We start from the raw sequence: 144,179 nt of genomic DNA, 5'->3' as shown, positions 1-144,179 counted from the left end.
CTCTACCATCTATTTTTTTTATTCCACAAAAACAGTAACAAAAATGGCTACAATGAAATGACATAAATAAGGTGACAGTAATTGCAGTCATAAATTACAGCATTCAAAAAATGAGTCTTTAGCAGTAGCACAATTTAGCACCTTCACTGTCACCTTCAACTGGTGGCAGATCAGCATGCACATTTTCTTCTTCTGCAGCCAGTTCCTCATCATCATTTCCCAGACCCAAATTAATCATTCAGTAAATCCTTGATGTGTGTTCCTTCCAGGGTAAATTACGAGGACAGAAGAGCAGTCCCGAACAGCGACATCGCAAAATACTTCACTGCCTTGTTACTTTTGTCAGTTACAGCCTTCTGAACGCATCCTTAAGGAGTTCAAGATCTTCCTTTATATCAGACACCAAATGTTTGTCGCCACATTCTTGTACCTGCTGTACTACTGATTTATTTTTCATGTGTGACTTGCAGGTGAGGTTAGGGTCGGGAACGTGACCCAACCCATTCCCTCTCTACTAGGAATCCAGTTCCTAACCTATACCCATTCTGTTGAAGACAATTCGGAGCATGTTACCATATTTCTTATTGTGATTCTGATATTTAAGTATTTTCTCGAATTCATTTTCCATATGCATCTTGTATTCAATATGTTCATCGCTCCCAATATTGTTAAAAACATAACTTGTATATTTGCCCATTAACCAAATCACTGCGTTATTTTTTGCCTGAGGGTAGTAACTTTCCTCTGGTCTGAAGAAAATGTTAGTCGGTACATTGATTGCTGAAGTTCTTGTTATTTGAGCAATTTTCTCCATGGTCCACCTCCAGATGATAATCCGATCTCCACATGTGTAACGATGAGGCACACTATCAACGAGGTTGCATTTACTGCAGAGCTTAGTGTCACTTAAACCGATGGCAAAGAGACGCTCATTAGTGCTGATGATGTTATTGACTACCTTGTACCACACTCTTCTCACGCCAGACGAAAGAACATCACTACTGATATTTTTCCAGACCACATTCCATTCTATTCCAGCATATTTAGTTTCTATGTTATTTTTCCTTTCATGTTTCCGTCTTTCAGCTAAAATCGCCTTTGCTGTAACGTTTTTGGAGTTTAAAAGCTTTTTGCTGAGATAAATTAGTTCAAGATAATACTCCCTAATGTGTTTCAGCTTAAAACTTATTTTTTGTATATTTATCGGCGGCTCTACACTTTCTGGCCTGACAATATCGTGTAGTTTTGCTGTAATGCACCCTGGATCATTACACATTATGCTCCATGTTCGTTTGACATACAATGCCATAGCTTTGGACTTGATGTCGGTTAGACCCATTCCTCCATTGCTTGGATCCAAAGCTGCTGTCTTCACCGGCACTCGAAACAATTCCCCTTTCCACAAGAACTTTGCTAAGGTGAACATGATCGTCTTCGCCACCATTGATGGAATGGGGAGAAGCTGTGCTATGTAGTATGCCTTGGATAAAATATACGTGTTGATAAACAGTATTCTCTGGAACTGGTCTATGCTACGTTGACAGTTTTCAATCAAAGCTTCCTTGATTTTCCTTGCCACCTCCCGCCAATTTATTGCTTTCATTTTTAAAAGGGAAGTTGTCAATGCCATTCCAAGAGCTTTGTGTTCATTAACATGGTTCGCCCACTCAATGCGCAAGTTAGCAAGTCGCTTTATTTTTAGAAATTTACTTTTATTTTCATTTACCCTCGCACCTGATGCGGAACAGTATTTTGCAAGTATCATCTCTAGTTGTGTCACATCTGTTTGGTCTCTGATGATTACGCCTACATCGTCCACGTAAGCACCTACCACGGTCTTTGTTCCTTGAATGGTAATGCCTGTCATCCTGCGCTGTAGCTGTCTCAAGAAAGGTTCCAGCGATATAACGAACAGGAGCATGGATAAGGGGCTTCCTTGAGTAACACCCCTTTTCATTTCAATTTTTTTTGTCAGTTGACAGTTAACGGAGATTTGTGCAGTAACACCCATTGCCATGTTCTGGATGATGTCGATGGTTTTTGGCAGGAAGTCCATTTGGCGCATTGTCTCTATCAGGTATTTGTGATTAACTTGATCAAATGCCTTATGGAAGTCTATGAAAAGCAGTCCACATTTTATGTTACTTGCCTGCGCTAGCGCAATGACATCGCGATACAAAGCCGCAGTTAGTTAAGTCGTTCTTCTAAAAGCACAAGTCTGCTGTTGGCCTATGATGTCAGCGGTGCATGGTGCAAAGCGCTTGTTAATCACTCGAGCTATAATTTTATAATCTGAATTTAAAAGCGAAATCGGCCGTAGGTTGTTTATTTTTTTGCAGCCTCTGTTCTTCGGGATCAACACGATTTTGCATTGTTTGAACTCTGCAGGAACTGGCTTTCCTTGTAAGACTTCATTGACAATTTCGGGGAACTTTTCTCCTATTAGGGTCCAAAATCGTTTATAGAATTCAATGGGCAGTCCGTCAGGTCCTGGAGATTTTCTAGCAGGGGAGCTGCACACGATTTCTAATACATCTTCCTTGGTGATGTCCGAAGAAATGTTCTCATCATCATCTCGCGATATTCGTGGAAGATATGTGGCAAAGAGCTCACCGTATTCTTCTTCGTTTGTTCCCCCTGTCGCATACATACGTTCATAGTACGCTGAGATTTCTTTAATTATTTTTTTCTGGGTGGTGATTATGGTACCATCATCTATCTGAAGTTGATCCATGAAACTTCTTCTTCTATTCTTGGCGCGTCTGACAAGGTGGTACAATGCAGCAGTCTCATCTTCAGTGACTGACTTTGCTTTGAATTTTATTTTAAGTCACTCCAGTGCCTCACGTTTCAGATTTATTAATTTTGCTTTTATTTTCTTGAGGTCTTTTAATCTTGTAGGAATTGCATCTGTCTGTTCGTAGAGGTCCCTGAGCACGCTGTAGTAGAATTCTACAGTCTGTTTCCTTTCTCTGGCCATATCTATACTAAAAGATATTAAAACTTTCCTTAGCTTCGGTTTCGCTCGTTGGGTCCACCATTCTATCACACTTGGAAAGTTGTTCAGTGAACGGAGACACATTTCCCAAGCTCTGGTTAGGGCATCTTCTAAGTCTTCTTTTGATAATAACGATATATTTAGATTCCACTGGCTTCTTACTCTTCGGGTAGGTTGTGGTGTTAAATTTACGCAGGTCAACAACGCACTGTGATCGGAAAAACTAACGGGAACAGTTTCTGTTTTCAGTATTTTATCTGCTAAATTATCCGATACGTAAATACTGTCAATTCTACTACAAGAATTCGCAACAATATGAGTGAAGTTCACCATTGTTGGGTATTTTATTTCCCACGCATCTTTTAATTTTAAATCAACAACAAGACGTCTCAAGTCAGTTGAGAAATTGAAGTTGGGGATTTGATCCTATTGACTCAATACACAATTAAAATCTCCCCCTATTATAAGTTGAAGGGAGTTTTTCCTCGGTAAATAAATTACTCTTTCATTAAAGAATGTGGCTCTTGCAGCTCTATTACTGCTGCCAGAAGGAGCATATAAATTGACTATAGTAACTCCTGCTACATTTATTCCAATACCTCGCCCCGATTCTAATTTATCAACGTCATGTACGGGGATGCCTTCTCTAACTAAAATGGCCGTGCCAACATTCGTTTCAATGGAAATATTGTAAAAATCAACGTAATTGGAAAAATTTAATTGTGGGAATACCACTTCCTGTAGGAGAGCAATATCCGTCGCTGACTCATACAGAAACTGCTTCAGAGCAGCTATTTTAACATCCGACTGTATCCTATTAATATTTAACGTGGTAATCGTATATGACTGTAACATAGGGGAGTGACCTTTTATCCCCCTAGTCTATCATTTCATGCCACTCCATGCCGGATACTTCCTGAGAATCTGACTGGAGACCACCGTCACGGTTTGCATTAGAACCTTTCTTTTTACTTTTCTTGCGGTTTGCATTGACACTGGCCTTCACCGAATGTCTGCTCCGCACACCCCCTGAGTAGTTTTCCACCGAGGGCGGCGTCGGTGGATCTGAGGGGCAGTCGTGTGCCACCATCTCGTCTGCCAAAGGCGGCGCAGAAGCAGTTTGCAAACATTCTTCCAATGCCCCATCACTTCTATGATCACTTTCGTTTGCTGTTTGTGTGTTATTGCTGTAAAACTCCGCTTCTTCGTCTTGGGATTTGGGCTGTGACGTGGCCTGTTGTTGACAATCACTCGCTACCTCGTCATGTCTGCTTTCAGTTGCATCCGCGAGAGAATCTGTGTGCATTGATTGACGTACGGGCACTGCAGCGCGAGGTTGTGGCGTCACCAAGAGCAGCGCATTGCCATCTACTGGCGCGTCCAGCGCTACAGAGTGGGACTGTGATGTCACTTCGACCTGTTCGGGTGACGGTGGCGTATTCGATTTGTCCACTAATGTACTTGACTCAGAGTTCGAATCTATGCTGACAATATTGTCTGAAACAGTTTCCAGCACTGTTTTCTGAATGTCACCTACAGCTTTCAGCGACAGGTTGATATCTTCTTCATCTGTGCTACTGCCGTCACAAGTTCGACGTCTCTTGTTAGTGGCTATACTACTTTTTCCAGCCGGATTATCTACAGTGTCTTTCTTGAGTTAAGGTGGAAATGCTTCAAGAGTATTTTGTGGCCTGTCGTCTACATTCCCCGTAATGCTGGAAACTTCACCACCCGTCATACGATTTTCGGTCACAAGATCAGCCAGTGATAACCTTTTACGCTGTTGTAAATTATTCTGCAATACAAACACCTTTTTTGTGGACAGTTTTGCCGGAGATGCCCACTTTCATTACATATATGACAAGTCAAAGTCTGTCCATTGTATATAAAGTGCGCTTTGTAGCCACAAACCAAAATATGAGATGGAATGTTTTGTTTGACATGCATATCGACAGAACGAACACCACTAAAGCATTGCAATCTATGCTGGCTTGCCCATCGTTCATTACGAATTTGCCTGATGTCACCGCATTTAGATAATGCGTCTTTTAAGTAGCAGTTTTCTACCTCAGGGGGCAAATTAAATACTCTGACTTGTTTATAATCAACATCAGCATTTGAAATGGTAACTGTACTCACCGAATTATCGCGAAGGCGGAATTCAGATTTTTCTTCAAATTTCTGCAAAATCCGTTGCAGCACCAACGGGGAAAGCAGCTTCACAAAAAAGCAGTATTGCTCCAATTCATAATAAGCAGTGTGGGTCTGATCCGAAGTAATGCCAATAACGTCAACGATCCAGTCATGAGTTTCTAGTGAACTTGGCTGAACATTACGGGTTGCTTTGTCAAATCCAAATCTTAGGGTAAGCTTTCTGGGAAACATGGTTGCCACTTCAGCAGTAAACAGCTCGCGAAGACAAGGAAACTAAAATGCTGCATCACCACAATCACAATTTTACACAACACTGTTACGCAGAGTCATAAAATCCAAACAGAAGCGCCACAGCGCGTCCGCTCAGGACGGCCGCAAAAGCCGATATTCTGGTCCCAGATAAACGAAACTTTTGTGTAATTGCTTGTCAAAAGGCTATGAACGATAATGGACACCGCTCAAAGTATAACTGTCTGTAATACAACTATATTTTTAAATTATTTCACAATGCGAACCAAACTGCGATCTCTGTTTTCGTTGCTAAGCAGAGATACTATCTGAGCTACCGAAGCACGACTCAGGCCCGTTTCACACAGCTTCTATTATTATTTTGCTTCAGATAAGTGAATCTTCATAGAAAAGGAAGTTTTTCTTTTCGCCTGCGTTCTCTAAAAAGAGAAAATAATATAAATAATAGAATATATCCGGTTCTGCCTTATATTTTCATGTTCTCAGAGAAAAAAAAATAAGCAAAGAAAGTATAGCTAAACAAATTGATTCTTCTTTGAAACTGATACACACTGTGGAATTAATGTGAATTGAATGGCAAATCACCAACATAAAGTATTTTAAACAGAGCTGAAATCAAATGCAAAATATGTACTGAACGCAGTTACACAAATTACGTACGCCGATACAGTTCAACGTGATATTTATCCATCTTCAATATTTTTAGCAGCAGAAGTTATATTATGCTCCAATTTTACTGCATTATTAGCCTGTTCCTTGCCTAGGAAATATTATTTTTAACATATTGTCAAAATTAGTCTTATAATCTTCATACAAATCAAATCTAGTATAATACTTACATTCCTTAACTGATTCTGTTCCTATTCATGGATCAGATAGTTGACAAAGCTGCCGACAGCCACATTTTACTAACGTGTAGCATCTGAAGAACCGGTATCTTTATCTCCTGTAATACAGCAATGCCACGGATTGTCCACTGTTTGCCGCAACGACTCAGGATCAATTCCACGAAGGTCGTCATCATTTCCAGTATCTATCAACATCTGAAATTGTTAATGTCTGAACGTCCTCTTCGGCTTATATTTCAGTGGCCCAGTCCTGTACACCTGAGGTTTTATCTCCATTTCTCTCTCAACCTGCGGTTGTCGGCATGTTTGTTCTTTTACTTGAGCTGATAGAGGTTTTACTTCCGTTGTCTTCTTTGTCCAGTCTGGTAAGTCGTGAGCTTGGTCTTTGTCGTAAAACTTGATTTGATGCGATTTGTCTCTCGTTTTGGGGACCTCAGTTTCAGCTTCCAGATGATTTAGTCTTCTTTTTTTGTCCTTACAGGGTGTTGCAAACACCACATTCAGATCCATTGTTTCCTCGATATGCATGTCACTCGGCACGGATTTCGGTAGCAGAACACCAGAGTTATTCTTCTTTTCTGTAGGCCCATTTTCTGCTGACTAGACTCGGTGTGTCCTAACTCAGCGTTCCGTTCTAAGTTTTCAGTCCGTGACACTTTCTCACTCTCCGTTTCCTGGATGTTGTTTGTTCCACAGTCGGGGGTTGCGCTGTGTTTACAACATCGGCCGCGCGCTGAACCGCGTCCCTGGACGGTGGCTGGGCCACGTGCCGCCGCAACTATTCAGCACGCGCTTGCTCAGTGGAGTTGCACATCGCACACGTTCTAGGTTGTCCATCGTAGGGAACTAGTGTACGATATCAAGTTACATTTACTAGTGGCGGGACGTATTTCAGTAGATCAATGTTAACTTGCCCAACTCCATTCAGAACAGGCACGGAAAATCAGTTACCACGCGTCTCCTCATAAACAGAAATTACTCGCCCATATTCACTTCAAAATTGTCTTACATAATCACATGGGATTTGAGAGTGGAGCTCGAATATCCTTACGGTGCACAACCCTAAACCAGCATAAGTTATTTGAACTTCACAATATTTCCATCTGCACGTGTAAAAAACATAGTGCCCTTGTTCATCAGTTACAAGATTAGAAATCTTTAAGCTTCATATACGCAACAGTGGCGAACTGCGAGAGTTATAAACTAACAATGTCAGCCGGCCGCTTTGGCCGAGCGATTCTAGGCGCTTCAGTCCGGAACCACGCGGCTGCTACGGTTGCAGGTTACAATCCTTCCTAGGTCATGGATGCGTGTGATGTCCTTAGGTTAGTTAGGTTTAAGTAGAACAGTCTAGGGGACCGATGACCTCAGATGTTAAGTCCCATAGTGCTTTAGAGCCATTTTTTGAACAATGTCATCTGAAGAAATTCTAACTTCCTCAACAACAAAACTGTAAAACTCACGTATACTAGGCTTCACACATTCATGGTCAAAACAAAACTTCAAAGTGCAATAGCCGCATACTCAACGACCAATAGAGAAAACTTGTCTCGGTTTCTGAAGTGCACAGCTCAGCATCAACACGTCGCTTGCAACGAGGTTTTAATGAGACTACCACTGAGCTATCTTCTTTTTAAGTAAAATCGTTTATTGCACTGAAATACATTGAATTATGACGATTCAGAAGTACTGAAGCACAGAAGAACAAAGTGTACTGTAACAGTGTACATTTTGTACATACAACAATTTAATATTTTTTTAAACAACAACCACTCATTTTAAATTATTGCAGAAAGTTTTCTTTATGCTATGTTGATATATTGTTTGAACTTCTTTTATACATAAATTAGAGAAGCGAAACAGCAGTGACAAAGGAGTTAAATTATTTCCTAAAATACGAATTCCACGTCTATTACAAGGCAGTGAACGTCTCGTATTTATGTTAATGAAATGAGTGATTTGTTCAAATTTTTTGTGGATGGAAGTGCTTTGTCCTACTTTTTCTTAATTAAACTGTACACATAATGAATCAGACACCAAATCCTAAAATATCACTTTCTTGTTATAGTTAAAATATTTTTAAAATAACAAAGAGAACCAATACCAATCAACGCTTTTCCTCAGTTGCACTCTCATATGCAGTCTCAGAAAACGGCAAGCGAAGTCTTTCGACATGCCATGTCACCCTCGTTCTACCAACGGCCCTGTCTAAGAGGCCGTCGGAGCTGATTGAGGATCATGGCATCCTCTTGCCCTTGGAGTGGGAAACTGCTCGTAAAAGGCACATGAATAAACAATGATCAAAGGTACGAGCATCAGTAAGGCAATGGAGACCACTACATTAAAGAGTCATCCGGTGTATACACAGGACACCTGGTCTATAATTAAAAATTGTCATGATGAGCTCTCCATTGGCAGAAGACTCCAGATTAGTCTCCTATTCCGATTTCCAGGAGGGGACTGCCAATTTGGAGGTGACCGTGAGAAAAAGATGGAATAACCAACGAAGAGACAACCTTCTACGAGTCGGAGCGTCGAATGTCAGAAGTTTGAACGTAGTACGAAAGCTAGAAAATCTGTTAAGTGAAATGCAAATGATCATTTTAGATACAGTGATGCTCAGTAACGTGAAATGGAAAGAAGACACAGATTTCTGATCCGGCGAGTATAGGGTAACATCAACAGCAGCAGAAAATGGTATAACGGAGGTGGAATTTGTTATGAACAGGAAGGCAGGGCAGAGAATGAGCTCCTCCGAACAGTTTAGCGATAGGGTTGTTCTCATCAGATTCGGCAGCAAACCAAATCCGACATCGATAGTTCAGATGTACACGCCAACGTCGCAAGTAGCAGATAATAGAGAACTTATATGAAGATATTGAAAGGGTAATTCAGTATATAAAGGGAGATGAAAATCTAATAGTAATGGGGGAGTCGAACGCGATTGTAGAGGAAGGAATAGATGAATGGGTCGCGGGAGAATATGGGCTTGGCAGTAGACATGACAGAGGAAAAAGACTAATTCACCATCATCAGTGTTCTGCCTAAAGGCAGGTTTTCACATGGTAGTTCTCCAGGCTGTCCGGTCTTCTGCCATCCTCCTCAGGTCTGCATAATTTCCTCTTCCCTTTATGTCGTCTATCAACTTGTATCTTCTTCTTCCTCTCAGTCTTCTCCCACAAACCAATCCTTCCAAAGCATCTACTAGCAAGCACTCCCTTCTCAATGAATGTCCCAACCAGTTCTTTTTCCTTTCTCTTACAACCTTCAGCAGACATCTCTCAACAAACCCTTTCCAATACTCTTTCATTACTCACTCTTTCCGTCCAGCTTATTCTCTCCATTCTCCTCCAAATCCACATCTCAATTGCTTCTAACCTTTTTTCATCCTCTCGTCTCAGTGTCCATGTTTCTGCCCCATATAGTGCCACACTCCAGACAAAACATTTGCCAAGCCTTTTCCTTAGTCCTTTATCTAATTTGCCACATAAGAGTCTCCTCTTTCTGTTGAATGCCTCCTTCGCTATGGCAATTCGAGCTTTCACCTCCTGGTGACATCTCAAGTCTTCAGTTATTGTGCTTCCGAGATATTTAAATTCACTTACTTGGCTATTTTAATATTGGACAGTCTGCGTCTTGTATTGATTACCATACTTTTGCTGTGTTTATTTGTATCCCACATACCACACAAGCTTCATTCAGATCTTTGAGCATGTTATTCACTGTCCGCTCACTTTCTGCCACTAATACCATTTCATCGGCAAATCTTATACATTCTATTCTCTTTCCACCAATACATATCCCTCTTTTCCCATCTAAGCTTTTCGCAACGATATCTTCAAGGTATACGTTAAACAGCAGCGGGGAAAGGCAACAACCTTGTCTAACACTTCGTCCAATGCTGCTTCCTTCTGACATTTCATTTCCAATCCTTATCCTTACTTTCTGGTGTAAATATAGATTCTGTATCAGTTGTCTCTCTTTCCAATCTACTCCTTTCCTCTTCAAGATATCCATCAGCTTGTTCCACTGAACTCTGTCAAAAGCCTTTTCTAAATCTATAAAAACAGCAAAGATTTCTCTAACCTTCTCCATATATCTTTCCCCTATAGTTCTTAGCAGGCCAATAGCACCTCTTGTTCCTTTTCCTCTTCTAAATCCGAACTGCTCCTCTGCAATCCCTCTATCCAGCTTGCCATATAACCTTCTATTCAACACTCTCAGCAAGACCTTAGCTGCATGACAAATTAGACTGATGGTCCGGTGCTCTTCACATTTTTTAGTATTTCTCTTTTTCTCTACTGGTATCATAACTGTTGCAGCGAAGTCCTCAGGCCATTCCCCTTTGTCATATATCTCGTTACAGAGGTAGACTATTTCTTTTCTTGCCTTGTTTCCCAGACTCTTCAACAGTTCTGCTGGCAAATCATCTATTCCACATTCCTATTCTTCATCTCCTTCAGCGCCGTTTCTACTTCTGCTTCCAAGATGGTAAATTCCTTTCCATCTTCCGGCACATATTGCTCCTCTTCAACCTTAATTTCGCTTTGCATTTCATCCCCCTTATACAGACATTCAATATATTCTTGCCATCTGTTCATAACCTCCTGTGGTTCTTCTGCTAGAGTACCATCCGCTCTTTCTATTTCCATGTTATTCCTCTTTCTTTTACGTTCAAAAACTGTCTCACTAACCAGTCCATACATCATTTCATACTTTCCCTCTCTCTCCATTTTCTCTATTTCGTCGCATTTCTGTTTCATCCATTATTCTCTTGCTTCTTCAGTTTCTCTTCTTAATTCATTATTCAGTTTCCTGTACCTCTTTTTGCCTTCTTCAGTTTCTACACTTTTCCACTTTCTGCGCTCTTCCATCTTTTTCAACATGTTTTCTGTTATCCGTTCTTTCCTGGTGCTTTGGGATACTCTAATTCCTAGTACTTCTTTGGCAGAGTCCATGAGTCCTTCCCTCATTTTTATCCATTTTTCTTTAACACTTTCATCAACACTACCTCTTTCCATTTTTCCATAAATCTGTTCTCCAAATCTGATGCCTTTCCTACCTCTTTGAGTCTTTCTATGTTTAGTCTTTCCTTTGCTTTACCTCTCCAGACTTTTTTCAACTTCACTTGTATTTCTCCCATCACTAGGTTGTGGTCTGAATTTATATCCGCTCCTGGATAAGCTTTAGCATTCTTCAAACAGTTCCTAAACCTATTTTGTATCAGGATGTAGTGCAGCTGATATCTTTCCCTATTAAAATTTGATATCCATGTGTAACGTCTCCTTTTGTGGTGTTCAAATAATGCGTTACCCACTGCTAATGAATTTTCTTTACAGAAACTAATTAGTCGTTCACCTCTCTCATTTCTTATTCTTAATCCAAATTTTCCTACTGTATCTTCATCTCTTCCTTCACCCACCACTGCATTCCAGTCCCCCATGATGATAATGCAGGCATTTCTATTTTCTTTCTCGATGAGTTCTTGTATTTTCTCATAATATTCTTCCACTTCCTCATCTCTGTGCTGGCTGGTTGGCATATATACCTGTATTAATGCCAAATCTTTTGAACTAATCTTCAGTCGTATCATCATCAGTCTTCCATCAATATACTGTGCCTTCATTACCTTATTTTTCAACTTTCGCCCTATCAATATTCCTACTCCGTTTTCACCACTCTTGATTTCCCCTGAGTAAAGGAGTTTATAATCTCCACTTTCTATCTCCCCATTCTCTCCCCATCTCATTTCACACAAACCGAGGGCATCTAATCTGTTCCTTTTCATCTCCTGTTTTGCATTCTCTAGCTTTCCTGTTTGCAGAAGTGTCCTCACGTTCCATGTTCCAATCCGTATCTTTCCTCCTTTCACTGTCGCTTTCTTCCTGTCCAATATATCTACTCTCAATGTGTTGCCCTCCTGGAGATCCGAATGAGGGGAAGTTTTATCTCCGGAATCTTTCACATGGAGAGACATACCATGTACTGCTTGGGAATGTAATGTGGTAGTTTCCCGTTACTTTCCACATAGGCAGTAGGATGCCCAGCCTAAAGTCAGCCGCTCACCATGAGTCATCTCTGCAATAAATTTAGGGCGGTAATATGAATAATCTGTTCAAGAATCACAAGGAGGTATACTTGGATAAGAGCAGGAGACACGGGAAGGTGCCAGATGGATTACATATTGGTCAGACAGAGATTCCGAAATCAGATATTGGCTTGTAAAGCGTACGAGGTGCAGATGTATGCTCAGATGACAATTTAATAATTAAGAAGAGTAGAAAGACGTTTAAGAGAATCGTATGGAAGAATCAGTGTGGAAGGGAGTGAGATACTCAAATATTGAGGAAGAACGAGAAGCGTTTGAAGTTCGCTGAAGAAGTGGATATTGCGTTAAAGAATACCAAAGTAGGCAGTTCAGTTGCAGAGGAGTGGATGTTTATCTAAAGGTCGATCACAGATTTTGGGCAGACAAATACAGGAACAAGGAAGGTAACTCCGAAGAAACCTTGAGCAACATAATAAATATTTTAGTTGATCGACGAAGGAAGGAAGTAAAAAAATATTCAGGGAAAGACAAGAGGTCGGCAACAAACGAGGGCGTGCTGAAAACTAATGCCTCCGAATTTTTTATGTGAAACCTCTTACAGCCTTTTAAATAAAAGAAACCTTATTAACTTTCTACATCTTTGTTCTTCATGTCTACATATTTATTTGTCAACATGTCACCTTGGCGACGAAGACATTTCACCCAACAAGACACCATTTTGTTGATACCGTCATCGTGGAATGTTTGACTCTTTTGATGGAGCCATCTCCTTAGAGCACTTCGTCACTAACAGACTTAAGCTCTCGGAGGTGTTATTTTATTTTAAGTTTCTGAAACAGATGATTATCCGATGGGGCCACGTCGGGACTCTATGGAAGATAATCGGTGACAATGAATTAAAAGGGTCGGGCTGTTGCAAATGTCGCAGCGCTCGCGTGTAGCCTGGCACTGTCGTGCTCAAGAGGCGGGTGCTCCATGTGTGGACGTGCTGTTAGACTTTGAAACTCTATTACAGCACACCATTTCTCTCGCACCGACGTAGTTACTTTACACACCGTTATGTTACACGCTACAATTCGGAGCCTTCTAGTGGCAGAGGGTTGCGTCAGAGAAGTGGGTAAATCGAGCGAGTGATATGAATGACTTGTAATACCTCGACCGATATTGAGACGTATTTGTTCATTCTATCTATTAACATTACACAGCGACCCAACGCGTTGGTAACTATCACAGGTCATATGCTATTAAAAATTAGTAACAAGCAGGGATGGCTAGAGGACAAATGTAAGGATGTAGAGGCTTATCTCACCAGGGGTAAGACACATATTGCCTACAGGAAAATTAAAGAGACCTTTGGAGATAAGAGAACCACTTGTATCACTATCAAGAGCTCAGATGGGAATCCAGTTCTAAGCAAAGAAGGGAAAGCACAAAGGTGGAAGGAGTATATAGAGGGTCTATACAAGGGCGATGTACTTGAGGACAATATTATGGAAATGGAAGAGAATGTAGATGAAGATGAAATGGGAGATACGATACTGTGTGAAGAGTTTGACAGAGCACTGAAAGACCTGAGTCGAAACAAGGCCCCGGGAATAGACAACATTCCATTAGAACTACTGACGGTCTTGGGATAGCCAGTCCTGACAAAACTCTACCATCTAGTGAGCAAGATGTATGAGACAGGCGAAATACCCTCAGACTTCAAGAAGAATATAATAATTCCAATCCCAAAGAAAGCAGGTGTTGACAGATGTGAAAATTACCGAACTATCAGTTTAATAAGTCACAGCTGCAAAATACTAACACGAATTCTTTACAGACGAATGGAAAAACTGGTAGAAGCCAACCTCGGGGAGGATCAGTTTGGATTCCGTAGAAATACTGGAACGCGTGAGGCAATACTGACCTTACGACTTATCTTAGAAGAAAGATTAAGGAAAGGCAAACCTACGTTTCTAGCATTTGTAGACTTAGAGAAAGCTTTTGACAATGTTGACTGGAATACTCTCTTTCAAATTCTAAAGGTGGCAGGGATAAAATACAGGGAGCGAAAGGCTATTTACAATTTGTACAGAAACCAGATGGCAGTTATAAGAGTCGAGGGGCATGAAAGGGAAGCAGTGGTTGGTAAGGGAGTGAGACAGGGTTGTAGCCTCTCCCCGATGATATTCAGTCTGTATATTGCGCAAGCAGTAAGGGAAACAAAAGAAAAATTCTGAGTAGGTATTAAAACCCATAGAGAAGAAATAAAAACTTTGAGGTTCGCTGATGACATTGTAATTTTGTCAGAGACAGCAAAGGACTTGGAAGAGCAGTTGAACGGAATGGACAGTGTCTTGAAAGGAGGATATAAGATAAACATCAACAAAAGCAAAACGGGGATAATGGAATGCAGTCGAATTAAGTCGGGTGATGCTGAGGGAATTAGATTAGGAAATGAGACAATTAAATTAGTGAAGGAGTTTTGCTGTTTGGGGAGCAAAATAACTGATGATGGTCGAAGTAGAGAAGATATAAAATGTAGACTGGCAATGGCAAGGAAAGCGTTTCTGAAGAAGAGAAATTTGTTAACATCGAATATAGATTCAAGTGTCAGGAAGTCGTTTCTGAAAGTATTTGTACGGAGTGTAGCCATGTATGGAAGTGAAACATGGACGATAAATAGTTGGGACAAGAAGAGAATAGAAGCTTTCGAAATGTGGTGCTACAGAAGAATGCTGAAGATTAGATGGGTAGATCTCATAATTAATGAGCAGGTATTGAATAGAATCGGGGAGAAGAGGAGTTTGTGGCACAACTTGACTAGAAGAAGGGACCGGTTGGTAGGACATGTTTTGAGGCATCAAGGGATCACAAATTTAGCATTGGAGGGCAGCGTGGAGGGTAAAGATCGTAGAGGGAGACCAAGAGATGAATAAACTAAGCAGATTCAGAAGGATGTAGGTTGCAGTAGGTACTGGGAGATGAAGCAGCTTTCAGAGGATAGTGTAGCATGGAGAGCTGCATCAAACCAGTCTCAGGACTGAAGACCACAACAACAACAACAACATGCTGCAGAGACAGGCTCTTCATCTCTTTCTACAGCTTCTCTCTGTGCTTTTATTTCTCTTGTCTTTTACTTAATTACATTGTTAATTAAAAAGTGCACTACGTAAAGTATATTTTCGGAAAGAAAACATTTTTACTTTATTTTTAAGAAGAAATAACAGAAGGAAGGAAAGATTTACATAATAAAAGAGGTCCCTTTACGTGGCTATTTCAAATGGGTGGGCTTCGGTAAACACTTCGAGCCTGTCTTACCTGAATTAGTACATTCTGCTGTACTATGGTAACTACTGTGTGTACGTGTGTTGTGAGTTTCACTCTACGTGGTTTGTGTATGAAGTTTAACACTACCATTTGTTACTACAAATATTGCATCCCATTTGCCCGCGCCATAAGCGCGAGAGGAGTCTCAGAAGGGTGGCCTCAAGCCCCGTCTCCCCGAAAAGCTCTTCTTATCTTTGCTGTGCGTTCGTGTCTGTGATACTACATATGTATGTTTATGGAGGATACTATAATTTCACATGTTTTACAGTTTGCTTCTTTTACTGTTTACATATTATACAATAACATGTTTGAAAATAACGATCCAAAAAACTAAAGAATTAATTGTGTTACTTTGTGCAAAAACAAAAATTCGTTGATTTATTTCTTAGTAACTTATTTCTAAATTCGATGTATATGTTACATGCAGCATTGTTGCAGTCGTGTCATCTGCTTCTTTGCCGTATACGTATCTGGTGATACTGTCATGTCATCATTTGTTTCCATATCAGAGTTTGAAGCGGTGTTGTCCCATGCATCATGTTGTGGTGTAGGGTTTGTGTCTAGTCGTGATCTTGTATGCGGCCGTTGCTGCTTATAAGTCTCGTGCAACGCTCTTGCCATTTCGTCAGTGATCCGGTTGGAAATGGAAATGCCGTGTGGCTAGCGCCTCCCGTCGGGTAGACCGTTCGCCTGGTGCAAGTCTTTCGAGTGGATGACACTTTGGCGACTTGCGTGTCGATGGGGATGAAATGTGATGATAAGGGCAACACAACACCCAGTCTGTGAGTGGAGAAAATATCCGACCCAGCAGGGTTCGAACACGGGCCGTTTGATATGCCATCCGTCGCGCTGACCACTCAGCTACCAGGGGCGGACAGTGATCCGGTTAAGTAGGCTTCATTTACCTGGGTCTCTTAAAGCTTGCCCTGTATCTTCGGTTTCTGTCATCGGTCTTACGTCTGTGAATGTGCCGCTTTTTAGTGCTGTGTGTTTGGAGGATCCATATTCCCCACATTCACACATATCACTTCGGCTAAGGACCAACGCCTTGCCGCAGTTGTAACACCGGTTCCCGTCAGATCACCGAAGTTCCTGTCGGGCTGGGCTAGCACTTGAATGGGTCACCATCCGGTCTGCCGGGCAATGTTGGCAAGCGGGGTGCACTCAGCCCTTGTGAGGCAAACTGAGAAGCTACTTGATTGAGAAGTAGCATCTCCGGTCTCGTAAACTGACATACGGCCAGGAGAGCGGTGTCCTGACTACATGCCCGTTCAGATCCGCATCCAGTGACGCCTGTGGCCTGAGGATGACACGGCGGCTGGTTGGTACCGTTGGGCTTTCCAAGGCCTGTTCGGACGGAGGAGAAAAGTACTTTAGCTAAGGCTAAAGCGGCCCAGGTGTGTAGGGTAAGGGCCATGACCTGTCAGAAATTTTACCATACAGCGACTTGGATTAATATGTGTGAGTCTTAAACGTTCCCGGATGTTCGGGAAGAAGGAGAACACCCTACGATCCTTGATAGACGTTTCCCATTCATTTTGCCATATCTCAACCTTCCAAAGATTTAATTTGTGTTTTTTCTGTAATATGCTTCTCTGTTATCTCGTGTACCTTGTCCAGTCTTCCCCGTTAGAGCCACAATGCTGCTGCTCTGTGTCCATTGATTACGTCAGTGGGGCATGTTGCAAGTACAATGCATTGGGCTTCATTAAAATGACCCTGACATTCTGAGCAATACATCTCTTTGTACACGTCTCACAGCCGTTTTGTGGGTCATGAGTTACAGCCGGTGTGCCCAGACACAGCTGCGACGCACGCAATAGACTCTAAAAGGGCTGTATGATACATTCATAGTGTCTGCAATGGTAGTCTGTAGTGAGATGAGTGTAGCATGGCAAGTTTGTGCATTAGTCTTGTCGCTTTTTAATTGTAAGTCTTATGTGCCCGTTGAATGTTAATCTTTGGTCGAAATTTATGCCTGTTGAGAACTGAATAAAAAAATTCGGTATCATTACTTTTTAGCACGGCCTCATAAATCACTTAGGAATGAAATAAATAGGAACTGTGGGACAGCCAATGTGTAACGACTGCAATAAAAATGTGAAAAATCGAAAAAGAAATGATCGTAGGAGGGACTGACTCAGGATAAAGAGAAGTCAAACCACATTCACTGAAATTAAAATCTAGGTCGGCAACACTGAGTCTGCAAAGGGAATTCCAATGTTAACCGCAGAGGAGAGAGCGAATAGGTGGAACGTCAAGGATTCTTTGAGAGAGCGCATTTGCCTGATGATGTGATAGACGAAGAAATTGGAGTCGATACGGAAGACACACTAGATCCAGTATTAGAGCTAATCTAAAAGTCTTTTGGAAAACTTAAGATCAAATAAGGCAAAAAGGATACATAACATTCCGGAGAAACTTCTAGTCACTGGGGGAAATGGCACTCAAACGATTATTCAAGGATGTCAACAGAATCTGCGACACATGCGACATACCTCCAGACTTTCAGAAAAATATCATCCAAGTTATTCCGAAGACAGCAAAAGCTGATAAGTGCGAGAACTATCTCATAATCAGCTTAACAGCGCATGCATCCAAGTTACTGATAAGTATAATATACAGAAGAATGGAAAAGAAAATTGAGGATGTGTTAGGTGACGATCAGTTTGATTTTAGGAATGTTAAAGGCACCAAGAGGCAGTCCCGACGTTGTATTCCATAACAGAAGCAAGACGGAAGAAAAAACAAGAAACGTTCATAGGATTTATCGACGTGGAGAAAGCAAAAGATAGTGTAAAATGGTTCAAGAGCTTCGAAATTCTGAGAAAAATAGGAATAAGCTGCGGGGAAAGACGAGTATTACACAATACGTACAAGAACCAAGATGGAATAACAAGCTTGGAAGAAACGCTGTAAGACAGAGATGTAGTCCATCCCTACTGTTCAATCTGAACATCGAAGAAGCAGTGACGGAAATAAAAGACAGGCTCATGTGTGGAATTAAAATTCATGGTGAATGGATATCAGTGATAAGATTCGCCAATGAGATTGTTATCCTCATTGAAGGTGTAAAAATACTACAGGATCTGTTAAATGGAATGAACGGTCTAACGAGTACAGAATGACAAATGACAAAAGCAATGAGAAGTAGCAGAAATGAGATTAGCGAGAAGCTTAACATCAAACTCGATGGTCACGATGTAGACCAAGTTATGGAATTCAGCTAGCTTGAAAGCAATATAAACCATGACGGAAGAGGCAAGGAGGACATAAAAAGCGAACTAGAACAGCAAAGAGGGCATTTCAGGCCAAGTTATTTCTACTAGTATCAAACATAGGCCTTAATTTAGGGGAGAAATTTCTGAGGATGTACGTTTGGAGAGCAGTATTGGACGGTAGTGAACTACAGACTGCGGGAGAAACGGAACAGAAGAGACTCGCAGAATTTGAGAAGTGGTGCTACAGAAAAAAGAAAGAAGAAATGGATCGGTCCGATAAGATAAGGATCGAGGAGGTTCTCCGAAGAAAGGAGGAACATGTGGAGAAAATTGACAAGAGCAATGGACAGGATGATAGGGGAAACTTCCATGGTACTAGAGGCAGCTGTTGATGGTAAAACTTGTAGAGGAAGAGAGACTTTGGTAAACATACAACAAATAACTGAGGACGCAGATTGCGAGAGCTACTGTGATATGAAGAGGTCGCAAGGGAGTGGAATACATGGCGGTCCGCAGCAAACCAATTAGAAGACTGGTGACTCAAGAAAAAAAAAAAAGGTAGTTTCAAAACTGTCTGCATTTTAAGTCTATTTTCTTTGTAACTGTACAAGATTTTCCGACTACCTCGTTCCATCAGCTGCTTGCTCAGCTGACTTGAATGCCTGCTCTTCATCAACATTTTCCTTTTTTAACCTGTCTCGAGAATCACATACAGATAATTGTGCACTGACGGTCCGTATGTGGCTCCTAGGTGAGATTTAATGCTGCACTGACAAATATTCGATAAATTCATATACATCGATGCCCTTGAATTTGACGAGAAAAAATGTCAAACGTCCGACAAGCAAGGTAAAGCTTCACGCAAAAATTTTAAATCCGGTCGCAAAACGTCTTCGAATTTTATGATATTTACGGCGGTTCTCGACACAACAGAGGGGTTCTTCGCATCCAGTTCCAAATAGTAATCGTTTTCTTGCATAGATAAATGTGTGCCATATTTGCTTCAACACTACACACTTCGCCTAAAGTTGAACAGGTGACAATTTCTTGAGCTCACGTCCGCTTGCAGTCTTTCAATTCCAGAAAATTTCAGCCAGCAATTACAAAAATCAGCGTTAATAAAAATTTACAGCCAGCCTTTGTAGAAATTTCCGGTCTGCTAACCTGGTAAACATGAGGGAGGTCTTTTTGAAATACTAAGTGCGAAACGTGTCCAAAAAACGTCAAAACATACCATAATAGTGACTGTCAACGTGTCATTGGTAGTGAGGAGTCGGAAGGTATTACTACAGTTGTCTGCGCACATTGCTTCTGCTTCATGCAGTCACTCAACGAATGACCGAAACCATTTGCTAATACCCCAGTTTATCATGTGTGTGCGTCATGTAATTAATGGCAGAGCTGAAGACTGCTTATTGCTGGGTTGTCAGATATGCGTGTTCCGTGATCGCTTTCCTGTAAAGCACTTTATAAGGACTGAGCCACAACTTGGATGGACTAGTAAAGGGGTGCAAGGGGGAGATCAGATCAGAAGTTGCCTGCGTTATTAACTTCTGGAGATTCTGTTCGTCTTTAGACTGTTACAGTGCGATCAGTTCGCGATCCATAGGCACAAATAGTTTGCCTTGGTGGGTCGTACACGCGTGGGCACTGTAATGTTATTAATACTTGCTGGCTGAACCTGATCTCTCAACTGTCTGCCGCGGTGAGCGTGTATCCCCGTAGCTCCTCAAAACGTTGAGACTATCGGCCGAATCGCCGTTTTCTAGCCAGAAAACCTCAAAGGACATGTGTATACGTGAAAAGAGATCACTTTGGCGTTCATAAAATGCTGGACGTTATGGTTACTTCGTTATTCTTGAAAGAGGCGACACGTGTCTTGCTGTCTTTTTGAGACATGTACTATAGTGACGTCCAAGGGCTAGTGAGAAATGTTAGATGACGTCAGTTTGTTGACGCCACAGCCACAGACACGTTATAAAGGCACATTTGCATGCCGTGCGTGAGTTTCCTCGGAAACGCGGAATGTTAATTAAATAATTAATCTCTGACAAATAAATAAAGCCTATGGCACAGAACTGCAGCGCTATGCCGTTGATAAAACAAAATACAATTATGACACTCTTATGTTTCATTAAGAAGTAGTAGGTCTTGTAGAATAGCTGAGGCTGGAAGCACGTATATTTTATTAACTGGCACACCGCCATATTTGACGTTATATAAGAGCACTGCGAGTTGCAATCTCACTTGGCACTCGACTCTGTAAAGATTCTATATTTATGAAAGTAAGATGAATTATTTAACTATAGGCTTGTTCGTTGAATATATCTGATTTAACTAACTGTGTAAACTTTTTATGTTTAGAAGACAGTCACCTCTGTACGACGTATTGACATGGCTGGCAAATTATTCTAATATTGAGATTTAGATTTTGAGTCCGCACCTACCGCAGCAGTCTTTGGAAACGATTTAAATACGAAGTCCGATTATTTGAGTCTTATTTCACGGTCAACTACGAATAACATAGCATTTACGAAAAAGCCATTGTCAAGCGTCTGATACCAAATAATTAAACGTCCACGTTCCAGATAATCAAATATTAATTACAACCAATCACTATAATACATAATTAATATTTTATTTTATTTATTTATTTATTTTATATTGGCGACTGCGTGTCGGACTTGTTATTTTGTCATTTGTTGCATTGTTCTCTTTGTTTCATGTGAAGAATCAACTTTCTGGACCTGGACTTGAATATATGAGAAATAACAAAAATCTGAAGATATTTTTCAATTCTAAAATTTTGCGGAGGACGCAACGAAGCTTCCAGCAAAATAAAGTAAGACGCAGCATCTTTGCATTGGCAGGCTTGACCAGACGCATAATTCAGTGTATTAGCTGTTCAGTAGATTCTGTAGTATTTCTTTCGCGCGTAGCAGTTCTCAGTGATAAATTTCATTCTCAGTACTTTTCCTTAAACAATAACTTCTGCAACAATACCAATACGCGAGTGTACAATATGGGCGACTTCTGTACGATACGTTGTAACATGGCCAGCAGCCATTAAGAATAATCCGATATTCAGTTTACATTTTTAAATTAACAAACAGCCATTGTTGCTACGAGCGATTCATGTTCAACTGCATTTTATTTTAAAACCAGTGTCAAACTTTATTTTCTCGAAGCATATCTTGCGTGTGGCATGGTCATAACTAGAAAACAATACGCAAAGATGGAACAGCAAAGACATACTATTCAGACGCAATCCGACTCGGACGAGAGGCAAATGTTTGAAAATGACTTTACGACAGCAATCGGTAGTGACGATTCATCAAATATTGACGCAAGTGTTAACGGAAATTTTGACAATAGGCCGTCCACCACAAAAAATTCGAAGTCTCAGTCAGAGCCCATGTTAATACATGACGTCACGTCTAATGACGCGGCGGGGGCAGGTACCTTGCAAACAGCAAACATTGCCAACTTGTTACAAATGCTAATGAAATAAAACGCAGAAAATATGGCAACCTTAAAGACACAAAGTGAACAGTTAAAGACACAAAATGAACAGTTAAAGACACAAAATGAACAGTTAAAGACACAAAATGACGAAATTAAATCTGATCTCATAGCAATCAAGACAGGTAATGACACTTTATGTAAACGTGTGGAACTTATAGACGCCACACTGACCAAACAGATGACTGAACTCAGTACGAAATTTTCCAAGCTTAATACGATACAAGAAAAGACTACAACTGACGTAGCACTTTTACAGACACAAGTAAAAAACCTTAATGTCAGGTGTGAAGCTCTTACTGAACAAATTCAAACATATCCTTCAGTACACGACAACCTTGAAAAACGAATTACTGACGTGCAGAATAAATTTGACGGTGTTGAACAACACCTGACTGACATCTTACAATCTGATGTCACAGCTCATTTTCAAAATATTAATAAAGAATTTCCTGATTGGGTAGAGAACGAAGACAAACATTTTGATAGATGCATACGTGAAAATTTACCAACAACTGTGCACGACTCCGTAGCGGAATACATCACTAATAACAAACAGCTGATTAGTGACGCAGTACAGTCTGTCACTGCACCAATGACACAATTCGCCGATCAACCACAGTCTGAATGTAACGAAAATATCAGTCAAAATGTACAGTTCAGAAACCAATATACAGGGCGTTTCAAAAAGAAAGAGCAGATTTCAAACATTTATTTCTCAAAAACTACAAATGATAGAAACACAATTCAAACGTTTCTTGTCAGAGAAAGGTTCAAAGTTTTTCAATGGTCCGCGCAGAAGTTCCATGCAAATCCGCAGTGGCGCTGGCGTTTGTTTGTAGGAAAATGGCGACGACACCACAGGAACCATTTACCTGGACATGTTAGAAAACTGGCTATTTCCTCAACTTCAGGAAGATTCAAATCACTTCATCTTCATGCAAGATGGCGCCCCACCACACTTCTCTGAACCTGTACGACGGTACCTAAATAACACCATTCCAGGACGGTGGATTGGAAGAGCAGGAGCACAAGATCAATGTCATCGTCTGTGGCCTCCCAGGTCACCAGACCTTACTCCCTGCGATTTTTATTTGTGGGGGTACATAAAGGACTGTGTTTATGTCCCACCTATGCCCGCTACTCTTCAAGAGGTACGACATCGAATTGTTGCGGCCGTGAATTCGGTAACTAAAGACCAGTTGCGTCGTGTGTGGCAAGAAATGAGATACCGGTTTGATATTTGTCGTGTAACAAATGGTGCTCATATTGAGGTACAGTTTTGATATTTGTTGTGTAACATTTGGTACTCATATTGAGTGAAGGACCGTTGGAATTGTGTTTCTATCATTTGTAGTTTTTGAGAAATAAATGTTTGAAATCTGCTCTTTCTTTTTGAAACACCCTGTACATACGAGTATGACGCACACATACCGCACACAACAAACATACAAGAACAAAACACACCACGACAACACACACCACGTCGTGCAAACACAAACACAAGCTATTATCACGGTAAACCACAGCAACATTATCGTAATTACTCGCCATCTGAACATTACAGTAATTACAGTGGAACAAATCCATATCATAATGCAAAGGAAGAAGAAAGCTTAATAAAACACAGGCAATTTCAGACCTTTATCCCAGAAAAACGAACCATTCATCCGGTGATTTTTCTTAAATCTTTTAGTAACGCATTTCCACGCACTTGGAGTGACCGGAAAAAGATTTCATATATTGTCGGTTACATCCAAGGCGATGCAGCTGTCTGGGCATACAGTCAAGCTGACGTATGTACCACGTACAGTGAGTTTGAGCGTGCCTTTCTGAACAAATTCTGGTCGCAATCCGTCCAGGAGCGACTCAGAAGACAAATTTTAGAACTTGAAACTTTTAACAGTAAAAATGGTAACTTACGCCGAAATTTTGAAAAATACTTGAACATGGGACATTTTTTGCACGAACCAGTCGCAACACGTGATTTACTCCGTGCGTTGAAGGCCAAATTGCCTTTCAACATTAAAGAAAAACTCTTACATATTCCGGATGACGATCCGGATTATTTTTTAACAGCTTTAGATTCGGTTGACATGTTACTAGAAGATCAGCGCTTCGCGCGGCAAAACAGCAGCCACAATGTTTATACTAGTGGTATGCAAAACATGCAGGCTTGCCAACTCAATTCTGGCGCACCCACAGTTGGATACGCGGTACAGCAAAAACAGCAAACTCACATGCCGTCTCAATACGGAAATCAAAATCAACACGCGTATTCCAATACAAACAACAGTTACAACAGTAATAACACTTCATGAGGCAATCCATACAAAAGGCACCGCGGTAACAACAACAACAACAACAACGGTAACAACGGATACAAATGTAACAACAAAAACACAAACAGAAATAATAGTAACTACGAGCCAAGACAGCATCAGGGCTGGACTCGTAGCGATCAATACTTTCATTGAAACACTGCTATACCACAGCAGCCAACAGGACAAAATTGGAGCATACCTTACGACCGACAGGTAAGTCATAATGCGCAACAGCAACAACAACTGCAAAAGTTTGGAGATCACAACAGGCAATATCCGAATGTGTATATAATAGAAGTGACACCTGATACACAACCTCAATCTGTGTCAGTACCTAATACAAATGCTAATCCAACAAACTAGAAACAGTTACTTCTATGCCCCGGGTCGTGGCTGAAGAATTCTTTGGGGGCGACTTGAATGTTAATCAGTTATTTGACACCACCATTGAACAACAAAATATTGATACGTCTAATAATTCTAAACAAAAACTACCTGTTTTATTTATAAGATACAACCACAACGACAATATATCAGATGAACTTTTGCAAGACAGTACACGATGTCGTTCAAACACAAATGAAATTGTTTTAACATCTACTACTGGTGTAGTAGGTGGGATTCCAAGTACTATTATCGTAGATACAGGTGCAGCTGTGAGCGTTTTGTCTTTTAATTTCTATAAAAAGATGTGTGAATTGGAGCCTGTGGCTGAGTTTCCCGCCCAAAACTGTAAAATAACTACTGATCTAGGTAATAAGTCATGTAGGGTTAAGAAGCAAGTTTTTGTAAACATTAAAATAGGTAATGGAACCGTAAAATGGCCATTCCTGGTTGTACAAAACCTTGTGACAAATTGCATATTAGGAATAGATATTATGAGCGAGAAGGACTGCATTATAGACTTCTCCAAGGGTAAATGTATTTTAAATGATAAGGGCAGTGAATTATTATTGATTTGGACAGGAGAACTCTAAAGCATGACAAACACTGTACAGGGTACAAGGTTCAGTTAGTACTTGAAATTGACATTCAAGACACGCACACACACTCATCTGACACAGAGCTAATGGACTTGAAAACATTGCTTGATCATAAGATAAATGAAGCTACAGCTCTCAGTGTGCATGAACGTATGAAACTACAGAAGTGCTATCCAAATATTTACAAGTTTTTACCAAACGATTAGGTGTTATCAACACGTATGTGTACAAGATTGAAGTTAAGCCTCACAAGATCTTCTACCATAAGACATATAACGTACCGTTATCTCAACGACCTGCTGTGTGGCAAGAACTAAAACAAATTACAACATAGATAATAAGTAGTATAGAAATTTTCATTTCATCTGTACCTGTGACGCAGTTGAAGACAGAAGAACTTTTATTTCAACGCCGCGGCACTACCAAGAAGACTGAATATTAAGCACTACCAAGAAGACTGAATATTAAGGTAAAATTTACGATTCAAAATGATTCAAATGGCTCTGAGCACTATGGGACTTAACTTCTGAGGTCATCAGTCCCCTAGACCTTAGAACTACTTAACCTAACTAACGTAAGGACATCACACACATCCATGCCCGAGGAAGGATTCGAACCTGCGACCGTAGCGGTCGCGCGGTTCCAGACTGTAGCGCCTAGAACCGCTCGGCCACCCTGGCCGGCAAAAATTTACGATTACGTAGCAGTGAATGATATATTAATTTTTCACGGAACATTTGTGACTGTAGGTACCACTGACTTAGTATGACACCTGACGAAGCGACAGACGTCATCTGTGAAGGGATTTTTTACTTCGAGAAATAGATTAGACGCACATCTCTCAGCAAGAAAAGCATCTACCAGTAGCCAAGGCCACACAGACACTATACACACACGCACAAAACGCGAGGAATCTAACAGTTTTCCGTCTGTTATTATTTTGAATATTTATTGAGTAGTGAAAACGCCTGGTCTTGCCTACTGATGTAATGAATGTTGTGTCTAACTGATCTTGATTTCAGATGACATCACAAAAAACATTGATAAAATCCCAGCAAAACCGTTAAAGAGAAAGTAAATATCTGCAATTCATGTAATCAAATGTGACATCATGTAATAATTTATAGCTATGTAATGATGATGTAAACATGTTTATGTGTAACTGTATTATGTTTATGCTAAGAAAATATGTGACGTGTATATGTATGATTACTTATGTTTTTTTTTTAAAACTGATGTATAATGTAACTGTTACTATGTGAAAATCTGAACGATAACGAGTGCCAAAATGTGAAAAACTTTTAAAAAAATTGCATAGTGAACCACATTAACGTATATTACTAAGTCTGCAACTACGCAGAAACCCATGTGAAAAAAACTGTTAATATTCATCATGCATCGTACCTTTGTAAACGCGATGAACGATTTCTTTGATAAGAAACTACGAACATTTAGGTGAGCTATATTTTAAAAGAAAAACTGAAAATGTGAAGTGCATAATTGGTGCATCGTCTAGTGACATTACTACAGCACCTAACTTCAAGATGTTAACTGGATTAAATGGTCACAACGTGCCTGTCCAGACAACAACACGACGAGTGGAAGAATTTTGGTTGGAACTTCAGGGAATGGAATGTTCTCGAAATGTGACGGACACACTTACCTGGTCCGTCCAAGGATCGACGCCAGCTATGTGCCGTCCGAGGTTCTGCAACCAAGCTTCCACGGAGTATCGAAAACAAACTGCATATGGACCAATTACTCGACGGGTCACGTCCGATCTGTAATAACCAATGGTTTTTGTCACAACGAACTGCATCACAACGACTATAATGGAAATAGGAAATGGACATGCTTATGTATCAATTACGTTGTTATACAGCGATGTTACTGTGATCAAAAAAACTTTACCACGACGACACTAACCTGTGACACATTACTGTGCAGCAGATGAATATGAACTGTAATAACGACACGATGTATATAGGTCAACGCACCTGAAACAAAAAGACATTTTTCTTTGAAGCATTTCAATGCAATACTATGTGACTAAGAACATTCAACAATCTAAAGTTGTATTGTATTATAACAAATATTGCACTTTTAAAATTAAGTTACCTGTCATAGAATGTACTCTTCATATGTAATCTTGGTGGAATATTTTCTTTGTTCAACGACTAAGAAACGCGCGCGCACACGAACAATATGAACTGTAATACTGTGCCGCGTGATGTAAATTTACGATATAACGGCAGTGCCGGAGTCACATAGACGCTTCTGCGCATGCGCGCACTCTATTTTGCCAACATAAGAACTTTTACGGCGCACGCGCGTCATTCAAATTTTGTATATAATATACTGTATAATGTATGTCATGTAAATAGTGTAGATAACTTAGATTTTCTTGTTCCTTTAGGTGAATTACTCGCCTGCAGGTGTGTCATTTCGCCTCGCAATTCAGGGGGCAATATAAAGGCACATTTGCATGCCGTGCGTGAGTTTCCTCGGAAACGCGAAATCTTAATTAAATAATTAATCTCTGACAAATAAATAAAGCCTATGGCACAGAACTGCAGCGCTATGCCGTTGATAAAACAAAATACAATTATGACACTCTTATGTTTCATTAAGAAGTGGTAGGTCCTGTATAATAGCTGAGGCTGGAAGCACGTATATTTTATTAACTGGCACACCGCCATATTTGATGTTATACAAGAGCACTGCGAGTTGCAGTCTCACTTGGCACTCGACTCTGTAAAGATTCTATATTTATGAAAGTAAGTTGAATTATTTAACTATAGGCTTATTCGTTGAATATATCTGATTTAACTAACTGTGTAAACTTTTTATGTTTAGAAGACAGTCACCTCTGTACGACGTATTGACATGGCTGGCAAATTATTCTAATATTGAGATTTAGATTTTGAGTCCGCACCTACCGCAGCAGTCTTTGGAAACGATTTAAATACGAAGTCCGATTATTTGAGTCTTATTTCACGGTCAACTACGAATAACATTGCATTTACGAAAAAGCCATTGTCAAGCGTCTGATACCAAATAATTAAACGTCCACGTTCCAGATAAGCAAATATTAATTACAACCAATCACTATAATACATAATTAATATTTTAATTTTATTTTATTTATTTATTAATTTTATAACGTCAAACTGCTCTGTCGCAAGCTTCAGAAATGGTCACCTTGACTCAAACTCGACAATTTTGTGCGTGAAGTAGTTGTATGTGCAGATCTTAAGTACTTGTATAAGGCTTATTGTGTGAAATTAACGAAAATAATTGGTAGCAGGATACAGACACGTGACATGTGAGAGTAACGTGATAGACATATGATACTAATCTATGAAAACAACTCAACTGTCACGGACAACAGAGAAGGAGGAGAATATTCATACTGTTTTTGTTTATGAACATTACCACTTCTTGATGCAGGTAGTACGCAGATCAACGAGAATCGCCAGCAGCATATAGAATACTCTAGACCAGAGGAGAAACTTTATCAACCACCCAGTTACGATGTGTCTGACAAAAATGATATGTTTTGTAGGTGGAGCAGCATCCATTCAGTGAATATAAAGTTGAGCACGATATTTGATGGCGACAAGCCGCAGGGTTTCAAAGCGAAAGTGAAGGTCTTTACTGCTGGATAACTCTTCATGTTTCCTATAGAATGTTTTTCGGGTCACGTAACTGCATTTATTATTGCAGTTACCAGGCATGATTGGAATAGTAGACCATACTCTTCACATAACACTACCTTCGATTTGTCTTATTCTGTTATTGTAATTGAAAGGTACCGAAATGTATTGAGTGTTCGTGTAAAGAGAAGGTGGCCTCTTTCTTTGCCCCTTTGACTTTGGTTTACTATGTTTCTCCCATATCATTTCATGCCAATATCGGCATGGCTACGAGTAAAAGATCATAGGCGATTGTTCTTTCTCACGACTTGCAAAATTAATTAAAAGTTTCGTTTTTTGTTCAATATTATAATTTTGTTATTATTGAAGTTGTTGTTTGATGAAGCACAAGATACAGATCAACAATGGATAATATTTTCATCTTAAGAACCGTACTCGAAAAGAAATTTGAATGTGCCCTGCATGTGCACATGTTTTTCATATACTTTTATGATGGGCAAACATCTATTAGGCGCACTACGAATGTAGTGTTGTGGACATGTTGGGAATGTGGATCTCACGGGGAGCGTGCAAACGGATAAGTCCCTGCAGACGCACTATCCTCTGTGCCCGCGGTGGCTCAGATGGATAGAGCGTCTGCCATGTAAGCAGGAAATCCCGGGTTCGTGTCCCGGTCGGGGCACACATTTTCAACGTGTCCCGAATGAAGTGTATCAACGCCTGCTTGCAGCTAGGGTGTCTATTTAATTATCATTTCCTTTATGAAAGTACTTGGTAGTATTTACAGAAAATATATGTGAATGAGTATGAAAGACTTTGGAATACTAGATTTAACTGGAGTTGACGTACAAAACACTCTCTCGGAAATGTCCATGTTACTTCTGGAGTGAAACAAGAAGATGTTTTGTCACCATAACGTTTCAACCTTGTTACGGAGCAGATTTTCAGGGAAAAAAAAATCATCGGAAATTGGAACAAGCCTAGAGAAAATTTTTAACGTACTGTGATATGAATGCGGCATTGTTATCTTAGAAGAAAATGATCAAGAAATTAATTTACTCACTATAGTATTATACTAGAGCTTATTTCGAACAGGACTAGAAATTAATACCACTAAAACGAAATACTTCACTGTCTCACGGCAAAATAAAGCAGATTATACCTTCAAAATAGGTGCCGATAAAATCAAAACAGTAACAGAGTTTGCTTGCCTTGGAACATTGCTAACTACGGATTCGTCAGCTACATAGTAGAGTGCAAAACCCAATAGAAGTAATTTCGCATAAGTGAAAGGAGTAAAAAACTTAGTTCAAGAAATATTCTGCTCTTATCATTCCTTTTTTGGACATTCGCTTATGAGGCACTGCCATTAAAAATATCAGGAGAAGCAGAATTAAGACTCTTTGAAAAGAAACTTTGGAGGAGGATACTTGGCGGCATTCAAGACAAGAACACAGCGGAATGCAGAATATTAACAAACAAAGAAATAGACACTGTCCAGTCACGGTAATGTGACCACCTGTCAAAAGCCTTATTAACCGCCTTTTGCAGCACATATGTGTAGGAAGACAGTCACTGAGGTTCTGGAAGATACCGTCCTGGAGCCATGCCAACCCTAGTGCCATGGCCAGCTGCGTTAAGTGGACCCACAGGTTTTCGATTGTGTTTAAATCCGAGTCTCTTCGAAAAAAAAACGAACTGCATGTAGGGGAGGACATGTGTCAGTAGGCTGTTTAGGTTTTTACGTTGGTGACGCCACGTAGTGCTCTGTATGAAAATCGCTGACTGTGCTGTGTGCAGTCTGTGGCTGGTTGGCATTGTTGAAATATTCGCTGTTGTTGTGTTGCGCAGTTGGATGTGAACAGGCCGTAGCGTTGTGCAGTTGGAGGTGAGCAGCCAGCAGTGGTGGATGTGGGGAGAGAGATGGCAGGATTTTGAGAGCGGACGATCTGGACTTGTGTTCATCAGAAAGAGTAAATTTGTAATACTGGATATCATGAAGTGATATATATTTGATGACTTTCGAACATTATTAAGGTAAATATATTGTTTGTTCTCTATCAAAATCTTTTTCATTTGCTAACTACGCCTATCAGTAGTTAGTGCCTTCAGTAGTTACAATCTTTTATTCAGCTGGCAGTATTGGCGCTCGCTGTATTGCAGTGGTTCGAGTAACGAAGGTTTTTGTTAGGTAAGTGATTCATGAAAGGTATAGGTTATTGTTGGTCAGGGCCATTCTTTTGCAGGGATTATTGAAAGTCAGATTGCGTGGCGCTAAAAAAAATATTGTGTGTCAGTTTAGTGATGATCCGAATAAGTAAAGAGAGAAATGTCTGAGTACGTTCAGTTTTTCTCAGCTGTTTGAAAATCAAATAACGTAAGAGGTTTTTCAGCACTGTACTTCATTAATTTTTCAAAGGGGATGTTTCAAATTAAAACTAGGAGATCCTTGGATTTGACACACACTTCGATCCCCAGTAGGAAGGAAAATCTACAACTACATAAAAAAACTTCCTCTTGGAAGAGCAAGACTACGCTTCTTCGACAATATCAGAGAAGCTACACCATGCGTGATGAATTGGAAAATTAAATGCCAAGATAAAACTACCTCACAAGATATTGTGACGTCAGCTGGGAAGGGCTTTCACAGCTTGTGAAACTTGCTAATAATAATAACTGTTGTCGTTTTCTTTGTTATTTGCAATGTAGCATCTGGGTTTGTTTTCTTTCAATACATTCTGCGTGTGTTCCGACACATTCGACTATACTGTATTAGTATTAAATATTTTAAGAAATATAGAAATAAAATTTAGTGTGTTTCAGATAGTTCACGATACTAGCTACGGAAACTTGTAGATACATCTAGATCTACACACGAACTCCGCCAATGGCGTATGAAGCATAGGAAGAATGTGTGTTTAAATACCTCTGCATGTTACAATTAGTCCAATTTTGTCTTCACGGTGACTAGGGGAAGGTACATAGGGGACCGAAGTAAATCTCTGGAGTCTCCACCTACTACTGGTTCTTGATACTTTTTAGCCAAGTAGGTTTTGCGGGGCTACTGGCGTCTGTCTTCAAGCACCTGCCAGTTCAGGTTTCTCAATGCATCAGTGACGCTCTCAAACAAACCTTTCACCATTCGTGCTCCCCTTCTTTGTATCCGTTCAATATCCCCTGTTAGTCCAATCTGATATGGCTTCCACGCCACTGAGAACAATTTTCAGATGGGACGCACAAGTATTCTGTAGCAGTGTGCTATCTATACTGACAGTATTTTCTCAGTATCCTGCGAATGAACTGAAGTCTATCGCCCGTTTTACCTACGATTGAGCGTATGTGATCATTGCCTTTAGTAAGCCAATAAATTGTTACATATAAATATGAATTGATTGATTCCAGTTTTGATCGTTAATATTGCAATCATAGGCTACTACTGTCCTCCGTTTTGTGAAGTGTATAATTCGGCACTTATGTGCATTTAAAGCAAGATCCCAGTCTCTGCACCACCTTGAAATATTATCAAGATCCGTCTGAACGTTTGTGCAGTTTAGTCACATAGTACTGGATTATAGATAACTCCATTATCTGCAAAAAGTATAAGGTTATAGTTGATATTGTCTAAAGGTTATTAATATAGAATGCAAACAGAGTACCAGTACACCTCCATAAGGCACGCGTGAAGTTACTTCTGTATTTGTCTGTTACTCTACATCCATCCTTAGAAAGAAGTCCTCAGTCCAGGCACAAATTTTTTCTGATGCCCATGATTATCAATCTTTTTGTTAATAAATGTTAATCTGGTACCGAGTCAAACACATTTCGAGAGTCAAGAAATGCGGTACTAAAATCTAGCCGATTGCCTTGATTGCCGAGGGTTGGACTTTCGGATGAGCGATATTTTCGGATACTATGCTGGAAGGCATGGATGAGGTCATGCTGTTCGAAATAACTCATTTTGTTTGAGCTCAGAATATATTTTAGGATTCTACAACAGATAAATGTCTACGATGCTGGACACCTGTTTTGTGGATCACTTCTGCTACCGTTACTGTAGACGAGCGTGACCTGAGCTTTCGTCCAACTACTGGACGACGTTTCGTGTTAAAGGGATCTACAGTATCGTTAACACTGACGGTCACAACGATTTTAGATTTCTGTGTATTTAAGGCAAATTGCTACCTTACTACACAATCGAAGATACTACGTGAATTCCAACGAAGACACAGCCGTTGGAGGAAACAAAGAAGTAGTTTACTCCAAAAGAGCATGTTGTCACCGGTGCTCTTCAACATTTACACAAATTATCAGCCAATACCTAATCCAGGCAAAATTTTCATACATGCTGATCAACTTACGACAATACAAACATATGATTTTGAAGTAGAACAGCTGCTGTTAAGAGTTCTCCGAATGTTTTATTATTACTATAAAAAGAACCGCTGGAAGCCATACAGAACTCAGGTCTACACTTTCCACATACGAAACAGACAGGCGGGGAGGAGACATCGACTGTAGCACTGTTTTACCCCAAATACGGAGGAGCTACTTAGACAGTTCACTCACTTGCCGTTCTGCATTCATACCAGACATACGGAGTCAGCCTGAAACAGTATTGTCCGAAAACCTGTTGGTAGTAATTGGGATGACCGGTTTTGGGTGATCTGTATTTCTGCTACAGCACTCTGTTTCTTGGCTGGTGAATATGCCTGACCACTGTGGTATAAATCCGCCCGCATGAAAGAAGTAAATGAAAACTTTAATGAAACTACAAGGCTAATTAATGGACACCTGAAACCAAATAATGCTGCACTGCCGCAAATGTCAAAAGGAAGAAAGTTGAACAAATTGCTTTACAGCCACTACATGGGCATACACGACCAAGACTTATGTTGAATTTGAACAGTTCCCGGGTATCCGACCATCCGACCAGGTAGCGTCGTAATTACGACGTTCCCCGGTCGGATACCCGAGAACTGTTCAAATTGGAAATACGCCGGGAAAACTTCAGATCGTACTTATGTTGAAGTCTAGGAAGAACCTTTTATTGACAACATTTGGACTAAATACATCATCCAAGGAAGCCAAAGAAGAACTGTTGGCAGCCAGAGCAAATCATCTTCTAGCAGGGGTAAAGATTGCAGAATGCTTACCAATTGGACACAACTTGGAATGGAACACACGGATATCGCCGGCTGGAGTGGCCGAGCGGTTCTAGCGCTACAGTCTGGAACCGAGCGACCGCTACGGTCGCAGGTTGGAATTCTGCCTTGGGCATGGACGTGTGTGATGTCCGTAAGTTGGTTAGGTTTATGTAGTTCTAAGTTCTAGGGGGCTGATGACCTCAGCAGTTAAGTCCCATAGTACTCAGAGTCATTTGAACCATTTTTGAACACGGATATCACTGAAAAAGCTACGAACAGGCGTTGGCAAATCTAAGGATAACCTAATGAACAGCGAACATTTTGTGAGTGTGAGGAAGTACAGACAAAGAAACATCTACATCACTGTTTATTTTGTCCTGATTCTTGCAACGAGGAAGTGCTGTCCAAGGCACAGGAAAACGTTGTGGGAGCTGTTCGTTTCAGAGCAAATCTGTTTGATTGTAATTTTTATGTGTGTATACGTATGGTCAATCCTTCTATTTCCTTACCTGAAATTGTCATTTTACTGAATCCTTTGTGTTTTCTCCTGACTCGAGTGTATAAATAAAATGTTAAAATGAGAACTAACTCTGCGACAAATTCCGTATAGACTCTTTCAGGAATGACCCTGAATCCTTAGATTACCGGTTTCGGTCAGCAATGACCGTCTTCAGATCTGCAACAAAAGATGAAAAAAACACATAATCGTTAATTATATCATTGTACGATATAGAATAAAAAAAATGTTTCATCCATTTGGCTTCTTTCCCTATATATTTTACCATTTTTATATTATACTGATAGCTCCGTAAGCTTGTTCTTATGTATACCATTACAGTTTTATCTAAAATTCGCCAAAAGAGAGTATCAGAATTATTGTCAGTTAACTACGTCCTTTTTAACAATCTAAATTTAGTTGTGTTTTTAATTTACTACATTTTATTACTTTAATAGCTTATGCACCCGGTAAGGTCTCAATGAACTTTACCTTCTGTATTTTTTTATTTCATATTGCACAGTTATATAACTGATGAATTTGTGTACGCCAGCCGCTGCGGCCGAGCGGTTCTAGGTGGTTTAGACCGGAATCGCACTACTGCTACAGTCGCAAGTTCGAATCCTGCCTCGGGCATGGCTGTATCTGACGTCCTTCGGTTAGTTAGGTTTAAGTAGTTCCAAGTCTAGGGGACTGATGACCTCAGATGTTAAGTCCCATAGTGCTTAGAGCCATTTCAACCAATTTTTTTTAATGTGTGTACACCTAAAGTAGAGACGACTAAGGGGCTTACAATACAAACAGTTTGTGGTTGCTGTCCAACAGTTTGTTATGAACAGTAACGCTGTTAACAAGACGACTCCGCCGACACTATGTGTAGTATATATTATATTTTAAATATCTGCGACAGTGCTAAGCTGATCTTGTGTTTATCTTCTGACGATACCATTACTGCTTCATTATATTAGGACATGTTTTAAAACAGGTATGCCTCGTCATATTCAATCGTATGTTTTCCACATTTACGTCAGTAATGCTTTTCCATATTTTATTGTTTTAATGTCTAGACAATCCATTAATTGTATTTGTCTTTTCTCCCATGTTTTGTTACAGGTTCAAAAATGGTTCTGAGCACTATGGGACTTAACATCTGGGGTCATCAGCCCCCTAGAACTTAGAACTACTTAAACCTAACTAACCTAAGGACATCACACACATCCATGCCTCAGACAGGATTCGAACCTGCGACCGTAGCGGTCGCGCGGTTCCAGACTGAAGCGCCTAGAACCGCTCGGCCACACCGGCCAGCTTTGTTGCCGGTAGTCTACGGACCTAACAATTTTGATATCGTAGACGGAATAAAGGTACTTATTCTACACTTTCTGGATCAACGATTTATTCGCGTCCTTGTCACAGCTTGCGAGGAATCGACATAACCTTGGAGCCTTGTCTATTTTTAGCGACTTCCGCTGTATTCCGAAGACACTGGCACAGGTATGTTTTACTTATCTGTACAGAGGTACCACTATTCACAGCGTTTCCATTGCTTGGTATAACCAAATGCCGTGGCGCGTGTTCCTTTTGACGCACGGTGACCTAACACCAATGAAAAACAAGGAGAGAAGAACACGACGAAATGTTTCTGTGTTGTGGCTACGTACTTCGTAGGCGGAAATGCTTAGGTGACGTGGCGGTCGTAGGGTGCAGCGTAAGAGCGCTTTCATCTCTGCAGGTTTTCACGTGGGGGTGGCGAGATGGTACCGAGATAGGTGGGCGAGCGATGCTTCGTGATGGCAGCTAGTCGCCCGCGGCTAGCTGTCGTTAGGGATGATAAGGCGTGGTTTCCCCGCTAATGGAGAAGGCGGTGCGGGCATATAAGCAGAGGGCGGTGGGCCGCGACGCCGCCGCCGCCACCGCCTGCAGACGCCGCTGACCACGATGGCCTCCCGGTTGCTGCAGCTGCTGCTGGCGATCGCACTCGCCTCCGCTAGCGCAGGTAAACAGCCGGCACCGCCATTAGACAGGTCCGCGTAGCTAACAACTCACTTAGTGCCACATGTTTTCGTCGGGCATCTTCTCAGGGGACACTTTATAGCACCGTCTACTATAGTTCAATTCTTTTATCTTGGCGGTTAGCGCATGCCCGCCCAGAAGCGGGAGATTGCTGCGTTGCCAGTTGCATGCGCCAAGAGAGGCAGCGCCGTAGTATAGTTCGCAAACTTAACGTTTAGGGGGGAGCGCGCAGTTTATGAAGTAAAGCCACCACGGCCGCATTAAGCCCCTCGCTGCTACAGAGAGGTGCTCCCCGCATTCCGCACTGTGCGCGATTTTGTTATCACTGCAGTGCTCGCCTGTGAAGACACATGGTGTTTCGACTGCTTTGACACACTTTATCATTCGATTTCACAAAAACTATTTCGCCAAAAATTTGATCTTTACACATCTTCTTGACTGATACCTTCCCCCCATAAATGACTTAATTTTGTTTCGATGTTCAACGCAGTTACTGTGCAGCATTAGATGTAGTAAACCATTGCACGAAATTTTGAAGAGTTTGGAGAGGTAAAAGTCCATAGCGTATACTTTCCGTATGGTCGATTTTAGTTGCCACTAGAAATCTCAAAAAATCACATTCAAACGAACGAAATTCATGAAGTAAGATACTTCGTTATCGTTTTTAAGTAAAGAAAATATTAAGCAGCGAAGAAGGTTTGAATTCAGAACCTTTCGCTTAGCAGCCAAAACACCTTAACCAATACGCTAACGCAGCTAGTCATTCAATAGTCCTCCCGGAGGACTTTAGAATATCACGCAAAATACCGACAAACACTGTTGGTATGACTATGAATTACTCACGTTTCATCGAAGTACAATAGGAAATAAACAATTACCGCTGTTCTTTATTGCGAAAAAGTGGTTAGTGAGAATGATACAAACACCTTTCCTTGCTATCGCCTGAATTAGGAGGCTTATTGCTTGTTTGGTTTAATTAATTAATAGAATATGAAGCAATTGGTATAAAGAATGCTTTTTCCAAACTATCTATAAAAGAAAGTCTGCTATCAAGACTTTGCTTTTGTTCAATTACTTTCTTTATGACTGAACGTTTCTAAAACTGAAGACACTCGTCCGTGCTCTACACTACAGTCGACCTCTGGCAACGTCGTTCTCTGTTCATTGGCTGACTGTGTTTTGGGACGTCAGATGCGCAGAACGAACCTAAACTCGGCCGCCGTCGTAAATGACGCGCACTCTACAAAACTATACTAACCAGAGTACAGTCGAGGTTATACGCCCAAGGTGTCACAAAACACGACAGTGCTCTTCAGAGTGTGGTACAGCATCCATGTATCTCCTGTGACGTCTACACTCGCAACTGTATAGCATTTCTGAGATGTTGTTGTTATGGTCTTCAGTCCAAAGACTGGTCTGATGCAGCTCTTCACACTCCTCACCACGGGCAAGCCTCTTCATCTCCGTATAACTACTCCGACCTAGATCCTTCTGAATCTGCTTGCCGGCCGCTGTGGTCGAGCGGTTCTAGGCACTACAGTCCGGAACCACGTGACTGCTATGGTCGCAGGTTCGAATCCTGCCTCGGGTATGGATGTGTGTGATGTCCTTAGGTTAGTTAGGTTTAAGTAGTTCTATGTCTAGGGGACTGATGACCTCAGATGTTGAGTCCCATAGTGCTCAGAGCCATTTGAACCATTTTTTTTAAATCTGCTTACTGTGTTCATCTCTTGGTCGCGCACTGCGATTTTTATCCCCACACTTCTCTCCAACACTAAACTGGTGATACTTTCATGTCTCAGAAGGTATCCTATTAACCAATCTGTCCTGTTGGTCAAGTTGTGCCACATATTTCTTGTCTCCCCATTTCTATTCAGTACCTCCTCATTAGTTACCTCTACCAATCTTATCTTCAGCATTCTTCTTTAGCACCACATTTCAAAAGTTCCTCTTCTCTTCTTGCCTGCCGGTCGGAGTGGCCGAGCGGTTCTAGGCGCTACAGTCTGGAGCCGCGCGACCGCTACGGTTGCAGGTTCGAATCCTGCCTCGGGCATGGGTGTGTGTGATGTCCTTAGCTCAGTTAGGTTTAAGTAGTTCTAAGTTCTAGGGGACTGATGACCTCAGCAGGTAAGTCCCATAGTGCTCAGAGCCATTTGAATATTTTTTTCTTCTTGCCTAAACTGTTTGTTGTCCATGTTTCAGTTCCGTTCGTTGCTACACTCCAGGTAAATACTTTCAGAAAAGACTTACTAACACTGTATCCGATGTTAACAAGTTTCTCTTCTTTAGAATCGCTTTTCTACATCTACATCTACATCTACATTTATACTCCGCAACCGACCCAACGGTGTGTGGCGGAGGGCACTTTACGTGCCACTGTCATTACCTCCCTTTCCTGTTCCAGTCGCGTATGGTTCGCGGGAAAAACGACTGCCGGAAAGCCTCCGTGCGCGCTCGAATCTCTCTAATTTTACATTCGTGATCTACTCGGGAGGTATAAGTAGGGGGAAGCAATATATTCGATACCTCATCCAGGAACGCACCCTCTCGAAACCTGGACAGCAAGCTACATCGCGATGCAGAGCGCCTCTTTTGCAGAGTCTGCCACTTGAGTATGCTAAACGTCTCCGTAACGCTATCACGCTTACCAAATAACCCTGTGACGAAACGCGCCGCTCTTCTTTGGATCTTCTCTATCTCCTCTGTCAACCCGACCTGGTACTGATCCCACACGGATGGGCAATACTCAAGTATAGGTCGAACGAGTGTCTTGTAAGCCACCTCCTTTGTTGATGGACTACATTTTCTGAGGACTCTCCCAATGAATCTCAACTTGGCACCCGCCTTAACAACAACTAATTTTATTTGATCATTCCACTTCAAATCGTTCCGTACGCAAACTCCTAGATATTTTACAGAAGTAACTGCTACCAGTGTTTGTTCCGTTATCATATAATAATACAATAAAGGATCCTTCTTTCTATGTATTCGCAATACATTACATTTGTCTATGTCAAGGGTCAGTTGCCACTCCCTGCACCAAGTGCCTATCCTGCTGCAGATCTGCTTTCTTGCCATTACCAGTCTACATTTTATATCCTCTTTACTTCGGCAATCATCAGCTATTTTGCTGCCCAAATAGCAAAGTTCCTCTACTACTCAGTCTCGTTTCCTAATCTAATTCCTTCAGCATCATCTCATTTAATTTGTTTACATTCCATTATCCTTATTTTGCTTTTACTGATGTTCGTCTTACATCCTCCTTTCAAGACACTGCCCATTCCGTTCAAGTCCTCTTCCGCGTCCTTCGCTGTCACTGACGGAATTACAATGCCGTCAGCAAATCTCAAAATTTTTATTTCTTTTCCTTGAACTTTAATTCCTATTCCAAATTTTTCTTTGGTTTCATTTACTGCTTTCGCAATATACAGACTTAATAACATTGGCTACAGCCCTAGCTCACTCCTTTCTCAATCATTGCTTCCCTTTCATGCCTCGCCTCTTACAACCGTCATCTGGTTTCTGTATAAGTTGTAAACAGCCTTTCGCTCCCTGTACTTTATCCCTGAAACCTTCAGAATTTCAAAGACAATGTTCCAGTCAACATTGTCAAAAGCTTTCTCTAAGTCTACAAATACTATAAACAGTCTTCTAAGATAAGTCGTAGGGTCCGGATTGTCTTGCGTGTTCCCACATTTTTCCAGAATCCAATCTGATCTTCCCCAAAATTAGTTTCTACCAGTTTTCCGTTCTTCTGTAAAGAATTCGTGTTAATATTTTGCAACCCTGACTTATTAAGCTGATAGTTTGGTAATATTCACACCTGTCAGCACTTATGTTCCTTGGAATTGGACTTATTACGTTCTTCTAGAAGTCTGAGGCTATTTCGCCTGGGACATGCCTTTGGTCGTATGAATAAAACGAAGAACGTACTTTATTCTCAGAATTTTAGACAACATAGGTTCGTATGAATAAGACGCGACAGAGGATATACTTCACTTGAGAATTTTGTGTGAATAAAACTAGAGAAATTTCTCACAGGCCAAGAACATTCTCTTTTTTGGATTGAGCTCTGTAGCATACTTCGAGCCTGAGTAAATTCTGTTGAGGTTAAGTTTTACAGGGTTTTTTATGAAAAACACAAAATTATGTTGCGAGCAAGGCAAAAAAATATATACGTAGCTCGTAGAAATACTAAGCATAGAAACTGCAGAAGTTCATAAGGGCTTAACAATAAAAACATAATTTGGCTCATGAACTTCCTTTCCGAAAATCATGAAAGAAGAGGGGGGAGGGGGCGCCTTGTAAACGAAACGAAAATGAAAATATTTTTGTGCTATTTCGCAGTCCAAGTTTTCAGACTATTGTACGAGAAGACTTCGGTATACGCCAGACAACTGTATCGCTGACATTTTCAGATTTCCATCATCATGTCTTCTCACAGCACAAATCTTATACTTTGTTACATTAGAAATAAGCGTGCAGATCAGAAAAATTAATAACTGGTTTGTTACAAACTTTTTAAATACCTGACGCGCGAGCGTCATATTTAACCAAAATTATAAAACCCTGACACAGTTCCAGTTTGGAGTAGATAAAAATGTGATTTATTCGTAAGATTTTGTTCGGATAATGTGTTCATCTAACTTCAATAACAAAACTATTTCCCTTATGTCGAAAATTCGGTAACATCGTCAGGATATGCATTTTCGTAAGCTGTCCGTCGAGTCTCAATAATTTGTTGCCGCAGACAAAAGTAAAGTCTAAACGTAGTGCTACTCTTCCATAACACACTGATGCCATTCCATATCTGTACAGCTAATAGTTTACCTATTTCAGCCAGCTGAATGAAATGTAAGATTACGCGTGTGTTCTGTACCGGACGCGACAGATGACGCATACCTAGAACCTTCCAAGGAGAAAAGGCGGTACTGAGAGGGAACTCCCTCGTCAGAGAACATGCTTCGAATTTTTTATTCATATGAAACTGAGAACTTCGCCAGAGAATGTTCTTTTGCCCCGAGAATATTCTCCGGAGAATGTTCTCTTTTTTGTTCATATGGCCTTCTGCCTCTTTCTCAGTCCAATACGGTCGAATGGTACTCGAGAACCACCAACAAAGGGCTTACGGACTAACGCACTTTAAGTTTCTTCATCCTTAGAAGCCTTTTAAATCAGTGCGCCGACAATCAGTTTTCTGAAGCAATACGACACAGTTCTCAAAAACACTCGAAATAAATCTACTTTGAATTTTCCCGGGTGCTGTTAAGTACGCAACAGTAAAATCCTTTTAACTGAACCGTTAATGGTTACAAAAAAACTGAGCGTGTACTGTACTAATTCCGTATTCCGATGTCCCTGTTTCGACTATCGATCGAGGTTTTTTTCAAACTGTGAATTTACTATTTACTATCATATTCAAATTTTAACTAATAAATACTGACGTGAATGATAATTTTTAATCAAAATAACATTTTTACTGATCGTGTGGAAAAGAGAGTATTCACGATGAATTAAAATTTGTTACAAAAATTGAAAACATCAAATAGAAAATACATTTCTTTCTAGAGATTGCGATAATAGAAACTCAATATAAAAATAAAAGTATTGCATTATTAAAAATATTTAAATTATTAGTTTTCATGCAATTCTTACCTGCTGCTCTGTTCTCAGATTATACCAGTCGTATTGAAATCCATCCGGACCATCTAAATTAAACTTCTTATTATTGCTGGAGATCACTTAATCCCGTTCTCAAGTCGTCCATGACATAAGTTTTTCAACAAACTCCAATCTAGGCTGTTTATGTTTGGGTGTTAGAGCAGGTTTCTGCAGTCGCTTCTTGAATGCAAGCTGTTTTCATTTGACAGAATTTGTCGTGCATGTCTGGCAGCTACTAGTAACTGTAAATTAGCAGCAATTTGAGAAGAATAACGGTTAGTGGCCCTTGCTTTGCGTAAAAGTAACCTTTTCGACGCCTCAGATAATTTCCTACTTTGCCCGTATTTTCCGTTCTATCCATACCTTGCGCCCACTCTATCTAAACGGTTCAACTTCTTGGTGATTTGAAGATTACAGAGTCCCATTTCCTGCCACGCATCGATTTTTGCTTTTTTATCACATGATAACCGTTTTCCACGTGACAATGTCACACTCGTGGTTTACGTACAAAACACGCACTGGCACTAATGGAGTCTGTTTCCTGCCTGCAAGAAAGGCACATACGCACACACTAACAACGCACAGAGCCGATTGCCTTTATAGCGAGTTCCATCCTCTACCTCCTGATTCGCTGATATCTTGTTATACTCTGTACTACTGACATCAAATGCGATACCGTGTCACTGGACTGCATTTGTCAGTACATTGGACCTCATACTACAGCATATACATTGTGCAGAAGTCGGAGATTTTCACCTGCCTCGAGATGACTGGGAGTTTCTGTTGTCCTCATCATCTCATCATCACTCATGCAAGTGGCAAAACTGGACTGAGAAAACTTTGGGAATTTGTACGGGCGCTGATAACCGCGCAGTTGAGCACCCCACAATCCAAACATCATCATCATCATCATTATCATTGTGCAGAACTATTTTAACCAACAATGTTAATTTTCCTACAAGCAACCATGTCTGTATATAAATTTCGAGGACCGAGGAGACTGCGATTTATCCTTCCGCGATATTGCTGTTCGTGTTGGGCACTGTCTAAACCTGCATGGTACTCCGAAATTCATAATTAAGTGCCTCGCAGAGCGCTTATCGAACCACTTACACGTTATTTCTCTACCGTTCCACACTCGAACTACGTTTGAGAAAGGCGAACACTTAAATATTTCCGAGCGAGCCCTAATTTCTCTTATTTTGTTACGATGATTCCTCCTCATGTAGGTAGAACCAGCTATGACAACACTTTTGGCGTGCAAGATTAAATCGCGTGATGCTTAGCGAGTTAGATTAGAAAACGAGAAACTGAAAGTACACTACTGGCTATTAAAATTCCTACACCCCGAAGATGACGTGCTACAGATGCGAAATTTAACCGACAGAAAGAAGATGCTGAGATGTGCAAATGATTAGCTTTACAGATCATTCACACAAGGTTGGCGCCGGTGGCGAAACTTAAACGTGCTGACATGAGGAATGTTTCCAACCGATTTCTCATACTCAAACAGCAGTTGACCGGCGTTGCCTGGTGAAACGTTGTTGTGATGCCTCGTGTAAGGAGGAGAAATGCGTACCATCACGTTTCCGACTTTGATAAAAGTCGGATTGTAGGCTATCGCGATTGCGATTTATCGTATAGCGACATTGTTGCTCGCGTTGGTCGAGATCCAGTGACTGTCAGCCGAATATGGAATCGGTGGGTTCAGGAGAGTAATACGGACCGCCGTGCTAGATCCCAACGGCCTCATATTACTAGCAGTCGTGATGACAGGCATCATATCCGCATGGCTGTAACGGATCGTGCAGATACGTCTCGATTCCTGAGTCAACAGATGGGGACATTTGCAAGACAATAATCATCTGCACGAACAGTTCGACGACGTTTGCAGCAGCATGAACTATCAGCTCGGAGACCATGGCTGCGGATACCCTTGACGCTGCATCACAGACAGGAGCGCCTGCGATGGTGTACTCAACGACAAACCTGGGTGCACGAGTGGCAAAACGTTATTTTTTCGGATGAATCCAGTTTACAGCATCGTGATGGTCGCATCCGTGTTTGGCGACATCGCGGTGAACGCACATTGGAAGTGTGTATTCGTCATCGTCATACTGGTGTTTCAGCCGGCATGATGGTACAGGGTGCCATTGGTTACACGTCTCGGTCATCTCTTGTTCGCACTGACAGCTCTTTGAACAGTGGACGTTACATTTCAGATGTGTTACGATCCTTGGCTCTACCCTTCATTCCATCCCTGCGAAACTCTACATTTCAGCAGGATAATGCACGACCGCATGTTGCAGGTCCTGTACGGGCCTTTCTGGATACAGAAAATGTTTGACTGCTGTCCTGGCCAGCACATTCTCCAGATCTCTCACCAACTGAAAACGTCTGGTCAATGGTGGCCGAGCAACTGGCTCGTTACAATACGCCAGTCACTACTCTTGATGAACTGTGGTATCGTGTTGAAGCTGCATGGGCAGCTGTACCTGCACACGCCGTCCAAGCTCTGTTTGACCCAATGCCCAGGCGTATCAAGGCCGTTATTACGGCCAGAGGTGGTTGTTCTGGGTACTGATTTCTCAGGATCTATGCACCCACATTGCGTGAAAATGAAATCACATGTCAGCAATTGTAATGGCCAGTAGAGTAGTAGATGAGTTTTGCTATTTGGACGGCGAAATAGCCGATGATGGCCGAAGTAGAGGATATAAAAAAAATGCATTTCTGAGTAAGAGAAATTTGTTAACATCGAATACAGGCTTAAGAGTTAGGAAGTCTTTTCTGAAGGTATTTCTCTGGAGTGTAGCCATGTATGTAAGTGAAACATGGTCGATAAACGGTTTAGACTAGAAGAGAATAAAAGCTTTTGAAATGTGCTGCTGAGAATAATGTTGCAAATTAGATGGGTTGATCACGTAACTAATGAGGATGTACTGAATAGAACTGTGGCAACAAGAAATCTGTGGCACAACTTGACCACAAGAATGGATCGGTTGATAGAACACATTCTGAGACATCAAGGAACCACCAATTTAGTGTTAGAGGGAAGTGTGAGGAGTGAGGGTGGTAGAGGGAATCCAAGTGATGAATACAGTAAGCAAATTCAGAAGGACGTAGGCTGCATTGGTTATTCGGAGATGAAGAGGCTTCCACAGGATAGAGTAGCGGGGAAAGCTGCATCAAACCAGTCTTTGGACTGAAGACCACAACAGCAACAGGTGGACGTCAACTGAATATTTTCGCATTCAGGAGAGAATATGGAATCGGTGGGTTCAGGGATTCTAAACTCCATACAGGCTGGCACAGCCACGTCTAGAACCTTGGATCAGGAAATAGGCTTGTTTGCAGCAAGACAAGTATCCATACGAACAGTGCGATGAGTGCTGAAGCACCACGGAGAGTCGGTGCGGTAGCCATTGCTGAGTCTTCCCGTGAGACATCTATGTTTACTGGACATTTTTTTCTTGTTTTGGTTCATACTATCTCTTCCCAAAATATGGAAAGCAAAGAACTCGCAGGAGATGAGATTTGTTTCACAGTACCGAAGATGAAAACGTGGTCATAGTTCTTCAGGTATGAGTTTACGTCATAGTAACGGGTCCCTCAACACTCTTTTGAGGTGCTCCCGCAATTAGCATTATAACTGTTTCCTTCCGTTAAGAACGACACGATGGGTTCAATGTGCTTGCAAGTCCTGCATCGCCACAAATCTGGTCTGCTACCCCGTAAACTTGTATCTTGTTCGCTAAATGCCGGTGTGGAACTACGGAGGATGTTTTGAAAAGTTCTCGGAACTGAATAGAAGAAAAAGTACTTACATCACTGAAACTTTTTTTATTTTTCAGTGTAGTCTCCTTGTAGATTAATGCACTTGGTCCAAAGATTCCCTCCAGGCCTGCAAAATAGTTGTCAACTCCGGCTATCAATTCTTCGTTTCAAGTGAATCTTCGTCCACCAAGAAAAATTTTCCGTTTTAGGAAGAGATGGGAGTCTGGCGGAGCCATATCAGGTGAATAAGCGGGCGTGGCAACAACTCATACCTTACTTCGTGTAATTTTGCCCTGGCGACGGCACATGTTTTTGGTCGAGCGGCACGAGTCGCGGCACCCATCATAATTTTTTCATTTCTGATTCTTCAGTTAAAATGTGATGTACCCTTTCAGATGACATCTGGCAAACGTGAGCAATTTCACGCACTTTCAATCGGCGATCCTCCATGACCACTTTTGTGCATTTTTGCATTGATTTCTGGAGTAGTGACTCATCTTGGTCGGCCACTGCGCGGATCATCATCTAAGCTCTATCGACCAAATTTAAATTAATTTGTCCACTTGGTAACAGTTGAATATGAAGAAACAGAGACACCCAGTGCATTCTGGAAATCGGCATGAATGTCCTTTGCTTTCATACCTTTCTTTACGAAGTACTTAATCACTGCTCGAGACTCGATTTTTTCCATCTTCGCAAATCACAACGCGGGAACAACAGCACAGCCACGTCACCGCCACAGCGCTCTTCGGAGAGCACTGACGTGGCACTTGTTCACTCGTCGGGATTCCGAGAACTTTTCAAACCATCCTCGTATACCGAATATCTTCAAGATATCAACCAACGATTCACCAACCAGTCACCGGCCGCGGTGGTCTAGCGGTTCTAGGCGCTCAGTCCGGAACCGCGCGACTGTTACGGTCGCAGGTTCGAATCCTGCCTTGGGCATGGATGTGTGTGATGTCCTTAGGTTAGTTAGGTTTAAGTAGTTCTAAGTTCTAGGGGACTGATGACCACAGATGTTAAGTCCCATAGTGCTCAGAGCCATTTGAACTAACCAGTCATTCATCATTTACAGCGCTAGAGATCTGATGGACGATCAGAGCGATCTGACTTTCACAAGATGTATGTTACAATACAGACCTCCACTATTAAGATTTTGGTTCTCTAAAAGGGTCATAATTGGTGAGCATACCACGACTTACATGACTACAAAGCAGACTGACGTAAGCGATATAGGTCCCTAATTATACGTACCTGTCCGACGACCCTTCTAGAAAACGGGAATTACTCGCTTCGGCTTTTCTTACTACATGTGACATAGTTTCAATATTTATTACTACTGTTCTCAAATCATCGTTTCAGGTCTACAAATATTTTACTTCTCCGTACGTTCACCTATACAGTTCTTCTGCCTCTATTCTAATACATACATATTTCAATTAACTCACTCATATTGCAACAAATAAATTAAAAATTACGTATTATAATAACTATTAAAAACTTAAACTAAAGGAACAGATATCTATTTTTTCCACAGCAGTTTTTCATCACAATCGCAGGAATTGTGGGCCAAACATGGCAATACTTCGATGGTGATGTCGTGGATGTCTTGCAACGCATCTTTGAACGACGTATCAGGGCAAACCATGGCCAGGCAGGCGGTTTTTTGCTCTTCGGTCATTAAAATTAAAGTGAGCAGGACCAATCTTATGAAATGGACACAAATTTCAAAACGCATTAGAAGATCGTTAAGATGTTTCTTTTACTCTATGACGTTTCATACATTGTTAAACGAAACTTCAGTCAACTCAACTAGAAGACCACATCCAGGACCAGCCACTTCACAAAAGTAAACTGTTTTCGAAATTAAATTTAACTGTTTTTAACAGTAACTTCGAATTAATTCTTCTACTTGGAACTCTTGACAGTACATATAAGTTATGCCGAGCAGTTCAGCAGAGAAACTGAGCAATAAAAGATAACTCTACATGTTAACTTGCAGAAACAGCTTACGTTTATTTATATAAATTAAACACAAATTTTCTTTCAGGACTGAAACAAGAAAAGCGGAACGTCCTCAACAAGGAAATTGGAATAGCTACAACAGGCTCAGAATCAACAGCGTCCGCTGAAGGCGTGTCAAGTCTGGAAGCAGGAGGAGAGCACTTAAGAAGAAGCATATTATATGGACGCATTAAACCGGGTGGAGCTGCAGTGTCTGAATCGGCAGCACAGTCTTCAGCAGCGTCATTAGGCGGTGGTTCCGGTACAATTAGCGGATCTTCATCAGAGTCAAGTTCAAATGCTATTGGAGGAGGATTTAATGGTGTCGGTATAGCTGGATCCTCTTCAGAATCTTCATCTGGCTCTTTTGGCACTGGCCTAGGATACAATGGTGCATTTAGTGGGTCGCAATCCCAGTCCGGTGCAATAGCAGGTGGACTAGGTGGATTTGGTGCATCTGGATCTAAGTCACAATCATCAAGTGGATCTTTTGGGGGCGGCTTTGGAGGAATTGGTGCCGCTATCAGTGGATCACAGTCTGAATCAAGTGCTACTGGTGGAAGCTTTCTGGGAAGTCATGAAATCAGTGGTGCAGGGTCACGGTCTGGAGCAAGTTCGATCGGAGGTGGAATAGGTGGAATTGGTGCAGCTGGATCACAGTCACAGTCCGAAGCATCAAGTGGATCCATTGCAGGTGGATTTGGAGGCCACGGTGCAGCTATCAGTGGATCACAATCTGAGTCAAGTGCAATTGGTGCAGGCTATCTCGAAGGGCATGGAATCAGTGGTTCATCATCTCAATCAGGTGCTAGTTCCTTTGGAGGTGGAGCTGGTGGATTTGGTGCATCTGGATCTAAGTCACAATCATCAAGTGGATCTTTTGGGGGTGGCTTTGGAGGAATTGGTGCCGCTATCAGTGGATCACAGTCTGAATCAAGTGCTACTGGTGGAAGCTTTCTAGGAAGACATGAAATCAGTGGTGCAGGGTCACAGTCTGGAGCAAGTTCGATTGGAGGTGGAATAGGTGGAATTGGTGCAGCTGGATCACAGTCACAATCCGAAGCATCAAGTGGATCCATTGCAGGTGGATTTGGAGGCCATGGTGCAGCTATCAGTGGATCACAATCTGAGTCAAGTGCAATTGGTGCAGGCTATCTCGAAGGGCATGGAATCAGTGGTTCATCGTCTCAATCAGGTGCTAGTTCCTTTGGAGGTGGAGCTGGTGGATTTGGTGCATCTGGATCTCACTCACAGTCAGCTGCTGGATCTCTTGGTGGAGCGTACAGAGGTCATGGTGGAGTAGGTGGAATTGGTAAAGCTGGGTCACAGTCATCTGGCGGAGCTATTGGAGGTGGATATGGAGGTCATGGTGGAGTTGGAGGAATTTCTGCATCTGGATCACAATCACAAGCAGCAGGTGGATCGCTTGGAGGTGGCTATGAAGGTCACGGTGCAGCTATCAGTGGCTCACAGTCTGAATCAACTGCTATTGGAGGTGGCTATCTTGGAGGGCATGGAGTTAGTGGAGCAGGATCACAGTCTGGTGCAACCTCTGTTGGAGGCAGAATAGGTGGAATTGGTGCAGCTGGATCACAGTCACAGTCATCTGGTGGAGCTATTGGAGGTGGACATGGAGGTCATGGTGGAGTTGGTGGAATTGGTGCAGCTGGATCACAGTCACAGTCATCTGGTGGAGCTATTGGAGGTGGATACAGAGGTCATGGTGGAATAGGTGGAATTGGTGCAGCTGGATCACAGTCACAGTCATCTGGTGGAGCTATTGAGGGTGGATATGGAGGGCATGGTGGAGTAGGTGGAATTGGTGCAGCTGGATCACAGTCACAGTCATCTGGTGGAGCTACTGGAGGTGGGTACGGAGGTCATGGTGGAGTAGGTGGAATTGGCGCAGCTGGATCACAATCACAGTCATCTGGGGCAGCTATTGGAGGTGGGTATGGAGGTCATGGTGGAGTAGGCGGAATTGGAGCAGCTGGATCACAGTCACATTCATCTGGTGGAGCGGTTGGAGGTGGATACGGAGGTCATGATGGAGTAGGTGGAATTGGTGCAGCTGGATCACAGTCATCTGGTGGAGCTATAGGAGGTGGGTATGGAGGTCATGGTGGAGTAAGTGGAATTGGTGCAGCTGGATCACAGTCACAGTCATCTGGTGCAGCTATTGGAGATGGACATGGAGGTCATGGTGCAGTAGGTGGAATTGGTGTAGCTGGATCACAGTCACAGTCATCTGGTGGAGCTATTGGAGGTGGATATGGAGTTCATGGTGGAGTAGGTGGAATTGGTGCAGCTGGATCACAGTCATCTGGTGGAGCTATAGGAGGTGGGTATGGAGGTCATGGTGGAGTAGGTGGAATTGGTGCAGCTGGATCACAGTCATCTGGTGGAGCTGTAGGAGGTGGGTACGGAGGTCATGGTGGAGTAAGTGGAATTGGTGCAGCTGGATCACAGTCACAGTCATCTGGTGGAGCTATTGGAGGTGGACATGGAGGTCATGGTGGAGTTGGTGGAATTGGTGCAGCTGGATCACAGTCCCAATCGTCTGGTGGAGCTATTGGAGGTGGATACGGAGGTCATGGTGGAATAGGTGGAATTGGTGCAGCTGGATCACAGTCACAGTCATCTGGTGGAGCTATTGAGGGTGGATATGGAGGTCATGGTGGAGTAGGTGGAATTGGTGCAGCTGGATCACAGTCACAGTCATCTGGTGGAGCTACTGGAGGTGGGTACAGAGGTCATGGTGGAGTAGGTGGAAGTGGCGCAGCTGGATCACAATCACAGTCATCTGGGGCAGCTATTGGAGGTGGGTATGGAGGTAATGATGGAGTAGGCGGAATTGGAGCAGCTGGATCACAGTCACATTCATCTGGTGGAGCTGTTGGAGGTGGATACGGAAGTCATGATGGAGTAGGGGGAATTGGTGGAGCTGGATCACAGTCATCTGGTGGAGCTATTGGAGGTGGGTACGGAGGTCATGGTGGCTTAGGTGGAATTGGTGTAGCTGGATCACAGTCACAGTCAAGTGCTGGATCTATTGGAGGTGGATTTGGTGTAGGTGGTGCCATCAGTGGTTCACAGTCCCAATCTGGTGCTATTGGAGGTGGGTACGGTGTAGATGGAGGAATCACTGGATCACAGTCACAATCCAGCTCAGGAGCATTTGGTGGTGGTTATGATGGATTTGGTGGTTCATTTACTGGGTCTGGATCCCAGTCATCAGCTGGCTCACTAGGTGGCGGATTCGGTGGTGGTTCATTTACTGGATCTCAGTCTCAGTCATCAGCTGGTTCACTAGGAGGGGGACTGGGTGGTGGCTCTTTTACTGGGTCTGGATCTCAGTCCTCAGCTGGCTCACTAGGAGGTGCACTTGGTGGTGGTTCATTTACTGGGTCTGGATCACAATCGTCAGCTGGTTCACTAGGAGGTGGACTGGGTGGTGGCTCATTTACAGGGTCTGGATCTCAGTCATCAGCTGGCTCACTAGCTGGTGGATTTGGTGGTGGTTCATTTACTGGATCTGAATCTCAATCCTCAGCTGGCTCACTAGGTGGTGGATTTGGTGGTGGTTCATTTACTGGGTCTGGATCACAATCATCAGCTGGTTCACTAGGAGGTGGACTTGGTGGTGGTTCATTTACTGGGTCTGGATCACAGTCGTCAGCTGGTTCACTAGGAGGTGGACTGGGTGGTGGCTCATTTACAGGGTCTGGGTCTCAGTCATCAGCTGGCTCATTTGGTGGTGGATTTGGCGGTGGTTCATTTACTGGGTCTGGATCACAATCATCAGCTGGTTCACTAGGAGGTGGCCTTGGTGGTGGCTCATTTACTGGGTCTGGATCTCAATCCTCAGCTGGCTCACTAGGAGGTGGACTTGGTGGTGGCTCATTCACTGGATCTGGATCTCAGTCATCAGCTGGCTCACTAGGTGGCGGATTTGGTGGTGGGTCATTTACTGGATCTCAGTCTCAATCATCAGCTGGTTCACTAGGAGGTGGACTTGGTGGTGGATCATTTACTGGGTCTGGATCTCAGTCATCAGCTGGCTCACTAGGTGGTGGATTTGGTGGTGGGTCGTTTACTGGTTCTCAATCCCAATCATCAGCTGGATCACTGGGTGGTGGGCTTGGTGGTGGCTCATTTACTGGGTCTTCTTCTCAGTCATCAGCTGGGAGCTTTGGAGGTGGGTTAGGAGGAAACAGAGGATTTCCTTTAGGTTTTTCAGGATCAGAATCCCAATCTTCGAGTGTAGCAGGAGGAGCAGGTCATTTTGGAGGTCTTTTGCCAGGTGGTATAGGAGGTGGAGCTGGTGGTCTCTTTGGTTTGTTTGGATAAGTTTCATTTATAAGTGACAGACTAAACGCTTAGTGAAATGACTAAATGAGAATTCTTTATATTTATATAAATTATTGTTGATATAAATGTGTTTAGAAGAGTATCCTTTCATAATTTGCCTTTACGTAAGTGTGGACCAGAAATGACCTCAAGTATCCTAATATAATGTGCTGTATTATTCCTATAATGTACTGCAGCAATGCTTCTGTTGTCAAAGTAGTGAAATAACTTAGGCAACAGCATTTAAAAATTTCAGTGATGAGCCTCTGAAAAATTTGTGTATTTTATTTATTTTTCCATGCAATTTATTCTGCTCTACTGAGAAATGTAATATAAGCTAGGAAAAATTAAGAACTAATCTTCTTGCATATGAGCTCATCAGTCCTGAAGTCTCTGCAAACTGTGAGAAATCTTCATTTCTAATAGCTAGCATTACATTCTATCGATGTTAGCGTAAGGTTACTGAAAGATAGAAGCATAAGCCTGTTGGAAGATATTTAGCGTTACTTTTTTAAAAACGGTTTACATGTTCTTCTTCTGCGTCACTAGATAGCACTGTGTAGATCAGAACTGTATATTTATTTAATCTTATACTATGCAAGACTGTAAGTAGCGTTTTCAAAAATCATTATATTTGTGTCAAACTTAAATCCCTTTTTTTTTTCCTCTGTCGTCCATTCGGACTGATTACACAACATTCTTCTTTATGCATAATTCTCCTCGACAAATAACTGCAGCGACAGACGGAAGGTGTTAAGATGCAGAACTCGTCGTCTCGGAACAACAGTCTTCTGAAAAATGGCAGGGATATGCTAAAGTCTGTTCAGATATGTCACCAACTATTTTTGCTATGTGAAAAGGTGTTTATTGTGACATCTGAATAAAACCCATCCCTCAGAGTGAAGGGAATTTGTTAGATGTATTTCGTGCATTCTGCTGTCACTGATAGCATCAAAGAACTGAAAGTGTTAATGTCGTAAATGTGCAAATTTGTTACTCGAGATTTTCTGCATAAACGTTTTTGTCAGTTAATCAGAAAGCGTATTTTTATTTAAAAACCTCGCCGAATGAAAACTGAATACTGTCATGGAGGGAAATGGAAACCTTCCCATTAGTGTTTGGCAGTGAAACTCTCGAAACAATTGTTCATAAGGCCCAGGTTCAAGAAAGATCATTAACTTCCAAGGTAAGTATTTTACGAAGGGTTTTTGAAAAATGCACATCATCTAAACATAGTTTTTGAAATCTCTGACATAACATCGACATTCAAGTCAGTCAGTTATACACCACAAGAATCTAGAACGCAATATACCATATCTTCTATTGTGTGACCTCTTTCTGTAAGAGTAAACTTCAAGCAATGGGCACTCCCGGCGGTCTGCAAAATCCGTTGCGTAGTGTAGCTGTTATGAGCAGATGTGTGCAAAAGTAAATGAGTGAAGCAATATCAAAAAACTTAAATTTCCAATTTTTCTCCTATCTTGTAGCGTAGGAATTGTGTGTAGACAAAATTCCAAATTAATGGTATCAATAGATGCGTCACAAGATACTGATGCCAACAGGTTATCATAGTTATATTTTTAACATTTTCAGGCATCTGAAACTATAAAAAGACACAAATAAATAATCTTGCAAGTATTAACTATAGTCACTAGTTAAGATACTTTCAACATAATCTGATTACATATACAAACAGTAAATCTGCAAGGAAACTACCTAATTTCGTTTAATAATTGCTCTTCTAATCTACAGGTTAACCAGAATCATTAAGTTCAAGATTGAACAGACGACACAGGATCCTACCCCAGGTGCAATTTTGTCAAATATAGACATGGTTGGAGACAGTGGCTGTCATATGAAATAAATTGTTGATGGCGTACAGCAACCAGCCACAAATTGGTTTTAGGCTACTTTATTTAAAAAGTACCGTTACTGGTTCCGAATTTTTCAGATTCATCATCAGACAGTTTTTTCATGCTTTCATCAAAACAAATTATACATTGGTCTCCTGTGAGTTGCCCTAAGAGAAAACAAGAATTCACAAATACAAACGTGTAATCAAATGCATTTCATATTTGTGTTAGAATCTCCATCTGGCGCATTTGTTTTTGCAGTTTTCTTGCAATGAAATACATTCTCAAATATGTTTGTATTTTCACAGTCACAAATGTCTTTCTGCATCATAAACCACTTTTGTTCGGTCACAAAACGAATAAATTGTCAATGTGCACCACATGTTTCGATTTACAACATACGCAAATAAATACATACTTTACAAAGTACATGAACATGGAAGATGTTGCAATGCAATGATATAAAGATATGACATTTTTTGGGAAAGGAAGCATAAATTACTTTTATGTTAGATTGACCAAGCTTTTTACACTATATATATAAGGCATTAAATGCAGAGAGAAAGGATAAATACATGGGATTTGTGCATTCTTGCACAAATATCCTTGAGAATGTATTGCATTGCAAGAAAACTACAAAAACAAATGCACCAGATGGACATCTCACGTAAGTTACATTCCAACATAAATATGTAGCGCACCCATTTGGTAATACGTTTGTAATTGTGAACTATTGTTTATTCCAGGGCAACTCATAGTAAACCTTCTAATGATCAATTCAAAAAATTCGGAACCCTTAATGGTACTTTTTTAATACAATAACCTAAAATCAATTTGTGACTGGTTGCTGCACACCATCGACAATTTATTACCCTAAGTATTTTGAAATTAGATCAAAGGTCAGGCATGAGTATTTCAGAACGGTAAGAGGTCTTGAATGAGCAATGCATGAGACATACATGTTGTGCACATTGTTTTTGTTTAGTTAAAAGTAAATGCCCTCTGCACTATGTAGAGAGTCAATAGTTACGGATATCCACAGGCAAAATATGAAATGGGCGCCAGTCCTCCTCCCCAAGCTGGCTCCCTCACCTTTTCTTAGCCGTCCAACACAGTCAGACGCCCTACACCCCCACAGAATGCCCCCTCCCCCACACACTCAGATAGCGCCATAACCCTGGCCACTTTCTTCCACTTGAGCCGAAAAGTAAAACGAATCAGAAAAACTTTTTCAGGGATGACAGTTAAGGGGAAAACGAAATACAATACTAACAGTTTCAGACGGCTTGTGCAATGTTAAGACAAAGACTTTGAAACATATTTTAAGCTGAAAAACATTTCCAAGGGCAGGTATAGAAACTCGCTGTAATTTGTTGATTATGAACTCAGGTTAAAACCGAAGAAGCTTTAGAAAGGCAGGGTATAAAGTAAATGAAACAAGGATAAACTGAAAGAACCAGTGGCTGTTCAGAGCAGATTAGACAGGGAAAAGGAAATACAAACGTCTAAAAAATGAGATTGACAGGAAGTCCAAAATCGCTCAGTAAGTACTGGCAGAGGGCAAATGCAAGGCTGTGAAAGCACGTATAAATAAAGGAAAGATGGTAACCACCTGCGGGAAAATTAAAGACACTTTTGGAGAAAAGAAAAGCGACTATGCGAATATCGAAAACTTAGATGGCAAGCCAGTACGGACCAAAGAAGCTGAGAAGTAGAGGGAATATGTAAGAGAGTCACAACTAAAGTGGACCAAATACGTTTGAAACAGTTTAGAGCAATAGTCCTAAAGTTCCTGGTTCATTAATATTTCCTGGAAATTTAAATTTATTATTGAGAATTGTTAATAACTAGGGCATAGTTTAAAATAAATTTTGGCACACATATGAAATAACAATTTCGTAACACTGATTACCAACTTAATTTGGTAAAAGGAAAATGGACTTCATTCACTCTGGTTGTGAATTTTAATTTGTTGGATGGAACAAAAAATTCAATTCATGCAGTGTTTTTTAAATGATCAATGTATTTTCTAATAGACATAAGTCAGACTATTAGACTTACAGTTTAAGACAGTTTAATGCCAAAACAGAGATTTTGTGATATTTTCCCACACAGCCATATCAGGACAATTCAAGTCAATCAATATATACATATTCATAATTTTGATCTTCTTTGTTGTTTACTGTATCAGTTGAGCTAGTAATAATTATGTAGTGATTATTGATTAGAGGTATATGGGGCAAGAGATCTGTCAAGTCATTCTTCTTAGATGCAGAAATCTTCCATTCCAATCCACCTGGGAGCTCCTGAATGACAGTCGACAATGATAATAATGGTCATCCTCCACTCTTATTTCCAAAGAAAGGAATATTTTCATTCAGAGTTTCCTTGAAAAACATTTTGAATGGGAACATTTCACCACTATCAACCGCTTTTTGTTTAACCAGTCGAAGGCGTGCCCATCGGTAGTTCTTTTTCTGTTGGTAACTACTATCTCCAAAACCTTAATGGATAAGAGTTCCTCTTTCTTCCTACTGATAACATTAAAATGTGGAACCTTCAACTTCAAGGATTTGTCAATTTGGACCCAGTCTTCCAGTGCAAAGATAATTGCATCTCTTTGCTTGCAGATTCAGTTACTCCAAATACAGAATCATTTGGAGATACGAATGACCAGATATCGTGAATATATGATCTCTTACATTTGCTGAAAAATCTGGGTCATAAACAAGGTTCAGAAGAGCTCTGATTTCTCTTATTTTATTGTGATCATCATTTCTCCCTACATAGGTGGGTGTCAACAAAATATTTACGCATTCGGAAGAGAAAGTTGGTGATTGAAATTTCGTAAATAGATCTAGCCACAAAGAAAACCGCCTTTGTTTCAGTGACTGCCACCCCGTGTCGCATATCATATCAGTGACACTCTTACCCCTGTTGCGCGATAACACGAAATGAACTGCCCTTCTTTCACTTTTATTGAGATCCCCTTCCGCAACTTGTCTCATCCCAAACATACATAAAACCTTCATCAGTTTTGAAGAAATGGTCTCTCAAATTGTACATGAAGATGTTTCTTTTGCAATAAGCAGTGAGATTATAAGCTTCAGAAAAGACAAGGCCTTCTACAGATCAAATGTACAAGACACACTGTTTGAGGCGTTCTCCTTGTCAGTGGGGAGTGCTGTTTTAGGCTGCTCAACTCTCCAAATGAGGAGTTCTGTAGCAAGGGCTATTTTATCTGTCTCATCTGGTGCACGGATTTTCATTTCTAAAGCATCATAAAGTCGATAAGTATTTTTATTAGGAGGCGTAGATTGCAAATTAAATTTATTGTTGATAATCCTGTGATACATTTTCTCATTTACTGGTTCCATTCCCTGTGATCCACATTTTTCCAAATAAAGAAGGTACTTCTGTGAGCTGAAAGGTTAGGATGCGAATACTTCCTGTCAGGATTATCTGTTCTGAAATAATGACTGCAGTATGCACGAAACTTTTTTTATATGTGCAGTTACACTGCTATGATTTACCTTATTGCCTTGTATATGTTATCCACCTTTATCTATGACTGAAAGAACTTCCTCGTTCGATATGCAGCTTGTAATGTAGCAAAATTTACTTCTTGCGTACTAATATTTTCCTCATTTGCCTGAAGAGTATAGAAGCAGGTGTAAGATTTTGCTGTTCCACTATTATCACGATGTCAGGATCTAATAGCTCTGTTTACTTTTACTAAACCCTATAGATAAGTGTTGTGCTTTGAATAACCCCCCAGTTTCCAAAATGAATCTAATACATTATATTTTCTTCGTTGAGAAATTTATCAGTGACTGATACTTCTTAACATAATTTTACAAGTGCTTCCTAATATTCTCCTTCCAATAGCGCTTTCTCTTTTACACTTTCTCCCTCTTTCAACATTTTCAGTTAGACTAAACTGAGAATATACCTTGGAATTTCCTACAACTGGTGGGGATGCTCCTTCATACACTCAAACAAATCAAAACAAAGTAAATTTCATATAGAACACAGTACCTCATAGGAATAATTCTTATACAGATATAAAATACAATTCTTAATTTCCTACAGTGTAACAGAAGCAGATTAGTATAAACGTCCACTTACCATCAGTAGAATCACGAGCAAAATACCTACTTCTTGCACTGCGATCTTTATGTTTCTTGTTACTAAGTTCGGAAATAGTATCTGAAAAAAATATAAATTGTATAAGGTTATATTCAAGACTTGGTTGTACAGTCGCTGTTAAAGAACGAAGCTAGAACACAGCAACTAAATATATAAGTGACAATGCACACTATATAACCAGTTTGTTGATACACAAAACATAACCCCAAAACGAAAAAAGCTGAATTTTCGACTAGTAATAATTATGGCTTATTACCTAGGACTGAATCAAATGGTCTGACAGACTATGAATTCGGAACATACTCTTCATAAGGATCATAATCAGCTTTGGCAGACATGTTACTGAGCATATAAAACACGCACAAAGAAAGGACTTAGTTCGCTAGGGCAACAGAAAAAGGCAAGTAACATTCAACTTGCACGGATAGTGCTGCCATCTGTGAAGAAGGAAACGAGTTAGGGACTCTGTTCGGTGTGGCAGTGACTATATCAATGTCTCCTTAGTGACAGACAGCATTTATCGCCAAACTTCATACAACTAGACTTAGTCCAATTTGACTGTGAATCCCTCACGCAGAATGGCTATACAAGGGAAGTGAACTTAAACACAGTACGACAGAAAGGAGAAGGAAGCAAATGAAGAAGAGGTTAGAGATACGACACTGCGAGACGAATTTGACAGTGCACTGAGCCACCTAAGTGGCGACAAGGCCTCTGGAGTGGAAGACCAACATTCCCTCATCGGAATTATTGACATCCTCTAGAGAGGATGAGAAAACTATTCCACCATGTGTTAAGGTGCCTACGACTTCAAGAAGAATTAGACCAGTTCCAAAAAATGGCAGCTGCTGACATGAGTGAATATTATGGGGCCATCAGCTTAGTAAGTCACGATTGCAAGATACTGACAAGGATTATATGCAAAAGAATGGAAAAACTGGTAGAAGCCGCCATCAGGAAATATCAGTTTGGGTTCTGAAGAAGTGTGTGTGGCAGCAGTTACTATACAATTTACCTTAGAAGACAGAATGAAGAAAGGAAAACCTACCGATAACGTTTGTAGATTTAGAGAAAACATTTGATAATATTGACTCTAATAGACTCTTTGAAATTCTGAAGGTAGCAGGAACAAAATGCAGAGAGCAAAAAGCTATCTGCAACTTGTACAGAAACCAGACTGAAGTTATAAGAGTCAAAGAACAGGATAGGGTGGCATTAAAGGATATTATTGTATCTGTACCTTGTACGATCAGTAAAGGAAACAAAGGTGGAATTCGAAAAGTGGGTTAAAGTTCAGAGAGAAGAATTAAAAACTTCGAGGCTTTCCGATCACATCGTAATTCTGTCAGTTAAAGAGCAGTTGAATGAAGTGGGCAGCGCCTTGAAAAGATATTATAAGGTGAATGCAAACAAAAGTAAAACAGGGTAATGGAAAATAGTCGAGTTAGGTCAGGCGATGTTGAGGGAATTCGATTAGAAAATGAGAGGCTAGAAATATGAGACGAGTTTGCTATTTGAGTAGTAAAATGACGGATGACTGCCAAAGTAAAGAGAATATAAAATACAGACAGGAAATGCCACAAAAGGTTTTTCCGAAAAAAGAAATTTGTTGACATCGAACATAAATGTATACGTCAGGAATCTTTGCTGAAGATGTTTGCCTTGTACGGAGGCGAAACTTGGACGATAAACATTTCAAACAAGCGGAAAACAGAAGCTTTTGAAACGTGGTATTACACAAGATTGTTAAAGATAAGATGGGTAGACCGAAAAATTAGTGAAAAGGTACTGAATCGAACTGGGAAACAAACAAATTTGTGACGCAACCTGTCTAAACGAAGGGATCTTTTGATAGGACACTTCCTGAGCCATCAATATATTGTTAATCTGGCAATGGAGGGATGTGGGCGCAGACTGTGGGTTGGGGAAGACGATTTTAGAGGAATATCAAGGCCTGGCTACAGTAAGACAGTTCAAGATTGCTGTAGATTGCGGTAGTTACGCATAGATGTAAAGACTTGCGCCGAACAGACTAATGCAGAGAGCCGCATCACATTAGATTTAGGACTGAAGACTTCATAAACACTATTAGCAATATTATCCTTGATATATTAATACCTGAAACAACTATTCGTATCTATATCAATGCATATAATATACAGCGCACATTACCTACCGAATGGTGCACAAAGCAGAGTATTCTCATGAAATTTGCGTTTAATTAGTTAGACAAGATTCTTCTGTTCAGATTAAAAACACTATAAATTAATGAAATACAACGCAGATTAATAACTTTTTTCAGGCGACGATCTATAACACGAATATATTTTAAGAAATACATGTTAACTTTGCTGTCTTGAATTTAACACTTTTATTCCTATCTGCCTTTGTTTTCAGTCATCATCCACAATGAATGAGTCACGATTATATATATTGTTTTCTGCTGTTTCCTGGATCTTTATTGAAACTGGTTGGAATAAATGTGTAACATTCAATACAGCAAAGTCAACAAGCATTTCTTAAAACAGACTAATACCACAAAAAGTATAGTAATAACTGGTATAGTATTGGAAAACAAGACAGAAATGGGAAATTAATTTAAAGAAAGAATCTAAGTTAAATATCGATGTTAAAATATAAACTGCTAATGAAATGAATGTGCTTATTTTATCTCTGCCTCTGTACCGAAATACATTTGGATGTCTGTGTCTCTTTATCTGTTAGTTTGCTATTTGAGAACTGAACTGTTTGTATCTATAACAAAGTACATGTGATGCAAGTGTTATAATCTAATGAGTTCGGACTATTCAGCACACTCTCACACAGACCACATCATAAAAATCAGATTTCAGTCCCAAAATGGTTAACATCTTGCGCCCAAAGTGGCGTTAATAGTAATGATAAAGTATTGTTAATCAAACGATGAATTTAAATAACTATAAATTATAGAACAACTTCTGTTCAAAATTGTCTAATACAAGAAATTTTCATTTAAAGCAATAAGTAATAAGACACAGAAACAACAATGTCAATTAACTTCGGTATTAAAAATCAGATTCCGATTCCAATATAACTAACTTTGGGAGCGAAAAAATACTGCTCCCAAATGGTGACGACAGTAAGACCAAAAATTCTCCATTTGAACAGTAATAACTAATCACAGAAAATTATGAGCATTCAACAAATAAGAATAACCAAGTGACTGGGCAGACAACCACCCCCAAGACGCGGCTCAACACTTCGACAGCACGACGATGCGCCGAAACTGTCAGAAAGGTCAGACAGATGCAGTGTACATCTACAAAACGATAAGGTTGTGCACTAACGACCAGTAACGGCCAGGATACTATAGTAAATTACACCGATACAATGCCATGTAAGAACAAGTCATCGTGTGAGATACTTTAAGACACGGAGCGGAAATCAACAAGCACTGGAACGAATCGCACACGAGCATCATAATGGCAGCCGCTCTACACAGAATCTCATCACAGCTAATGCGGCCCGTAAAACGAACTCGTAAGCGCGCGAGAAACCAGAAAAGCTAACGAATCTCCCACAACAGTCTGATCCTCGTTAACTGCAAACAGAGCGTTCCATCTAAACAGTACAGTGGCCAGCCGAGTAACTGATGTGTTGGTGAATGTGCCAACACCTTGTAGATAGTGGAAGCCGAAATGCACGCTATCTAACGCTGACGGGCGTGAATTCTGGAACAGGATAAGTATTGAATGCTAATAAGAAAAGTATGCAGCTCCTCGAATACTTAACTTTTATTCTTTGTTGGTTTACAACGTTCTTGATGAGACATTTCATACGATAACTATCAAACTATGTAAGGCTAATGGCGCCTTGCTAGGTCGTAGCCATGGACTTAGCTGAAGGCTATTCTGTCTCTCGGCAAATGAGAAAAAGGCTTCGTCAGTGTAGTCGCTAGCAAAGTCGTCGTACATCTGGGGCGAGTGCTATTCCGTATCTCGAGACCTGCCTTGTGGTGGCGCTCGGTCTGCGATCACACAGTGGCGACACGCTGGTCCGACATGTACTAAATGGACAGCGGCCGATTTAAGCTACCACCTAGCAAGTGTGGTGTCTGGCGGTGACACCATAGTAACAGTTGTGTGCAACCAGTACTGGTTGAAACTCACCTGCTACAAAGAACGAATAACTCATTTATATGATATAAAATAACAGAAAAATCATATTACACTCGGTTTAAAAGTGTTACATAACTCAATGTAACTTACCATTGCATGGCACGATTGAATTAATCAAAAATAAATGCTCCAAATCCACACAGGCCAGCTAGAATACTTACTACAGTTTACTGTCACCGAATCTTTTAAAGAATCAACGGACTGCTAAACCTCGTTCTTGCGGCAGCACCTAACCATAAGTTATGTACAGGACGGCTTACTAGACACCAAATATTTATACTAACAGCTCGCTATTCCATCCTCAGAACACTTCCGCTAACGCGCATAATTTACTGCGTTACGTTGAACAATACTCGGTCGGTTGCAACCGTCAACACAGCTTTCCTACTCGCGCTCAGCTGACAAATCCAGCCGAGACAGTCTCCTTCCAACAGGTCACTCTAATCGCCCTGCTGTGAATACAGCCTGTTCTCCAGGCGACTTGACCCACTGTAGAAATACTAAAATGGGGATAATGAACACCAGGCTGTACCCGGAAAAAGGCGAGGACTGCTCTTGACCGATGTCCGTTTTCAACTCAACTCGCCGGCTCCGAGCCACCTCCCCGCTGCGCGAAAAGGCCGGCAAATGGCGCTGCAGATCCGCCAAAGTGAGAGCTTTAGCCAAAAGGCGCAGCGGAGAGATACCATGAAACCGAATCGAAACACCGCGGGCGAGCCACACGGCTCGTTCTGGAACCCCATTTCAGAAAAGAACCAGCAAATTTGACAGTAATGTAGGAGCATAGTGGGAACTGTCGAAGGGAGGAAATAGATACATCAGCTGTAGCGGGACATGGTTTGTAGTGAGAAAACTACTAGAGAATGTTTAATGGACTCAGGTACTGGTAGCCACAAGCGGATACTACAGTAACCCGTAGACACTGCTGACAGTGTTTACTTGCTACATACGCCAATAATTTTAATCGGAAGAGGAAGTTGTGTAGCTCACTGATATGTTGTTTTTGTTTCTGACGACCAACCGTACCTGTCTTCCAACGTTGGACAATATCGGCAGTGCTGACAACAATCAATAGTGATGGAAATTGCAGTAGAAGTTAAAAGGCAGTCAGCAACGATACATTGTGTGAATATGATGTATGTCTAAAAGACTACCGCTCTAGAAGCTGTCCTCCCCAAATGGGGGTCAAACGCTGGGTTTCTCACCAAAATCCATAGGATCACAGCATAATAGCCTCGAGAGATAAAGTGTAACAGGTCAGTTCCCCCAGATGCTGACCACTTATTAGCCCGCTACCGTTAAGTGCTAACATACTCGTAGTTACAGCTATAATACTTAAATCGACGAACCGTCTAAATGAAAAATTTGTCGTTGGAGAAACTTTCCGCACACACAGGGAAATAACAGAAAGGGAACCAGGTTTTAAATGAGTAGATCAATGTTAGGTAATGAGTATTTAATATTTTATTGGTGTAAGTGACATAACTGACTTAATATGAAGTGAGCCTCAGGGACAGGTAAGATCTCAAGAACATTAAAACACGATTTGTATTACAGACTAATACATAGGATGTCACAGGGATATAAATATAGTGTAGCTAGCCAAGTACACAAAAAATTCTTAGGATATTATAGGAGCACAACGCCAGATTAAGAAAAATTACAGTATTGCTAATACCGGTCGTACTACTGCACTTCAAATGTGGAGAATTTGAATAACACATACCACTCACATTGAATGGTATTGTATCAAATTGGGTCTGTTAAGAGATTCAGTGATCTAGAAGCAGTTTCCCTACAGAAAGCTTAAACGTATCTTAACCTGTACTTTATTGGTAGCTCAGATTTTTATGCTTGCTAGAAAGTTATTAACAACGTGAGTTTATGAACATGGGCACGATTTTTGACTATAGTGAGAGTCTTTCAGTCTTTATGTTTATCGTTCTTATTCGTGATGCTGATTTTGTAAAGTGAAGTACGTCTCGGCGTCGACTTGGTCATTAAAGGCGAATGATGACGATGACGATGTTTGGTTTGTGGGGCGCTCAAGTGCACGGTCATTGGCGCCCGTACGAAGTCCCAATTTTTACGCAGTCCAATTTTTTCACAGTCCAATCCCGCCACTGTCACGAATGATGATGAGGATGAAATGATGAGGACAACACAAACACCCAGTTCCTGGGCGGAGAAAAGCCCCAGCCCGACATTAGAGTCGAAGTACAAACTTGGATTGCGCGAGGAAATTGCTCACGGTAGTCGAAAGCAAACTTCTCAGCATTCACCTTAAGTTACATAGGAAAACCACAGGAAACCGAAATCAGGATGGCCAAACGAAGATTTAAATCGCCGTCGTTTCGATTGCGAGTCCACCCAGTATTTTACCGCTGCGTGACCTCAGCTAGTGAACGGAGTTGTTTGTCAGAAAATCAATAACAATATGAAGCTAAAGAGTTTCTCCTGGTGTATGAAGTGTTCAAAAAACTTACGGGAATCCCGCAGGGCGACCACTTCGACAACCGCCGATATTTCGACAGGAGCGCACCCTATCATTTTCAAGGTACAGATGATGCAGCGCTCTGCAAGGAAATCTAAAACCTCGACATGCAGAGCATAAAAGGAAAGACAACACACACACACACACACACACACACACACTGTAAACACTAGCACACAATCAAAGATGACCAACGTTAGAAGTTATTGGTAGTGAAAATTAATAACACACACACGTGCACATACTGTAAACACTAGCACCATTACACAACCAAAGATGACCAATGCCAGAAGTCATCGATAGCTAATATTAATAACCAAAGGATGGGGTAGCACTAACTTTGTCCCTCTGTTGTTTGACCTGGAACAGAGTAGAATTCCAAACAGAATTTAAGCAAAAACCTCCAGCTCTATTTATAAGGTCACTTGCTAATTGATGTCCTAATTGCTGTAGGTACGTGCCAGAATCTCCGAGTTGTTATATTCAATAGGATGACCTTGCCAAGGCAATGTTTTGCTGTAGCATATTTGCTCGACTGTTGTAAGCTATGTGACTCTCATCCTTAAACGGATCCTGAAAGAGCAATAAACTTAGGCGGTGGTTGAAAAACACGTTTCACTTCGTACTTCCGCAGAGTACAACGAATCCTGTTGAAAATGCTTCCGGCTTAAGGCAAAACGAACGTAGACTTAGGTGCCATCTCGTTATTATTATCACTTACCCGATTCAAGGTTGGTTGACAGCACAGCCATATCTGATCTGTGTTTCACGATAACTATTCTGACGAAATGGGACTTAAGGGAAGGGACTTAAGGGTGTGCTAATTCACCTGACAGACTTTCTACGTCTGTGATGACGTGCACCCTATGAACCAAGGTACGTACTCCTTCATGCTGGGCCGGAAAGTAACAACTGCCAACCTGTAGATACAGTAACACGATAAAACGCAACACCAACAAGGAGTTGTGTGACATAAACGAAAGTTGGTAGGCGCGTTTCTGCATCTGACAGATGATATCTACTCAAATTCCGCGCCAGTCGCATGAGAGTGGCGCTAGTAGCGCCACCGTCAGGATGCAAATCAGGTTTCCATTAAACCCTGTAACGGTCGTCAACGTTACGTGCCTTTGAGATTGGACGTGGTAACTTGATGTTAGTCAAGAATGACTTTAAGGCTACAAAGACGCCATTATAAACACCTCACTGAGTTTGAACGAGGCCATGTAATACGACTGCAAGAAGCTGGATGTTCGTTCTGCGATGCTGCAGAAAGACTAGGCAGGAATGTAGCCACTATTACACAGTATGACTGCTGCATAGGTGGTCACGAAATGAACGGTCGCAAAAAGATCAGGCTCCGGACGGCTACGTGGCATTACCGAGGGGGAAGACCGTAATGCTCGGCAAGTTACTAACAGTAACTCTAGTTTTACGATTGCAGTAGAGATTAAATTAGCAAGTGACGTTATAAATAGAGCTGGAGGTTTTTGCTGAAATTCTGCATTCAATTCTGCTCTGTCCTTAGTCAAACAGCAGAGGGACAAACTTAATGTTACCTCATCCTTTGGTTATTAATTTTCACTATCGATGACTTCTGGTGTTGGTCATCTTTGGTTGTGTGAAGGTGCTAGTGTTTACAGTGAGTGCGCGCGCGCAGTGTATGTGTGTGTGTGTGTGTGTGTGTGTGTGTGTGTGTGTGTGTGTGGTGGGTGGGTGGGTGTTATCTTTCGCTTATGCCCTGCTCACCGAGGTTTTACGTTTCCTTGCACAATGCTCTCCCGTTGCCTGCAGTTGTACTTTGAAACTGACGGGATGTTCACCTGTCGAAATATCACCAGGCTGCCTTACCTTACGTTATTCGATGAATAAATATCTAGTACATGTATTTTGTAGTGGTCTGCAGAGTACAGATGTACACTACTGGCCATTAAAATTGCTACACCAAGAACAAATGCAGATGATAAACGCGTATTCATTGGACAAATATATAACACTAGAACTGAAATGTGAATACATTTTCACGCAATTTGGGTGCATAGATCCTGAAAAATCAGTACCCACAACAACCACCTTTGGCCGTAATAACGGCCTTCATACGCCTGAGCATTCAGTCAAACAGAGCTTGGATGTCGTGTACAGGTACAGCCGCCCATGCAGCCTCAACATGATACCACAGTTCATCAAGAGTAGTGACTGGCGTATTATGACGAGCCAGTTGCTCGGCCACCATTGACTAGACGTTTTCAGTTGGTGAAAGATTTGGAGAATGTGCTGGCCAGGGCAGCAGTCGTACATTTTCTGTATCCAGAAAGGTCCGTACAGGACCTGCAACACACGGTCGTGCATAATCCTGCTGAAATGTAGGGTTTCGCAGGGATCGAATGAAGGGTAGAGCCACGGGTTGTAACACATCTGAAATGTAACGTCCACTGTTCAAAGTGCCGTCAATGCGAACAAGAGATGACCGAGACGTGTAACCAATGGCACCCCATACCATCACGCCGGGCAATACGCCAGTACGGCGATGACGAATACACGCTTCCAGTGTTCGTTCACTGCGATGTCGCCAAACACGGATGCCACCATCATGATGCTGTAAACAGAATCTGGATTCATCCGAAAAAATAACGTTTTGCCATTCGTGCACCCAGGTTCGTCGTAGAGTACACAATCGCAGGCGCTCCTGTCTGTGATGCAGCGTCAAGGGTAACCGCAGCAATGGTCTCCGAGCTGATAGTCCATGCTGCTGCAAACGTCGTCGAACTGTTCGTGCAGATGGTTGTTGTCCAGCAAACGTCCCCATCTGTTGACTCAGGGATCGAGACGTGGCTGCACGATCCGTTACAGCCATGCGGACAACATGCCTGTCATATCGGCTGCTAGTGATACGAGGCCTTTGGAATCCAGCACGGCATTCCGTATTACCCTCCTGAACCCACCGATTCCATATTCTGGTAACAGTCATTGGATCCCGACCAACGCGAGCAGCAATGTCGCGATACGATAAACCGCAATCGCGATAGGCTACAATCCGATCTTATCAAAGTCGGAAACGTGATGGTACGCATTTATCCTCCTTACACGAGGCATCACAACAACGTTTCAGCAGGCAACGCCGGTCAACTGTTGTTTGTGTATGAGAAATCGGCTGGAAACTTTCCTCATGTCAGCACATTGTAGGTGTCGTCACTGGAGCCAACCTTGTGTGAATGCTCTGAAATGCTAATCATTTGCGTATCACAGCATTTTCTTCCTGTCGTTTAAATTTCGCGTCTGTAGCACGTCATCTTCGTGGTGTAGCAATTTTAATGGCCAGTAGTGTATATGTAGATGAATCCTTACTGCGCGAAGCACTGTAACAAATATACTGGTGTGCAAAATCAATGCAACGAACGGAAATTTTGCAAGGTTGCTTTTATTTTGCCACAAAACAGTATAAATAGGTGATAGTAAAGTAGAAACAATATAAAGAATACAGAACGTAAATATCTGCAACTTGCACAACGATAGACAAAAATGTTCTTCGTTTTTTCCAACTTAACGAATTTGCAGACACATTCTGACAACTGGTTAATGTGCTCAGTATGAGGTGTGATCACCTCTGGCAGCAGTACAGGCATGACAAGTACGGGGCATGCTGTGAATGATGTCATTAATCTCATGTAAGGCAATAACGCCCGTTTCTCCTGCAGAGCTGCTCGCAAGTTTTGGAGAGTGGTTGGTGGATGTTGACGCGATGCCACCCGTCTCCCTAGTGTATCCCAGACATGCTCTGTGGGATTCAAATCGTGAGAGCTAGCAAGCCAGGCCCGGGTGCAATATATTCCGCTTCCAAGAAAACAATAACCACCCGTGCTGTATGATGTCAAGAATTATCGTTCATCAGTACGAAGTCGGGTCTCAAAGTCACCTCGCAACAACCGCATATGAGGTTCCAAGATCTTGTCAAGATATCTGACAGAAGTTAAACCTTGTCGATTCATCCGTACAAGTTCGTGAGGAGGTGGTCGTGTGTTTAACATAATCCCTGCCCTCACCACTAGGGAACCTCCTCAATAACGGTCGCAGTCCACAGTGTTTGGGTCCCGAAAAGGAATTCTACGTTCCCTCCAGATGCGAATCAGTCGAATGCTACTCTCCAGACCAAATCGAGACTCATGTGTGACAAGAACATTGGCCCACAGTTCGAGCATCCAGGTGGCACGTTGATGATCCACTCTAGACGTTCCCTCCTGTGAAGACGTGTCAGAGGTGCACATACAGCAGGTCTCTGACAACAAAGGCCGCTCTGCCGAAGCCTTCTTTGCACCGTTTGCCTCGATACAACACGTCCAGTGGATGCCGCAGGGTCAGTAGCGTCGTACCGTTATAGCCAAATAACAGTCTTCTCTTTCTGGTGTAACAAATGGTCGGCCCTGTACAGGCTTAGGGGTACAATTTCAGCCTATATGAGCTATCGTCACATCCGGGAAACAACAAAACGATTCACATTAAGCCATCGGGCCACAATAGTTTGCGACTGTCCTGTTTCCATTCTTGCTTTGGCCCTCCACCGCAGAGAGTATGTGTCTTCTCTGTGCCATCCTCTGGAACTATGTACACAGTAATTGTGGATGAGGGACTACCCACCAACACTACCAAATTTGATAGGTGTCCTGATGTCATCGTGAGACACAGAACGGGGAAATAGCGGTTTATTGGTTTAATTTTGGACACCAGTGTACGTATGAGAAGGCCGCGCAGATTTGCGTTTTTCGGGGGGCGGGGGGGCTGGGGGGGGGGGGGGAGGGAGCGGTCTTGGTGCTTGGTTCTTTTTGAGTAAGGAACATGGGGTAAAAAGTTTTTGGTTCAGCCAGTACCAGTGACAATTTGTATAGCCATTCGTACCTCTGTCTTACTGTAGCTTTGCTACGGTGTATTAAGCAAAGTTTGAACGACGAACAGGAGCTGGTAGCCAGCCAAATTATGCGAGTCGATTAATTCCTTTTAAAAAAGTTTTTAACTGGGCTGAAATTAATGTTCAGTTAATGGCACCATTTGTATATGTACAGTGCCTGTTTACGTCAAAAACAGTCAACATCATATAACTCCTGAGAGCCGGCCGGTGTTGCCGTGCGGTTCTAGGCGCTTCAGTCTGGAACCGCGTGACCGCTACGGTCGCAGGTTCGAATCCTGCCTCGGGCATGGATGTGTGTGATGTCCTTAGGTTAGTTAGGTTTAAGTAGTTCTAAGTTCTAGGGGACTGATGACCACAGATGTTAAGTCCCATAGTGCTCAGAGCCATTTGAACCATGTAACTCCTGAGCGGCCCGAGATTAATGGTTCAAGTTTGATTCACATGTGTATCGGATCTTCGTCTAAAACAAGTTTGAATCATCTCAAAGAATCTTGCTTCGTGCAAAAAACACGTTTTATGGGAGCTTTTTGAAGCGCGCAACTTCTATTCTCTAAACTTGTACTAATCGGTTCAAACTTTGTGTGAAGGTAGATAAATGGATAAAGTTGAAAGAATTTTTTGTATCCAGTAATCTTTATCAGTTGTCGAAATACGATGCTTTAAAATCGAGCTAACTGTAGCAAGTAAAATTTGTTACTGCGTGAACTGTATGCTCGGAATCGGTTTAAAGTGAATGAAATAAATAAAAAATGTTTTCTGAAGATCAGATTAAAAACTTGCTTGCAAAAATCTAGTTTTTACGTGCTGAAAACGTTTTTTTGTGTATTTTTTTCCGTGCACCAATTGTTCGAATTTTGTAAGGTAGGCAAATACATGTAATTAATGGTCGTCCATTTTTAGTGAATGCTTTATCTATTGCCATAATATAAGCAATATGGTTCGAAAGACAATAAGAAAGCTACACCGTATCAGTCGTCTCCCGAATCAACAAAAGTCTACATCAATGAAATATAATTAAATCAAGACCCTAAGCTGTCGACATGCGTTGATATACATCAACTGGGACAGTTGAAAATGTGGGAGCGTGCAAGGGATAAATCCCTGCAGACGCACTGTCCTCTGTGCCCTCGCTGGCTTCGATGGATAGAGCGTCTGCCATGTAAGCATGAGATCCCGGATTCCAGTCCTGGTCGGGGCACACATTTTCAGTTGTCCCCGTTGATGTATATCAACGTCTGTTGACAGCTTAGGGTTTTGATTGAATTATATTTCATTCTAAGAGAGCTGCATGGTCATCTTCATAAAGTCTACATCGGTTGCCAAGCTATGGCGTTCTAATGTCAAAATCTTGGCAGAGGAACCAGAATAAAATAAAGCTCCTATTACACCACAAAAAGGTGAATATGTCCTGGGCAGAATTAGGGGTGTAAAAGAAGGGAACCAGCCTATCGATTTACCTGGCAACTTCAAAGACGTTTAAATCAAAACATCTTGATATATTTGCGCTTTTTTGCTAGTTAACCCTACTTCCCCAGCGGAGTAAGCTCTTTTAGCTGTCCCTGACCCTGTGCCCAAAATCCAGAAGCTCCGCCACCCATAGTAAAATGTATATATAGTGTCATTTGGGTGAAGAGCATAATGTAATAACTAATAAAGTTTGTCTTGGGGGATAAAATTTCTGGATGTGGAATTGTTCCTGGAGGGACGCTCAAACAACATTCACGCTCACTCTCACCTCCGGCCCCACGGTTGCAGTGAAGACTGCGTCGATTTGACGTGAATACCTCATCCTACATCCCTAAAACTGCAGCTGTATTCTGTCAGAGACCGTACCCTTTGTCGATATGTATGGTATAAAACGAGGTTATGACCGATATCAGGGCTGAACAGTTGCAGGGTGCGGTCAGCTGCAAATACTCGTAGAACGTGGGACAAAGTGGCTGCGAGCGAAATTTCTCACTCATATGGAATTTTTTATAGCAGCTTGGTATCCTCTCGTCTCGTTGTACTTTCGATGTGTCTGGCTCGATATAATAGTGTTTCTCCCCATGGTAGGTATCTTTATTTCTTCTTCTAAATTTATCTTCTCTCTTTATAATCTTTCTTTCCTTGCTCCCTTCCATAGTTGAATATGGGTAGAAATCTGCTGTCTTCAAGCACGCGATTCATTTGCACAATCAGAGTCTGAAGAATCTTTATGACACGTTTGGAATGGAGTGCGGGAGCGTACAGCCCTCTGGTCGGGATGACGCTGTCAGCAATAGAAGACGCCTGACTCCCTACTTTCTCCATTGGCGCGTCGGATTTTCCCATACAACATGCATAAGTAAGTGAACTATTACTGCAAGACGCTTTGCCGAAAAAAAGGTGCCTTCACGAATTTTGTGAAATTACCTAGAAGTCTCCAGTCTACTCATTATAGGTTTCATTCTCCCCATTGATTGAAAAACAACAAAAGTGACATACGTTAATTAATAGCTATTCGAAAACAAAAAGTGTTCTAGTTAAAAGTGAGAGCATCGGAGTTAGCATATTTCTTTGTCTATTTACTTACTACAGGTTCCAGTTTGCCCTTGTGTCTATCACACATCTTCATCGAAGGTGTACTTACACATCCAGAACTGTTGTAATGAAAAAAATCTGTCTGTAGCGAAAGCGAAAGAGAGTTCATTAATAAGAGACCTACACTTAATACACACTTCTCACGATCTACTACAAACAGAGTTTCTCTCGACAGAGAGAATTAGAACAGTAATTAAGAATTATACTTTCTCGTGTTATAAATTATTCTTTCCGGTAAGTCCTAGAAAACAACATAGACCCCAACATATCACATTTTATATTCATAGATTTTTATGGTAAACTTTTTAAAAATTGATTATTGAAGTGACTGGTCGCTGAACTTCTTCCAGAAATGAAATAATAGTTTTATATAAGATTACACTATGCAGATTCCATCAAGAAACATTCCAATTTTTGGTGTGGTTATTTGGAGATTAATTGGAGATTTATAAATGAAAAGTAAACGATCAATATTTCCTTGTTGTTGGAAGATGTATCGAAATATGTTAATAACAAACAAGTAAAGCTTTTTTCGGTGGAATTGAATAATATTTCATTACGAAAGTATAATAAGAATAAAAACATTTTAAAAATGGAAACTGAAAAAATATACATTGGTTTTCCTGTTTATATGAGAGCCAAGAATCGTCACTGTCCATTACATTTTCAGTTTAGAATTGTTCTCGAAGACTCAACGAACTGGTTGTCAAAGAAGGGCTCTCAACATAGTATTAAAGAGAAAAGAAACATCATTCGTTTTAAATTGTTTCATTTGTATGACTATTTTTTAGTTTTTGTTTGCAAAACAATATATTAATTACCGAATCTTTATTTCTAACAATCTTTTTTACAAACTGGTCTACCAATTCTCTGCGCATCGCAAGTGCTTCCTACAGTTGCTTCCCAGAAAACAACTATCCACATTTAATACAGACACTTACCACAAAACATGCTTCCTCTGCACCAGCCCCCTCACTAACCATACGTGCTCCGCACACACCCTGCAGCCCCATTTAAAATCAACCAAGCTGAAATGCGTGCACTATGCTTACCTTTTATGTCTTGGTTACTGGACTCCTTTACTTCTGAACTGGCGAAAATTGGAAGACAGCAGGTTGCCAATGCTTTGTACCTCATTACTGCCACTAACAATAATATTAATAATAATATTTTTAATCCTTATGGCAGTGTAGTGTTCATTACATACTTATTGTTAGTTAGTTAGTTACACGTCCCATAGATCATTTGGAGTATTCTTTTATCGAAACGATGCTGTCAGTTAGTTTGTTCATATGTTGCGAAGTGAATAATCAACAAACTTCTGGTCCATTGTGGGAGCCGGCCGAAGTGGCCTTGCGGTTCATGACGCTGCAGTCTGGAACCGCGAGACCGCTACGGTCGCAGATTCGAATCCTGCCTCGGGCATGGATGTGTGTGATGTCCTTAGGTTAGTTAGGTTTAACTAGTTGTAAGTTCTAGGGGACTAATGACCTCAGAAGTTGAGTCCCATAGTGCTCAGAGCCATTTAAACCATTTGAACCATTGTGGGAAGTACCTACGACTGAGAGAAGGAATTTTCATGAAGTATTTTAGCATATGTGATGTATATATCTCCCTATACTGTCATAGAGACAAGGTAAAACGTACGATGTATTTGTGTAGTGGGTGGGCTGTGTGAAGAAGATGCTCTTCCCACATTTGTTTCATGAGCGGTAACCTCCACAACACCGAGTCATACGTTAATGCCAGTATTTGAAAGAAGGTGTAATTATCGGTAATTTATGTAATCAGTATTACAGTTTGACGAAATATTGATAATGGTAATGATTTTTTTAAAATAATTTACAGTCGAACGTTTTCCTTTTTACCAAGCGGAAAATTTCATTTTAGTCCTTAAGGGGTAATTACCTCCAAGTTAGGAACCGCTGCTCTAAGATTAAAGTTTACCATAATCCCCACATCGAAAAAATAGTACTATATTTCATCGTTCAAAATTAAATGGAAGCCAGTTGCCGTGTTTTTATGTGTTTACTACAGTTGGAAAAGCGACTGGACGAACAGCAAGAAAAAAATTGCAGTACATTGACAATGGCATGGCGTACTATTGTTAACACTTTTTTTTAAATTAAGCTTCTCGTATGACTGAAGCGAAAAGTTGGAAATCAGTATGTCCAGTCACTTTGACTGAGAAAACCACGCAAATGGTGAGAGATGCTCAGCGTCCATGGCGTAATACGGTGGCGGGACAGTATTCACTCATATCCCCTTCAGCCTCTGTGCGTGATGTAGTAGCAGAATGCGTGGGTCATCTTCCATCCCTGCAAGTAGAAGCGATTGTGGCTTCACTCGCGGTTGCCTTCAAGTTTGCCCTTTTCAGGTGTTCTTGTTCCGGTCCTGGCACAGAAGTAACGTCGTGGTCGGCATGCCTACCAGAGCGGCAATTTAAGCCGCCGGCTGTTGGTCAGCTGGCCGCTTCGCTGCTTCTGCACCAATCTTCATAACGGTGTACATCTGCTGCGACACTTGTGCAGTCACGGTTATCACACAGTCATGTTTCTTGGTCAGCGTGTAACAACAGCGACGCTGTACTAGTGTATATATAAGTAAATTTTTTTTCCATCTGATTTTTCGATAAACTAGTGTAATTGATGTTCTGATTTCATTTCTTTTTTGTTTCATGTCATTGTGTTAAGAAAACTGTAAACAAGTTTCAATGTGAATATTAATGTTTATGTCAAATGTCAAGCAATATTGTAATAGAATTGAAATGTAACAAATGTTGAGACTGTTGTAAGATGTTTAAAACTGTAACTGTGCGTCTGGTCCATACGTAGGCAATGTGTTAGGATATGTAAAATTCAAAACATCGGGTGAATACCCTGTCTGTAAGCGAGCGGTAAAAGGTGGATGGCAGGCGAGCGCGGGAAAATGCGCACGGGCACTGCACGGCACAAAGGGCTCAGCAGTTAGTTGGAGTTTGGCATTGGTCTGAGCAACACCTTCTGGAGCGAGGAGGCTCTCCTGGAAGACGTAATTTCATTGAGCCTCGGGTATGCTGTTCCAACGCCCACACAGCATGGCAAAATTCCATTGGCACCAAATGGAAAAGTATTGAGACGCTAAGGAGAATTAAAGTGACGATACGTCAAGAGCCATAGCTGTGGTTGTATGTGTGCTCTATGCCTCGCCATCTCGCCGCTCGCCAACCGCCGCATCGATACAAGCAGGTTGAAACTTTTAGTACTGTATTCGTATGGAACATAGAGTGAACTGTTCAATAATAATCTAAATTTTACCAGAACTTTCCCATCATTTAATTATCCTCACAACTAACCTAGACAGGGTCCTTCCCAAATGTTGTGCAATCCGGGTGTTCCGAAATGAAAAATTAAATTTTGCGTTAATAATAATTACTTGCAGACCTAGTTATGTTAGAATGGTGTTTAAAGAACTGTTTTGTTAATGAACCAGTAAATGAATAACGAAGGTCTAACGAAGTTGAAAGATCTCTTTAATATTGATATAGTAATGAAGTTTAATTATTTCGAGACAGATATAAAGGTATTTAAAAGAGAAGTAAATAAGATAAAAAGAGTAGCAACTCATATACTGGAAATCTGGAACGCATGATAATTTCTGTAATCAATTCTTTTAATATAGTGATCATAACAGTTTCAGGGTCGCCCCCCCCCCCTTTTACTCATTTGAATTCTGAAGTGTTCCACATTGGTTTGACCAGCAAAAGTCAATATATAAGTCAAAATTTATCAGTGTTTATCTTTATCAAAATTGACATTTTGTGTGTGGCTCGAAAGTGCTATTTCTAGGGTAACCTATGCCCGATTTTAATCAGATCAATAGACAGTACGAAGTTTTGAGGTATACATTACGGTGTAGTGTTATGTATTCATGGTTTTTCCGTATCAGTACAGAACGTGAAACTATCAGTTCAATAGATTTTCTGGTTCTAAAATTCTACTATATTATGCAGTGTTACTACTTGTTGTCTTGCATGAATATCTACCAACTTGTACAGGGAAGAAACTCAGTTAATGCCTAGTTAGGCTGGCGACCGTATTATTATTAAATTGGTAGCATCTTCAGTGTTGCTTTTTGTCCATCCTGACGTGTAGTTGCATTTTGAACTTATTTGACGGATCATTGTTATTACAGAGTGGGTGTAAGTCTGATTTGCCACCATTTAGGTACACGCGGTCGATATCTATGCGAAAATCCTTTCTCATAAGGTGAAGCCCATTCACTTACCATAGTACAGGCTTTAAGGAGTATTGCGTGCCCCACGCGCATGTTACAAGTGGATTCCCGGTGACAGGACATCCAGTTGTTGTCGGTCACAAATTAACGTGAATACCGAACAGTGGATGTTCAGTGGCACGAATTGCAGTAATATTCAGTGAAGTAAATAGCAGTGAACGTCAAGTACGGTAGTGAGGTGTAACTTGCGTTCGGTATGGACAAGAATGTAAAAACAGTAGATGTGCCGAACGTAATGGAAGATGCGGCTGGCATTGATAGGAGTTTACGCGGCCAGATAACACATGTCGTTAGCGGTAGACAATTGGCGTACATACAATACCACGAACATGTTAACGAAGAGATTGAAATGTCGAGATTGCCTCGAACACACCAAGGAATAAAACAGGAAGTGGAGGATGACTTTGTAGATGATAGTGGGTACGTGAACGAATTCACTGACATGTTTGATTCACCACAGATAAAGAAAGAACCGAAAGAAAATTTTGAAGTAGGATTGGAACGCACCGATTCCGTAGAACAAGACAGTGTGAAAATTTTAAGCATGAACGACTTATTTGAACGATTAACCAAACAAATTACAGGACAGAATGATCAGCTTAAAACACACAGTGACGAGCAGCTTAAAACACAAAGTAATCAGCTCAGAACACACGTCGATCAGCTCAAAACACAGAATGATCAGCTTAAAACACACGTTGACGAGCAGCTTAAAAAACAAGTTGGTCAGCTTACAGCACAGGTCGAAGAACAAGGAATTAAAATTAGTAAACAAATAGAACAGGTAGAACAAAAAGTGGGTAATTTAAGTTATGCAGTAAATACTATGAAGTCTGAAATTGACGGAATTAATAAAAATATGAATACTATGCAGGGGGAAATTGACAACATTAACAGTAGGTTTGATGTTGAAATTCTCAACATCCAAGAGAAAGTAGAGCCTCTAGTTGAAACAAAAGTAGACGAAAAAGTTTCCGGTCTTAAAACAGCTGGTCACCTGTGTAGCGGCTTCGATAACAAGCTCACTAGAAGATCGGCCGATATTGCTAAGAGTAAAGAAGAGACTGAATTTGAAGGATGCTGCTACGTTGACCAAAGTTCACATCGACGCCTAGAAGTTGTCCCGAGTTTTTAAACCCGTGGACGAAACACTTGAATATGCAGAAGACAAATACAATGACGAAAAAAATCGCTAAACCAAAAAGTAATTAATGTAGGGTAATGGAGTTTTGGGAATACCTTTGCCTAAGTAACAGATTTCAGTGATTAGCATTGCAAGGTCACAGGTTAATGTAAGCGCCACATAAGCTATTGAAAATGTGAAACTTTGGTGTATTAATAACCGGTGTAACACAGAATTGTTAAGGCTTTCGTGGCCACTTCTTGACAAACTGCCTATTGGCTTCTCGGGTTCTTCGGCCGACGTTCATCTAATGATTTTACTGACGTTTCGCCAGCACGAGTAGTTTCCATTGTCACAGCTTCACCCTCCATTGCCGGTGGAGAACATTACCAGTTCACCACTGGCAATGGAGGGTGAAGCTTTGACAATGCCACCCACTTGTGCTGGCGATGGAGGGTGAAGCTTTGACATTGCCACCCACTCGTGCTGGCGAAACGTCAGTAAAATCGTCGGCCGAAGAACCCGAGACAGAAGCCAATAGGCAGTTTGTCAACCGGTGTAACAGCCAGATTGTTGAATGCAAGTATGCAAACGAACATTCATTGTGCTGTTCGGGTGTCAACGTCAGTTTGTGATATGGAGTGCCATGCCCGTTGCTCTTCGTCGATTAATACATGTACAGTTAATGCTGGTTGTCGATGACAGTGTCACAAAAAAATGGTTCAAATGGCTCTGAGCACTATGGTACTTAACATCTTTGGTCATCAGTCCCCTAGAACTTAGAACTGCTTAAACCTAACCAACCTAAAGACATCACACAACACCCGGTCATCATGAGGCAGAGAAAATCCCTGACCCCGCCGGGAATTGAACCCGGGAAGCCGGCCGCGGGAAGCGAGGACGCTACCGCACGACCACGAGCTGCGGACCGATAGTGTCGCCCGATAGGGTCCCGTATTTGTGCGATTAGAGACAGGTATGGTGACTTTGCAGGCCGAGGCAACATGTCGATACACTGTAGAGCATAGTGGGTTAAAACAGCGGTATGTGGACGAACGTTATCCTGTTGGAAAACACGGCTTGGAATGTTGTTCTTAAATGGCAGCAGAACAGGTCTAATCACCGGAATGAGGTACAAATTTGCAGTCAGCGTGCGTGGGATGACCACAGTAGTACTCTTGCTGTCACACGAAATCCCATCCCAGAACATAATTCCAGGCGTACGTCCAGTGTGTCAAGCACGCAGACAGAGTGTCTGCAGGCCCTCAACTGGCCTCCTTTTCACGAACACACGACCATCACTGGCACTGAGGTAGAATCAGCTTTCATCAGAAAAAACAACGGACCTCCACGGTGCCCTCCAATGAGCTCTCGCTTGTCACCACTGAAGTCGCAAACGGCGGTGGTTTGGGGTCAGTGGAATGGACGCTATAGGGCGTCTGGGTCGGAGCTGTCCTTTAAGTAACCGATTTGTAAGAGTTCGTTGTGTCACTGCGGTGCCACTGCTGCTCAGATTGCTGCTGCAGATACATATGCGCCAGAGCTACATGCCTAACACGACGGTCTTCCCTCTCTGCAGTGCCACGTCGCCGCCCGGAGCCCCGTCTTCTTGCAACTGTACATTCTCGTGAGCACCATTGCCGTCTGCCGTCAGTAATGTACAGTGGCTACTTTCCTGCCAAGCCCTTCACCACAAACGCAAAAGGAACATCCAGCTTCTCGTAGCGCTATCATACGACCTCGCTCTAACTCAAGGAGGTGTTGATAACGGCATTTTTGTAGCCTTAAAGACATGATTGACTAACATCAACTCACCACGTTTGATCTCAAAAGCAACTAACGTTCACGACCGTTACAGCGTCTCTTTAACCAAACATGATCTGCATCCTCATATTGGCGCTATTAGCGCCACTGTTATGCGACTGGCTCGAAGTTTGAACAAACATCATTTTTCAGATGTAGAAACACGTCTACCAACTTTCGTTTATGTCGCACAAATCCTTCTTGGTGGTATGATTTTTTTTCCGTCAATGTAGATTCAGCGATTGACAGTACCTTGTTCCACTTGGTGATATAGTCAGTACAGAAACGGTAGTGCCTTCTAATCCTTGTTTTAATAACTTAAAGGTCCTCTTGACGGTCCTGAATGGCAGCGTCCCCTTCTTTCCCCTTTTCCAAATGGTAACAGCTCGTTTCATATACAGTACTCTTCTGTTACAGACAGGGGCAAAGTGATATGCGACGTTACTACAGCATCACAGCAAGTTTCATCATACCTTACTGTATCGTTTATGCATTACTACGCCGTTATACCAAAGAAGCTGTTCAACGAATGCGACTGTCATGAAAAAGCAGCCTCATCATCATCATCCTCACTTAAAGAAGCACTGGACGTCAGTCCACTATTTTGCTCTATATCCAGCACGTCTGCATTCGTGTAGTTGTCTATGATTGGTGCAACGAAAATTAAAGATTTGAATAATAACACAAAGAAAGCTCCACAAGCTGTCGTTTGCCTCGTATAAAATATAGCCAAAAAGCTACATATATCAATGCTTACCAGTCACGACATTCAATTGCTCTGATTCTTAGACGATTAAACTTTGCAATCTGACCAGGCGCAGCTCGTAAGACAGAGCTCCCCCAAAATATATATTTAAAAAAATTCTCACTAAAGTTTTACAGGATGTAAATAATCAGAACACATTTCGCATTTTTCCCACACAGATTTAATTAATGGCGTCAACGTTTTGGGAACTGTTGATACGTGATATTAAGCGATGTTTTCTGAACATGTAGTAGCTACACTTACGGGTGTGCCTTGAAATGCCACTTTGCTCTATGTAACAGAGGTTTGGAGGCGTGGCTGCCTCGGAGTACAGTTCTTATTGGCGTCCTGAAGGCTCTGATGTTTCAGGCTAAGGGTCTTCTAAAAACCGGCACAAAACTTCCACGTTACACGGTTTACATCAAAAGGGAATGAACAGAGTTGCTGAAACTTCAATATCGAATTATTGTCTCTATATATCTCTATTATGCTTAACTGCGTCATTAACCGATATTTAGTATTATTGTTTTGATAGTATTTTAGACAATTTTTTCTTTCTGCCTTTGGCTATTCTATCGGCAGTTGGAATAAACTTGAAAATGTCTCGTTAGAATGCATTAGAGTACGGTAACATGAGCATCACCACATAGCGAGAGTTTCACGAGAGCTGCCAGGAAAATCCACGCGTAATAAACCCCGTGAACAAAGTATGTCTTGTTACTTTAGTTTCCTTGCCTGCTGACTGCGGGTAACGTGCGTTATTCGTAAGTTTCTTTTTTTGTGTGTATTATGCATTAGTTTAATGAGTTTAATGTTCTTGCGAATAACAGCAGCATATCACGGGTTCGAAAACAACGCACTATGAATTCAGTGTGCAATTTATAGGGTAAAATTTTGACACATGCGGTTAAGATGAAAATGAAGGAGCTTGATGCGCCCAGACTTGATGTAAACATGAATCAGCAACAAAAACTGCGTAATTCCAGGCAAGCGTGTATATGCAGTTTCAACAGAGCAGTGTACAATGCAGCTGAGTGGTGGAGTATGCTTTATCACTTAAAGCGCATATTTGTGAAATACACAAGTATAAATACCACAAATACGGTGTGTAAATTACCATGGAGGTTGTTCGGGTTGCTCAAGTCAGCTAATCACAGCACAAGATCTGTAACACGATAGAAGCATCACTGCTTCGTCATGAGAATTCATAAACGCTGAGGTTAGAGTACACAAAACACTAAACATTTGAAGTTTAAAAATGAAAATACCAAAACAATGAGCATGCAGAGAAGCTAACATAGACCGCACTAAACATCTCTTCAAAATGCCTCTTTTAGTACGATCTGTTGCGGTAAACTGTCGGGATATGTGACGTTGGTGGACAAATAAGCTACCTATAGATTTTATCTTGGAGCTAGTTTTTGATGTTATTTAGTAGTTGATTATGAAACGGGAAGAAGATACAGTACGTAAATGTTTGGTTACGTTGTGATATTCCTCCCCCCCCCCCCCCCTCCTCCTCTTGAAATCATGGTTGTGGTAATAGACTAATCTATAGCGTCGCCCGAAGTCTAGATTAGTTCCGATCGGTAAATGTGAAAAGTGGCAGCTTCTCCAGAGTGTTGGTTCATCGATATTATGTCCTCTTACTCATTCCTCTGCACTGTACTTCACTTTCGGGCTTTAAGAACCGGTGAGCGCGAAATTTAAGAGCTGCACATTTGGAACATCATAACTGCCTACTATTAGAATTATAGTCCAAATTTTCGCGCGGGGTCGATTGCTAAGGTAGATATCTTGCAACTGAGCGTTCTCTCTCTTTAAAATATGAGGTCAAACTGGTGATGTTTCCTTCTCGGTCCCAGCGGAGGTTCGAGTCCTCCTTCGGGCATGGGTGTGTGTGTTTGTCCTTAGGATAATTTAGGTTAAGTAGTGTGTAAGCTTAGGGACTGATGACCTTAGCAGTTAAGTCCCTTAAGATTTCACACAAAGATGGCTGTGAGTAATGATTTCCTGTGGTGAAAAGATTTTGAGAAAGAGGTTTTTTGTGAAAAGAACCAAAGAATTGTAAGTCGTGCCAGTGTGATCCCTTACATTTTTTGAACAGTTTATGCTTCAAGGAATATTTGTCGAAAACCCTTTGTTTCCTGACCTGGCCGTCAGTAAAGTTTTAATCCAATGAAGACCTGATAAGTGATAATACAGGAACGTATTTCTTTGTTACATGTCAGTGTGACACTTCTCGTAATTTCGTAAAAACATCATCTTCTTGATTCATTCTACCCAAGGATCTTGTGATACCACGAGTAAATAGCCTGAGTTCAGTTTCGCAAAATGAGGTTTTTGGAAAGAATCGTCGTTGTACGGTCGTAAGAAATGGCGGAGAGACTTGGACAACATCCCCATCTGGTGTAATGAACGGCAGCTGTCTTCAAATACATAAAACATAAGGTAATGCCTATAATAAGGGAAATAATCGTATAGTATCTGCTTACAAGATTAATGTTGAAAGGACTGAGCACAGCAGATCGTATAAGTATTTAGAGATAATACTAAGATGATGTAGAGGGTAAACACTGTAGAGGAAGACAGAAACTGGGGTGTTGTTGTTGTTGTTGTTGTGGTCTTCAGCCCAGGCACTGGTTTGATGCAGCTCTCCATGCTACACTGTCCTGTGCAAGCCTCTTCATCTCCGAGTAACTGCTGCAACTCACATACCACTGAATCTGCTTAATGTGTTCATCTCTTGGTCTCCGTCTACGATTTTTAACCTCCTCACTTCCCTCAAATACCAAATTGATGGCCGGCCGAAGTGGCCGTGCGGTTAAAGGCGCTGCAGTCTGGAACCGCAAGACCGCTACGGTCGCAGGTTCGAATCCTGCCTCGGGCATGGATGTGTGTGATGTTCTTAGGTTAGTTAGGTTTAATTAGTTCTAAGTTCTAGGGGACTGATGACCACAGCAGTTGAGTCCCATAGTGCTCAGAGCCACCAAATTGATGATACCATGAAACCTCAGAACATGTCCTACCAACCGATCTCTTCTTCGAGTCAAGTTCCACAAATTACTCTTCTCCCCGATTCTATTCAGTACCTCCCCATTAGTTACATGCTCTACCCATCTAATCTTCAGCTTTTTTCTGCAGCACCACATTTCAAAAGCTTCTGTTCTCTTCCTGTCTGAACTGTTCATTGTCCATGTTTCTCTTCCTTACATGCCTACACTCAACACAAAATACTATCAGAAAAGACTTCCTGACACTTAAAACTATACTCGATATTAACAGATTTCTCTTCTTCAGAAACACTTTCCTTGCCATTGCCAGTCTACATATTACACTGCAGGCCATTAAAATTGCTACACCACGAAGAAATGCAGATGATAAACGGGTATTCATTGTACAAATATATTATACATGAACTGACATGTGATTACATTTTCACGGAATTTGGGTGCATAGATCCCGAGAAATTAGTACCCAGAACAACCAACTCTGGCCGTAATAACGGCCTTGATACACCTGGGCATTGAGTCAAACAGAGCTTGGATGGCGTGTACAGCTACACCTGCCCATGCACCTTGCATGGGGGCTTAATTAAATATTTTGAAAATATTTTTTAGTTTTTAGTAGCTGTATGTCCGGTTACGCTGTGTCTCGTAATCGGTTGGCCCTGACCAGTATTATTACGCAATCTGACTGCATAGAACAATAACACAGAATAAAATGAAAATTTTCGTTAACACAGTTAATTAATTAAGTCCCCAGCAACTATAAAACCTACTAAACCAAGCACAAGTATCACTGTTCTGTATGTGGAAGTATGACTCAACGCACATCTGGCACGGTTCTTCTTCAACAAGACAAGAATTTTTAAATACCATTTATACTGACTTGATAAAAGAAAATTAGAAAAACTATAATTACGCAAGAAAACCAGAATTACACTCTAATACAAGAACACAAGCCAGATGCTTTGTTGACTGAACCTGTAATGACGCATTATTTAAAACATGGAAATAATGAAAAAACACGCAATATTTTACCTTCATATATATTGACGAAAAGGACTCTGATCGTTACAGTATTTCCATTAGAATAACATCTGCTATCTCTCCCATCAAATAACTGCATAAAACATGGAACAACACTCTCCACTATTACATCTCACTCCGACTTCACGACAAGCAGTGCCCACTAGCACATCTCGGTACGACTGACTACAACGAGCTCTCAACAAGCACTGACACTACGAGCTCTGCCCACGCACTGACTACTACGAGCTCTCGACAAGCACTGTCTACTACGAGTTCTCTCCACGCACTGTGGAGGCGGCTTAATAGTACTCTTTGGCGCAATCTCTGGCGCAGTGGCTCAGTGTAGCCACCTTTCATATGCCCCTCCTCCACAGGCCAGAATTTGATGGTATTTTTGCCAGCATTGGTGGTGAAAATACCACCAAATTCGTCCAGAAAAATACAGAAAAAAATAAAAGATAATATTAATACCTAAACATCACATAATTAGTTAAAATTTTGGCTTTGCACTGACCTTTCAATAATCTAATATATAAAATACAGTAGGCAATACAAATTCTTTTCATACATGTGGCTTTACATAATAGTTTACACAATACATAAAAAAATCGGTTTATACAAATGTTCACATAAAATGCTTTCAATGATTAGTTTATACAAAAAAAAAGACACCAACAGGTGACATCTTTTCAGTAGAAGCAGTCCATCAGTGGCACCCAGTAAAGTTTAGCAGGTACACCCAGCAACAAGTCACATTAGTTCAGTAGAAGCAATCCATCAGAGGCACCCAGCAATGTTGAGTAGGTGCAGACAGCAACAAGTGACTTCATTTCAGTAGAAACAGTTCATCAGTTGCACCCAGCAATGTTGAGCAGGTGCAGACAGCAACAAGTGACTTCATTTCAGTAGAAACAGTTCATCAGTTGCACCCAGCAATGTTGAGCAGGTGCAGACACCAACAAGTGACATCATTTCAGTAGAAACAGTCCATCAGTTGCACCCAGCAATGTTGAGAGCAGGTGCAGACACCGACAAGTGACATCATTTCAGTAGAAGCAGTCCATCAGTTGCACCCAGCAATGTTGAGCAGGTGCAGACACCGACAAGTGACATCATTTCAGTAGAAGTAGTCCATCAGTTGCACCCAGCAATGTTGAGAGCAGGTGCAGACACCAAGAAGTAACAGTTCATAATATTCACTATCACTAATCACACTGTTCATCAGCAGAAACTAAACATGTCCTAGTGACACCAATCATGTAGATAAAGTACAAATAACAGTCCATAATATTCACTATCACTGATCACACAGTTCATCAGCAGAAATTAATCATTCCTAAGTGTCACACATTACGTTGAAAAGTGCAGGTAACAGTTCATAATATTTACCATCACTAATCAGACAGTTCAGGCATGAACAATAGTTTGAATACACATACAAATGCTTTTGCACTAAACATACAGATCATAACAAACACACAAATGATTTCAGATAATTGTCATAGTAACTATTACAAATAAACAAATAGCAGTAAACGTATAATATTTATGGGTGTCAGTGCAAGCCACTACAAACAAATAAAATAATATTTAGGAGATAGGTGTGTAGGATTAGGAAAGGAAAACACACAAAACACACTCGTTCATCTTTCATCCACATTAAGTACTACTGTGTAATTGAATGGTGTTAACTGTGTAAATGTAATTCTGTCAAAATCTGATGTTCATCATGTGTATCAAGTAATAGTGGCAACAATGTACAACAGTCAATAATAGTTAGGTCAACGTCATAGTCATCATGTCAAGACCAATGTTTGCCAAGCCAGATCAAATGTACTGTTGTTGAACAACTGTCAGTGAGCCAAGATATGCAAATACTTCCTCTCTTCAAAAAAAGTATATACTGCTTAGTGATTTAACAAAGTGTGTATAGACTATCTACCTTCTACTTTAGTGTTCTAGTCTGCTATCTTCATCCTCCTTGTTCCATAAGACCAACAAAAAAAAAATATGCTCCTCACTTACTTTACCTCTTATACACCAAAACTCCAATAATCATCAACTTCACATAATCTCAATACTTCACTAATACTTCTTACGTCGATACATATAAATCTTATCATCAATATCATTTACCTTACCTCTTGTCCACAAAAACTCCAATAATCATCAACTTCATATAATCTCTATACCTCAATAATACCTCTTCAATACGTCGACACATATAAACCTTATTACCAATATCATTTCACTTCCATAACAACTCTTTCCTCTAGTCAGTCTCCTCGAACAAGTACAGATAAAATCCTAGTGCAAACCTCATCATCCCATACAATCCGAAGACACAATATCCACACACAACCTCTGTGTAATCCATCTGACCCAAATCTTCTACTCATTATGAATTATAAACAAAAGAAATGCATACATGACCTCTAACAGACTTAGTTCAAATAACTCTCAGTAATTAAGTACGATTACGGAGTGTGAATGATCATAATATTTCACAGTGTGTACACCACTTCAAGAATTATGGCAGAAGCAAACATGTGGAGTATTTTTTGTGTCAAGTGTCACTTACTATTTCAGTTGCTCGCGAAAAATGCAGTGTAATAATTGTTAATGGTTTAAACCTAGTTTTGGTATGTCATGTCGTTAGCTTCCTTCCTATTAGCATAAATTTATACAGCTTCCATAAAACCTCCAGCTCATGTGGCTTCTATAAAGTTTCTTGTACTAATGTCGTTCGTCGAATTATAGCAGTTCATTTTCCTATCTTAAAAATATAAGGCACTGAGCGTAAGCAAAACAAGCAATAGTGGAGAACAGAATGTCAACAAGTGGATGCAGCACAATTCTTACAACGAGGCTCTGCCAAGCGAACAATCTATAATTAACACCATACTGTAACCCAAACTCTATGTTCGTACACTGTACAACAGCATTGCTATACCAAATTAAAGAGTAGTTATGACAACAAACAGAAATGTATAAATATGCAATCCATATGCATAGCAGCAAACAGGTCATTAGCATCATATCAGCATAAGCGAATAAATGTTCATATGTCCTCTTAATAAGTAAACATGAAGGCGCAAGCCGATAAATGACAAAGTGTAACCTACATACTTAACCACATCCGCACCATAAATCAGGTGACAATTATAATTTAAATAAATAAGCACAGCAGGCACATAATTAAAAAAATATGACATCAGTGAAAAAGCAGTGCAGCCAAGCGATGCATAATATACACAAGTTACAACCCAGTTCATTAATAATCATTGTCAAAATCAGTTAACGTACGCAAGCACGTCGCTTCACAAGTAAATTCATAGAACATGAAATTAGCACAAAGTATGAATCACGTAATCGCGAGCAGCAAATTACTTCTAAAGTACGTACCTAAGTGGAAATTTGTTACCTGAAAAATAAACTCAATTAATAGTTACCTTTTTAGTTTATTAGTTTCTTCTTCGAAATTACATTCTTCCTGAAAATTTCTCGATAGCAAGTCGTCTTAACATCGGAGACACACAGAATTTACCTGAAGTTCTTAAATATTTTATAGAACCGTATCCTGAAAAATACTGAATGTTAATGACATAATTCATCAAGTCACTATAGCTTTATACTGAATTTAGTCGGAGAAATTAAACTGTGTATTTGTTTACGGCTGTCAGTGCATTCGCACTGAGCGCTCGATCAGCTGTAGGCGCGTGACGTAGGAAGCAATTGTTCGCGGTCAACGACTGCCTTGTGCGGCACGCAGACTTGACTGTTGCTTTGAGTATGTGCCGCCGCCAAAACACAGCGCGGTATCCTTGTACTCTCTGCATGTTTACATCTAGCTGTTAGTTTCTCAAAAGTATGTCATTCCACAAAAAAAATTTTCAAAAGTATATCATTCCACAAAAATTTTGGAAACTACGAACCTCACGTTTTGTGGTAGGAACAGCAAAATTACGAACAGCGTTTAATTTTTTTGGATCAGGAAGAATACCTTCTGTAGAAATAATGTGACCGAGAAATTTCACCTGAGAACGACCTAATTCAGATTTTTCTAAGTTCACTGTAATGCCAACTCTTGCAAAAATACGTAATAATGAATCCAAAATTTTGTTGTGCTCACTCCAAGAACGTTTAGCAATAAGAATATCGTCAACATATGAAGTAATGTTGTCACGAAGATAAACAGGTAAAATTTCGTTTAAGCTGCGAATGAATGCTGCTGAAGGTACAGTAAGTCCAAATGGTAATTTACGAAATCACTTTTAGGTACAATTAGTCATATCCGGTTATTGTCTACTTACTGTCTAGATAGATTGATAGTCGAAGAGTTGTTTTGACAGATGCAAAGAATATTAAAAGAGTAGGCAGCGGTACAGAAAACTAAAAGAGAAATAGCACCACTACAGCTCGGGGCCCTATGCTCGCTACGGCACATATTCACTTAGAGTAGTGAATCCCCTGAGGACACATATCCGGTTACTGTTTATCTACTGTCTAGATAGATTGATAGTCGAAGAGTTGTTTTGACAGATGCAAAGAATAGTAAAAGAGCAGGCAGCGGTGCAGAAAACTAAAAGGGAAATAGCACCACTACAGCTCGGGGCCCTATGCTCGCTACGGCACATATTCACTTAGAGTAGTGAATCCCCTGAGGACTTAACAGCCGCACATAATTTCCAGTTTGTGACTTTGTGGCACATCTGGCGGAAGTGCGTACGTAAATTGATCTAACCATGCACATGGATGTATGTCATTCTTAGAGTTGCGGAAGATCTTAAATTTCCGAACAGTCAAAAGGTGCTTATAGTCAAAGTTTTCGCCTCGTGGCGACAAAGACCTACCGCGTCTGTCCCAGTCCCAATGACGATTATTGTCAAGTTGGCGCGCCTGGCGCTCTCTTGTCGCATCCCGTAAATGAAACAAATTATTTTCTTCACACCCTTCTGCTAAACTAACACTTGTCAATTTATCTGAGATCTCCTCAACTCTTTCCGATGAGTCACTTAATTGTTCTTTCTGTTTATTTACGTCTTCTGTAAATGTCGCGCCTCGGGTTTCGGTGTTGTCACATTTAGTAGTTAACTGTTCACACTGTTGCGTTAAGTTATTTATTCTGTCATTTGGTACGGATTCCTCGATTCTTTCAATTATTTCTTCCTTATCGTGTGCACGTTGTAAATTTAATTCTGAAAATTTTTGTACTATCACGCGATCTTTTTCTTCCTGTTCTCTGTCCTGTTCCTCTTGTCTAATTTCTGATGAAATTAAACTATTATTGTGAGAATTCAAAATCGGTTGTACTTCTTCTCTAATTTCTTTCTTAGATTCATCATTCGTATTTTTGAAACATCTCCCTATTCGTGAGCATAACCGTGTTGTCATTGCTTCCATCTCAGTTCTAATTTCAGATCCCAAAGTTCCCATCTCTGTTTTAATTGTTCCCATCTCAGTTTTAATTGTTCCCATCTCTGTTTCTAAACGTGTTGCCACTATTTTTAATTCAGATCCTAACTGCTCCATTGTTCCCATTTGTGTTTTTAACTCAGATCCAAACCGTGTTTCCATTTTTAATATAGCACTCATCAACTGCCCCATAGTAACTGTTTCAAAATTATTTTCGCCCCTAACATTTCCCGCAAAACCAGTTTCCTTCGTCATAGCTGTAAAGCTATCTGTGTTCGATACTATTTCAGAATCTTCTATCGTTAATCTCGGATTCTGTGAATTTTCTGATTGAGAAAAATTTTGAAATGGTTCCGGACTATTTTCCCGACTTATTACATTGTTTTCAACTCCATTATTCATCATACTGTTGTCCTGTGTTGGCGAGTTCGCCATGTCAACAATTTCGTCATTCTCACTATCCATCATTTTTGCCTTTTTCATTGATCGCCTAATCATTTGCAAAACATAAAAAAAATTCGTCACTGTTCGAAAATCACACACAATGACTCCTTATCTCCAACAATACTATTCACACGAGATGTTTCCCTCAAACACGATTAACGAACAATTGAAATAATTGCACAAAATTGTCAAACGCGTATACAAGGCAATAAAAATTAAATTTTGAAAAATACCATTAGAAGAATGCCAATTACCAAATCTACACATGCAAAATAGACTACAATTACTAACTACAAATTACTACAACAATACTACCATCTACTATTTTTACAATCAGAAGAATTCCAAGGGACGATCCGAAGCAGCGGTCGCCACGTGCATGGGGGCTTAATTAAATATTTTGAAAATATTTTTTAGTTTTTAGTCGCTGTATGTCCGGTTACGCTGTGTCTCGTAATCGGTTGGCCCTGACCAGTATTATTACGCAATCTGACTGCATAGAACAATAACACAGAATAAAATGAAAATTTTCGTTAACACAGTTAATTAATTAAGTCCCCAGCAACTATAAAACCTACTAAACCAAGCACAAGTATCACTGTTCTGTATGTGGAAGTATGACTCAACGCACATCTGGCACGGTTCTTCTTCAACAAGACAAGAATTTTTAAATACCATTTATACTGACTTGATAAAAGAAAATCAGAAAAACTATAATTACGCAAGAAAACCAGAATTACACTCTAATACAAGAACACAAGCCAGATGCTTTGTTGACTGAACCTGTAATGACGCATTATTTAAAACATGGAAATAATGAAAAAACACGCAATATTTTACCTTCATATATATTGACGAAAAGGACTCTGATCGTTACAGTATTTCCATTAGAATAACATCTGCTATCTCTCCCATCAAATAACTGCATAAAACATGGAACAACACTCTCCACTATTACATCTCACTCCGACTTCACGACAAGCAGTGCCCACTAGCACATCTCGGTACGACTGACTACAACGAGCTCTCAACAAGCACTGACACTACGAGCTCTGCACACGCACTGACTACTACGAGCTCTCGACAAGCACTGTCTACTACGAGTTCTCTCCACGCACTGTGGAGGCGGCTTAATAGTACTCTTTGGCGCAATCTCTGGCGCAGTGGCTCAGTGTAGCCACCTTTCAACCTTCAACATGATACCACAGTTCATCAAGAGTAGTGACGGGCGCATTGTGACGAGCCAGTTGCTCGGCCACCATTGACCAAACTTTTAAATTGGTGATAGATCTGGAGAATGTGCTGGCCAGGGTAGAAGTCCAACATTTTCTGTATCCAGAAAGGCTGTACAGGATCTGCAACATGCTGTCGTGCATTATCCTGCTGAAATGTAGGGTTTCGCAGGGATCGAATGTAGGGTAGAGCCACGGGTCGTAACACATCTGAAATGTAACGTCCACTGTTCAAAGTGCCGTCAATAGGGACAAGAGGGGACCGAGACGTGTAACCAATGGCACCCCATACCATCACGCCGGGTGATACGCCAGTACGACGATGACGAATACACGCTTCCTATGTGCGTTCACTGCGATGTCACCAAACACATATGCGACCATCATGATGCTGTAAACAGAACCTGGATTCATCCGAAAAAATGACGTTTTGCCATTCGTGTACCCAGGTTCGTCGTTGCGTACACCATCGTAGGCGCTCCTGTCTGTGATGCAGCGTCAAGGATAACCGCAGCCATCTTCTTCGAGCTGATAGTCCATGCTGCTGCAAACGTCGTCGAACTGTTCGTGCAGATGGTTGTTGTCTTGCAAACGTCCCCATCTGTTGACTCAGGGATCGAGACGTATCTGCACGATCCGTTACAGCCATGCGGATAACATGCCTGTCATCTCTACTGCTAGTGATACGAGGCCGTTAGGATCCAGCACGGCGTTCCGTATTACCCTCCTGAACCCACCGATTCCGTATTCTGCTAACAGTCATTGGATCTCGACCAAAGCGAGCAACAATGTCGCGATACGATAAACCGCAATCGCGATAGGCTACAATCCGACCATTATCAAAGTTGTGATGGTACGCATTTCTCCTCCTTACACGAGGCATCACAACAACGTTTCACCAGGCAACGCCGGTAAACTGCTGTTTGTGCATGAGTAATCGGTTGGAAACTTTCCGCATGTTAGCACGTTATAGGTGTCGCTACCGGCGCCAACCTTGTGTGAATACTCTGAAAAGCTAATCATTTGCATATCGCAGCACCTTCTTCCTGTCGGTTAAATTTCGCGTCTGTAGCACGTCATCTTCGTGCTGTAGCAATTTTAATGGCCAGTAGTGTATATCCTGCTCCTTCGACCATCATCAGTTATTTCGCTGCCCAAATAGCAAAAGTCATCTACTACGTAAATTTCTCATTTCCTAATCTAATTCCCTCAGTATTACCTGCTTTAATTCGCCTACATTCAATTATCCTTGTTTCTCTTTTGTTGATATTCATCTTGTATTCTCCTTTCAAGACACTGCCCATTCCGTTCAACTGCTCTTCCAGATCCTTTGCTGTCTGTGACAGAATTACAATGTCATCAACAAAACTAAAAGTTTTTATTTCTTCTCCCTGGATTTTAATTTCTACTCTAAATTTTTCTTTAATTTCCTTTACTGGTTGCTCAATATACAGACTGAATAACATCAGGCGGCCGGAGTGGCCGAGCGGTTCTAGGCGCTATAGTCTGGAACCGCGCGACCGCTACGGTCGCAGGTTCGAATCCTGCCTCGGGCATGGTTAGGTTTAAGTAGTTCTAAGTTCTAGGGGACTGATGACCTCAGAAGTTAAGTCCCATAGTGCTCAGAGCCATTTTTTTTAATAACATCAAGGATAGGCTACAATCCTGCCTCACTCCCTTCTCAACCACTGCTTCCCTTTCGTGCCCCTCAGCGCTTATAACTGCCATCTGGTTTCTGTACAAATTGTAAATAGCCTTTCGGTCCCTGTCTTTTTACTCTGCCACCTTCAGAATTTGAAAGAGAGTATTCCAGTCAAAATTGTCAAAATCTTCGTCTAAGTCTGCAAATGCTATAAATGTAGGTTTCCCTTTCTTTAACCTATTTTCTAATATAAGGCGTCGGGTTAGTACTGCCTCGCGTGTTCCTACATTTTCTACGGAATACAAGCTGACCTTCCCCGATGTCGGCTTCTACCAGTTTTTCCATTCGTCTGTAAAGAATCCGTGTTATTATTTTGCAACTGTGACTTATTAAAGTGATACTTCGGTTATTTTCACATCTGTCAGCACCTGCTTTGTTTGGAGTTGCAATAATTCCATTCTCCTTGAAGACTGAGGATATTTCGCCTGTCTCATACATCTTGCTCACCAGACGGAAGAGTTTTGTCATAGCTGGCTCTCCCAAGACATTCAGTAATTCTAACGGAATGTTGTCTACTTCCTGTGCCTTGTTTCAAAAAAATGTTCAAATGTGTGTGAAATCTTATGGGACTTAACTGCTAAGGTCATCAGTCCCTAAGCTTAAACACTACTTAACCTAAATTATCCTAAGGACAAACACACACACCCATGCCCGAGGGAGGACTCGAACCTCCGCCGGGATCAGCCTTTGTTTCAACTTAGGTCATTATCAGGAGAAAGAAAACTGGCATTCTACGGATCGTAGCGTGGAATGGCTGACTCCTTAATCGGGCACGTAAGTTAGAACTTTTAAAAAGAGAAATGGATAGGTTACAGTTAGATATAGTGGGCAATAGTAAAGTTCGGTGGCAGGAGGAACAGGACTTCTGGTCAGGTGAATACAGAGTTATAAATACAAAATCAAACAGGGGTAATTGAGGAGTAGGTTTCATAATGAATAAGAAAATAGAAACACGGATAAGCTACTGCGAACAGCATAGTGACCACATTATTGCAGCCAAGGTAGGCACAAAGCCCACACCTGCCACAGTAGTACAAGCTTATATGCCAACTAGCTCAGCAAACGAAGATGAGAATGAACAGATATATGATGAGATAAAAGAAATTATTCCGATAGTTAAGGGAGACGATAATTTAATAGTGATGTGGGACCGGAATTCGATAGCAGGAAAAGGAAAAGAAGGAAAAGTAGTAGGTGAATATGGACTGGGGGCGAGGATCGAAAGACGAAGTCGCATGAAAGTATTTTGCACCGAGCATGACTAAGAAAAAGTAGTAGGTGAATATGGACTGGGGGCGAGGATCGAAAGACGAAGTCGCATGAAAGAATTTTGCACCGAGCATAACTTAAACATAGCTAACACTTGGTTTAAGAATCATGAGGCGCGCAGAGTGGGCGCGCGATTTGAGGAGCCATGCATGTCACGGACTGTGCGTGCGACCCCTCCAGCCGGAGGTTCGAGTCCTCCCTCCAGCATGGGTGTTTGTGTTGTTCTTAGCATAAATTAGTTTAAATTAGTTTAAGTTGTATTTAAGTCTAGGGACCGATGACCTCAGCAGTTCGGTTTCTTAGGAATTCACACGTTTTTTTAAGAATCATGAAAGAAGGCTGTGTTATGAAAACGACGAACGAATCGTCGCCAATGTGAATGACTAGTAGACAACGCTAAATAGAAACATACAAATCTCCTCTTTGCACGTACAGCAGGTTTGTCACTGAAGTCGATAAGGAACTGGCCGCATGGTCTGGGTCTGCAACGACTACAATAATTAGATGTCGTTGGTAAAAAGTAATATATTGCACTTAGTGGTACAGGAGTCTTCATAGTCAGGACGAATATAATTACGAACAGAGAGCTATAGTGGCATCACATCGGCCATACTTTAACTAAGCGCCTTGTTATAGGTTGCTTCCTATCAGCTGAAGGCTATACTACTTTCCTACTTGACGTCCCGAGCAAGAGTTACTAAGCGCACGCTGGAGACTTGTTGCAAGCCGCGGAGCGGCGCTAGTGGCACTAATCGCGACTTGCGGGTCCAGCGATAGTAGTACAGACCGCGGTCGATAACTGCAACCCCGAACAAGTCCGGTATCGAACGTTGATGCAACACTCTGTATACGTGAAAGAGACCTGGAGACACCAGAAGGTTTCAGGCTGATTGTGTAATGGTAGGACAGAGGTCTAGGAACCAAGTTTTAAATTGTAAGACATTTCCAGGAGCATATGTGGATTCTGACCACAATCTATTGGTTATGACCTGTAGATTAAAACTGAAGAAACTGCAAAAAGGTGGGAATTTAAGGAGATGGGACCTGGATAAACTAAAAGAACCACAGGTTGCAGAGATTTTCAGAGGAGGCTTTAGGGAACGATTGGTAAGAACAGGGAAAGCAATACAGTAGAAGAAGAATGGGTAGCTCTGAGAGATGAAATAGGGAAGGCAGCAGAGGATCAAGTAGGTAAAAAGGCTAAGGCTAGTAGAAATCCTTGGGTAACACAAGACATATAGAATATAATCGATGAAACGAAAAAGCATAAAAATTCAGTAAATGAAGCAGCCGAGAAGGAATACATACGTCTAAAAAATAAGATCGACGGGAAGCGCAAAATGGCTAAGCAGGAATGACTAAACGGACAAATGTAAGGATGTAGAAGCATATGTCACTAGGGGTAAGATAGATGCTGCCTACAGGAAAATTAAAGAGACCTTTGAAGAAAAGAGAACCACCTGTATGAATATCAAGAGCTCAGATGAAAAATCAGTCCTACGCAAAGAAGCGAAAGCAGAAAGGTGGAAGGAGTATATAGAGTATGGGAAAGCAGAAAGGTGGGAGTATACAGGATGTTACAAAAAGGTACGGCCAAACTTTCAGGAAACATTCCTCACACACAAATAAAGAAAAGATGTTATGTGGACATGTGTCCGGAAACGCTTAATTTCCATGTTAGAGCTCATTTTAGTTTTGTCCACCTACGCTCAATGGAGCACGTTATCATGATTTAATACGGGATACTCTACCTGTGCTGCTAGAACTTGTGCCTTTACAAGTACGACACAACATGTGGTTCATGCACGATGGAGCTCCTGCACATTTCAGTCGAAGTATTCGTACGCTTCTCAACAACAGATTCGGTGACCGATGGATTGGTAGAGGCGGACCAATTCCATGGCCTCCACGCTCTCCTGACCTCAACTCTCTTGACTTTCATTTACGAGAGCATTTGAAAGCTCTTGTCTACGCAACCCCGGCACCAAATGTAGAGACTCTTCGTGCTCGTATTGTGGACGGCTGTGATACAATACGCCATTCTCCAGGGCTGCATCAGCGCATCAGGGATTCCATGCGACGGAGGGTGGATGCATGTATCCTCGCTAACGGAGGACATTTTGAACATTTCCTGTAACAAAGTGTTTGAAGTCACGGTGGTACGTTCTGTTGCTGTGTGTTTCCATTCCATGATTAATGTGATTTGAAGAGAAGTAATAAAATGAGCTCTAACATGGAAAGTAAGCGTTTCCGGACACATGTCCACATAATATATTTTCTTTCTTTGTGTGTGAGGAATGTTCCCTGAAAGTTTGGCCGTACTTTTTTGTAACACCCTATATAGAGGCTCTATACAAGGCTGATGTACATGAGGGCAATATTATGGAAATGGAAGAGGACGTAAATGAAGATGAGATGGTAGATATGATACTGCGTGAAAAATTCGACAGGAACTGGAATATATTCAGCAAATAATTGAGGACTTAGGTTGCTAGAGCTACTATGCGATGAAGAGGTTGGCGCAGGGGAGGAATTTGTGGTGGGCTGCATCAAAACCAGTCACAAGACTGATTACTCAAAAAAAAAACCTATCAGTTGTAGGGAAGGTGAAGGGGAGACGTAGATGCAGTGGAAGCGATCTTGGTAATTGCAATTCATCTGTAAAAGAAGTCCCATACAGGACGATAGTGCGACAGTACCTTGAACATTGTCACAGTGTCTGAAGTCGTTATCAAGTAAGCATCAGAAAAGGCATTGAACAAATTCAGAGACGAGGTTCTGAGACCGTAAAAGGTCTATATAGCAAAGTGGTCAGGAACCGATGGCTCGCGAGCCACATATGAATTTATGGCACCTTGAGTGTGGCTTTTCCACAAAATACCACATGCGGGGGCACACATATACTGCGACAGAAACTTGGTAGCCCGTGTACAGAAGTCGGTTTTCTTCTTGATCGACTCTATTTTGAAGAAGTGATGTTATACAGGGGGGAACATGCCATTCCTTTTCGGGACTCAGACCACGCGCTATCGCTATCACCCTCACGGTTTCTGCAACTTGTGGCAGTGTATTCAAAACAGGATTGATAATGTTTCGAAGCCAGGCGCGTGAGATAATTTTTAACGTTCTCAAACGCATACAAAATGAAACGGTGGAACGTATATCTATTCTGTTGAAGAGGGTGGAATGGTTTCTTATGAAGAGAGAAAAAGAGCGTGCGATCGGACAAAAGCAGAATAAGATTATTCTTAATAATGAACTTTGTAAGAACGGATCATTTGGAAACCGAGTTAATAATTACTCTGAGTTCTAAGTCGATCACAAGTGCAATAGACGATGATAACCACAAATATACATAACCTTCTGAAATAACAAATAAAAATACTTGTAGAAACGACGAGCTTTTATATTTCTATTTTTACACACTCAGATTGTCTTTATGTGTCTTTATCTTTACGCGAGCGCTCTGAAGCGACCTATTGGAAAAAAAAAACATTTCCATAAGTATAAAATCCAAACGCGTATCGTCAAGTCGTATATTTGCCTTGCGTTCTACAATGTATTACTTCCGGCCGAGTGGTTCTAGGCGCTCCAGTCCGGAACCGTGCGACTGCTACGATCGTAGGTTCGAATCCTGCCTCGGGCATGGATGTGTGAGATGTCCTTAGGTTAGTTAGTTTTAAGTAGTTCTAAGTTCCAGGGGACTGATGACCTCAGATGTTAAATCCCATAGTGCTCAGAGCGATTTGAACCATTTTTATTACTTCCGAGCACCTTCCCGGCAGGAAGGACTGGAACTGCAGTTAAAATCCCCACCCCTGCAGTTGGCAGTTCCCTTTCACCGAGAGTAAATTGAGAAATCGTCTTATTGATGAGAATCTGGACTCTTGCTCAAAGCTTCCAAGGAGACGAAAAGCTATTGTTGACATTAGTATCTGCAGCCATTCTCATGATTTAATTGTATGGATACCTTACAATTTAATGTTATAAACAAAGAAAATCGTTATTAAGTGTGATATCAACTTTTTAATTCAATGTACCTATAGTTTTCCTAAGACTTAAAACTTTAAGTATAAAGTTTATTACATATTTCTGAGTGAAACAAGATGCAGTGTCGAGCATTGATAAAGGCTTGTTCAGATGGCTTGGACGTTAGAGAAGATGAGCAAAAAGAGATGAGTACAAGTGTACACGACGAGTGCGGGTGGAAGAGTTGGGAGGGGTTGGCCTCGGCGAATGTACCTCAAACCGAGGACGTTTTCAGCAAAGACCAGCTTATGAGTACCCAATTAAGTTAATAACAGCGTACCTACCTATATAGATCAAGTTCAAAAAATTTGATTCTGAAAAAGAGATTTTCATCGTTATACTGTTTGTATTAGGCTCTGTTGACTAATGAATTCACCGACCACTGGTACAGCCCATATCAAAGTGTAACAAAAATGCCCGAAAAATTAAATGGGGAAAATTTAGAGAACCAATATTCTAAGATGACCTGCGATCATTATGCGGGTACCGTCGAATATCTTGAATAGGCGTCATTCGGAAAGGATAAAAGATATTAACGTGTTTAGAGGCACATACAGGATGACAATTATTGAACTTTATGAAATAAAATCGTCATTATTTCTGAAAGGTTTGCGTTACGACTTTCAAACTGCACGATTGGCCGTGATGGGAATTAGTATGGGCACTGTGGTTTGGTTTAGTGACGAAGCCGACTTTCAATTGGGTGGGTTCGTCAAGAAGCCAAACTGGCGCATCTGGAGAACTGAGAACCCGTGTTTCACGATTGAGAAGTCTCTTCATCCTCAACGGGTGACTGTGTTGTGTGCAATGTCCAGTCACGGAATAATCGGTGTGATGGCACGATGACTATCTAACGCAACGTGAAGGTTTTCGAAGATGATTCCATCCCCACTATCGAAAGTGACCCTGATTTAGACAAGATGTGGTCCATGAAAGACGTGGCTCGACCCCGTCGAAGCAGCAGAATGTTTGATGTCCTATAGGAGCACTCTGGGGACCGCATTCTGGCTCTGGGGTATCCAGAGCCCACTGGCCTCGATTGGCCGCCATATTCTGAACACATGCAACTCCTTTTTGTGAGGCTATATTAAAGATAAGGTGTACAGAAATAACCCAAAAACCATTGCTGAGCTGGAAACAGCCATTCAGGAGGTCATCGACAGCATTGTTGTTCCGACACTTCAGCGGGTCATGCAGGAATTTGCTATTCGTCTGCGCCACATATCGCCAATGATGGCGGGCATATGGAACATGACATAAGCTAAAACGGAACATCTGTGGTGACGTCTACACGTGTGCACGCCATAGTCTGTAAATAATTCACTTTTTTCATATAATTAAATAATTGCCACCCTGTCGATAGTATTTTTTCCTCATCCAATACGCGAATGGAATGCAAAAAAAAACTGACAACATTTGTGCAATTTACCCTACATCATATTCTTTACAGTAGCTTGTGGACTAATTATGTAGATGTAGGTGCATAATCCACAATGGCTTGCCCGGTGATCATTTTGTTCCGGTTTGGTTCGTTATATATGAACACAAAATATTTTACGGAACTCTATAACAAATTGAGGGGAATGATAACCGATGCTCATGAAGTGAATCAGTTACGCGAGCTTTTTTAGAGACGAATACGACTCTTTTCCAATCATCGAGAACAGCTGTTATCTCAATCGACCTGCAATAGACTACAGTTGAGTGTGGAGTTAATTCTATAGCGAATTCTGTATGAAACTTTACTGAACCCTGGAGACCCCTGTGCTTCGTTGTGGTTAAGTGATTTCATTCGCTTCTCAATATCACTAGTACTCATTACCATGTTACTCGTGTTTGCAATTTTATGGCAGCTGTAAGGTGACAGCATTCTTTGATTTTCGTTTGTTCACAAAGAGGCCAAATCTATAGACGTAAATGTAATTTCTGGGGTACCCCAATGAAATGCTAGACAGACATTGTTGTTTACATAATATGCAAATGACCTACTGGATAATACAGCTCCGTAAAACTGTTCGCAGACGATGCTGTCATCCATATTACAATGTCGCCCTTTTCTTTTTAATGTAAAAATCACTCTTGCAATTACGGATCTCATTAGTATTAGATACTTCTAATACAGTACATATTCAACATGGCATGTAAGAGACCACATACAGTTCATAGATGAATCATAATGTGAGTAAAATATATACTCATCTTTGTTGCAGTTCCAAATTTCAAGCGCATTGTCCTTTTTCTAAAAGTAAAACTGAGTCCTGGGTTTTTGACTTCATAATAAAAAAACTTCTTTACAGTTACACTGCATGAGGTTTTTGTTGAACATTTCTGATCGTCGTAATAAAACAGAAAAATAATAGTAAACCGTCTATTGTTTAAAGACAGTTTCTCCGTAAGAACACCTTATTCATGATGCCCAAGAAATTCACAGTGCCGTAGACACTGGCGAGCAGATTGATGCCGTATTCCTGGACTTCAGGAAGGCATTTGATACGGTTCCGCACTTACGTTTAGTGAAAAAAATACGAGCTTACGGAATATCGGACCAGGTTTGTCATTGGATTCAGGATTTCCTAGAAGAAAGAACACAACATGTCATTCTTAACGGTTCAAAATCTGCAGATGTAGAGGTAATTTCGGGAGTACCGCAGGGAAGCGTGATAGGACCTTTATTGTTTACAATATACATAAATGACTTAGTTGACAACATCGGTAGCTCCGTGAGGCTATTTGCAGATGACACGGTTGTCTACAAGAAAGTAGCAACATCAGAAGACTCGTACGTACTCCAGGAGGACCTGCAGAGGATTAATGCATGGTGCGACAGCTGGCAGCTTTCCCTAAACGTAGATAAATGTAATATAATGCGCATACATAGGGGCAGAAATCCATTCCAGTACGATTATGCCATAGGTGGTAAATCATTGGAAGCGGTAACGACCGTAAAATACTTAGGAGTTACTATCCGGAGTGATCTGAAGTGGAATGATCACATAAAACAAATAGTGGGAAAAGCAGGCGCCAGGTTGAGATTCATAGGAAGAATTCTAAGAAAATGTGACTCATCGACGAAAGAAGTAGCTTACAAAACGCTTGTTCGTCCGATTCTTGAGTATTGCTCATCAGTATGGGACCCTTACCAGGTTGGATTAATAGAAGAGATAGACATGATCCAGCGAAAAGCAGCGCGATTCGTCATGGGGACATTTAGTCAGCGCGAGAGCGTTACGGAGATGCTGAACAAGCTCCAGTGGCGGACACTTCAAGAAAGGCGTTACGCAATACGGAGAGGTTTATTATCGAAATTACGAGAGAGCACATTCCGGGAAGAGATGGGCAACATATTACTACCGCCCACATATATCTCGCGTAATGATCACAACGAAAAGATCCGAGAAATTAGAGCAAATACGGAGACTTACAAGCAGTCGTTCTTCCCACGCACAATTCGTGAATGGAACAGGGAAGGGGGGATCAGATAGTGGTACAATAAGTACCCTCCGCCACACACCGTAAGGTGGCTCGCGGAGTATAGATGTAGATGTAGATAACAAATTTCACGGAGAGCTAATACAAAGAAAGCACAATAACTGCACATACTGAGTGACTACTAATGAGACAAATAACACGCGATTAGTTCACAGGACGCGACACGCTACATGCTAAATGATGGCTCAGCAACGTCTGTACGACGACTGACGCACCTGGCGCGGATACGAATATTTAGCTTTTTCTGAAAGGTGAATGTATTTATAAAAAATTTAAGTACCTATATGAAACATAACAACAATTTTCGATTTATTGAATAATAAAACTTCATGAAAAATTACCTAAATTGCATTCCGAAAAAATATTTGAAATATGGGCAAGTGTTTTAACTCATTAAAAGTGGAATCTACAGGACAAATAATTTTCGTTGTACACCACGTACAGTGTAAGCTGTTACTGATTTGTTTGGCGGATGGGGCTGGTAAGTGCTGTACCACCTACTGCAGTCCCCTGACTTAAGCTGTCGTGAGTTCAACTCGACTTCCAAACTGAAGGAAACACTTCACGGCATTCGCTTCAGAACTGCTACAAATTCGTCGGGCAACTGACCGAGCCGCTCGAACTGTCAACACAACTGGTACTGCTAAGAGTATCCTACGACTTCCACATCGCTGGCAACGGGTTATACACCACGCTGGTGTAATACTTTGAAACATGCAACTATTTTGTGCGACCTATAAATAAATAGTTGCCACTATTAAAGTTCCAACCCTCGTACTTTTTTATGTGAGTTCTATATTTTTATATTTACTTCCGTCAAAAAACTCTTCCCAATGATTACACAGGGTAAAAATTTTGTCATACTGAAAGTGGATATAACACAGTGTTCTTCCAAGGTCAGTCTGCTTCAGGACACTACTCCATCTGCGAAAACCCTCTCATAATGCCCTGTATTCCCAGAGATGTGACACCGTGTTCATGCATTTTGCTCCGCGCTTTAGTGAGTAATGTTACCAATAAGACAAGCAGGTTAGTTTTTATTGGATTCAATTGGCCGTGGAGTGGACTCATTCAAATCAGTGGATACCAGTAGTCGTTTCCGTAACAGCCTCGTTAACGGGTTCGTGAAACTAGACATTACGTTCTAAAAACGGGTTGTGAGCTGGTTCTAAGATTCTGTGTCATGTCCTGTATTCACAAGCTCCTATAATACAATTTGGACGTCACTAAACGAGAGCTCGTGGTGACTCCGTCCATTTAGTCAGTGCGGAAGTGAATGAAACTATGTTTATTGCTCCACAAATGTCGCCCATGGCGGTTCATAAAAAACAACAAATTATAGCCCCGCAAAACACATTAGCAACTGTCCACTACAGATGCGTTTTATGACTTAGCTGTTCACAGCACCGTTATGAGACACTACTGGACACGAGAATCAAGTTTGCCCCAGTTTGGTTCCAGACTATAATTGAAGGAAAGCTGTACGCGAATATAATGCGTTTACGAGTCACGGATCTTGTCGTGGACGACGCTTCAGGAAAGAATGTTCGAATATTCTTATTTTTATTATTTATTTATACGTCAAGTTCCGTCGGACCAAATTGAGGAGCAAATCTTCAAGGTCATTGAACGTATCAGTACTTGTAATTACAACGTAAAAGTAGTAACAGATAAAAATAAAATGTTTATGAACCCTAAAGAAGTCAAGCCATAAGTTTAAGTAAATGCAATCAACAATGCAACAGAAGAATCAGTTTAATTTTTCAAGGAACTCCTCGACTGAATAGGAGTGACCCGTGAGGAAACTCTTCAGTTTCGATTTGAAAGCGCGTAGATTACTGCTCAGATTTTTTAATTCTTGTGGCAGCTTATTGAAAATGGATGCAGCAGTATACTGCATACCTTTTGTACACAAGAATTAAGGAAGTCCGATCCAAATGCAGGTTTGATTTCAGCAGAGTATTAACTGAGTGAAAGCTGCTTATTCTTGGGAATAAGCTGATATTGTTAACAAGAAATGACACTAAAGAATATATATGTACATTGAGAGGTCGATGTCAAAATGCCCAGACTAGTGAACAGGGGTCGTCAAGACATTCGCAAACTTACACCACTTTTGCCCAATCAGCCAAAAATATCCTTTTAGAGCGGGAAGAGTTACCCCAAAATATAATACCATATGACATCAGCTAATGAAAATAAGCAAAATAGACTATTTTCGTGTCGAACGATCACTTACTTCAGTAAAAATGGCAGCATTAAATCTTTGAACAAGATCCTGAACGTGGGCTTTCCGCGACAGTTTACTACCTGAACATCTTGAAATTTAAACTGTTCAATTTCACTAATCAAATGCCCATTCAGTGAAATTAAAACGTCGAGTTTTAGTCAATTGCATGCTAGAAACTGTAAAGACTGGGTCTTACTGTGATTTAGCGTTAGTTTATTTTCTACAAGCCTTGAACTTATGTCATGAACTGCACTGTTTGAGACCGAGCTAATGTTGCACACAACATCCTTTAGTACCAAGCTAGTGTCACCAGCAAACAGAAATATTTTAGAGTTACCCGTAACACTAGAAGGCATATCATTTATATAAATAAGGAACAGGAGTGGCCCCAACCCTGATCCCTTAACTTTCATCCTGAATAATATTCAATCAAATTTCCACCTCCACAAAACAAACTAGAAGAGTAATTGCTTGATAATTATTAAAACAAAAGAAGAATTTCGCACGCTATCTTCATTGCACATAAGGAAACATAAAACTGTTTCCCACTCGAGCCCATCGTTACTTCGTCGAAGAGCTAATGGTGGTTGCGCAATGACCAACATCTTTAGCTTTGACGTAAGGAAGTCAGCACATTAGTGGAACGAGGAAATGCTGCAGGAAGTCCTTCATCACAATTTTGTTTCCCGGTGGATATTCCTTGATCACAACATGCAGGAAATATTAGAAGCCCAGGAAAGAAATGAAGGGGAATTCATTAGGTCAAAAATTTCCCTTCGTGGCGAACACGCAGCGTCTTTTAGAATCTGTAAATAATCTGTAAGATTTATTACAGAAAGAATTTTATAAAAGTAAAGTAGTTTATAAAATAAACTAGTGGTATTTACAGTGAACATTGTCGTATTTACAGTGAACATTTTTTATTTCCTTGTTATTGCTATTCACGTCTAATTTCAAGAGTAATAATGTGTACTTCAGAAAACATTGAATATGGTTCTTATTTCACTTAGCAGTGACTGTTCGACGCAGCAGGGTCAAAATCCAAATCTCAGTTTTTAATTGACTTACTTTCTTCTTCATGAGCTATATCGCTTGGAGTGACTACTAGGCTTCCTCAAATAACTGTCTATAGACTTTTCTATTCCTGCTCTCCTCGTTAAACCTCAGACTTTCAACTTGTCACAATTAGCCATTTTTCCTCTTCTCCCCGATACCCCCCTTCTCTGACGGAATTCACCCTTTCTTAAAGCGTCCCCAGTACTCTCTACTGCTCGACTCACCACACATTCCCCCGAATGAGGGGCGCAGTGGTTAAGACAAAGGCCGTCATATTCACGCCATCCTGATTTGGATTTCCATATATTGCCTGGTTCTATTGAGACACGTACCGCGTAAGTTTCTTTGAAAAACACAGGGCTGATTTCCTTTCCTGTGCTTGGTTTGCTCTTTCTGAATTTATTCATCGCTTCTAATTGTCGCGTCGTAGGAATTACGCTAAATCCTCTCTATCTACCTACGTCTATGTGTTCTGTATAATCATTTTTTTTTCACATATTAACCTGTCAACCAGCAACGCCCCCCCCACCCCACCCCCCCCACCCCCTACCCCCATCCCCCCGAATCATGGACCTCGCCGTTGGTGGGCAGACTTGCGTGCATGCCTCAGCGATGCAGATAGCCGTACCGTAGGTGCAACCACAACGGAGGGATATCTGTTGAGAGGCCAGACAAACGTGTGGTTCCTGAAGACCGACAGCAGCCTATTCAGTAGTTTCAGGGGCAACAGTCTGGATGGTTGACTGATCTGGAACACTAACCAAAACGGCCTTGCAGCGCTGGTACTGCGAACGGCTGAAAGCGAGAGGAAACTACAGCTGTAATTTTTCCCGAGGGCATGCAGCTTTACTGTATGGTTAAATGATGATGGCGTCCTCTTGGGTAAAATATTCCCCAGGTAAAATAGACCCCCATTCGGATCTCCGAGGGGAGGGGGACTACTCAAGAAGACGTCGTTATCAGGAGAAAGAAAACTGGCGTTCTACTGATCAGATCGTGAAATGTCAGATCCCTCAAACGGACAGGTAGGTTAGGAAATTTAAAAATATAGTGGGAGTTAGTGAAGTTCGGTGGCAGAAGGAACAAGACTTTTGGTCAGGTGAATACAGGGTTATAAATACAAAATCAAATAGGCGTAATGCAGGATTAGGTTTAATAATGAATAAAAAAATAGGAGTGCGGGTAAGCTACTACAGACAGCATAGTGAAAGCATTATTGTGGCCAAGATAGACACGAAGCCCGCGTCTACTACAGTAGTACAAGTTTATATGCCAACTAGCTCTGCAGATGACGAAGAAATTGATGAAATGTATGATGCGATAAAAGTATTATTCAAATAGTGAAGGGAGACGAAAATTTAATAGTCATGGGTGACTGGAATTTGATAGTAGGAAAAGAGAGAGAAGGAAACGTAGTAGGTGAATATGGATTGAGGTTAGGAAATGAAAGAGGAAGCCGCCTGGTAGGATTTTGCGCAGAGCATACTTTAACCACAGCTAACACTTGGTTCAAGAATCATGAAAGAAGGTTGTATACATGGAAGAAGCCTGGAGATACTAGAAGGTATCACATAGATCATATAATGGTAAGACAGAGATTTAGGAACCAGGTTTTAAATTGTAAGACATTTCCAGGGGCAAATGTGGACTCTGACCACAATCTATTGGTTATGAACTGTAGAGTAAAACTGAAGAAACTGCAAAAAGGTGGGAATTTAAGGAGATGAGATCTGGATAAATTGAAAGAACCAGAGGTTGTACAGAGTTTCAAGGAGGGCATAAGGGAACAATTGACAGGAATAGGGGAAAGAAATACAGTAGAGGAAGAATGGGTAACTTTGAGGGATGAAGTAGTGAAGGCAGCAGAGGATCAAGTAGGTAAAAAGACGAGAGCTAGTAGAAATCCTTGGGTAACAGAAGAAATATTGAATTTAATTGATGAAAGGAGAAAATATAAAAATGCAGTAAATGAAGCAGGCAAAAAGGAATACGAACGTCTCAAAAATGATATCGGTATGAAGTGCAAAATGGCTAAGCAGGGATGGATAGAGGACAAATGTAAGGATGTAGAGGCTTATCTCACTAGGGGTAAGATAGATACTTCATACAGGAAATTTAAAGAGACCTTTGGAGATAAGAGAACCACATGTATGAATATCAAGAGCTCAGATGGAAACGCAGTTCTAAGCAAAGAAGGGAAAGCAGAAAGGCGGAAGGAGTATATAGAGGGCCTATACAAGGGCGATGTACATAAGGACAACATTATGGAAATCGAAGAGGATGTAGATGAAGATGAAATGGGAGATATGATACTGCGTGAAGAGGTTGACAGAGCACTGAAAGACCTAAGTCGAAACAAGGCCCCGGGAGTAGACAACATTCCATTAGAACTACTGACAGCCTTGGGAGAGCCAGGCCTAACAAAACTCTACCATCTAATGAGCAAGATGTATGAGACAGGCGAAATACCCGCAGACTTCAAGAAGAATATAATAATTCCAATCCCAAAGAAAACAGGTGTTGACAGATGTGAAAATTGCCGAACTATCAGTTTAATAAGTCACAGCTGCAAAATACTAACGCTAATTCTTTAGAGACGAATGGAAAAACTGGTAGAAGCCGACCTCGAGGAAGATCAGTTTGGATTCCATAGAAATGTTGGAACACGTGAGGCAATACTGACCTTACGACTTACCTTAGAAAATAAATTAAGGAAAGGCAAACCTACGTTTCTAGCATTTGTAGACATAGAGAAAGCTTTTGACAATGTTGACTGGAATACTCTCTTTCAAATTCTGAAGGGGTAAAATACAGGGAGCGAAAGGCTATTTACAATTTGTACAGAAACCAGACGGCAGTTATAAGAGTCGAGGGTCATGAAAGGGAAGCAGTGGTTGGGTAGGGAGTGAGACAGGGTTGTAGCCTCTCTCCGATGTTATTTAATCTGTATATTGAGCAAGCAGTAAAGGAAACAAAAGAAAAATTCGGAGTAGATATTAGACCCATGGAGAAGAAATAAAAACTTTGAGGTTCGCCTATGACACTGTAATTCTGTCAGAGACAGCAAACGACTTGGAAGAGCAGTTGAACGGAATGGACAGTGTCTTCAAAGGAGGATATAAGATGAACATCAACGAAAGCAAAACGAGGATAATGGATTGTAGTCGAATTAAGTCGGGTGATGTTGAGGTAATTAGATTAGGAAATGAGACACTTAAAGTAGTAAAGGTGTTTTGCTATTTGGGGAGCAAAATAACTGATGATGATCGTAGTAGAGAGGATATAAAATGTAGACTGGCAATGGCAAGGAAAGCGTTTCTGAAGAAGAGAAATTTGTTAACATCGGGTATAGATTTAAGTTTCAGGAAGTCGTTTCTGATAGTATTTGTATAGAGTGTAGCCATGTATGGAAGTGAAACATGGACGTTAAAGAGTTTGGACAAGAAGAGAATAGATGCTTTCGAAATGTCGTGCTACAGAAGAATGCTGAAGATTAGATGGGTGGATCACATAACTAATGAGGAGGTATTGAATGGAATTGGGGAAAAGAGAAATTTGTGCTACGCCTTGACTAGAAGAAGGGATCGGTTGGTAGGACATGTTCTGAGGCATCAAGGTATCACCAGTTTAAACTGGAGGGCAGCGTGGAGGGTAAAAATCGTAGAGGGAGACCAAGAGATGAATACACTAAACAGATTCAGAAGGATGTAGGTTGCAGTAGATACTCGGAGATGAAGAAGCTTGCACAGGATAGAGTAGCATGGAGAGCTGCATCAAACCTGTCTCAGGACTGAAGACCGCAACAACAACAACAACAACCAGTAACAACTGCTACTTACAGAGATTGGAGAGTCCCTTGCTTTTTTCCGTTGATGGCATACTGCTTCATAAATTTGTTCTTGTTCGACATATGACTGCAGTGCAATCAGTTTTGCTTTACAGTCAGGTATATCACACTCATATATCATCTTTGCAATCTGTGATTATATCTTAATTTCCTTCATCTGCTTGTACAGCGAGTATTCCACCGATTCTCCTTAAAACATCTTTTCCGTTATCTACAATTTCGTTTCTTTTTCTTTTGGTGCATTGCGTAACACATTTTCCTGTAAGAAGGCATCGCCAAAAAATGTCAACTTTTATGGAGTCCAGTAATTTCACTGTATTTTTAAAATTTTCGTATAGCGTACGATTGTTGTAGTTAAAATTTTATTTCCAATATCTACTTTCAATCTGGAATTGCCCTAAGAACTACAATTAATTAACTAAAGGTGCATCAAAAGATTTGTACACACTCTGCTATAGAACGTTGATATTCTAACCTACAATTGTACACTCCGGCTATGCGAAACAGAAATGTTCAATTTGTTTACCTCCAGCTTACACTTATGAGTGAGAATCACGATATATTCCACGGGTCACGTCAAAGTGTCCAATGTTAGTTTTACGCACACCTCTTGAATCTCATCCCGTAATGTTTTAATCTCGTCCCAAAGTATGTTTAGGTTACGTGGTTTATGATGGTACACCTCCTGTTTTACTGTACACCATAAGAAAAATGGAGCAGCGGAAGGTCAATGAAAGCGTGCAGGATTAAAATCACCAGGAAGTATAAAATTTATTTGAAGCCAGGATAAGTTGGTGTTAAATAACGCACCACAACCTAACAGGTAAAAGAGATTGTCGGTATGTGTCGGTGATGTTATTGGATGCTGGTGACCGGCGACTCATTACCTTCTGTGCACGCACTCTAGCATTAGAGGTACAAGGGTAGACGCTCATGGGTGGCAATTACTGAACTACATTATCGTCTCTGTATTAAAGTGTTCTAATGATGACCAAAGTATGGTATTGTCAAATCAGGTCACCATCTGATTTTCACTACTTTCCGCTAGTGATTTCAGGTTAATTACTGCATATCTATTTGACTGTTTACATGTTAGTGATGATGCCAAGATTTTAACAAAAAGTGCAACACTATTGTTATAGGTGTGTGTGTGTGTGTGTGTGTGTGTGTGTGTGTGTGATATTACTGAACTGTATTGTTTGTGGTTTTGAATTGTTCATGAAAATCGCGCATGATCAGTGACCTAGCATTTAATCAATTTTGTGAATGATTGCCTAGAAACAGCATTTCAATTACAAGTAATTTCTCTGTAGGCATACTTTAGCTATTAGTTATGGGGAACTGCGTACAAATAGTAATTTAACCACCAAATCTTCGATGATATTCATATCGGGGCTCCACCTTGCCATCATCTTCAGGTGAGTAAGCCATCGCTCTAACTCCGGCGAGTTAGTATGACGGCTTATTCACCTGAAGATAGCTGCCAGGTGGATCGCCGAAGTAGTTTGTCAAGATGACGTTTTGTTGCGGCTGGAGTCCCAATATACATATCACCAATTACTACGCCGGGAAACTTTACGGAGCCACGTCAATTCTTTATTTCAGAATCTTAACTCGGTAAGCATTTTAGGTACTACAAACAAAAATTTAGTTGGCCTATCGTATCGGAATACCTTAGTGAAAGGGTTGAGAGGTAGCAGAGGTTATAATACGTTTCTTCCCCCTCCCAGATTCACAGTACAGTAAAGTCGAGGTGGACTTACAAGGTGATCACTGAACATGGCAACAAAATGTCGAAGTAAAGAACAATGAAGTGAGTTAGCAATAGAGAATTAAGCAGAAACATCCTGTGCTAGGATTATGTTTATACAAGGTGTTTACTTTCATTTCAGACAACTAAATATCTCGAAAATGGCGCACCGTACGAAAAAAATGTCCTAGGTGAAAATTTAATGCTAGTAACGGGGGACATCTGTCCGTGCTATAACAGCCACATCCTCCTACGTAGACGGAGTGAAATTTGTATTTTCAAGCGGGGATCACCCATTTTTACCGCATATTTGGATTCTACGCCATAAAATATGTAGGTTTTACTCAGAACATTGTTTTTCAGTCTTGGTAGACGGTGCTGTAGTCGACAAGTATCAAGTGTGCTTGTTTAAGAACCGACACACTTCATTCTATATTTCATTTACGATGTAAATGTAAACCTTTGTGTGCTAATGGTTGATATTTAAGTTCTAAATATACCTTAGTGTTAGAAATTTGATTTTACGCTACAATATGGCTAACAATGTCAGTTTCTGGTTAGAAACTACTTTTAGCATGGTCCAGGAACAGCGGCGTGGATGTAATGGTTTTCTGTTCCAATCGAAACGCTTGATGTCGGTGAGTCCCTTTGTCTCTCATGACTGGGGTGCTTGATTTCCGTGCGTTCCCTTGTCTTTCATTTACATCTACTTCTAACCATATACTCTGCAAACCAACGTGAAGTGCATGACATAGGTTTATATTGGGGAGCTTGTTTTCGGTGAGTCCTCTTGTCTCTCACCTTTGAGATGTTTGATTTCGGTGAGTATCCATGGTAGGTGTCCGCCCCTGGTAGCTGAATGGTGAACGTGACGGAATGTTACACCTAACGCCCTGGGTTCGATTCCCGGCTGGGTCGGAGATTTTCACCGCTCAGGGACTGGGTGTTGTGTTGTCCTTATCATTATCATTTCATGCCGAAGTGGCGTCATCTCGAAAGACTTGCACCAGGCGAACGGTCTACCCGACTGGAGACCCTAGCCACACGGCATTTCCATTTCCATCCATGGTAGGTGCGCCTATGACCATCACTTCACGGGCATTTTACCTTATTGCAGTGGTTGTCGTTGGCATTCCGCCGGTAGCCGAGTAACGGACAGCGTGACAGTTACTGCGGTGGGATGGAAACACACACCGAAATCAGTCACCCTGATGGTGGGGTTCGAGGATGCCCATCGAAACCAAGCATTCCGATGGTTTTGTACTCATCACAATCAACCCCGTCGGGAACAGAAAATATGTTAAAATTCATGTCTTTTATTTGCTGGAAATGTCAGTGTATAGCCATATTATTTGTACTGTACAGTTGCATTTCCGTTAAAAAATGTTCAAATGTGTGTGGAATCTTATGGGACTTAACTGCTAAGGTCATCAGTCCCTAAGCTTACACACTACTTAACCTAAATTATTCTAAGGACAAACACATACACCCATGCCCGGGACCAGCTGCACAGTCCATCACTGCAGCGCCCTTGACCGCTCGGCTAATCCCGCACGGTACAGTCTCTGTAACAAAGTGTGATGTGGAAAAAAATTACGCTTATGTTGTTTGGATATTTTATTAAATATTAAAACATTGCCAGTTGGTACTTTTTGCAACCTCTCCAAGGCGTTTGATTATGTAGATCACATCATTCTCTTAGAAAAACTCATGTTTTATAGAATTGATGAGTTTATGCACAGATGGTCTGAATCATTCTTGACAAACAGAATGCAAAAGATTGTACTGAATAAATCATACAATGTCGGAATGGTAGACAATTTGAGTGACTGGGGAGAGACCATAAAGGGAGTCCCAAAGGGTTCATTTTTGATTCCACTCCTGTTCCCTAAATAGTATATGCGAATGACTTTCCACTTAACGTTCAACAGGAAGAACTGGTACTTTCTGTAGACGACAGTAGTGTTATAGTAAATCCCATTTGGACAAAGCAAAAGAGGAGATTGTGAAGGATGCTTTCCAAAGAATTACAAAATGTTTCTCAGAAAATTAGTTTTCCCTTAATTTTGAAAGAAAACATACCAACAATTGGCGTAGCACATAAGCAGAAGTCAGTAAATAGGGTAGAATGCTCCAACTTTTTCAGTATACATACTGAAGAAAACTTGAACTGGAAGAGGCATATTACTGAGCTTCTCAAACAATTAACTTCAGATACTTTTGCTACTTGTATAATTGATAATATTGGAAACAAACGAATCAATTCCTGAAAAATTTTCCACATTTCCACTCAATAATGTCTTACAGAATAATTTTCTGCCGTAACTCGTCACTTATAAAGAAATTATTGATCGTACAAAAGCGAACTGTAAGAATAATATGTGATGTTCGCCCACAAAGGTCATATAGATACCTCTTCAAGGAGCTAAACATTTCAACTGCCCTGTCACAATACCTACATTCCCTAACGAAATTCGTCATCAATGATCCACCACAACCTGAGAAGAACTATATGTACTTACCTACAAAACTAGAGTGAAAAATGACCTTCATTACATTTTATTAAGGGTGTCAGTCGTTCAGAAAAGAGTTCAAAATGCAACAACAAAAATGTTTGATCATTTGCCAAATAGCATATAAGGTCTGACAGGTAGCAAAGCAAGTTTTAAATCTAACTTAAAATCAAATCTCCTAGGCAACTTCTTCTATTCCACTGGCGAATTTCGACTTAAAAACTGGTAGCCAGTTTAAAACAAACTTGTTTTTACGTGCAGTTGCACGAGAATGGTGAAAAAATAATCTGTTCACGAATAATGTATGCATATCGTGTAAACTGACTCGTTCCACATCATTTCGATAAAAGAATCGTCCAAGTGATATATGTAACGTGTAAATAACTAACTAACTCGTTATTCTGACTGTTCTGATGAGGCTTGACACGATATCCGCTCTTGTGCCGCTCTCTTCGCCTAAGAATTATTGTTATTATTATCTTGAAGAGATTTGAAGCGCCAAAGAAACTGTTATAGGCATAAGTATTCAAATACAGATATATGTAAACAGGCACAATACGCCGCTGCGGTCAGCAACGCCTGTATAAGACAACAAACGTCTGGCGTGGTTGTCAGATGGAGTCCTGCAGCTGTAATGGCAGGTTATCGACATTTAAGTGAGTTTGAGCGTGGTGTTATAGTCGACGCATGAACGATGGGGCACATCACCGAAGCAGCGATGAAGTGGGGTTTTTCCCGTACGACCATTTCACGAGTGTACCGTGAATATCGGGTATCCGGTAAAACATCAAATCTCCGACATCGCTGCTGCCGGAAAAAGATCCTGCAAAAACGGGACCAACGACGACTGAAGAGAATCGTTCAACGTGACAGAAGTGCAACCCTTAAGCAAATTGCTGCAGATTTCAATGCTGGGCCATCAAGTGTCAGTGTGCGAACCATTCAACGAAACATGACCGATATGGCCTTTCGCAGCCGTAGGCCCACTCGTGTACTATTGATAACTGCACGATACAAAGCTTTACGCCTCGCCTGGGCCCGTCAACACCGACATTGGGCTGTTGATGACTGAAAACATGTTGCCTGGTCGGACGAGTCTCGTTTCCAATGTTATCGAGCGAATGGACTTGTTCGGGTATGGAGACAACCTCATGAATCCATGGACGCTGCATGTCAGCAGGGGACTGTTCAAGCTGGTGGAGGCTCTGTAATGGTGTGGGGCGTTTGCAGTTGAAGTGAAATGGGACCCCTGATACGTCTAGATACGACTCTGACAGGTGAAACGTACGTAAGCATGCTGCCTGATGTCCTGCATCCATATATGTCCATTGTGCATTCCGACGGACTTGGGCAATTCCAGCAGGACAATGCGACACCACACACGTCCAGAACTGCTACAGAGTGGCTCTAGCAAAACTCTTCTGAGTTTAAATACTTCCGTTGGTCTTCAGACTCCCCAGACATGCACATTATTGAGCATATTTTGGATGCCTTGCAACGTGCTGTTTAGAAGAGATCTCCACCCGCTCGTACTATTACAGATTTATGGACAGCCTTGCAGGATTCGTGGTGTCAGTTGCCTCCAGACATTAGTCGAGTCCATGCCACGTCCTGTTTGGCACTTCTGAGAGCTCGCGGGAGCCCTACACGATATTAGGCAGGTGTACCAGTTTCTTTGGCTCTTCAGTGTATAAGTGTTAGCCATTTCATTATTCGTTATGTCTATCAACATTGCTTGAACATAAAAGAAACTTTAACAGTTAAATAATGTTGTAACAGACTGTTAATTTTATTTATTTAGCTGGTTGTCTTAGGAAATTCACTCTTGAGAAAAACAAATTTATTTCCTTAGGATATTAACTGAAACCAATTAAGAACTTAAAATCTAATTGAGGAGTTGTTTTCATTCCAGGCCTCAAAATAAAGCATGTAGCCTTAGACGTTGTATTTCTTCAATAACGACAAGTCATTCGCTATTTTTACATCTCTTAGCAGCGCCATTCTGGTCATATTGCATGACGAACATCGATGAGTTATACCTTGCCGTAATCGTGGAAACGTTTACTTTTGATGTATGAATATTATATTTTATTTAAAAGGGGGCGGCATACGTGGTAATATTTAAGAGAAAGCGTGCTTTTTCGACCATTTTTTGGTGAGTGTCAAATTCGAGGAGTCATAGAAGTCAGACCGCAATTAGGAGACAAATTTCCTTTGCAGAGTTTAAAGATACAACCATACTCAACATCCTGATGAATTGTTGTTTTCCAATAAGTCGTTTTGTCCTAAAACGGTAGGCGTAGATTACTGCACTTCGCCTAGTGGTGACACATATTAACAAGACGAAAAGCGTAAATGCAAGCTCTGTTGTTGCCTTTCGCAGCTGTTATGTTCTTATGCATGTAAATCTACATAAAGCGCTAATATCACTTCTTTGATTTGTTAGCTTTTTCGTTTGTATGCGACGCGTGCTCGCATGTGCTATGTTGCCGGACCTCTGAACAGTGTTTCCTCTTCACTGTTCACAGTTGTAATGTCTACATTGCGGCTTTTCCCGTCAGGAAACAATCATGCTCCCATTCGTTGTGTACTCGTATTCGTAACATAATTAGTTGCCGCGTACTTCTATGAAATCATACATCATTCGTGGAGTGATGAAAAGTCTATGATGGTCCGCGCTTGCTTACTAGAGGCCGAAAAGAACATGGAACAAGCTTTTCCGTATCACAGCCTGTAAAGAGAACTTCTGAATGTCTCGGTATAAGCGAAACTACAGTAAAACGAATTTCGAGAGAATGTACAGAAACTTCACGTCTTGTATTACCAAAAAAGAATGATGGTATGAAGAATAAAAGAATTTGAATGCAAACCAAAATCTACGTCATGCAAATATGTTACAACGTCGCGAGACGAGAAAATCATTGACTGATGGGATAGTAATATTCGAAACGCAGTGCCCGTGTTGATAATATAATTTGAAGCTACATTTAATAAACCGTTGGTAGGAAGTAATCAGATTCGACAAACTGCAGCACCAGCGGTGGTGATTCCCGCGAGATGGAAATGACATATTACGCAAATATCTGAGAAAATATTTCAGCTCGTAAAATGTATAAAATCAGCTTATACAGTACCTAATCTACCTAATCATAAGTATCCGAACACCCCTTTGTAATGCAGAACTGACCACTAGATATCATGAGAGGCGGACCCGGCAGCAGGGGGGAGGAGGGTGTTTTCCCGGGCGGTAATTTAAGGGAGCACCAAATTCATATTCTTGAAGAAAAAACCTAGTTTCACAAAGAGCCTAGCATCCAACGCACGTTGATTTTGAAACACTTCCCTGCTGGTTTTTTACCATTTTTGAACACATTCCAACTTGACTTCTGAACGAATCACGAGTTGAATTTTGAATGAGTGCATAATGCACGTGATGTCTGTGACAGGGTAATCGGCGTCGCTTCAAGAAATAAAAAACTTCCCTGCAGACAAAAGGGGACACGGCTAACGAGATGAGGCGAATAAACCTGAACGAGTGAATACTAATCACTGTTTGTTTGTGTGGTTGATTGAATGTGCGAATGAAAAAATGGCTCTGAGCACTATGGGACTTAACATCTTAGGTCATCAGTCCCCTAGAACTTAGAACTACTTAAACCTAACTAACCTAAGGACATCACACAACACCCAGCCATCACGAGGCAGAGAAAATCCCTGACCCCGCCGGGAATCGAACCCGGGAACCCGGGCGTGGGAAGCGAGAACGCTACCGCACGACCACGAGATGCGGGCTGTGCGAATGATCTGCGTTTTTATAATTACTAGAGAAATCCATAGATTCAGACTACCAGCGCGGAAATAAACGACTAACAGGAATAACAGGTGAGGAAGATTACATATTACCTTCTCATTGTACCCAAGAAAGTGAAATTTTGATTCACGGAGTAGCACGGAAAATGCAATGTACGAACACATAATAACGCCTAACCGGACAATAAACGCGGGATAACTAAACCGATGATTCTGGCAGAGTTAGTGAAATTAACCGGACAATAAATTTTGACAATGGCGGGATTAATTACAGAATTAGTGATGACATGATTATTATTTAGCGGGAAGAACGAGAAGAAACGAGGACATCACACAAATTATATGCAAGAATAAGACGATTCCAAATTTATACAAAAATTTCGTACTACTGCTATTTTTACTACTACTACTTTTCAGTCTCATGGTTGCGAAAATGGAGCATATAAACGAAATATGAAAATATTTCCCAATATAAAATTGTTTGCTTGTAATAGCCCTAACAGGTATTTGATATTGATATTTCGTGAATTATATTCTGTCGTATTATATATGTAAGTGAGGTAGATAAAAATGACTACTGGTGCCAAAACAGACTCGCTTATTTGGCGTGTGTTACAACTGCCGCAATATTAGAAAGGCCTATTTCGTTTTATCTAGTACAGTGACAAAATAGACGTAAGCAAATCGAGAAACCATATCACTCTTCGTAATAACAGCTTTTTCAGTATTAGACAACGACATTTTGATTTTTCATGTAACAACGTTTGGTGACCTTTGATGAGTTAATAGATCCTTTCGCAGAAAGGAAAGCACCGCATCTAAAGCTGTAGCAATATTACAGAGAAAAAAATGCTGGAACGTAAAAATTGAACAAATGTCTGTTGCCTTGCTTGTCTCTTGTCTTTACTGCTTGTATGTTTCCCATAATTAATTTTATGTCACACAAAAGAGAAAATTATTAGCTCATAGGCAATAAAGGGTGAAAATTTTATGAAGATTTTGTGAAGATTTCTTATTCCCCTGGTCGCAAATAATCTCACTCAGTAAATTGTGACCTTTTTTTTAAGAAGGGGGGTGGGTTCGATGTCAAACCGAACAGCTGGGATTAGGTGGGGCACCACAGGCCATTTTAATTTCCACTCTCCTGAATATTGTTTCGATGGTTTCCATTACAAAATATACACGTGTGAATTCCACAAAGTGAAGTACAGTGATGTGCGATAGAAGAAAGCTGTGTGAAGAGGCGTGGCACTGCGCTCTGGAACATTTAAGACCAGATAATGTGTCTTACATTTCCTCGAGCATATATGTTTTATACATCAAATTCTTCAGAAAGATGTGCGTTACGAAATGAACATATTTTTTGAGAAATCTATTTTCTTTTTAATTTTTGACGTTCTACACATATCAAAAAAATGTTTTGCAGTTTTGCATCACCTCGGTTCCGAGAGTTCCGGAACCTGCACAGAAAATTGGAATAGAGATCAACATAAACATCATTTCCGCCCTTTTTATTGCTCATGAAAACCACACATTGCATGTTGTACTACCATACAGCGAGATCTTCAGAGGTGGTGGTCCAGATTGCTGTACACACCGGTACCTCTAATACCCAGTAGCACGTTCTCTTGCATTGATGCATGCCTGTATTCGTCGTCGCATACTATCCACAAGTTAATCAAGGCACTGTTGCTCCAGATTGTCCCAATCCTATCCCAGGTATGTTCGATAGGGCTCTTGTTTGGAGAATGTGTTGGCCACTCTAGTCGAGCGATGTCGTTATCCCGAAGGAAATCATTCATAAAATGTGCACGATGGGGGCGCGAATTGTCGTCCACGAAGACGAATGCTTCGCCAATATACTGCCGATATGGTTGCACTACCGGTCGGAGGGTGGCATTCGCATATCGTACAGCCGTTACGGCGCCCTCCATGACTACCAGTGGCGTACGTCGGCCCCACATAGTGCCACCCCAAAACAGCAGGGAACTTCCACCTTGCTGCACTCACTGGACAGTGTGTCTAAGGCGTTCAGTCAGAGCGGGTTGCCTCCAAACATGTCTCCGACGATGTCTGGTTGAAGTCATATGCGACACTCATCGGTAAAGAGAACGTGATGCCAATCCTGAGCGGTTCATTCATCATGGTTTTGGGCCCATTTGTATCGCGCAGCATGGTGTCGCGGTTGCAAAGATGGACCTCGCCATGGACGTCGGGAGCGAAGTCACGCATCATGCGGCCCACTGCGCACAGTTTGAGACGTAACACGACGTCCTGTGGCTGCACGAGCCATAATCCATAGGTAGCGGTAATCCATTGCAGTAGTAGCCCTTGGGCGGTGCGGGCTTTCAAATAAAAATGATGTGATGAAATTATGTGTTGGCCGTCAACTACGCACCCACAGACTCAGAGTTGCAGTATGAAAAGTTTTGACTGGTTTCGTTGTCTAGGGGCTGGGATACGTAGTTGCTGCATTACAAGCCAAATACCACTGAGTGTACAGTATACAATATGAATACACACATGAATCGAATAGTCGAAGGTTCCTACCACTCAGCAATTGCGAATGTAACGTAGAAGTTTATAAATGAAAGATTGTAATTAAATAAAATCTGCAGCTACTATCTTAACGACTTTAAATGATGAGTACGATAGTAGAAGTACTATTGAGAATGCGGCATATTTCTGCAAAACACTTATTGGTGTCGATGGTCCAGCAATTAAATAAAATATAAGTTGAATAACAGGGAAACAATAGATTCCTAGTTCACGTAATTAGTTATGAACCACAACATAGCTCACGAGATATTCACTTCTAAACGCATACTACGTCTTCACTGCAGAATCCACGGAAATCACACAAGAGCACAAGTCGGCACTCTGAAATATTTCTGTCTCTCGCGACCACGCGCAAACTGCTCCACTGTCCAAGTCTTTCCCCACGACTCTGAGTCCGTCGCGCCGTCGCTTCCCTCACGCTGCACCCTTCAGAATTCCTCGTGCCCTCCCCGGAAACGATGCTCTTCTCCCACTTCCATCCAGTCTACCCATTCAGGAGCGCTGTGATTGGCTAGAGCGCTTCCTCCATGTCTCCAAGCCAACGCATACTCAAATGTTCAAATGTGTGTGAAATCTTATGGGACTTAACTGCTAAGGTCATCAGTCCCTAAGCTTACACACTACTTAACCTAAATTATCGTAAGGACAAACACACACACCCATGCCCGAGGGAGGACTCGAACCTCCGCCGGGACCAGCCGCAACGCATACTCACAAACGTATTGAATCACATACGAAATGCTGGATTTACATTTAAACAACTCGGGATTAAATAAATATTCCTACGGCTGGACCGTAAACACGCTCTAACACACATTATTAAATACATAAACAAATTAAATAGACATATATCAAAGGAATAGCAAGCAAAAATAGGCCAGTAGCCTAATATCTCTGTGTTTTCTAAAACACAGTAAATAGTTGACCAATTTATTCATGAATAGCGTATATCGGATATAAACAAAGACATAGATGAATAAATATATTTATAAGCATGCTGCTACCCTTTTTTCGTGTAACTATGGAGTACTTACGGCCTGACGCGATCGATAGTAATCAGCCACTTTGACCTCCAATAAATCATGTAGTATTCAAGTTACATGCCTGTAATTCATACTAATTTAAGTTTACATTAATAGCTTTCGAAAGACATGTAGATCGATGAAATTGGATGAACCGTTTATATTTTGGAAATTCGTTGCGGGGTGTTACTTGTATAATTTATCGTCAGATACTAAACTTTAAACTAATAAAGATATTGAAAATCTGATTACACCCTCAGAATGGTCGTGCAATTAATGGTAATGTACGTGTTTCTTTTTGAGGTATCATGCTTCATCTGCCTACTATTAATTTCTATATGAACTGTGAAGTGTCTGCCATTAAGGTTTCACAAAGTCCGCCATCTTTGGCACCCCCAGCGTGCAGCGTCACCAAGAAATTTCCAGCCACATGCTCGATGGACCACGTGTTGGGGCTCCCCTCAAGCTCAGCTAACGTTCGGCACCCCGTGGTTGCTGCCGAGCCACGGCTTTGACGAGCGTCCTGTGCGGCCGCCCCAACTCCGAACATATCATATTTCCAGGGCGCCGCAACTCGCCCGTTACCTCACAGCGGCCTGAGCGAGGCATGTCATTGACAGTTCCTGTCTCTCTGTATCTCCTCATGTCCAAACAGCATCGCTTTGGTTCACTCCGTGATGCCTGGACAGTGCAATCGTTGAGAGCTCTTCCTGACACAAAGTAACAATGCAGACGCGATGGAACCGCGGTGTTGACCGTCTAGGCATGGTTGAACGACAGACAACATGAGTAATGTACCTCCTTCCTGGTGTAATGACTGGAAATGATCGGCTATCGGACCCCCTCCGTCTAACAGACGCTGCTCATGCATGTTAGTTTACATCTTTGGGCGGGTTTAGTGACATCTCTGAACAGTCAAAGGGACTGTGTCTGTGATACAATATCCACAGTCAACGTCTATCTTCAGGAGTTCTGGGAACCGGAGAGAAGCAAAACTTTTTTTGATGTGTGTATGTCAAACGCTCGAGTGAGAGGGGAGGGGCGCCACTACCAAGTTTTCGCCCCGATTCGGAAACATTGCAGACACTCGGCTGCCCGCCAGCATGAAAGGAGGCGGCGAGAGAGATTTCTATCATCAGTGGGGCAAGGAGTCAGGAGAGTTCACTGACTTCGAACGTGGGGTAGTTAGGGCGTCATCTGAGTAACAAATACATCAACGATATTTCAACCCTTCTCAAGCTGCCCAAGTCGACGGTTAGTGATGTGATTTTGAAGTGGAAACGGAATGGAACCACCACAGCTAAACCAAGACATAGCAGACCTCATGTACTGAAAGATAAGGGCCATCGAGCATTGCAGATGGTGGTTATGGCATGCAGTCAGCGGAATTAATCACTTGTGAGTACCAAAGTGTTACTAGCGATCCAGTTGGCGCAACGACTGTGCGTAGGGAGTTAATGACAACGGGGTACAGTGGTCGAGCAGCCCCTCATAAGCCACACATTTCCGCAGTCGCTGCTAAGAGACGCTTGAGGTAGTGTAAGGAGCGATACAATTATATAGTGGTTGGCTGAAAACAAGTAATTTGGCGTGATGAATCACGCTCGATGCTGTGGCACTACGATGGCATGGTCTGGGTTTGGCGAATACTTGAAGAGCGTTACCTGGCATTATGTGTAGCGTCAACGGTGGAATACAGAGGAGGTGGTTTTACTCTATGGTGGTTTTTTATTAGTTAGAGTTTGGTCCCCGTGCTGCGCTTACGCAAACGCAAAATACGGAAGCATATGAACGGATTTTTTAGCCGCGCGTACTGCCTACACAAGAGGAAAAGTTCGGAGATGATGATTGTTCGTGTCAGCGTGATAGTGTGACCTGTAAGACAATGGTTTGTGGACAATAACATTCCCAAAATGGACTGTCCTGTCCTGAGCCCCGACCTGGACACAATGGAAAGCCTTTGGGGTGAGTTATAATGTCGACTTCGCTAAAGACACTAGTGTACAACATCACTACCTAGGAAGAATGGGATCCCATTCCTCAACAGACATTTAACCATCGCATTGGAAGTGTCTCCGACAGAATTCAGGTCCTCATAAAGGCGAGGGGTGGACACACCACATACTAATGTCCGCTAATAGACGTCCGGGTACTCTTTATCAGCTAGTGCAATAATATTCCCACTGATGTTTATTTCTGTACAGAACACCTACACATCAGAAAATAATGATTCGCCAGCCATAGCAACGTCTGAAGCAGTTAGAAGCAGAAACTAGTCGCAGTGACACAAACTTACCTGTTATACATAGAGTGAACATTAATAAAACCGACAAACTGCAGCGTCGGATTCCCGACTGGAAATGGAGGAAAAAAGGTCCTACGAACATGTGTCCGGAACAGCATCGTTGCCAGGGTTGGCGCTGACGATTGACGACACCTCCTCTAACATTATGCCGCGTATTCCTTGTGTGTTGCAGGTTGTGTGAATGACGCACGTTCTGCAAGCAGCAAACTAGTCCCGTATTCACATCGGGAACATGTCGAGATGGTGTTTGTACACAGGAAAGCACATGAAAACGTCGCGAGGCAGCACGGCTGTACCAAAACAAGTACCCTCACAATCACCAACCACATCACGCAACATTGCAAGCCCTTTTTGGGCGTTTGGGTGATCATGCGTCCTTTCACACAGACGAAGGAACAGGAGGACGGCGGAATGTGCGTTCACAGGATTTGAAGGATCGGGTTTCGCAGGATACTGAGACGAACTCTAGTAAAAGTTCCACAACAGTATCACTACGGCACACACGTTATTCATTTACTCAGAAAGCAAATAAACGAAATGATTAGAAATGAAACTAACACGACCCCCCTATTGAAGGGCAGCGAGGCCCCTAGGGGCCGCGATATACAGTTTGAAACCCTGCTACAAGCACACGATAGCAAGTACACGCTAGCTCGATGTAAGTTTCTGAAACGCCCTTTTTAACTGATCTCAGTGCTGAAGCCTTGGCGTTCCTTAACTGCATTTCTGCATCTTTTTTCCTTAAATGAAAAGTAAATCGGCCATTTGCCAAACCACTAATGCCATTAAAACTTCTCTAACATAATATTGTTTTCAGCACAAACACTTATAATGAAAAGTGGCAAAATTTTCCAATCGGAGCCATTCATGTAAACAGTTTATTGTGTGATCAGTGAGCGAATAAAATAATACGAGCACTTTCAGAAATTTATCGCAACCTAGTGGAGAGTTTCTATAAAATGATGAGGATTTTAATGACACTTAACTACGGAAATCATTATTTACTGTAGCATTTAGTCATTAATAGGACCAACGGCCTTGCCGCAGTGGTAACACCGGTTCCTGTCAGATCACCGAATTTAAGCGCTGTCAGGCTGGGCTAGCACTTGGATGGATGACCATCCCGTCTGCCGAGCAAGTGGGGTGCACTCAGCCTTTGTGAGGCAAACTGAGGAGCTACTCGATTGAGAAGTAGCGGCTCCGGTCTCGTAAACTGACATTCGGCCGGAAGAGCTGCGTACTGACCACATGCCCCTCCGTCTCCGCATCCAGTAACGCCTGTGGGCTGAGGATCACACGGCAGCCGATCGGTACCGTTGGGCCATCCAAGGCCTGTTCAGACGGAGTTTAGTTTAGTGTTTAGTCATTAATAACTATGTAATCAATTTACGTCATAAGAAGATGATAGATAATACACAGTTTCGACAGGCGGAACCTGAACAAACATATGCCAGTCGAGTACTGGATGTGTTATTAGATCAAGGCACAAAATCACACGCAACTCGACTGCACTTAGCAGCCAGAAATAAAATTTAAAAGGCCGAGTCTGTCCAGTGTCACAACACAACAGTTCATACGAAGTAATAAACACTGGCTGCAGTGAAATATTCAGTTTCCACATAAAAAGTTGTCATGCTAGTGAATAATGCATAGATATGTGCACGACAGTTCCTTCAGAAAGAAAAAAAGTATATCTGTAACAGCTCAAACGCGGGAAGGTCAGGACGTATCATTTATTATAAACAATATTGTAATATGTTAAGAATATGGACGCGACAGATTGCGCTACCAATATGTTCCAAGACGCCGTGCATAAAAACAGGATTTTTCCGGGGCTCGGACTCGAATAGTATATTATCTAGAAGTGACGTGTTCCCGTTTTCGAAAATCTTTATTCGTTATCGAGAAACACCCCAAAAACTTGGTTTATAGGTACTGAAACCGAGTCCCGGATTCCAAGACGGCTATGCACACCAAATGGCTGAAATTTTTAGGAAGTATTCCTGAGATCCATATCTTGAACAACCTTGAGCATTTTCTTACTATCTTTATCCGTTTCCGACATACAGAGGTTCAAAGAAACCCTACTTCTGCACCTAAAATGCGCACGTAATATCCGGTGTGAAACGAAATGTAAATAATAAATAAAGGCAGAAAATTACTCAAATTTTAACTCTATATCCTCTAGACATTTATCTGGAAATGTCAACTTCCAGTTTTCAAAACTCTTTCTTCGTTATCGAGAAACACTAAAAAAAATTTTTTTTGGGTACCAAAATGGAGTCGCGGATTCCAAGAGGCTGTAATTTTTATGATGTATTCCTAAGATCTCGATCTTGAACAATCTTGAAAATTTTCTTGATATCTTTATCCGATTCCGAGATACAGAGATTCAAATTCATCCTATTTGTACATTTAAAGTAGGCATGTAAAATCCGGTTTGAGGCGAAAATTTGGTTTATAGTATGACTTTTGTTTTTGAGTCATCAGTCTTCTGACTGGTTTGATACCATGAATTCCTCTCCTGTGCCAGCCTCTTCATCTCAGAGTAGCACTACCACACAATGCTGCCCTCCAAACGTACAGTCTTAGAAATTTCCCCCTAAAATCAAGGCCTGTGTTTGATACCAATAGGCTTCTCTCGATCAGGTATGCTCTTCTTGCCAGTATCTAGTCTGCTTTTGATGTCCTCTTTGTTCTGCCCGTCATTTGTTATTTTGCTACCTAGGTAGTAGAATTCCTTAACTTCATCTACTCTGTGACCATCAATCCTGATGCGAAGTTTCTCACTGTTTTGATTTCTGCTAGTTCTCATTACTTTCGTCTTTCTTCGATTTACTTTCAGTCCATATTCTTTACTCATTAGACTGTTCATTCCATTCAGCAGATCATGTAATTCTTCTTCACCTTCTCTCAGGATACCGAAGTCATCAGTGAATATGTACAAGACCCAAGAGGGAATAATAAGAGCGGGCGACAAAGAACGAGGTGGTCGGATTAAAAAGGGTGTAAACAGAGATGTTGTCTTTCGTCCCTACTGTTCAATCTGTACTTCGAGGAAGCAATGATGGAAATAAAAGAAAGGTTCAGGAGTGGAATTAAAGTTCAAAGTGAAAGGATATCAATGATACGATTCGCTCAAAGAACGTTTCTAGCATTACAACAGTGTACTAAGGCTAAACTGTAGTATCCTACTGCAATGACTCCTCTCCTAACTTTGAAAGTGGGAAATTTGTTCTCCGGTAAATTCGTCCATTAGGAATTTGTTATACTCGGTATAGGTCCATCTATATACCAGAGCATTCGACACGCATTCATTGTTCTAGACCTATCTGAAACAATGGAATAGACAATAAGCATCCAAATTAGCAATCTTTCTTTTACATTCTGCAACTTGGAAGGAGAATCCACTCGTAAACACTACTTTCTGAGAGGTGCGAGAATTTGCGTCGTTTTCAAACGTCAAACGAAAGCTTCTGAACGTGTCCGGAGGCATAAGCCCTATGGATGGAAGAATCGATTCGGCGGACATCGATAATCGTTTACTACAGTATGATCAAAAGTCTCGTTAATAACGAGGTCAGTGGAGACGGATCACTGTCTCATCTGAACACGTACGAGAGAAGAAAGTAGATGTATTGTCCATACATAAACCGTCCGAACATTAGCTAAAGTGATAGAGAGCAGTGACGAATAATAAAATGCAGTTTGGTCGTACGTTGTATTCACTCCGGATACAAGTCTTATCTTTCACTGATTTGACACTGTATCCGGTTCACATATAATTTTTCAGTTTTTATTTATTACCCATAATTCATCGAAAATCATATTGTACTTCCACATGTAAATTCGGTGATAGCGTAACTTAACGACACGTTTTCATGTGTTTTCCCACTTCCATAAGGCAAGAGAGTAGCTAATTATTTTTGTTGTCGGGTAATCTATGTATCCGATCAGTTTGGTCCTAGCTAGCTGTTTTGATGATACAAAGAATCCATCTATTTTTTGGATGAGTAATGATGTAATGTACACGACAAAACAAAAAAGTACTTGTTACTGTTTACTCGTTCTTTGCTTTATTATAAATGTTCTGCCGCAAAGATGAAATGCAATTCTGTAATTCTGTGATAAAAAAGAGGAAACTCATGCAAAATCGGAAACATATACACAGCTACATACATATATACCATATATGTGATCATTACACCAAATTTTCAAACCTGATATTTTTTTAAGAAAGTAGATAAGACAGTAACTGAAGAGGGTGGAAGCGTAGAGACTACACCAAGGACGTGAAAAGTAAAAATAATCACTAAAGCTGCATAAATTAAAAGATTCTTTAGTGAATAAAACAAGAAAATGTTTATGACTTTTCTGTTTGGCATTTTCAAAAATGGCTCTGAGCACTATGCGACTTAACTTCTGAGGTCATCAGTCGCCTAGAATTTAGAACTAATTAAACCTAACTAACCTAAGGACATCACACACATCCATGCCCGAGGCAGGATTCGAACCTGCGACCGTAGCGGTCGCTCGGTTCCAGATTGTAGCGCCTAGAACCGCACGGCCACTCCGGTCGGCGTTTGGCATTTTGTCCTTGATTGAACAGATTATGCCCGTTTCACAAGAGTGAATAATAAAATAATAAAACTTAGTTGATTAGTAACCATTGTAATTTCACAATTTTAGATTTCTGTACGTATCTTTGACGTCGAGACAGAGGCTCAGAAACAACTCTACGTCAGTTACATTAAAGCTTTCGCTCTTTTAATACTCCCTATGGTGTTCATTATATGCTTCTTGATACTATCGAGCACTAATTTTCTGGGAAAATTTTGATATTAAATATCTCTGTAGGCGGAAAATTCCGCCGAATTATAGTATTAGTCTTGATGAAAACTGTGGAAAACGGTTACTCTAGGTATTTTACTTCATTAATCTTATACATGTGTAGAATATGAAGGAGAAAGGAAAGGAAACTGATATTCACAAACTTTGTCTTCTTTTATCCCCTATGGATTTGTTCTGCTCTGCTCCTTCAGTGATTATTTCAGCAGTTTTTGACATCGTTTATAGGGTCTCTACACTTCTACCTCTTCGGCTGCAATCTTTCCCACGTATTATATAAATCCATATCTGTTAATTTGGTGTAATGACTATGGAATGACTGGTACGTATATACGTGTGAAGGCAGTATATGCAAACAACTACCAGTTTCACGCTCTCCTACTACGCCTCGTGAACCGATGAATGTTTCGTTTACAACTACGATAAATGAACTGAAAAAAAACTTTATCACGTATCAGAACTCGAACTTCGTAGCTTGAGTAACTTCTATTAACTCTTAGTCACGTTTTAGAATGGCTAATAGCTCTTGCTGTAAGTAGGAACTTGTAACACAGCAATAAGTAATATCTAAGAATAAAACTTTGCAATGTTGATTACATCATTCACGTTTTGATGAACCAAACATTAAAATACTGCTTAAGAAATAAATTTGGCTGAAATCTCATTTCATTCTCCAATGTTACTTTTGCTGACTTCTACAATTTCGATGACCTGCAGCTTCATGCCCTGTGAGAACCAGACTGTTAATCTTCAAGTAACTAAATTAGTTTCCAATCATTACCACTACGTTCAATATAAATATCCATTATTTCTAGTAACGAAGACGCTACAGTTCCAAAAGACATCTTTTGCGCAACTGATATGCAAAGGTGAAGGGTGGGTCACAGGATTTTCTTAGGAAGAATGTTTATTTTGTACTCACTATAGTAGAGTAGAAAACTGAGTTCTGACATTCCTATTTAGACTGTCAGCTGCTTGCCCCAACATGATTACACTCGCCAACTGAAAATAAAAACGCCCTTACAGCTTCTGCACCATCTGCGTGTCTGAAATTTGAATGGGAACTTGGCCTGAAAAGACGCGACCAAAATGAAAATTTTACGGTTAACCTCAGTCCGAACGTCACTGAAGCAGCTCCTATTACACCTCATGATCGATATACGATAGGCCGTACTTTCTTACGAACACGAAAGCTCCCCTCCGTTATCATTTCTTCCGAAAAACACGCCTTCTATTACCAAGTAATATAGTTGATGGTTGGAAACACAACATCGTTGTTGCAGAAAGTCTGCGAAAACCAGTTGATAGATGTTGGCCACTGATGAATCGTGCTTACGATTAGTGTTAACCTCCTCTGCGTCAGTTAGGGCCTGAACATGGTGCACTGAAGTACCGAAACTGATAGCCATATAATTAATAACATCGTAAATACAGGTGTAAGTGTCCCATTTTATTACATAAGTGTACGGCCAAAGTCCCTCAAACCTCCAATTAGCAGGATGCACATAAAAAATAAAATAAAATATAAATGCCCCTACAAGAAAATTCTTCTGGAGTAAAATACAGTGTTGTAACACCAAGCAAATAGATGGGTGGTTTCTCCCCCTATATTCTTTTGACTCATCTAGTGTTCCATCTCTAGTTATCTCGATGTTCATGGGATGTTACACTCGAATTTTCGCTCCTTCACTGTAGCAATATTTTCGCTCCTTAACTTTAGCGGTAAAGTATCATACTGTAATTTTACAACAAAATAACACACACAACAGGAAACGTTATAAGAAAATAAGGTATACACGTGACATATAAAACAAACAACACTTTGCAGGAAAGATTAAAAATACCCAACACCACCATAGGTAAATTCAACAAAGCGGGTATACACCAGCTAACCTACAAGGGCTGTGATTCAGTAAACATCGGACAGGCATATAGAAATTGCAGGACAACATACCTGGAACATTTAAGGGCACTGAAACATGACAGCGCACACTGGAACATTTGCAGACCAGCTAATTCAAAAACAACAACCACGCGAGTGGCATAGAAACAGACCTCCAAATCCTAAAATGCAGTAATCATCTGTACCATTTTAATAATAGAAGACAATTACCACAAAACACTATTTTGCACGCTACACGACTATCAAACAACACAAAATAAAAACACACACACACACACACACACACACACACGCACACGCACGCACACACGCACGCAACCAAGAACGCACGCAGGCGCATATGCTCGAAAACACAAGAAAAAACACACACACACAGAACGAAAGCAAACGGAACAATTTCAGTCTTCGGGCCAACAAACTAAAACAGAACAGCGAAATAAATGACAGTCAAAAGGGCATTAACAAAGCAAACTGTGCAGTGAAACGTGTGTCCAAACCACAGCAACACAACAAAACGCAGAATAGGTTCAAATGGCTCTGAGCACTATGGGACTTAACATCTGAGGTCATCAGTCCCCTATAACTTAGAACTACTGAAACTTAACTAACCTAAGGACACCGCACACATCCATGCCCGAGGCAGGATTCGATCCTGCGACCGTAGCGGTCGCGCGGTTCCAGACTGAAGCGCCTAGAAGCGCTCGGCCACTGTGGCCGGCAAACGCAGAATTCTCAAATAAGCAGGAGAAAACGCCAGTAAACGCTGTTAAAAAACGTAACATAATCCGTGAATAAGAAACCACACCAAACACTTCTCCATATCAAAGCTTCACAATTTTTTTACCAATGTCCACAGGTTATTGCAACTATACAAAAACAACAAAAACACATTTGACACACAAACACAAAACAGCCACTGCTCAAGAAAAACCAAGCACAATAAAGCTAGGGCCAAAAAAGGGGCATATTCCACGATTTTCATCGGAATAAGCATTTGAAAGGTTCGATTATAAACAAAAATACAGTGCAGACGATATCCTATGATATCTTACGTTTGCAAATGACAATGTATATTAATTTAGACCTGTGACTGACTTGGGTTGGCAGCCACAAAACACACAAATGTAAAATAAGAGGTAAAGTACAGATGTAATTTAAATAACAACAAAATCCGATGTCCCGTGTTTCCTAACCTAAATGTAATCTGTATGTATGTATTTAAAAACAAATGAAAGAAAAAAGCTCACTGAGGATACCACAACTATGACGAAACAAGTGTGGGCATTAAAGCAAAACAATAATTGTGTTCTCGCAGAAGGCAGACCCATCTATAATTCATTATGTAGCAATAAGCATTATACTCTCCCACGATTAGAGGTACCTTGTGTTGCTTCTGTCAAAAAAAAAAAAACTACGAAAAATTATTGTACTAATAAGCAGAATTACAATGCGAGCTGAATACAAATAAATGCAGAACTTGCAGAAGAAAAGTCATCTGATAAAAGAAGTTGAAACACATACAGACATTTATTTGCATTCGAAACAAATGGATGAGGAGATAAAACAGCTACTAGTATCGACTATTTAATAAAAGCACGCCCAGTTACACGGAACAGAGCTTCCACATCTTGAACCCTGAAATGCCAGGAATGTTCACATAATAGGGTCAAGCTGTTATATGTTATGCTGAAACAGCAAAAATATAAAAGATGTGCACCATGGGCCTTTAACTGGTACGCCGTAGTTGTTTTTGTCATAGCACAGTCTGTTGGCACATATTAATCTTTTTTTGCCTTTTGCAGCTACACCTGTATGGCTAGACTTTATTGATAGCACTGAGAAACACCGTTGTGTACTCCGGTGTTTTGCCACAAGAGTGCTTGTGGATCGGCTTCGGCGGGAGAGTCCCGCAGCGGAAAGACAACAGCCGTATCGGCGGCCTTTCCCATCTGCGGCCTAATTCCAATTTAACGACGGCCTAAGATGCAGACGACGACCGTGAAAGCGCTCTGTATCGCCACCCCCCTTATCTGCAGCCAGATGTTTGTCGCGCAGCGCCCTCCGACTTCCTCGTGAGCTCACAATATAAGGAGCCGACAGGTCGTTCCGGCCACCTCAACCGCAGCCGCAGCCATGAGATCCATAGTACTCCTGCTGGCCACCGTAGCCGCCGTACACGGTAAGCGCCCCTGTTGGCTTCTACACAATCAATGCGTTTTCACTCACTCTCTTCTGCCGCTCGCTGTTCTACCATACAGAAATTTTAAAACTCTGTAAGCTGAATAACGTTCTAGTATATTCGAAACTGTTTATCACGAAGTTGTCAGGGCTTTCAAGCTGCAGAAATTTAGATAATAAAATCTCCATCAGTAGTTTTCTAACGCATGACAATTACCGCATTCTAGCGCATAAGAGTGAAATCGGAATCAACAAATACACTATTGGCCATTAAAATTGCTACACCAAGAAGAAATGCAGATGATAAACGGGTATTCATTGGACAAATATATTATACTAGAAATGACATGTGATTACATTTTCACGCAATTTGGGTGCGTAGATACTGAGAAATCAGTACCCAGAACAACCACCTCTGGCCGTAATAACGGCCTTGATACGCCTGGGAATTGAGTCAAGCAGAGCTTGGATGGCGTGTACAGGTACAGCTGCCCATGCAGCTTCAACACGATACCACAATTCATCAAGAGTAGTGACTGGCGTATTGTGACGAGCCAGTTGCTCGGCCACCATTGACCAGACTTTTTCAATTGGTGAGAGATCTGGAGAATGTGCTGGCCAGGGCAGCAGTCGAACATTTTCTGTGCCCAGAAAGACCCGTACAGGACCTGCAACATGCGGTCGTGCATTATACTGCTCAAATGTAGGGTTTAGCAGGAATCGAATGAAGGGTAGAGCCACGGGTCGTAACACATCTCAAATGTAACGTCCAGTGTTCAAAGTGCCGTCAATGTGAACAAGAGGTGACCGAGACGTGTAACCAATGGCACCCCGTACCATCACGCCGGGTGATACGCCAGTATGGCGATGACGAATACACGCTTCCAATGTGCGTTCACCGCGATGTCGCCAAACACGGATGCGACCATCATGACGCTGTAAACAGAACCTGGATTCCTCCGAAAAAATGTCGTTTTGCGATTCGTGCACCGAGGTTCGTCGTTGAGTACACCATCGCAGGCGGTCCTGTCTGTGATGCAGCGTCAAGGGTAACCGCAGTCATGGTCTCCGAACTGATAGTCCATGTTGCTGCAAACGTCGTCGAACTGTTCGTGCAGATGTTTATTGTCTTGCAAACGTCCCCATCTGTTGACTCAGGGATCGAGACGTGGCTGCACGATCCGTTACAGCCATGCGAATAAGATGTCTGTCATCTCGTTTGCTAGTGATGCGATAAACCGCAATCGCGATAGGCTACAATCCGACTTTTATCAAAGTCGGAAACGTGATGGTACGCATTTCTCCTCCTTACACGAGGCAGCACAACACCGTTTCACCAGGCAACGCCGGTCAACTGCTGTTTGTATATGAGAAATCGGTTAGGAACTTTCCTCATGTCAGCACGTTGTAGGCGTCGCCACCGGCGCCAACCTTGTGTCAATCCTCTGAAAAGCTAATCATTTGCATTTCACAGCATCTTCTTCCTGTCGGTCAGATTTCGCGTCTGTAGCACGTCATCTTTTTGGTGTAGCAATTTTAATGGCCAGTAGTGTACTCATATTTTCCCAACGAACTTCACATCTTATCTGTGACCAAGTACAGCCATAAACAAGAGAAATGTATAAAGAATTTTAATCTTTTTTTCACTCCCTGCTTATTCTTCTCCGAGCCAGCTCCGGCCAATACATATGTTACGCTTATTAGATTACGCTCTTCTGTCATTAAATTGTAGGTTTTTTTGCTTAGTCTCTTCCATGTCAATTTAGTATTCCAGATGCCGCTGAAACATAGTGCAACTCGAGAGAATAATCGCTCCAACTTTCTTTGCGACGAGTAGCAGTCGTGTTTTCATTGAAATATGAAATGCTCAAAATAATATGCTGCCTGTCTAAGAAATTTCAACGATAAAATTAACAAAATACGTAATAGAGGCATATTTTTACTGAGACCAGTAGTAGTGGAACAATAATCGAAGAACGTCGTTTTTCAGTGACAGATTACAGGTTCATATATTACGTAACCCTAGTTTTTTCATTCATTCTTCTTCTTTCCCGTTTCCAAAATGCAAATTAATTACATATTTATTTAATTCCCACGAATATTTAGCATTAAACTGCTGTAAAAAACTGAAATCAAAGACTCGAGGCACGGAAATTGTATATTGTGTTGATTAAAAGAGTTAATAAAATTGCTATTATATTACTAGGCGAGAATATTGTAACGTGTTACACATTTTGGTGTTGTACACCACAGAATTTGCCTGTCACTCGAGAAGCAAACTAAATTCAATCCATAGACTACGAAATATTCCACGACAGTGTCCTGCTATATTGATTAGATGGGGCTCAACTTGAGAACGTACAGTTTTCACTGACGTCACGATTAAAATACGAAAATTACTTGGTGTGTTTTCTGAATGACCATACTGCGTCCATAACTAATAAATCATCCCTAGATTTACAAAGATAACTTCTTGCCTGCGCATAGGTTCTCTGATTTTACTTCGTAACTAATGTCTTCTAAGTTCGGCTATATAACTACGTTCTTACCTACACAGTTTCTCGTGCGCTATTTCTGAAACACTCTTTTACAATATTTATTAGAATCGGGTAAGCTAGAGTTGGTCGTAGATTCTCTTCACAATTAACTGGTTCATCTACTTTCTTCAGTACCCGGTACAGGCGCTGAACGATGTTCTGTCATTCACTGATGTGGATGCCTGCACTCAGTTCCTCGGTACCACGGATGATTTTATTTTCCTCGGTGAGACTCGTAATAACATTCCCATACATTCTATTCCCAAAGGGCGCCTTAGGTTGGGATTGAACCAGCGCTCAGTGAGCAAATTAAAGTCCCATGAGAATAAAACAGTCACCGAGTCTAATCAATTTAATTTCTTCTAAAGTATTGTGCAATACGATGAAGAGGAAACAGCAGCAAGGTGGAGTTTTAAGTTGATCGTCCAGACAGATTTAAGCGTTTGAATCGGAAGACCACGACCGGTGAACACCGGGTGTGCAGACTACAGCCCTGACGTGAGATTCAGTTCTAATTTATTACAAATTATTCGGTAACATCAGTTGAAGAAAGGCAGAAACTGCTCACTTCATATACTCTTTTACCACAACCCTTTTTTGGTTGCCGTCCACATTCAGCCGACTTAATCAAATAACATGTTTCTCTTTCAATTAACAAATTGCTTAAAAAAGCGCATAACACATGTAAAATAATCCTAGCACAAACGTTCGGGAGCAGCACTTTTTACAGCTTATATATGTCTCGAAAAATTGGGTAGCGCACGACATTATTACTTGTATATTGCAAAAGGACGCTGAAGACGATCGAGGTCTGGAAAGTTTCGTGGAAAGCTAATGACTTAATAGAACAATTTTCGTTAAAAGAACCATCGGTCAAAAGTTGTGTGATAAGCCTTTCAATGACGCTCGAAATCATGTCCAGCACATGAGGTGCGTGAAATATTTCTATAATCTGTTTTATTTCTTAATTCTGGGCAAATCATTTCACAGAAAATTTGATCGATTTTTCCCTTTTTTGTTTTATAGTTTTGTTCAGAAAGTATGATCTTACTGGCATCTCATTCGCTTTCCTAGGCCTTCTGTTCATAAAAGGTCTTGAATTTAGTAGGCTGATCAGAAGGGAACTATTTTGACAGTTAAATATCGCACCAACGTAACATTTCATACGGCAAGTGGCTAGGCGTTTCAGCGTCTTCTTGTCTCGAAATGTCCTGTATTTAGTCGACGATTTGATGGGAGCCTTTTTGACATTTCAATATCAATCAACATAGCTTTTTACACACAAAATTGTTAGGCCTTAGAGAAATGAACTTTTTGACACTTCATTTACACAGCTAGCAGCAGCTGTTCGTCAAGAAGTTCAGTTTTCCCTCAAATCACTAATTAAGTTCTTCTTAATTGGTACGATTGGTTTAGAGCAATTAATTTTTTTGGCAGTTTGATATCCCGTTAATGCATTTTCGATTCTTCGTTTAGCTACGAAAACGCGGACAAAAATTTATTGCATTATTTTCCCTCAAATCAGTAAGTTTCTTTTAATTATCATGATTACTTTAAAGCAACTAAAGATTTTCTCGCTAAACTAGGCCTCACATTGGCCAATTTGATAATCCATTTGCCCGTTTCCCACCTTCGTTTGGCTATGAAAATCAGATAAAAAATTTTCCTCAAATCACTAATTAACTAATTACCCTGATTACTTTTAAGCAGGCAAACGATGTGATAACTCATCCGCCCATTTCCCGCTCTTCGTTTGGCTACGAAAAATCGAACAAGGATCCATTGCATGAGGCTCATCCAATGATTATGTTTCCCAATTTATTTCTCTTCAAAATAAAATGTGACAGTGACATGCAAGGGCAGGCCAGTTCGACTGGTATGTGCTAACAACACTCACACCAGCTTACGATGCACACCGCAGTATCTTGCCAGTATGCTTCCTGCTAGAATGGAATTACCTCTACGTTGTGTATCCGCTTGTGGGTTGCACTCTTATCATTCGCTTTTTCGCAGCAAAACAGCTATCTGCTGAAAGTTAACCTCTGTTTAAGGGGATGACTGCATAAGCATTTAAATGGTTCGATGCTGGTGTGTACAACTTGTAACCTCTGTTTAAGGGGATGACTGCATAAGCATTTAAATGGTTCGATGCTGGTGTGTACAATTTGTGGAAGGGCACAAAGAGGTGCATGTGAATAGCGCATGGGGAAACCCACTATAGAGACACGTGATGACGCCATTATTGCAGTTCGCAGAATTGTGGAGTTAGATTGTCACATTACCATTGACGACAACCTGGGGCTGCAATTGGGCGTTCATCTATCGCAAAAATCCTGTCAGACCTTCTTCACTACCGGAAAGACTGTGCAAGATGAGTGCCACATTTGCTGAGTGATGTCCACAAGCAAAACGGATAGATTCGGCCAGAGCATTTCTGGAAATACATCTTAAGAGGGAGTTCTGCCCTTCCAAATGGCTTTTCACTGTGTATGAGTCCTGACTCTATCATTTGGCTCCTGAGACAAAAACGTCAGAGCGTGGTGTGCCCCCAAAAAGGAAAGGTCACACATTAGGCAGAGGACATTATGACAGTCATTTTTTGGAACTATTCACTATCTGCCTCGCAACACCACAATGAATGCAGAGAGGTACTGTAATGTCTTGATGAATAATCGAGCTGCCACCAAAAGAAAACGTCCTCGACTTTTGTCTCGCAAAGTTCTGTTTCTTCATGACAATGCTCGGTGTCACACAGCTCGAATTATTCAGGCGGAGCATGGGAGATTCAACTTGAAAGTGTTCCCACATATGCACCAGATCTTGCCCAAGTGATTTTCACATGTTCCCCTAATTCCAGAATCATCTTGGAGATAAGCACTTTAACACCGATGATGAAGTCACATCAGCAGTGAACAGTTGTTTACGAGCATAGGATCCACCCTGCTACAACACTGGTTTGGAAAAGTTTGTGTCACGTTACCAAAATGCTTGGAAAAAGAAACGGAAGCACTTACAGTGTCAATAAACTTAGTTTTTAGATGCCCCTCGTACACCATGTAGGGAGCCCTGCTTTTATTCCTGTCAGATATTTGACAAGAAAATGTTGGTTACTCTGTTTCAAAAATTAGTTGAATCAACAACAGTGTATTGGGTGGTTATAATTAAAGTGCAGCTACTCACAAAGGTCCAGTGAGGGCTGTAATTACTGTATGACAGTGAAACTTAGTAGATACGCTAATGTGTCAAAGTGGAACTGATTAATACTGGAAAAAATAATTCCAGTTTTGACCACCGGTACAAATCTGGTGCTGTACAGCATCTCGTCGACATCTCCTCCGGTGCTCATATTGAACAAATTCTGTAAGTGTCAGTTAATAATAAAATCAATATTATGCCTTTCTGACTTGTTTCACTTTTTCTGCCCAAGTCCCATTTCTAATCCATTACATATTGAAACGTTTCTATACATCTTTCTTGAATTTACAGCGCAATACACTACTGGCCATTAAAAATGCTACACCAAGAAGAAATGCAGATGATAAACAGGTATTCATTGGACAAATATATTATACTAGAACTGACAAGTGATTACATTTTCACGCAATTTGATTGCATAGGTCCTGAGAAATCAGTACCCAGAACAACCACCTCTGGCCGTAATAACAGCCTTGATACGCCTGGGCATTGAGTCAAAGAGAGATTGGATGACGTGTACAGGTACAGCTGCCCATGCAGCTTCAACACGATACCACAGTTCATCAAGAGTAGTGATTGGCATATTGCCACAAGCCAGTTGCTCGGCCACCATTGACCAGACGTTTCCCATTGGTGAGAGATCTGGAGAATGTGCTGGCCGGGGCAGCAGTTGAACGTTTTCTGTATCCAGAAAGGCTCATACAGGACCTGCAACATGCAGTCGCGCATTATCCTGCTGAAATGTAGGATTTCGAAGGGATCGAATGAAGGGTAGAGCCACGGGTCCTAACACATCTGAAATGTAACGTCCACTGTTCAAAGAGCCGTCAATGCGAACAAGAGGTGACCGAGATATGTAACCAATGGCACCCCATACCATCACGCCGGGTGATACGCCAATATGGCGATGACGAATACACACTTCCAATGTGCATTCACTGCGATGTCGCCAAACACGGATGTGTGGCATCGTCAAGGGTAACCGCAGCCATGGTCTCCGAGCTGATAGTCCATGATGCTGCAAACGCCATCGAACTGTTTGTGCAGATGGTTGTTGTCTTGCAAACGTCCCCATCTGTTGACTCAGGGATCGAGACGTGGCGGCACGACCCATTACAGCCATGCAGATAAGATGCCTGTCATCTCGACTGCTAGTGATACAAGGTCGTTGGGAACCAGCACGGCATTCCGTATTACCCTCCTGAACCCACTGATTTCACCAGGCAACGCCGGTAAACTGCTGTTTGTGTATCAGAAATCGGTTGGAAACTTTCCTCATGTCAGAAGGTTGTCGGTGTCGCCACCGGCGCCAACCTTGTGTGAATGCTCTGAAAAGTTAATCATTTGCATATCACAGCATCTTCTTCCGGTCAGTTAAATTTCGCATCTATAGCACATCATCTTCGTGGCATAGTAATTTTAATGGCCAGTAGTGTTTTTGAACTTGGGGGCCAGAATTGGAACCAATTCTTTGCAGCAAAAATTTGTTCCGCACTAACCCATTACAATATCTACCACGTTTCGCTGCCATATGATTAAGCCCACACTTGAATTCTGTGAGCAGCTGCACTTAAGATATCACCACCCGGTAGTTCACAGACGATAACTGTAAATGGAATGAGGAGTTAAAAAAAGGCAAATGTGTAACATATGCATCTGTTTTATAGGATACGGCATCAACCGAGATGGCTTGGGTGCGAGCCTGGCCCAGGCCCAAGCACAGGCGCAGTCAGAGTCAGTGGGTTTCGGCGGCGGACTGCTGGGCGGAGAAGCGCTGAGCGCCGCGCAGTCGCAGGCGCAGGCACAGTCCAGCGCAATCGGCGAGGGCTTCGGCCTGCACGGCGGGATTCTCAAGCGCGGCGCCAACTACGGCGGCTACGGCGGCGGTCTGAGTGAGAGCCAGGCGCAGGCACAGGCGCAGGCGCAGGCGCTGGGCGAGGGCGGCTACGGCGGCTACGGAGGCGGCCTGAGCGCCAGCCAGGCGCAGTCGCAGGCGCAGGCATCTGGGGTGGGCGGCGGCTACGGAGGCGGCCTGAGCGCCAGCCAGGCACAGTCGCAGGCGCAGGCATCTGGGGTGGGCGGCGGCTACGGAGGCGGCCTGAGCGCCAGCCAGGCGCAGTCGCAGGCGCAGGCATCTGGGGTGGGCGGCGGCTACGGCGGCGGTCTGAGCGCCAGCCAGGCACAGTCGCAGGCGCAGGCCGCCGGCTTCGGCGGCGGATACGGCGACTACGGCGGAGAAGGCGCCGCGCTCAGCCAGGCGCAGTCCCAGGCGCAGGCGCAGGCTGCCGGCGTCGATGTCGACTACTAACTCACACCTCCACTGTTCCTTCATTACGTGAAATAAACAAGAACATTTTGTTACATCTGTCTGTCTCATTTCACTGATGGCCATGTGTCTCAGCTCCTACCACTGCCCCTTCAATGTTTCCTGGAGCATTTCACTTTTCAGGTGACACTGGTAAATATACTGTGTTGGGAAAAAATGAAATTCTCTCCAGGGAAGATAATTTTATCGACATTAATGCGACAGTAGGAGTGTATGATGAGAAATACAGGCCAAATGGAACACTCACCTCACAGTGAGGTCTTCCTAAACAGTAGCATGAATGCACCCCCCTCTGGTAGCAATGCAGGCACTTTGTAATGCTTGTCTGTTGTTTGAACTTGGTGACTGATGTGGTATGGTGGTCTTCTGTCTTTCGCCTTTCCCCCACATGAAGTTACACTCACCTCCTGATTTGTGGTCCCTGGACCAGCAAGATGTTGGACTTCTTCTCCTTGGAGGTGTTCATTCAACTAATTGATAGCTTCGTTCAATGACAAAGTGACAGTGACAAGTATACAGTTCTATCACTTGAGCCTTTTCCCACAGTTACGCAGGGTCAGCCATTGTTAATCGGGTTTGGCATGTTAATGTGTAAGGGGTGGCCAGATGCCCTTCCTGCGGCCACCCCGTACCCCCCGGGACGGAATTAGTTTACCCCAACTGTCTTCATCGAGTGTAATCCACGGTATAGTGCCAAAGTGTTCAGATGTCTGCGAGCTGTGGAACTGAGGCGGAACATGGGGACCAGCTCAGCATTCACCTAGCGGGATGTGGAAAACCGCCTAAAAACCACATCCAGGCTGGCCGGCACATCGGCCCTCGTTGTTAATCCACCGGGCGGATTCGATCCGGGGCCGGCGCGCCTACCCGAGTCCAGGAAGCACTATGTTAGTGCTCTCAGCTACCCTGGCGGGGAGTGAGAAGTATACAGTACATCATACTAAATGCGATAGTAATTGTAGTGAAACATACGAATGTGAAGTAGCCTGTGACAACTCTGAGTGATTTGACACAAACCTATCTTGCTTATGGACAAGGAATTAATACAAGAAAAGACATCAAAACACACTGAAGTTAAACCTGGTTACTTCCAGTTCCTAGACAGCAAGGACTGATTCACTGAGAGAATAGTAAGATGCTAAACATGAGAACCAAATATTGCATCGCAGCAGCTGTATGTGGATTTCAGTTGCCCTGCTGAGAGAGCTCATCACCTTGCTGTTGATGAATTGGGAGTAGCACTTCGATAGCAACCTGTGCAATGAAGTTTGTATGGGTTACATTACCCTGCAGAAACATCAGATGTGACCCCAACTTGTAACTGATGACCCCCACACCACGAAGCCTCGGATGAGACCTGCATGTCATAGGTGAATGAATGCACTCAGTAATAGGTTCCTCGCTAGATCTACAACCAAAGACCTTGAAAGACAACTAGACTTCTCGAGGACGCTGAAGGTGCAGGAAATTTTGAACCTTTGACTGGACGCCATTGTGATGGTAACAGTCTGGTAAGTTGAAGTGTATTATGGCTTGCAAGGACCCAGATCAAACAGTATTTCTTAGTCATAACTCTACTGTCTACACATTCCAATATAACCCTCCACAGGTGTGTGAATATGTACAGATGTTTTATATTAGGTGCTTCCAGTCATAGGATTTACATTTTCAGAAGGGATAAATCATTGAATTTACATTTTTAACAGTAGCTGTTATTTTTTACAGTACTGGTAGACATGAGACTAAAAACGCTTCATTCTGTGTGCTGTAAAATTGCTCAGATGTTGATAAGAACATCACCACAATGAGGCATCAGGATTTACCCACATACAGCACATGGCACAAAACGGTAATAATGTAGTCTACCAGGTGTCGCAAAAACCATGTGATGCCAAATACATTTCACTTTAGACATGTGGAGCACTAAACAGCAAAATGCTACAACTCGCACTTATGCTAGTGTAATAAGATGCGTTTAGTTGTGAACAAATAGCTATGGCAAATTTCTTGTAGTACAAAATATCAGTAAGCAGTGACTGGTTGCATTAGTGACTCATCTCAAACAAAGATATGCTATAACGAAGGATGTGTAAGTTTTCCACCCGAATGGACGGCAAGGAGACTTTCAAACTGTCTGCTGATCAGAGCAGACCACTTATGGGATTGGGCAGGCCTTGTCTATGATGTACACACGTACCTACTCACTCACATACAAACAGAACCTATTCTCACCACTGAAGACAACAGAGTGCCAGTCGCTCTCTAGTCGACTTTTTAACGACACCAGAGTAGCTGTGCTCACTGCTGTCATTCTGTGAGCGATAGCCTGGCCAGAGGCACAAGTGATCAGAGGCCTGCTGCAAGTAGGTTCCCAATGGTCCTTGGTGGCACAGGAGTTTCAACTGTGCCCACATTTCCTCCCTGGACGATGATTCATCACCCACTGCTGCTCGCAGAATACGTCAATCCTGATGTGCATGTTTGTGTACTATGTGAACGTCCAGAACCTGGTTGATGGGTGTGGGAATGTTCCACACATCACTCCCGAAAGTAGTGACAAACCGCCGATACGTTGTGCCTTCAACATGTGAAACAATCCCTTGATATGTCCATCCAGCTTCCTGCAGGATTATAATGAGACATCATTCAAAGGGTTGAATTTGTTCTTTAGAAGTATGTACTCGTCGGTGGGGCATGGTTGTACCCTAAATTAATGTTCCAAACACTTTTCACCTCTAAACTCAGCACAGTTCCTGCTTGCAGAGGCAGGAGGTGCACAAACACATCTCCTCTGCACCACCTAATGGCTGATGACCATGACAAATGAATCAATAAAACTAAAACCCCGCATATGCACACTCATGTGATTGAACGCAGTTCTTGAGGATGTTGAATCAATAAAACTACAACCCCTCAATATGCACATGTTATACCCTCATGTGATTGAACACAATTCTTAAGGATGCATTTTTTCCAGCAGTATGCATATCACTGGTAAATAACTGGAGTTACCATGTCTCACTGTTTTTCTCTTGATCCATAGTATGAATACCTACCACCCCGTACCTCATGGCAGACTTCAAAGTAGACATCAGATTCAACAGGTTTAGTCATTTCTATTTTCCAAAAGTACACAGTGAAATCTATTTCATTGTTATGCTGGAAAAAAAACCTTTTGTCCCTTGAGGGATTAAGATAAACTGCTGCACAATCTTGTTTCATTGGACGAAATGTAGCATTAATATAAAGTTCAAGGACACTTTAAAAAAATAGAACCAAACACTCCATAGCTATAAATGCATATATCAACTTTTGAACACTTTATTAATAGTCAGTTCTAACTTGTGTGATCTTAATATAAATTGTCTGCCATGCTAGTACTCAACCGATACTTTTCCTCAACGAAGGTAAAGCTTGGACATAAAGCTGCGTCTGTTTCCTCTCCAATTTCTTTTAGTCGATCAATGTTTCGCCCCCTTTACTGCGATATTCTTCAGAATCTTCAGCTGTTCAGGTTCAGCTCAACACCGCAAGATCCTGTAGGCGACCCCTACAGAAGGGGCGAAACGTCGATCGAGTAAAGAAACTGAAGAATGATTCCGCCTCACATCCTACAAGATTTTGCCTTCAGTGATAATAGCTATGAAAGCCTGCGTACTTACAT

The 144,179-nt window shown here is 41.4% G+C and overlaps 1 protein-coding gene across 1 annotated transcript; it reads left to right on the top strand.

The window, feature by feature from the left end:
• Positions 1-36,894: 36,894 nt before the first annotated feature.
• LOC124777727 (uncharacterized PE-PGRS family protein PE_PGRS54-like) lies at positions 36,895-140,497 on the top strand. The gene is made up of 5 exons (XM_047253228.1): positions 36,895-36,952; positions 48,461-50,038; positions 50,081-52,750; positions 139,857-140,069; positions 140,151-140,497. Exons 1-5 carry the CDS (start codon positions 36,895-36,897, stop codon positions 140,495-140,497), a joined length of 4,866 nt encoding a protein of 1,621 aa, XP_047109184.1.
• The last annotated feature ends 3,682 nt before the right edge of the window (positions 140,498-144,179 follow it).

The sequence above is a fragment of the Schistocerca piceifrons genome, chromosome 1 (assembly GCF_021461385.2).
Source record: "Schistocerca piceifrons isolate TAMUIC-IGC-003096 chromosome 1, iqSchPice1.1, whole genome shotgun sequence".
Taxonomy (NCBI): domain Eukaryota; kingdom Metazoa; phylum Arthropoda; class Insecta; order Orthoptera; family Acrididae; genus Schistocerca; species Schistocerca piceifrons.
The sequence above is the reverse complement of the archived record's forward strand: the minus strand, read 5'-3'. Positions and strand labels throughout refer to the sequence as shown.

Excerpts from the sequence above, each read along its gene's own strand:
- LOC124777727 (XM_047253228.1), top strand. The coding sequence starts at position 36,895 with ATGGCCTCCCGGTTGCTGCAGCTGCTGCTGGCGATCGCACTCGCCTCC. Across the intron at positions 36,953-48,460 it reads ACTCGCCTCCGCTAGCGCAG|GACTGAAACAAGAAAAGCGG; the intron begins GTAAACAGCCGG and ends ATTTTCTTTCAG. Across the intron at positions 140,070-140,150 it reads CGCCAACTACGGCGGCTACG|GCGGCCTGAGCGCCAGCCAG; the intron begins GCGGCGGTCTGA and ends GCGGCTACGGAG.